The sequence below is a fragment of the Populus nigra genome, chromosome 6 (genome assembly GCF_951802175.1).
Source record: "Populus nigra chromosome 6, ddPopNigr1.1, whole genome shotgun sequence".
Classification (NCBI taxonomy): Eukaryota; Viridiplantae; Streptophyta; class Magnoliopsida; order Malpighiales; family Salicaceae; genus Populus; species Populus nigra.
This window is the reverse complement of record NC_084857.1, coordinates 16,700,284-16,844,462: the sequence shown is the minus strand read 5'-3', so window position 1 is coordinate 16,844,462 and position 144,179 is coordinate 16,700,284. Positions and strand designations below refer to the sequence as shown.

The 144,179-nt window shown below is 35.5% G+C and overlaps 2 protein-coding genes and 4 pseudogenes across 2 annotated transcripts; 5 read left to right on the top strand and 1 right to left on the bottom strand.

Annotated features, from left to right (window-relative positions):
* Positions 1–8,982: 8,982 nt before the first annotated feature.
* LOC133696695 (uncharacterized) lies at positions 8,983–23,097 on the bottom strand (annotated as a pseudogene).
* LOC133696367 (uncharacterized) lies at positions 17,521–22,204 on the top strand (annotated as a pseudogene).
* Positions 23,098–56,490: 33,393 nt separating the features above from the next.
* LOC133697310 (uncharacterized) lies at positions 56,491–89,703 on the top strand (annotated as a pseudogene).
* Positions 89,704–92,847: 3,144 nt separating this feature from the next.
* Positions 92,848–92,958, top strand: LOC133698091 (small nucleolar RNA R71; annotated as a pseudogene).
* Positions 92,959–103,056: 10,098 nt separating this feature from the next.
* Positions 103,057–105,563, top strand: LOC133697113 (uncharacterized GPI-anchored protein At3g06035-like). The gene is made up of 2 exons (XM_062119477.1): positions 103,057–103,279; positions 104,784–105,563. The coding sequence occupies exons 1-2, from the start codon at positions 103,195–103,197 to the stop codon at positions 105,305–105,307; spliced, it is 609 nt and encodes a 202-aa protein (XP_061975461.1). The 5' UTR covers positions 103,057–103,194; the 3' UTR covers positions 105,308–105,563.
* An 18,399-nt stretch (positions 105,564–123,962) lies between these two features.
* Positions 123,963–127,533, top strand: LOC133697112 (mitochondrial outer membrane protein porin of 36 kDa). Its single transcript, XM_062119476.1, has 6 exons — positions 123,963–124,179; positions 124,262–124,329; positions 124,995–125,105; positions 125,823–125,909; positions 126,178–126,386; positions 126,835–127,533. The coding sequence occupies exons 1-6, from the start codon at positions 124,131–124,133 to the stop codon at positions 127,139–127,141; spliced, it is 831 nt and encodes a 276-aa protein (XP_061975460.1). The 5' UTR covers positions 123,963–124,130; the 3' UTR covers positions 127,142–127,533.
* Positions 127,534–144,179: the final 16,646 nt, after the last annotated feature.

The following is a 144,179-nucleotide window of genomic DNA, read 5'->3' as shown; positions in this document are numbered from 1 at the left end:
TGCATGTAAAAACCAACATAAATTGGATGAATGGGGATCCAAGTCAAGCCCAAAGGAAGACAGAAACCTTAAATAATGACGTGCATGTAAAAACCCTTTGTTTTTGGTATAAATTGTATTTGTAAGCTGTTGCAAGTTAAGAAAATAAGAAATTGTGCATAGATTCAACAACATTCTGCTAGGTTCTCTAAACCTTATCAATCTTGAAAACCAAAATAAATTAGCCTGCCATGAGTCCATGCTTTCAAACACAATTCGAAACTATGTAATTAGAAACTACTAAAAGCCATATGGGTAGCTAGGAGGTGTTGATGTAGATAAAAACTACCAACAAATATATTTCCATGTTTAATCAAGCCTAGCTCTACAAAACATTATAGAAAAGAACATAAAAAACCTCAATCAGCAATATCTATATATATATACTAAACTAGGATAATTAATTTTTGTTCTCAATCAGCATTAGGAATTGTTTCTTCTTGCTGCTAACAATGTCCACTTGACAAAAACTTTCAGGTTGGTTGCCAGCAAGATGATCCTAGCTAGTTCCAGAAGCAAATGCATCGATTAATAGCAAAGGCTTAGACAATTTAGGCTTTTTGTCTGGCTGAGTGGTGAACCTACTTCCTAATCCATTTTCTACACTTCTTAATAGTAGAGGCTTTATTAAGTTGCAGAAAAAAAAAAAAAGAACAGAGAAACATACCTGTGGATGTGAACTGCGAATGAATCGATGTAGAGATCAAGAACTGCGAATCGATGCCAAAACTACAAGTTCAAAAAAGGCAAAGAATAAAGAAAAGAGAGAGTAAAAGAAGGAGATTCGTGAAGAGAAACAAGAGTCTAACCTTATTCATAGATTTGAAATAGTGATCAAGAGTCTTCTGTTCCTCAGCGATTGAAATTGTTTTTTCTTTAATTAGGTTTTCTCTCTATCTCTAATTCTGCATCGTTCATCTTCATCGTTTTGGCCTTTTAAAAGGCCAAAACGACGTTGTTTCACATCTATGTATAAATAAAAAAAAAGAGGTCGGGTCTTAGCCGTGTTTACCTGGGTCGGGTTCTGGGTGGACCCGCAGGGTCGACCGGTTTCGCCGAGCCAACTCCTAGGTAGTTTTTACTTAGACCCGGACCAATCCCAGGCCGGGGTCGACCCGCTAGGTCGGTCGAGGTTTCAAAACTATGCTCCAAACTAAAATAAACTCTAATGTACCCTTCTTAGGTGAACTTATATGAGGCTCACTTACAATTGACCCAAATAAGTAATAACAACCCAAAGACTAAGAAGAAAATAATAAAAATAATAAAAATCCAAAAATTACTATCGTAAATATGCTAGAATCATATTTGTCACCCTTAATAAGTTCCAAATAAACTAGGAGAAATCTAATTTGGAAAATTTATGTTGCCACCCCCTTTTAGGTCCTTAATTTTCCTTATTTTACTTGGACAAATAAGAAAACAAATTTCCTCATTTGTTGCTGATTTAATTGACTTTTCCTTCATAGGTTAGGAAAAGCATTAAATAATCCTCTCATCTTTAGGAACAAGATCTGGCCAACTTCCTTACTTAATTAGGAGAATAAGTTGCTAACTTTCTATCCTTGTAGCATTAGGAAAAAAACAAGCCTAACAAGGCTGGTATGGGGCTGGACATACCAACCCCTTGTTCCACATGAATTGGGCTCTTATTGGACTTGAATAAGATGAATTGGAGGTTGTCCTTCATGCTCCTTAGATGTCCCATACTCCTCTAGGTCCATCCATATGTTCTAAACAAGCCTATTCAATGCTTCTTTAAGCTTTTGTGCCCTAACTCTTGTAATTGGCCCAATTGGAACATCTAATGAGTTGTTGGCATGATTAAGCTTGGTGTTGGGCTGATCCTCATCAAATAGTTAAAAAAAAACATTATTGTTATTTTCTGTTTGTAGTGTAACAATCATAGTTCTTTTATATACTTGGTACAAATGAACACATTAATTCCCGAAACTAAATTTTAACTTTTAAATTCGGCCATCCACTACGGATGCCATTAGCCGAAGCTAATCATCAATTCATCTCGACCATCCACTTAGGATGTCATTAGCCGAAACTAATCAACAAACACAACCCCACCATCTGTCTCAGATGCCATTAGTTAAAGCTAATCATCAATTCATCCCGGCCATTCACTTAGGATGTCATTAGCCAAAGCAAATCAACAAACACAACCTGACCATCCATCTCGGATGCCATTAGCCGAAGCTAATCATCAAACTCAACCAAACAATTCATAGGCGGTTTGGTATTCATTATAACATAGTATTATATCATTTATAATAAAATCATTTCAGAATTTAACGTTATGTAAGAAGAAGGTGGAAATCACCTACCCACTCTTTCCATGAGGTGTCCTTGTTCGATCTAAGGTCCAATTCTGATTGCACCACCTATCACATCAACGATCATAAATCAACACATTTGCATTTGGTAATCAAATAACTCGTCACCATACATATTTCAAGAATACATATGTTAACTTTCAAGTATTCCATATATTACACGATTACAATGAAATTATTACAAGCATTTAAGTTCATTCTGATATGGAAGTCTGTCACAGAAAATCATTAGTGAAAGCTGGTTCGCTGGTGACGTAGAATTTGTCAGCGAAAACTGATTCGCTGGTGACCCAAAATTTATTAGTGAAAACTGAGTCCTTGGGAACACAAAATTGTTAGCGAAGATTGGGTCATTGCAGACTTAGAAATCATCAATAAAATCCAGTCCTACACTGACGCATGAATTCGTCATTGCACTTAGTCTACTGTTAACTCAGAAATTGTTGACAAAACCTGAGTCACAGCCGACCCAAAAATCATCAACGCAATCCAATTCTATGGCTGATGCTAAAGTCATCAGTGCACATAGGCTAATGTTGACTTATAAATTGTTGATGAAAATTGAGTCACTACGAACCCATAAATTATCAACACAATTCGGTTCTACGGCGGATGCTGAAGTTGTCAGTGCACATAGGCTACTACTGACTCGAAAATCATTAATGAAAACTTGGTGACAAAACCTGAGTCAACGTCGACCTAGAAATCATCAACGCAATCCGATTCTATGGCTGATGCTAAAGTCATCAGCGCACATAGGCTAATGTTGACTTGTAAATCGTTGATGAAAATTGAGTCACTACGAACCCAAAAATTGTCAACACGATCCGGTTCTACGACTGATGCTAAAGTCGTCAGTGCACATAGGCTACTGCTGACTCGAAAATCATTAATGAAAACTTGGTCACTGTCGACCTAGAAATCATCAGCGCATATAGGTTATTGTTGACTTAAAAATCATTGACGAAAACTAAGTCGCTACCAACCTAGAAATCATCAACACAACTTAGTTTTACGGCTGACACTAAAATCGTCAGCGCGCATAGGTTACTGTTGACTTTGAAATCATTAATAAAAACTGAGTCGCTGCAGACCTAGGAATTGTCAACGCAACTCTTGCCACTGCCAATTCAAAAATCATCAGCGATGATCAAGTCATTTTTGGTTTTAATCTCTCTCATGGCTAAGCATAAAGTTTACGCTACGCTCTACCCCTTACACATATCCCAAACCAACTGAATATAGAATGTCACTAATCACACTCCATTCATCATACATTATCAAGTAACACGAAGACAACATCTTTGTATGTACCTTTACCAAGCTTCTCCCAAGTTTACACGCAATTTATCATTTTTATCACAAGCATAATCACAACAACATGCCACAACCATAACTCCATTCACTTGCTTCATATTTGTTTAAATTCATCAATCTTATAATGAAATCAAGGCATTAACATCATTATGAATTTCATTCCTGCATAAGTATGTTCTAGAAATCCAACAATATTGCAATCTATAGACTTCATCACTTCATTTCACATTTCATGTAAGTTCAATAATCATAAGTGAAAATCAAGACACAAATCATCAACATACATTTTGTTTTTATTTAAGCATGCACTTAGGAGTCCAACAAGGTTATAATTATGCATTTCATCACATAATTTCCTTTTATCTAGCCCCTCAATTGGGTCGGCACTTTCTCTATGTATAAGCATTTAAATTCATTCATTTCATTTGTTGATATTTCTGGAATCATGCCCCCATTCAGCCCCCCCATTCACCTTAATCTTTTCCTCTAGTTCTCATAAGTCATAAGTGTAAGGACCCTAACCATTCTCTTGAGGTTTTCTTCCTTTTTTTGTCCCAAAGTTTTAAGGAATAAATAAGGAGGTGATGTTCTTCCCTTATCTCATGATTTTAGGTAGTTCTAGTGTAAGGTTCAGTGGTTTGTTTTTCTTCTTTTGTTCGGTTTCTTCCTTCCCTCTCCTACTGTGAAGCTGGCCCTTTAGGCTCTTATTTGTTCCATGTTATTGGTTTTCTCTCCTTCACCTAGCTAACTTCTTACTCAACACTCAAAGAAGATGGCATGCAGGCTGGTTGGGTTCAATTTTTCTCTTTGAGAAGGAAAGTGTGTGTTGGAGTAATGCTGTTGCTAGTTTGGGGAGGAGGTCTAGGCTCCTTCTTCCTCCATGTTTCAGTCACTTCTTTTTCCCTATACTCTCTTCTCATCAACACTCAAGAAAGATGGGCATGTAGCTAGTCAGTTGCAGTTTTCTCTATGGCACAGAGGGGTGGTTCCAACAGAGTTGCAGCTGAACTTTAGGGAGAAGAAGGGTCACCTTCTCTCCCCCCCTTGCATTTATACCCCCTCTTAAATGAGGTGGGGGTGTTTAGGTGCCGGTTAAGGTTGTTCTTATTCCTCTTTTAGGTTATTTTGGGGTTGGTTACTTCTCCCATTCTCCTCTAGGATAGGTCGGTCCTCCTCCTCTAGATTTTTCTCCAAAGCTGGTCGGTCCTTTGATCAGTACTTAAAAGTGTATTTTTATCAAGGTTTTATATCATCATTTTGCACTTGAAGTATCAATAACTCTTTAACTAAAGCATGTTTTATAATCACAAGTCTAATACTATAAGATATCTTTAATTTATGGTAAATGTTCATCTTAAATGCAGGCCTATCACATAAATCAAAGGATTGATTGATGAGTTTAACTATTGAAATTGAGAAGACAAAGAGAGGGGCAAATTTAGAAAAGAGATGCAGGTTCAGTCCAAAATGGAACACCATTCGGTTATTGGATCATAACTGGAGCTGTAGAATTTGGATTTAGGTCTAGTCTATATGGATGGAAAGCATTCAGTTATTTCATGAAGATTCCAAGATTCAAAAGGGTCATTTTCAAGTTCAAATTCTAGCAACAACGAAGAAGTTGGAATTTGCCCCCATTTCTTTTTAGTTTAGTTTATCTTCTTTAATTTAATCCAGGCTTGGTTTTTCTCGGGATTTACATCGAACCACAAGGAGGTTAACTGTATAAACTACAAATAAAGAAATAGATAATAACAAAAAAAAAAAGTTGAAAAGAGCTTTGAGATGTGATATTGATATAAGGATTAAACAAGTATAAAATAATTGTCAAGGTTAGAGGATCCACTAATGGTATTTCAAACAAGTATAGTATAAACTCTTATTATTCAATTGGAAACCCACACAAAGGAGGTTCCAATCGGATTATAAATTGTTAACATGATTACATTAGTTATCTTATTCGAATAATGCTAGTACTTGTAAATGTTGTCAGGCATTCATGATTATAACTTATGTTAACAACAAATCAAGTTCCTTTCATAGCTCAGGTGTCGGTTATACCATACAATATGGGCTATGAAAGTGCCAAGTATTTGTTGTACCAAGTGTTATACAACATAAATCTAGATTAACCATTTAACAAGCAAAGTATTAAAAGTGAACAAGATAACAAATATAAAGCATGTTAGTATCCAACATTAAGGTCCATGTTAAGTTTATATTATACTTATTGTTACACCATTAGTGTACCCTTTTCACCTTGACATAATTAACTTAGCTAGACATAATGAAAGAAAGAAACATAAATAAATAAGATAAGAACATAAATGAGAAAGAAGTTAACTAAGTAAAGAAAAGGAAATGAAAGGCATAAACAAGAGATTAATATAAAACTTAAGTATTACAAAAGAGAGATCAAGAGCATGATCTTGATCTGAACACCAAGATGCCTAAATACAATGCAAATGCCTTCTTTTATAGGCCAAAATTCGGAACTATTGATTTGTTGACTAATTGATGAGTTGGTGGCCATATCTTGACTTGGTGACAATTCTTATCTTCTTGTCTGCCAAAAACGTCATTGATGACATCAGAATTTGAACAAACTTAAATCATAAAAGTTCTAGGAAATTGTCTCATCTTTCCAGGGTAAACATTTGAGATCATTTGGACTTCTAGAACTTGATATATGGGCTGAACACTGAACAATGTCTGGGCTGCAGGACAGATTCGAACTTCTTTGTTGTTGCTACAATTTGGACTTGAAAACAGCCTTTTTAAATCTTGGGCTCCACATGAAAGTTGTAGGCCTATGTCTTATCTTTCCATCCATATAAAATGGACCTAAATCCAAGATCTGCAGCTCCAGATATGACCCAATTACTGAAGAGTGTTCCAGTTTGGACTGCACCAGCATCTCTTTTCTAAGTTTGGCCATCTCTTTGTCCTTTCAATTTCAGTACTTCAACTCATCAATCAATTCTTTCATTTATGTGATAGGCCTGCATTTAAGATGAACATTTACCATAAATTAAAGGTATCTTATATAATTAGATATGTTATTATAAAACATGCTTTAGTTAAGGAATTATTGATACTTCAAGTGCAAAAATGATGATATAAAACCTTGATAAAAATGCACTTTTAAGTACTAATCACACCCCCCCAAACAGCTTATTACTAGTCCCTAGTAATTAAAGCGTTAAAATAGGAAAAAAATTTGTAAATTCCACAAAGCAAGGCATTCATCATTCAACTTCCATTAATCTATCCAGATAAACAAACTCTCATTAAATTTATATAACTGCTCAATACTTATTAAACAAAATATTAATAAACCTTCCTTGTTATGTGCTCAATGTATGAAACATAGATGATAGGGATTTTATTGGAAGAAAACAATATTTTGTTCTAATGTTTAAGGTTAACTTTCTTGGGTTGGGATTATTTTATTTTATTTTACCTTTTTTTTTTAATATCTATACATATAACTTAAAACACAATGCATCTTTAACCCATGTAACGAGCTTTCGGTAATGACTCCCAGACCAGTTGATCTTAGGGCATTAGGTGTTGAGACACCCCTACGAGCTTAGTAACTCGGGTTGCAGATACTGATACGTAGATAGTGCAATGTTTGATTCCCTTAAACTTTTCTCCTTAACCCATGTAACAAGCTTTGGGCCAATAGCTCCCAAGTTAGTTGACTTTAGGGTATTAGGTGTTAAAACACCCCTTCGGGCTTAATTGCTTAGGTTAGGGAGGCTACGAAACCAAACTTATCTACGTTTTTATTATCATCATTTTATTTTATTTTATTTTATTTGAAAATTATATACTATCCCTATCCCTTAGTTGTTACCTTTAACAAAAGAACATAAATAATGTAATAATCCAATACGCAACCACAATCATATGTTAAAGTGTGTGTGTGAAAATGAAGGTTTAAGAATACTTGTTAAATGAGTATATGAGCAGAATGAAGTGATAACAATGCGAGAGTTTGTAAACCTGAATATTTCAAGAAGTATTCTAATAGGCCTTGTTATGAATATTGCAAATAACCATTAGAAAATATTTACTAAAATGCATCTCAAGAGTCATTCCCCCTTACTCTGCCATCCTAGTAATAACAGTTTTGCCAAATGGTTTTTTTAAAAACAAAAACAGTTAGTTGGTTAGTTTTTTTTTTTTTAAATACTACTACTCTCCCCCCCAATCAAAATGAGACATTGTCCTTAATGTCCTAAGGTAGAAAGATAGAGTATAGAAGACATCACCTGAAACAACGAACAGTGACAAACCTGAAACACACTTAAACAAATATAAGAAATAACATAACAAAATACTATGCTAGAAATAAAACCAAAAGACACAAGGATTCACAAACGAAGGCTCAAATCCAATCTAAGCTTTTTACGACTTTCTGTAGTTGACCAATTTATGCGACTCATGGAAGGATCAATTACAGGGGTGAAAGATTGTAGTTTGTCGATCAATTGTTCAGCAGTAGCAGCAGAGATTGTGATTTGTTGTGCCGAAGACGTTAGAAATTCCTGTTCCATAGCTTGATCAAGAAAAGACAACAAAGTATCATAAAAACCATTAACATTGAGCAAACCTATAGGTTTATGGTGAATGTGAAGTTGGGCCCAAGAGGAAATATGAAAGATCTCTTCCAATGTGCCCAGACCACCTGGTAAGGCAATGAAGGCATCAACATGGTTAAACATTGTATTCATTCGATCAAACATTGTGGAGACCTGTAGTTCCTCTCCAATTGTTCTTCCAATGATGTCCCCTTTTGTTAAAGCTTTGGGGACGACCCCCAAAACTTGACTACCTCCTAAAAATGCAGCTATTGCCACACCCCCCCCATTAACCCAAGGCTGCCTCCCCCATACACTAAATGAATCTTTCTCTCAGCTAGTACCTGACCAAGATGATTTGCTGCTTCTAAAAAAACTATTTCCTTTTCCAGGACTGGATCCACCGAAAACACAAATATTTTTTATGTGATAACTTGAGGAACCTGCCATTTCTACACGCTTCTATATCTGTCTAATGTAAGGGTTGAGTAGAAATGAGGGGAAGGAAGAGAAGATTTTATAGATGCGGAATTGAAAATGCAATCATATCACCTATATGTAGGCCAGCTGGAGTCTCACACTCTCTCTCTCTTTATTTATTTATTTGAAAAAAGCATGTGTATGTAGAGGTAGTTGTGATTGTGGCTCACATCTTCCCTTGGTTTTACATCCAATAATGACTTAAACGCCCTCTATGGGTCGAGGATAGGCTTCCCATCCAGTTTTCTTAAAAACTGGCAAACAGGGTCTTTTTTAGTCAGATTCCCAAGACTAACTCTATCATGTTCTTTATGAAATTAGGGCCATAAATCATGAATTGCATGATGCACATCTCCATTAGGATGCGTCTCAAGGGTCAACAAAAGATTATCTAAAGACCCCTTACTCAGGCCATCCTTAATGAATTGTATTTTATCTTCACGGTTTATAGATATCATTCCTAAAGAACGACATGTTGCATTACAAGTCCATCTGGCACATTTGTGACAGACTTTCAGTCGTTTTGCACGATGTTTCTTTGCAAAAGTGCTTTTACCTGTTCCAGGCATGTGTGAAATGAAAGAATTGGAGGACTCACCTAATAATCGGACCTTTGCTTCAATCAGCCAGCGAATATCTTCAGGAATTCCATGATTCATCAACAACTTCAATCTTGCACACCTAGTACGGTAAATTTTTGTAATCACATTCTGAGGCAGAGCGGGAAAATACTTTTTCAATTTTTCAATAGTGGTGTCCATTTTCAAATCAGAATTGGAGAACAGAGTCAAAGAAGGGAGAAAGAGCAAAGAATTGCACAAATATATACAGATATCAGTTATTATGGGAAACTGAAAGAACCGACTTAAGTCACGGAGTACCGTGATCCGCCTTTTGACCGGGGTGAGAGAAACTAGCAAAATGAAACACAAAACAATGTGAGAAAACGAATCAATCTTTATATACAGGATCACTCAATTCAATAGAGTCATTTTCAACTGAAAAATTGTCAAAGTAGACTTTCAAACGATGTCCATTTACCTTGAAAACATTGTCATTCTTTGGATTCTCGATATCACAGGCCCCATATGGATACACATCTTTCACAATGAAAGGACTACTCCATCTTGATCTTAGTTTTCCAGGAAATAAATGGAGTCGAGAATTATAAAGCAAAACTTTTTGACCAACATTGAATGTTTTTCTCAATATTTTCTTGTCATGAAACTCTTTGATTCTTGCTTTATGAATTCTTGAATTTTCATATGCATCATTTCTTATTTCCTCAAGCTCATTTATTTGTAACTTACGCAGCTGACTAGCATCATCAAGGTTTGAATTGAAAGCTTTAATAGCCCAATAAGCTTTATGTTCAAGTTCCACAGGCAAGTGACAAGGTTTTCCATAGACTAGTCTATAAGGTGACATACCTAATGATGTTTTATAAGCAGTTCGATAAGCCCAAAGTGCATCATTAAGTCTTAAAGACCAGTCTTTCCTATTAGGGTTCACTGTTTTCTCGAAGATTTGTTTGATCTCCCTGTTAGCAAGCTCTACCTGTCCACTAGTCTGAGGGTGATAAGGGGTGGCAACTTTGTGAGTGATTCCATATTTCTTCATTAAAGACTCAAATGGCTTGTTGCAGAAATGTGTTCCACCATCACTTATCATGGCTCGAGGGATTCCAAATCGACTCAAAATATTTTCTTTCAAGAATTTTATCACTGTTTTGTGATCATTGTTTCGACTTGGAATTGCCTCTATCCATTTTGAAACATAATCTACTGCGACTAATATGTACACGAAACCAAATGATGAAGGAAATGGACCCATGAAATCTATACCCCAACAGTCAAAGATCTCAATGACAAGAATAGGATTTAAAGGCATTATGTGACGTTTTGAAATAGATCCCAACTTTTGACAATTTTCACAAATCTTGCAGAATGCATGTGAGTCCTTGAACATGGTGGGCCAGTAAAATCCGCATTGTAAGATTTTTGCAGTTGTCTTTCTTGATGAGAAATGGCCCCCACATGCCTCAGAATGACAAAATTTAATGACACTACTTACCTCATTGTCAGGAATGCATCTTCGAAATATTTGATCAGGACAATATTTGAATAAATAAGGGTCATCCCAATAAAAGTTCTTCACTTCATTCAAGAACTTTCTTTTGTCTTGGGTACTCCAATGAGCTGGCAATTGTCCTGAAACAAGAAAATTAACAATATTAGCAAACCAAGGCATCGTAGAGACAGAAAATAAAGATTCATCAGGAAAGTAGTCATCGATTGGTGTGATGTTAGATTTTGAATCTGTTGTCAATCTTGACAAATGATCGGCGACAACATTTTCGGTGCCTTTCTTGTCTTTGATTGTGATATCAAATTCTTGAAGTAAAAAAATCCACCGCACCAATCTAGCCTTAGAATCTTTCTTAGAAAGAAGATATTTCAACGCTGCATGATCACTAAAAACAACAACAGGTGAGCCAACAAGATAAGACCTGAACTTTTCACATGCAAATACTATTGCAAGTAATTCTTTTTCAGTGGTGGTGTAATTCATTTGAGCACTATTTAAAGTTTTACTTGCATAGTAAATCACATAAGGTTTTTTCTTTGTCCCAAGACAGCACCCACAGCGTAGTCACTAGCGTCACACATTATTTCAAAAGGTAAAGACCAATCAGGAGGTTGAATGACTGGAGCAGAAGTAAGCAGGTTTTTAAGTTTAACAAAGGCTTCTTCACAATGTTCACTCCATTCAAAGATATTATCCTTTGTTAGAAGGTTACTCAAGGGCTTAGATATTACGCTAAAATCTTTGATGAACCTTCTATAAAAACCTGCATCTCCTAAGAATGATCTAACATCTTTAATAGATTTTGGTGTTGGCAAGTTAGCAATTAACTCGATTTTAGATTTGTCAACCTCAAGTCCTTTTGATGAAACAATGTGACCAAGTACAATGCCGTCTATTACCATAAAGTGACATTTTTCCCAATTCAGTACAAGATTCTTCTCTTCACACCTGCTCAAAACCTTTTCTAAGTTAGTCAAACAATCATCAAATGAATCACCAAAAACAGAAAAGTCATCCATAAAAATCTCAAGAAAATGTTCAACCATATCACTGAATATACTAAGCATGCATATTTGAAACGTGGCTGGGGCATTACATAATCCCAAAGGCATCATTCGATATGCAAAAGTACCAAATGGACATGTGAAAGTAGTTTTCTCTTGATCTTCCAATGCAATTTTAATTTGGTTGTAGTCTGAATAGCCATCTAGGAAACAATAAAATTCATGACCTGCAACTCTTTCTAGAATTTGATCCATGAAAGGTAAAGGAAAATGATCTTTTCTAGTCATTGAATTAAGTTTCCTATAATCATTACACATGCACCAACCAGTAATAATCCTAGTTGGAATTAACTCATTTTTTTCATTTGTTATCACAGTGACTCCAGACTTCTTAGGTACCACTTGAGTAGGACTTACCCATTTGCTGTCAGAAATAGGATAAATGATTCCATTATCTAGAAGCTTAATGACTTCATTTTTCACTACTTCTTTCATATTAGGATTAAGCCTTCGTTGCATTTCTCTAGAGGGTTTAGCATTTTCCTCCAAATAAATCCTATGAGTGCAAATCAAAGGACTAATTCCTTTTATGTCAGCTATGGTCCATCCTAATGCATTTTTGTGCATTTTCAGAGTTTGTAATAACTTACCTTCTTGCTGTGCATTAAGTTTGGAAGAGATTATTACCGGAAAAGTTTCATTTTCTCCTAAAAATGAGTATTTGAGATTGAGGGGTAACGGCTTCAAATCAGGTTTTGGTGGTTGAACACTTGAAGGTATTGGCTCAATTGACCGTGGCCGCAATTCCTCAATTTGTGGTCTCCAATTACTTGCCTTTGATTCTTCCTGAAAATAGACCATTTGCAAATCATCAGATTCATCAATCTCAATTTCATTGGAAGTGGTTTGAAATTGATCATGAACTAATTTTTCAGTAAAGTCCACTTCCTGTAAATCATTATCATCTCGAGGTTGCTTGCAAATGTTGAAAATATTCATCTCCAATGTCATGTTTCCAAAAGATAGCTTCATCAGTCCATTCCTACAATTAATCAATGCATTAGAAGTTGCAAGAAATGGACGCCCTAAAATAACAGGAAATGAATTACATGCTTCACCAGGTTGTGTGTCCAAGACAATAAAATCCACAGGATAAATGAATTTATCAACTTGTACTAACACATCTTCAACTATTCCTCTAGGCACTTTTACAGATCTATCGGCAAGTAAAAGAGTCACAGAAGTTGGTTTTAACTCTCCTAGATTGAGACTTTGAAAAACTGAATATGGAAGTAAATTCACACTAGCTCCAAGATCAAGTAAAGCTCTTTCAATTTTATGTTCTCCAATAAAGCATGAAATTGTAGGACAACCAGGGTCTTTATATTTCAATGCATTATTGTTCTGAAGAATGACACTTACTTGTTCGGCTAAAAAGGCTTTCTTTTTCACATTCAATTTTCTCTTCACAGTGCACAGATCTTTCAAAAATTTAGCATAAGAAGGAACCTGTTTAATAGCATCCAGCAAAGGTATATTGATCCTTACCTGTTTGAAGGTTTCAAAGATTTCAGAGTTGTGATGGAGTTTCCTTTATTTCGTCATGGCATGAGGAAATGGAAGTGCTGGCGGAGAATCAGTTTTTTCTTTGCAATGATCAGATTCAACCCCTTTCTTACCCTCAGAGATTGACTCATCATCATTCTCACAAGGTTCAAGAATGGGTTTTTTAATAACCTTACCACTGCGAAGAGTGATGACTGATTGGCTTGATCCATGTGTTGGCTTCCAGAACTACTTGCATTCACATTGTATTGCTCCTTTGGATTTTGTTGTGGTTGAGATGGAAACTTACCTTTCTCTTGGAAATTGAGAGCAGATGTCAATTTTGCAAGAGTATTTTTAAAATCTGTCATGCTTTGAGCAAGTTGAGTGTTAATTGCCTCTTGCTTTTCCATAAATGCATGCAATGTTTCCTCAAGATTTCTTCTAGGAGGTGGAGCATAAGGAGGTGCATATCCATGAGAATTTTAGAAATTATGATATGCTTGAAACGGTGGCTGTGAAGTTTGAGCATTATTGTTCTCACTCTTCCAACTGAAATTTGGATGATTTCTCCAACCAGGGTTATATGTTTGCGAATATGGGTTATGGTTGGGCCTTTGAAATCTGTTTAATGCATGGTCTTGTTCATGGAGACATTCTTTAAAAGAAGGCAAGGTTGGACAGTCATTGGTTGAATGTTCGTTGGTTTCACAGATTTGACATGCAATGTCTTGAACAGATTTTAATTGACTACTCTTTTTCAATTCTAGCGCTTCGACCTTTTTAGCTAAAGATGCAAACTTGGCTTGGAGGTCATGATCTTCCCTAAGGTTGTACATACCCCCACTAGATGTATGAGGTTGGGTTTTACTTGGTGCCTCATAAGTACCTGTGGTGTCTTAATTTTGTGCATTTTCAGCTAGCAAATCTAAGTACTCCATTACTTCATTAGGGTCTTTATCCTCAAAAGTTCCATTGCACATCAATTCAACCATTTGCCTATCTCTAGGAGTTAACCCTTCATAAAAATGTGAAACTAATCTCCATGTTTCAAAACCGTGATGGGGGAAAGTATTAAACAAGTCTCGATACCTATCCCAACATTGGTAAAATGTTTCTCCTGGTTTTTGAGAGAAAGTAATGATTTGTCTTTTGAAAGAGTTTGTTCTGTGAGATGGAAAATACTTCTTTAAAAATTGTTGTTGCATTTCATCCCAAGCACGAATGGATCCAGGTCTTAAATTTTGTAGCCATGTTTTAGCTTTATCTTTTAATGAAAAAGGAAAAAGCTTCAATCTAATGGTGTTCATGCTACAATTTGAGTCATTATACGTGTTGCAAACCTCCTCAAATTCCCTTAAATGCAAGTGTGGATTTTCTAAATCTAAGCCATGAAAAGATGGTAAAAATTGAATAATGCCTGTCTTAAAATTAAAACGAGATGCATCAGGAGGAAAAACTATGCATGAGGGTGCACTTGTTCTTGTGGGATTCATGTGGTCTCTAAGTGTTCTGATACGGATCAGCGCAACACCAAGCGTAATCATGCCAATGACCCATTGGAGGTGCCAATTGGGCCAATCACAAGAGCTAGGGCAAAGAAGCTTAAAGAAGCATTGAATGGGCTTGTTCAGAACATATGGAGCAAAATGGACCTAGATGGGCTTGAGACATTTAAGGAGCATGAAGGGCAGCCTTTAATCCATCTAGTTCAGGTCCAAGAAGAGCCCAATTCGTGTGGAACATGGGGTTGATGTGTCCGGCCCAATACCAGCCTTGTTAGGCTTGTTTTTCCTAATGCTACAAGGATAAAAAGTCAGCAATTGATTCTCCTAATTAAGTAAGGAAGTTGGCCATATCTTATTTCTAAAGAGAGGAGGACTATTTAATGCTTTTCCTAACTTAGAAAGGAAAGTAATTAAATTAGCAACAAAGGAGGAAATTTGTTTTCTTATTTGTCAAAGTTAAACAAGGAAATCCAAGCTAATCAAGGACATCAGGGGGGGACAACAACACAAATTTTCCAAATCAGATTTGTCCTCGTTTATTTAGGACTTCTTAAGGGTGACAAATCTGATTCTAGCATATTTAGCATGATAATTTTTGGAATTTTATTATTTTTATTATTTTCTTCTTAGTTTTTGGGTTATTATTACTTATTTGGGTCAATTGTAAGTGGGCTTCATATAAGTCCACCTAAGGGGGGTCCATTAGGGTTTTCTTAAGTCTAGAGTCAGTATAAATAAAGGCATAACCAAACATGTAAGGTTACGCAATTTTCAGATCAATAAACTTCTTTACTGCACTTATTGTGTGTTGGTGGGATAATCTCCCTTCCTTTGTTCTCTAAAGAACTGAAAACGACTTATCGAAGAACAATTGTCTTCGTGGCGTCATCCTTATACTTCTCGTTCGCGAATCAATATTCGTTGGGTGGGGGTCTCCGTTTTCAATAGTGCTGGTGCCTAGGTACAAGTTGTCTTTGTGACACACTCCTATCAAACCTGATTTACTTGGCTTTCCGGGAATTGGTGTCTTTGCGTGTCGGTTGCGTGACCACGTGATCACGAGGTTTGCATCATTTGGTATCAGAGCTTGGCTCCATTAATCAGGTTATATCCTTCTAAAATTTTTGTTTCTTGTTGATTCCGCAAAAAAGTTCCTTAGTATCCAATTTCTTCTTCTCCTTGAATTTGCGGCATATATAAAAAAAATTGTTATTTCATTCTGTTATTTTTAAAAATATATCAGTAGCATCAAAAACAAAAAAAAAGAGAGAGAAAAGAGAAAAGTAAAAAAAAAAGAAATCGTTCAAAAAAAGATGTTATTGGATTTTGCCGCAGAAAACTAAACAAGAGAAAATTGGATCAAATCAACTCAGAATTAGCTCAAATTTTATAATCTGATTACTGGGCTCATAATTGCACCACATATCAAATTTGGGGTCAATTCAATATCGTTTGCTTTGGGTTTCAAATTCGGGTCTAATCAGGTTTGATTCATAACGTTTTTGCGTCAGTATATCAAACCTTATCGTAAATTGCTCAAACTTTATATTCTGTCTATTTGGGTTGATATCACACTATATCTGAAATTTTAACTCAATTGGACGTCATTTACTTTAGGTTCCATATTCGGACTTAACTCTTCGTAAACGAGTCTGTTTTGCGTCAACTTTTGAAATTCGCATGCTTTCTGTTGTTTTCATTTCTTGCAGTTTATCTTCATCATATACAACATATTTGGGTGTTGCTTCATCATTTTGCATATTTTTTGTTTCTGTTTTTTTTTTCGAGTCTTCAGTTTCGTTCATATTTCGGATAGACTCGCTTGTTACTCGCGAGACTATCATCGCAGTTTTGTTTTGCTTGTTTTCTAGTTTTTATTGCTTCTTGAGTCATATATATATTTGGATTGTGCTGCCAAGTTGGTTCTATTTGGTGTTGGTTTCAGTTTCGCAAGAACCGCGGAAGGTGAGACGAGAGGTGTGAGCGTGTGAGGATATTAAGAGTGTTTGAGCGAAACACGTGCGACGTGAGGATAATTTTTTTTTACCACTAACCAATTTTTGCAGGTACTATCATGTCAGATCAAAACAACACACCACCCCATCCCGAGGGAGAACTTACGTTCCAAATGCAAGTCATGACGCAGATGATGGAGAGGATGAATTTTGTGATGGGAAATGTGTGTGACAGACTTGATAGGGTAGAGAAACGTGGTAATGAGGCTGGTACAAGCACCCAAAATATGAGGAAGCTTAGGGCTGAACCGAAAGCAAACAATGGCGGTAGGGCCGAAAGGCCAAAGTGGGCTGATTATGAGGATTTTGAGGAGGCCGTTGATGATATTGGTGATGGTGGTTTTGAGGATGAGGCCATAGGCCATCGGGAAGGTTTTTGGCAGCCTAGAAACCGAAGGGATTATGGGAATAGAACTAGGGGCCAATTCAGCCAAAGGGAAAATTTCCGTAGTGTTGGGGGACATGCTGATTTAGATGGTGATTTGGATGCCATCAAACTGAAAATACCTTCTTTTCAAGGTAAAAACGATCCTGAGGCATATTTGGAGTGGGAGAAAAAGGTGGATTGGATTTTTGATTGCCATAACTATTCGGAAGTGAAGAAAGTAAAATTAGTAGTCATCGAATTCACAGATTATGCACTGATATGGTGGGATCAGATTGTTATTAGTAGAAGAAGGAGTTGAGAGAGGCCGTTAGCGTCGTGGGAGGAGATGAAAGTGTTGATGAGAAGGCGATTTGTGCCTAACCACTATTATAGAGATTTGTATTTGAATTTGCAGGGTTTGAATCAGGGTTCTAGGTCCGTGGATGAGTATTTCAAGGAGATGGAGATTGCCATGATTCGGGCCAATGTGATTGAGGATCGGGAAGCTACCATGGCTAGATTTCTAAATGGGCTGAATAGGGACATTGCGAATGTTGTAGAATTACAACATTGTGTGGAATTGGAGGACATGGTCCATATGGCAACGAAGGTGGAGAGGCAAATAAAGAGAAGGGGCAGTACACGTTTTCAGACCAATTCGGCTTCATCTTCCTCAACATGGAGGCCGAATTTGAAAAGAGAGGGGGCTGTCCAACCAAAGCCTTTATGCAAAGGTCGAACCATCTAAGGCCAAAACGGATACTCATACGGATGGAAAAGGTAAATCTGAATCTCAACCTACTTGTGATAGAGATATTAAATGCTTTAAGTGTTTAGGGAAGGGGCACATTGCATCTTAGTGTCCAAACCGAAGAGTTATGCTTACAAGAGACAATGGGGAGGTTGAATATGAAAGTGAAGAGACCTTTGGTGGATTGTAGTGATGAGGAGATTGCATATCCTGTTGAGGGGGAGGCCTTGGTTATAAGGCGTGCGCTGAACATGCAAATCAAAGAAGATGATATAGATTAGCAATGGGAAAATATATTTCACACTCGATGTCACATCCAAAAGAAGGTATGTAGCATGATAATTAATGGAGGTAGTTGTGCTAATGTTGCTAGTGATACTCTTGTGAAGAGATTGAATCTGAGTTGTGTTAAGCATCCGAGGCCTTATAGATTGCAATGGTTGAATGAATGTGGTGAAGTGAGGGTTACTAAGCAGGTTGTGATTGCGTTTGCTATTGGGAAGTATTCCGATGAGATTTTGTGTGATGTAGTCCCAATGCATGCTAGTCACTTACTTTTGGGGCGTCCATGGCAGTTTGATCGGAAAGCGATTCATGATGGGTTTAGAAATAGGTTCACTATTGTAAAGGATGGTAAAACCTAAAAAACAAGTGTATGATGATCAAATGAAATTAAAAAAGGAATGTGAGGTTGGGAAGAGTGAAAATTCACGTGAGGACAATGGTGAGAGAAAACCATCAGATTCGGCTAAACCTAAATCATTAATTAAACCGGTTGAGAGTGGAGGTAAAAACCGAGGAGTGAAGAAAGTAAGCTTGTGTGATGATAATACTGTGGAAAAATTAAAGAAACAACCCAATTTTTATGCAAAGGGATCTCAAATCAGATCTGCATTTGTCACTAATAAGCCAATGATCTTACTTGTGTATAAAGAGGCTTATTTTAACACTAACGATCTTGATTATGCTATTCCTAGTGTGGCTGTTTCTTTGATGCAGGAGTTTGATGATGTATTCCCTGAAGACATCCCTAATGGATTATCACCATTAAGGGGGATTGAACATCAAATTGATCTTGTGCCTGGAGCTTCAATTCCTAATCGTCCGGCCTATAGAAGCAACCCTGAGGAGATGAAGGAGCTTCAAAGGCAAGTAGATGAGTTGATGATGAAGGGGTACATTCGTGAGAGTATGAGTCCTTGTGCTGTGCCAGTGCTACTTATGCCTAAAAAGGATGGTACATGGAGGATGTGTGTTGATTGTCATGCCGTCAATAACATAACGGTAAAGTATCGACATCCTATTCCTAGGCTTGATGACATGTTAGATGAGTTACATGGATCATGTATTTTCTCTAAGATTGACTTAAAAAGTGGGTACCATCAAATTAGGATGAAAGAGGGTGATGAGTGGAAAACTGCATTTAAGACTAAGCATGGTTTGTATGAATGGTTAGTCATGCCGTTTGGACTTACAAATGCACCTAGCACGTTTATGCGTTTAATGAATCATGGATTGCGTATGTTTATAGGTAAGTTTGTTGTTGTGTATTTTGATGACATTTTGATCTATAGCAAGAACTTAAATGAGCATCTTGATCATTTGCGTAATGTACTTAGTGTGTTGCGTAGTGAGCAATTATATGCTAATCTTAAGAAGTGTACCTTTTGCATGGAAAAAATTGTGTTTCTTGGCTATGTTGTAACTGCGCAGGGTATCGAGATGGACGAGGAGAAAGTTAAGGCCATCCGGGATTGGCCTACACCAAAATCGGTAAGTGAAGTAAGGAGTTTTCATGGACTTGCTAGTTTTTATAGAAGGTTTGTGAAGGATTTTAGTACTATTGCTGCACCTTTAACTGAAATTATGAAAAAATCTGTTGGATTCAAATGGAATGATGAACAGGATAGGATTTTAATTTGTTGAAAGATAAACTTTGTTCGGCACCTGTTTTAGCTTTGCCAGAGTTTACGAGAGCTTTTGAAGTTGAATGTGATGCGTCAGGTATTGGTATAGGAGCTGTGTTAATGCAGGATAGGAGGCCCATTGCGTATTTCAGCGAAAAACTTAATGGGGCAGCCTTGAATTACCCTACATATGATAAGGAGCTCTATGCCTTGGTAAGAACTTTAGAGACGTGGCAACATTACCTGTGGCCCAAGGAGTTTGTGATACATTCTGATCATGAATCATTGAAGCACTTGAAAGGGCAAGGTAAGTTGAGTAGGAGACATGCCAAATGGGTTGAATTTATTGAAACCTTTCCGTATGTGATCAAGTATAAGCAAGGGAAAGAAAACATTGTGGCTGATGCACTTTCGCGCAGGTATGTTCTTTTATCTACTTTGGATGCTAGATTTCTAGGATTTGAACACATAAAAGAATTGTACAAAGGTGATAGTGATTTTGCAAATGTTTACGATGCTTGCGAAACTTTGGCTTTTGGAAAGTTTTATAGACTTGATGGATATTTGTTTAAAGAGAATCGTTTTTGTGTTCCATTAAGTTCTATGCGTGAATTGCTTGTACGTGAAGCACATGGAGGCGGGTTGATGGGGCATTTTGGTGTTGTTAAGACTTTAGATGTGTTGCATGAGCATTTTTATTGGCCTAAAATGAAAAAAGATGTGCAACGCATATGTGATAAATGCATAACGTGTAGAAAAGCAAAGTCTAGGACTCAACCACATGGCTTGTATACCCCTTTGCCTATACCGAAAGAACCATGGGTAGACATTTCAATGGACTTCGTCTTAGATTTACCTAGGTCAAAACGGGGTAGGGATTCCATCTTTGTAGTTGTTGATAGGTTTTCAAAGATGGCACACTTCATTCCATGTCATAAAACTGAGGATGCAACTAACATTGCTGATTTGTTCTTTAGGGAGATAGTACGACTTCACGGGGTCCCTAAGAGAATTGTTTCTGATAGAGATGTTAAGTTCCTTAGCTATTTTTGGAAGGTGTTATGGGGAAAATTGAGTACCAAACTGTTGTTTTCAACTACTTGTCACTCCCAAACAGATGGACAAACCGAAGTAGTTAATAGGACCTTAACACAACTTTTGCGTGCTGTCATTCAAAAGAACTTAAAGAATTGGGAAGATTGTTTGCCATTTATAGAGTTTGCATATAATCGTAGTGTGCACTCTACTACTGAATTTTCACCATTTGAAATTGTGTATGGATTTAACCTTTTAACTCCAATGGATTTGATTCCTTTGCCAATTGATGAAAGGGTTAGTCTGGATGGTAATCGCAAAGCACAGGTGGTGAAAACACTTCATGAGAGTGTGCAGCAACATATTGAAAAGAGGAATCGTGTGTATGCGACCAAAGCCAATAAGGGGCGCAAACATGTTGTCTTTCAGCCTGACGATTGGGTTTGGGTGCATATGCGCAAGGAGAGATTTCCGGCCCATAGGAAATCAAAGCTACAACCACGAGGAGATGGGCCATTTCAGATCCTTGAGAGGATCAATGACAATGCTTATAAAGTTGATTTGCCAGGTGAGTATGGTGTTAGTGCTACCTTTAATGTTTCTGATCTTAATCTGTTTGATGTAGGTGATGATTCGAGGTCGAATCCTTTTGAAAAGCGAGGGGATGATACGGATCAGCCCAACACCAAGCGTAATCATGCCAACGACCCATTGGAGGTGCCAATTGGGCCAATCACAAGAGCTAGGACAAAGAAGCTTAAAGAAGCATTGAATGGGCTTGTTCAGAACATATGGAGCAAAATGGACCTAGATGGGCTTGAGACATTTAAGAAGCATGAAGGGCAGCCTTTAATCCATCTAGTTCAGGTCCAAGAAGAGCCCAATTCGTGTGGAACATGGGGTTGATGTGTCCGGCCCAATACCAGCCTTGTTAGGCTTGTTTTTCCTAATGCTACAAGGATAAAAAGTCAGCAATTGATTCTCCTAATTAAGTAAGGAAGTTGGCCATATCTTATTCCTAAAGAGAGGAAGACTATTTAATGTTTTTCCTAACTTAGGAAGGAAAGTAATTAAATCAGCAACAAAGGAGGAAATTTGTTTTCTTATTTGTCAAAGTTAAACAAGGAAATCCAAGCTGATCAAGGACATCAAGGGGGGACAACAACATAAATTTTCCAAATCAGATTTGTCCTTGTTTATTTAGGACTTCTTAAGGGTGACAAATCTGATTCTAGCATATTTAGTATGATAATTTTCAGAATTTTATTATTTTTATTATTTTCTTCTTAGTTTTTGGGTTATTATTACTTATTTGGGTCAATTGCAAGTGGGCTTCATATAAGTCCACCTAAGGGGGGTCCATTAGGGTTTTCTTAAGTCTAGAGTCAGTATAAATAAAGGCATAACCAAACATGTAAGGTTACGCAATTTTCAGATCAATAAACTTCTTTGCTGCACTTATTGTGTGTTGGTGGGATAATCTCCCTTCCTTGGTTCTCTAAAGAACTGAAAACGACTTATCGAAGAACAACTGTCTTCGTGGCGTCATCCTTATACTTCTCGTTCGCGAATCAATATTCGTTGGGTGGGGGTCTCCATTTTCAATAGTGCTGGTGCCTAGGTACAAGTTATCTTTGTGTCACACTCCTATCAAACCTGATTTACTTGGCTTTCCGGGAATTGGTGTCTTTGCGTGTGGGTTGCGTGACCAAATGATCACGAGGTTCGCATCATGTTCTAACCCGAATAATCTCATTATTCTCATTATGAAGCGATTGATTGTCTTCTTCGGCCATATTTTATGAAAATGATGAGGATACCCTACAAAATCTACCACTTAATGTACGTGACTAAACTCTTATGCACGTGTAAAAAGAGAATAAAAGGAAGAAGAAAACAAAAGAAAAAGAAACAACACCAAAGAAACAAAGTTAAATACAAGAAAAGTAAAAAGAGAAAATAAAATAAATACTATAATTTGTACAATAATTTACCTCCCCAGCAACGGCGCCAAAAACTTGACACAACCAAAAGATTGATGTCTTTTCCCAAGTGCAGGAGTGTCGAAGTAATAAATAACCTAGCAAGACCGGGGTCGAACCACTGGGAGGTTACTTGTATAAATTATAAGCAACAATAATACAACAACAATAGTAACAACAATAACAATAATAGTAGTAGTAGTACTAGTAATAGTAATAGTAATAGTAATAATACCAATAATACTATTAATAATGATAATAATAAAGATGCAGAAGAAGAAGTTGATGAGAACTTTGAGATAGAAGATTAACGTAAGGATTAAACAATGATAACAACAAATGTCAAGGTTAGAGGATCCACTAATGGTACTTCAAACAAGTATAGTATAAACTCTTATTATTCAATTGGAAACCACACACAAAGGACGTTCCAATCAGATTATAAATTGTTAACATGATTACATTAGTTATCTTATTCGAATAATGCTAATACTTGTAAATGTTGTCAGGCATTCATGATTATAACTTATGTTAACAACAAATCAAGTTCCTTTCATAGCTCAACTGTCGGTTATACCATACAATATGGGCTATGAAAGTGCCAAGTATTTGTTATACCAAGTGTTATACAACATAAATCTAGATTAACCATTTAACAAGCAAAGTATTAAAAGTTAACAAGATAACAAATATAAAGCATGTTAGTATCCAACATTAAGATCCCTGTTAAGTTTATATTATACTTATTGTTCCACCATTAGTGTACCCTTTTCACCTTGACATAATTAACTTAGCTAGACATAATGAAAGAAAGAAACATAAATAAACAAGATAAGAACATAAATGAGAAAGAAGTTAACTAAGTAAAGAAAAGGAAATGAAAGGCATAAACAAGAGATTAATATAAAACTTAAGTATTACAAAAGAGAGAGCAAGGGCATGATCTTGATCTGAACACCAAGATGCCTAAATACATGGCAAATGCCTTCTTTTATAGGCCAAAATTCGAAACTATTGATTTGTTGATTAATTGATGAGTGGGTGGCCACATCTTGACTTGGTGATAATTCTTATCTTCTTATCTGACAAAAACGTCATTGATGACATCATAATTTGAACAAACTTAAATCATGAAAGTTCTAGGCAATTGTCTCATCTTTCCAGGGTAAAAATTTGAGATCATTTGGACTTCTAGAACTTGAGATATGGGCTGAACACTGAACAATGTCTGGGCTGCAGGACAGATTCGGACTTCTTTGTTGTTGCTACAATTTGGACTTGAAAATAACCTTTTTAAATCTTGGGCTCCACATGAAAGTTGTAGGCCTATGTCTTATCTTTCCATCCATATAAAATGGATCTAAATCCAAGATCTACAGCTCCAGATATGACCCAATTACAGAACAGTGTTCCAGTTTGGACTGCACCAGCATCTCTTTTCTATGTTTGGCCATCTCTTTGTCCTTTCAATTTCAGTACTTCAACTCATTAATCAGTTCTTTCATTTATGTGATAGGCCTGCATTTAAGATGAACATTTACCATAAATTAAAGGTATCTTATATAATTAGATATGTTATTATAAAACATGCTTTAGTTAAGGAGTTATTGATACTTCAAGTGCAAAAATGATGATATAAAATCTTGATAAAAATGCACTTTTAAGTACTAATCAGCAAGAACCAATACACTTAAAGAAAATGGGGCCTAAATGCAAATAAGAATAATTATAGAGCATAAATACTCCTATTCTCACCAAAAATAGATTTGCAGCTACGTAAAGAAATAAAAGAGGGAGTTTTTATATCTAATTTTAGAAATCAAGAGAGAAACACCAAAATTTCAAGAACCCATCCCAGATTGAGGGTTGTGGATAAAATAAACCTTGGTGGGAAAGGGATTAACAAGAAAAAAATTGAACAAGAAGAGAAGAGGGTCGACTGTCATTAGAAAGAAAAGGAGGGATCGAAACTTTGATTCGCACCAGGTAAGATATTCTAAACCTGGTCTTATGAGTCATTTCAAGTCGATTATAAATTGATGCCTGGATGTTAATTTATATATTGAGTTCTTAGACTTGAATTGAGGAAAAAGTATGAGTTGTTAAAGTAAAGAACTTCATGTGTTGTGTGTAAATGGAAAGGTTGATGAATCTGGACAGTTTCGTCTCTTGACCTTCAAAGAGATTTTGGGTAGGAGAATGAAGGAATTAGGATCAAGTTCCTTTATAGAAATTGTAGTTATGGATGTTTACTAACTAATGAAATTGTTCTTGCTCAATTTGGAGTCATAGAACTCCAGTCATGGGTCACCAACCGAGAATGGGTCATGACAGACCCTATAAGGTAGTAGGTCTGGTTCATTGATGAGCAATTTTGACTGTCTTAGAGGCAGAACTGGGTTCTTCCCAAAACATAGAACTTGTAGCTTCATGTCTTACCTTTCCAACGCCATAAATTTTGCTTGAATCAGAGTTCTATAACTCCAGATATAGTTAAAAATATGAGGAGAGGTCAAACAGTAACAGTTCAAAAATGGACAGTAACAGTTGGACAGTAACGATCCAAGTGTTTGTTGATGAGCGATTTTGACTATCTTAGAGGCAGAACTGGGTTCTTCCCAAAACATAGAACTTGTAGCTTCATGTCTTACCTTTCCAAAGCCATAAATTTTGCTTGAATCGGAGTTCTATAACTCCAGATATAGTTAAAAATCTGAGGAGAGGTCAGACAGTAACAGTTCAAAAATGGACAGTAACAGTTGGACAGTAACGGTCCAAGTGTTTGTTGATGAGCGATTTTGACTATCTTAGAGGCAGAACTGGGTTCTTCCCAAAACATAGAACTTGTAGCCTCATGTCTTAACTTTCCAACACCATAAAGTTTGCTTGAATCGGAGTTCTATAACTCCAGATATAGTTAAAACTATGAGGAGAGGTCAGACAGTAACGGTTCAAAAATGGACAGTAACAGTTGGACAGTAACGATCCAAATGTTTGTTGAAGAGCAATTTTGACTATCTTAGAGGCAGAACTGGGTTCTTCCCAAAACATAGAACTTGTAGCCTCATGTCTTACCTTTCGAACACCACAAATGTTTTGGATTCTGTGAGTCACCCGGAACTCAGTTTTCGCTGATGATTTCTAGGTTAGCAAGGACTTTGTTTTTTGTGTTTATTTAAGGGTCCGCAACAACTTTGTTTTTGTTGCGGATTCCATGTGTCACCTGTAACTCAGTTTTTGTTGATGATTTCTAGGTCAGCAATGATGCAATTTTTTGTGATAATTTTAGGGTTAGGAAGGATGTAGTTTTTACAGCGGCTTCCATGCATCACCCGTAACTCAGTTTTCACTCATGATTTCTAGGTCAGCAGGGACTCAGTTTTTTATGATGATTTCAGGGTTAGCATCGACTTTGTTTGCGCTGGGGATTCCATGTGTCACCCGTAACTCAGTTTTCGCTGATGATTTCTAGGTCAGTAGTGACACAGTTTTTGGTGATAATTTCAGGGTTAGGAGGACGTAGTTTTTACAGAGGCTTCTATGCGTCACTTGTAACTCAGTTTTCACTCATGATTTATAGGTTAGGAGTGACTCAGTTTCGGTGATGATTTTAGGGTCAGCAGCGACTTAGTTTTCGCTGGCGATTCCAGGCGTCACCCGTTATTTAGTTTTCGTTGTTGATTTCTACATCAGGAGCGAATCAGTTTTCAGTGATGATTTCAGGGTCAGCTGCGACTTAGTTTTCACTGGGGATTCCTTGCATCAGCCGTTACTCAGTTTTTGCTAATGATTTCTAGGTCAGCAATGACGCAGTTTTCACTGATGATTTCATAGTAAAGAGGGACTTAGTTTTTGCTAGGGATTCCATACGTCACCCGAGTCGTAGTTTTCGGTGATGATTTCATGGTAAGGATAGACTTATTTTTTGTAGACGATTTCAAGGTCAAGAGGAACATAGTTTTTGCTAAGGATTCCATGCGTCTCCCGTAACTCAGTTTTCCTTGATGATTTCTAGGTCAATAGAGACTCAATTTGTGGTGACAATTTCAGGGTCAACAGCGACTTAATTTTCGCTAGGGATTCCACGCGTCACCCATAACTCAGTTTTCACTGATGATTTCTAGGTCAGTAGTGACTCAATTTTCGGTAACGATTTCAGGGTCAAGAGAGATGTAGTTTCACTTCGGATTCCATGCGTCACCCGAACTCAGTTTTCACTCATGATTTGTATGTCAGCAGAGACTTAGTTTTCGGTGATGATTTCAGGGTCAACACCGACTTGGTTTTTGCTGGGGATTCCACGCGTCACCCGTAACTCCGTTTTCACTAATGATTTCTAGGTCAGCAAGGACTTAGTTTTCGGTGACGATTTTAAGGTCAACACTGACTTACTTTTCGCGGGGGATACCTTGCGTCAGTCGTCACATTTTTTGCTGATGATTTCTTGGTCAGCAGTGATGCTGTTAACCCCCGATTATAATTTTTCTAGGTTATTAAAATATGAGAAATTTAACTAATAGTAAAATGGGTTAAATTAAATTAAAGAAACCTAAATCAAGAAAAAAAAAGTGAAATTAATGAGATGAAAAGTGAATATAGTATTAAATTGTTTAAAAGAAAAACATTTGTGAGGACATAATGAATACGTAAGACCAAGAGAGGTCAATATTCAAATAACAGAAGGTTGAGAGTTTATGTACAAATGATAAAAAGGGGTAGGGATACATGTGCAATTAACAAGATGATAGCACTATAAATATTATTCTATTTTCTCTCTTGGAGTGACTTGCAAGAGCAAGAAAGAGTTTAGAGAGAGGCTGGAGAGAAGACATATTGATGGTATAAAATCCAACAGCTATAACTCCACCTTCCACCGTTGGATCAGAACAATATTTGGATATGTCGTTCGACTCCATGTCGTGTACATTGTCACCGGAGGGATTTTCTATATCAGCCTCTGTTTGAGAGATATCGTAGGAGGCAAATTTATAGGAAAATACACTTCTGGACAGTCTTTGTCACCGACTGTTTTCTCCTTCGGCCACTGTTGGATCAGGCTATAATTTGGATATGTTGTTCTTCCTGATGCTTTTCTAGATTTTGAATGGTGGAGATCAGAAACAAACACTCGGTATAGAAGTTGTGCTTCTCGCACAGTAGGTTTGCAAGTTTGAGGTCAGTTTAGTTAAACACATATTTCTGGAAATTTCACCATTTGATGAAGTTGATATTTGGATATGTTATACTCATAATAATGCATTATAACTTGACCGTATGGATTTTTTGGAATATTATTCATTTGTTATTTATGATTGATTGAAACTGTTGTCAAAATTGGTTTTGTGTGAACTGAAACAACCCTAAAATTAAAAGGAAATTGAGCATTAAAGAGACTTAATTTTTGGGAGACTTTGGGGCTGCTGTGACAACTTTGAAAGTGATGTTTAGGGGGGTAAATACCTCTCCAAAATCAAAAGTAAAAATAAAAATAAAAATGTATAAGGTTATTTTGCTTGTCACCCTAATTTCTAATGACAACTCGGATTGATATAAAAAGCCGGCCACATGAGTTGAGGAAAGGAAAGTTAGCTGACCATATGAAGAGAAAAGAGGAAAAAGGGGGAAATTGTGGTTTTCCTTAATAAATTTATTATAATAGCATGAAAACAATGAGGGAACTCTTGGTTCTTTAAGGCCATGCTTTCGGTCAATTATGCATCAAAGGGGGAGGATGTTTAATTTGACATATTTAACTTGATGACGTGTGTTTAATTGTGTCAAAATGAGAAAAAAAAATGCATGTTGAAATGTCAAGGATTGTGTTTAGAAGAATATTGTTCGGAAAGTTTGTAAAATCGATAAGAATGTTTTATTTTGATGTTAAGAGGGAAGATTGAAATAAATAAGATAAATTGGCTCTTAAAAAGATATTCTTTGACACTTTTAAACGGTATGTGATATGGCTAGGGGTTGAGATAAAAGAGAAAAGTTAAATTATGGATATTGTTTGTAAATGGAAAGGTTGATGAATTTGGATAGATTCGTCTCCTGACTTTTGGAGCGAATTCGAGTAGGACGATGAGGGAGTTAGGATCAAGTTTCTTCATAGTAATTGTAGTTTTGGATGTTAGCTAACTAAGGAAAATGGTCTTGCTCAATTTGGAGATGTAGAACTCTAATTATGGGTCACCAACCGAGACTGGGTCATGACTGACTCTGTAAGGCAGTAGGACTGATTAGTTGATAAGCAATTTTGACTATCTTAGGGGTAGAATTGGGTTCTCCTTCCTTCAAAGAACTTGTAGCCTCATGTCTTAGCTTACCAACGAGATCAATCTCGCATGAAATAGAGTTCTATAACTCTAGATATAGTTAAAAAAATCTAAAGAGAGGTCAGACAGTAACAGTTCAATGTCAAGACAATAACGGTTGAACAATAACAGTCAAATGTTTGTTAATGAACAATTTTGACTGTCTTAGAGGCAAAACTAGGTTCTCCTTCCTTAGAGAACTTGTAGCCTCGTGTCTTAGCTTTCCAACGAGACCAATCTCACTTGAAATCGAGTTCTATAACTCTAGATATAATTGAAAATTTGAGGAGAGGTCGGACATTAACAGTTCAATGTCAAGACAGTAATGGTTGGATAGTAACAGTCCAATGTTTGTTGATGAGCAATTTTTACTGTCTTAGAGGCAGAATTGGATTCTTCTTCCTCCAGAGAACTTGTAGCCTCGAGTCTTAGATTTCCAACAAGATCAATATCGCTTGAAATGGAGTTCTATAAATCTAGATATAGTTAAAAATCTGAGGAGAGGTCGGACAGTAACAGTTCAATGTCAAGACAGTAACAGTTGGACAATAACAATCCAATGTTTGTTGATGAGCAATTTTGACTGTCTTTGAGGCAGAACTCCTTCCTTCAGAGAACTTGTAGCCTCGTGTCTTAGCTTTCCAACGAGACCAATCTCGCTTAAAATGGAAATTTATAACTCTAGATATAGTTAAAAATTTGAGAAGAGGTCGGATAGTAACAGTTCCATGTCAAGACAGTAACGGTTGGATAGTAACAGTCCAATGTTTGTTGATAAGATATTTTTACTATCTTAGAGGTAGAACTAGGTTCTCCTTTCTTTATAGAACTTGTAACCTCGTGTCTTAGCTTTCCAATGAGACCAATCTCGCTTGAAACGGAATTCTATAACTCTAGATATAGTTACAAATCTGAGAAGAGGTCGGACATTAACAGTTCAATGTCAAGACAATAACGGTTGGATAGTAACAATCTAATGTCTAAATAGTAACAGTTCAAATATAAAGAAAGGAATGATAACTATGATTGGATAAAGGATGACAACATTAATAGGTGTAATGAGAAAAATGTAAAATATAAAGAAAGAAATGATTGAAAAAAAGATCTTTAAGCTGTTGATATGATTATTATAAAACATATCCTTGAATAAGGAAAATTTATGAGATGAGCTTGTGATTGCAGGAGGGACCACCGGTGTGGTGCAACAACAACAATAAGGGAGCACAAGTAGAGCTTTTACTGCAAGTAGGTGATCCTTACCTAAGCTTTTTAGTTAAATTCAAGAATTTAATATGTTAATAATGTGAGATGTAAATTTGCAACGTTGGATTTTATGTGAAATGATGGAAGTTGGTGTAATGATGTTGTTATTTCAGATAGTATTCTTAATATATGTCTATGTTCAAGGTGAACTACCCTTGTGTGCATTGCCAAGTGATGGGAGTACCACTAACAAAGAAAATATGAGGTGTAATATGTGTTTCGACTAGCATACATTTAGTGTATGTTAGGATCTCGGGTAAGGGGATCAGCATATATTAGCTAGCATACATTTTGTGTATGTAGGATCCCGGATAAGGGGATCACCATGTATTGGCTAACATATATTTAGTGTATGTAGGATCCCGGGTAAGGGGATCACCTTGCATCGACTCCTACGGGGTGATGATGATACTAGTGAAATTGGTATCGATAATGTGTTAAACGGAAATGATCATGGTTGATCTTATGAAATCTTGCATGGGGGTTGATAATGGAAGAGGAAATAGTTTTTAGTAATTGAAGGAGAAAGAGTTTCCAATGAAAACCAGAAGGGAGAAGTGAATAAAATATGAATGCATGTTTGTCTTTTTTAATTATTGGATATTTGTGTTGCTATATTATTATGATTTTCATGTTTCAATAATATGTATTTTGTTCTAGGACCATCGCATGCACGACAATAATAGATCCTAACTTATGTTCACTTTTTGTAGTCTAGGTTCTCGGAAGTGTACCTTGTATTTTGTAATATTACAACTTTTATATAACTTAATTTGTATAATTGATGTTTAAACTTGAATAAATGAACTTAATTATGAAATTCATATAATCAAGTTCCATGTATATGTGTTTATCTCATTTATTCCCCTATAATGATATTTGTTGTTCAATGTATGTTATATGTTGTGATTGTGATGATGATGATGATGTTTGTGGGATTTAGACTTAGGATGATTGGGTCGTGATTGAGTTATGAGATGTAAGATATTAGAAGTGTAAAAAGGGTATATGTAGATAATTTGGGACCTTCCAGTATAGGAGAGACTGCCAAAATTTCAGTGGAAATTTTGGTAGACTTGTATATGAGAACTGGAAAAAAAAATTACCCGTATTTTTACGTACCAAACTATAGGAAAGTAACTATAATCACATATGAAAGGGTGGGGCGTTACAGACACAGTGTTCGCTGACGATTTCATGGTAAGGAGGGACTTAGTTTTTGCTATGGATTCCATGCGTCACTCGTAACTTAGTTTTTTTTGATGATTTCAGGGTCCGCAACGACTTAGTTTTCACTGCGGATTCCATGCGTCACCCATAACTCAGTTTTTGGTGATGATTTCTAGGTCAGTAGTGATTCAGTTTTCAATGACAATTTCAGGGTCATGAGGGACATAGTTTTCGATGGGGATTCCATGCATCACCCATAACTAAGTTTCCACTCATGATTTCTAGGTCAGCAGGGACTCGATTTTCGATGACAATTTCAGGGTCAACACCGACTTAGTTTTCGTTAGGGATTCCATGCGTCACCTGTAACTTAGTTTTCACAGATGATTTCTTGGTCACTAGTGATGTAGTTTTCGCTAACAATTTCTTGGTTATGAGGGACATAACTTTAGCTAGGGATTCCGTGGGTCACCCAGAACTCAGTTTTCGCTGATGATTTCTAGGTAAGTAGTGACTCAGTTTTCGATCAAGATTTCAAGGTTAGCAACGACTTAGTTTTCGCTACGGATCAGTAAGGATTCGATTTTTGGGGACGATTTCAAGGTCATGAGGGACATAGTTTTTGCTGTGAATTCCATATGTCACCCGTAACTCATTTTTCACTCATGATTTCTCGGTTAGCAAGGACTCAGTTTTCGGTGATGATTTCAGGGTCACCACCGACTTAGTTTTTGCTGGGGGGTTCCTTGCGTCAGCCGTCACAAAGTTTTCGTTGATGATTTCTTGGTCAGTAGTGACGCAGTGTTCGCTGACAATTTCATGGTAAGGCGGGACTTAGTTTTTGTTGTGAATTCCATGCGTCACTCATAACTCAGTTTTTCGCAAATGATTTCTAGGGCAGCAAGGACTCAGTTTTTGGTGAAGATTTCAGGGTCCCTAGCGACTTAGTTATCGCTGTGGATTCCATGCGTCGCCCGTAACTCAGTTTTCGGTGACAATTTCAGGGTCATGAGGGACATAGTTTTCACTGCGAATTGCATGCGTAACCCATAACTCAATTTTCATTCATGATTTCTAGGTCAGCAGGGACTCAGTTTTCAGTGATGATTTTAGGGTCAATAGCTGCTTGGTTTTCACTGCAGATTCCATGCCTCACTCATAACTCAGTTTTGATGATTATTTGTGGGTCAGTAGTGATTCAGTTTTCGGTGATGATTTTAGGGTCGTGAGGGACGTAGTTTTCACTACGGGTTCCATATGTCACCCGTAACTCAGTTTTCACTCATGATTTCTAGATCAGCATGGACTCAATTTTTGGTCATTATTTTAAGGTCATGAGGGACATAGTTTTCGCTGCGGATTCCGTGGGTCACCCGGAACTCAGTTTTCACTGATAATTTCTAGGTCAGCAAGGACTTAGTTTTTGGTGATGATTTCGAGGTCCGCAACGACTTAGTATTTATTGTTGATTTCAAGGTCTCTAGTGACTCTGTTTTCGCTGACGATTTATGGATTAGCCGCGACGTAGCATTTTTGACAATTCCATGAGTTAGTCATGACTCTATTTTTGCTATCGATTTGATGCGTCGGTCGTGAATTCATTCATGCTATCGACTCCATACGACAGCTATCACTCAGTATTCATTGACAATTTCAAGGTCTACAAGGACTCTGTTTTTGCTGATGATTTATGGATCAGCAGAGACATAGCATTTTTCACAATTCCATGCGTCAGCCATGACTCTAGTTTTACTATCGATTTGATGCGTCTGTCGTGAATTCATTGACGCTATCGATTCCATACGTCAGTTGTCACTCTGGTTTCAGTGATGATTTCAAGGTCTATAGTGACTCTGTTTTCATTAATGATTTCAGGTCAGTAGTGACGCAGTTTTCACTGACGATTCCATGCGTCAACGATGACCTTGTTTTCTCTATTGATTTTCATGCGTCCACCATGAATTAGTTTTAGCTGAGATTCCATGCATCATCCGTCACTCAATTTTTAATGATGATTTCTCGTTCTACAGTGACTTAGTTTTCGCTGACGATTTCTGAATCATCAAAGACATATTGTTTTTAAATAATATAAAAAGGCTGTATTAAATTAAAGGAGATAAACTAAACTAAAAAGAAGTGGGGACAAAACAAATACACTTAAAGAAAATAGGGCCTAAATGCAAATAAGAATAATTATAGAGCATAAGTACTCCTCTTCTCATCAAAAACAGATCTGCAGATAACATAAAGAAAGAAAAGAGGGAGTTTTTATATTCATTTTTACAAATCAAGAGAGAAACACTAAAATTTTAGAAACCCATCCAAGATTAAGGGTTATAGGTAGAATAAACACTGGGGGGAAAGGGATTAACAAGAGAAATTGAACAAGAAAAGAAGAGGGGAGGACCGACTGTCATTAGAAAGAAAAGGAGGGATCGAAAACTTGATTCGTACCGGGTAAGGTATTCTAAACCTGCTCTTATGAGTCATTTCGAGTCGATTATGAATTGATGCCTGGATGTTAATTTATAGATTTGAGTTCTTAGACTTGAATTGAGGAAAAAATATGAGTTGCTAAATTAAAGAACTTCATGTGTTGTATATAAATGGAAAGATTGACGAATCTGGACAGTTTTGTCTCTTGACTTTCAGAGAGATTTCGGGTAGGAGGATGAAGGACTTAGGATCAGGTTCCTCATAGAAATTGTAGGTTTGGATGATGGCTAACTAATAAAATTGGTCTTGCTCAATTTGGAGTTATAGAACTCCAGCTATGGGTAACCAACCGAGACTGGGTCATGACAGACCCTATAGGGTAGTAGGTCTGGTTCGTTGATGAGAAATTTTGACTGTCTTAGAGGTAGAACTGGGTTCTCCTTCCTTAGAGAACTTGTAGCCTCATGTCTTAGCTTTCCAACAAGACTAATCTCGCTTGAATCGAAGTTTTTTTTTTTTCTATAACACTAGATATAGTTAAAAATCTGAGGAGAGGTCAGAGAGTAACAGTTCAAACACGAGACAGTTACAGTTCAAAAAGGAGACAATAACAGTTCAATGTCTAAACAGTGACAGTTCGGGATTTAAACAGAAACGGTTAATATATATATATATATAAGGAATGATAACTGAGGTTGGACAAAGAATGACAATATTAATGAGTGAAATGAGAAAAACATAAAATATTAAGAAATGACTGAAAGAAAGACTTATTGGTTGTTGGTATGGCTATAATAAAACATATCCTTGGGTGAGGAAAATTTATGAGATAAACTTGTGAATTGCAGGAGGGACCACAGGCGTGGTGCAGCAGCAGCAGGGGAGCACGAGTAGAGCTTCTATTGCAGGTAGGTGAATCGCACCTATACTTCCTAGTTAAATTCCATGATTATTTATATTACCAATGTGAAATGTGAATTACTGAATGTATGTGTATTCAAGGTGAAAACTTGTTATATGAATTGTCAATTGATGAAATTATCACTAACAAAAGAAATATTAGAAGTGTGATTTGAGGCATAAACTAACATACATTTAGTGTATGTTAGGATCCCGGGTAAGGGGATCACCACGATTGGACTAGCATACATTTAGTGTATGTTAGGATCCCGGGTAAGGGGAACGTCGTGTATTGACTAGCATACATTCAGTGTATGTTATGATCTCGGGTAAGGGGATCACCTTGCATCGACTCCTATGGGATGATGATGATGATACCAATGAAATTGGTATCGGTAATGTGATAAGCAAGAACAATCATGGTTGATCTCATAAAGTCTGGAATGAAGGTTGAAAGTGGTAGAGGGAATAGTTGAATAAGGAAGAGATTCTAATAAAAACAAGAAGGGAGAAGCGAATGAACTATGAATGCATTTTTACCGTGTTGAAATTGTTAGATATTCGTGTTGTTATATTTAATGTAATATTCACATTTTAATAATATGTATTTTGTTTCAGGATCATCATATACACGACAGGAGTAGACCCTAGCTTATGTTTCCCTTCTTATAATCTAGGTTCTAGGGAGTATACCCTTGTATTTTGTAAACATAAAAATGTTTGTATAACTTAATTTGTATAATTAATGTTTAAACTTGATTGAATGAATTTAACCCTGTAGTTCATATAACTATATTTCATGTCTATGTATTTATATTTATTTATTTTTATCCATCCATAATGATATTTGTTATATAATGCATATCATAAATATTGTGGTTAATAGGTGTGAGTATAAGTGTGGAATTGAAACCCAAGATGATTGGGTCGGGAATTAAGTTATGAGATGCAAGTTATTAGAAGTGTAAACAGATTTCCATGTCAATAACTTGGGACCTTCCGACATAGGGGGACTCCGTTGAAATTTCGGTAGTTTTTAATACGAAGACCAGGAATATATATATACATATACAAAAAAAAAATTACTCTGTTTTTCGATTGGCATGAGATTGTCGTTTTTATCCCGGAATGGGGGATGTTACAGTCACTTAGTATTCATTCATGATTTGAAGGTCTACAACTACTAAGTTTTTGCTGATGATTTATGGATCAGTTGTGACATAGCATTTTTTACAATTCCATACGTCAGCCATGACTTTATTCTTGCTATTGATTTGATGCGTCCGTCGTGAATTCATTTACGCTGTTGATTCCATACGTTGGCTGTCACTCAGTATTCATTGATGTTTTAAAGGTCTACAGTGACTCTATTTTCACGGATGATTTATGGATAAGCCGTGATATAGCATTTTTGACAATTCCATCTGTCAGCCATGGCTCTATTTTTGCTATTGATTTGATCCATCGGTCGTGAATTCATTGACTCTGTCGATTCCATACGTCAGCTGTCACTCAGTTCTCATTGATGATTTCAAGGTCTACAGTGATTCTGTTTTCACTAACGATTTATGGATCAGGAGTGACATATTGTTTTTTACAATTCCATGTGCCAGCCATGACTATATTTTTGCTATTGATTTGATGCGTCTGTCGTGAATTCATTGACGCTGTCGATTCCATACGTCACCTGTCACTCAGTATTCATTAATTATTTCAAGGTCTATAGGGACTATTTTTTTGCTGACGATTTATGGATAAGGAGTGACATAGTGGCTTTGACAATTCAATGCGTCAGCCATGACTATTTTTGCTATCAATTTGATGCGTCGGTCATGAATTCATTGACGTTGTCGATTCCATATGTCAGCTGGCACTAAGTATTCATTGATGATTTCAAAGTCTACAGGGACTCTATTTTCGCGGTTGATTTATGGATCAGCAGTGACATAGCGTTTTTGACAATACCTTGCGGCAGCCATGACTTTATTTTTGCTATCGATTCCAGCCCTTGGTTATCACTCAGTTTTCAGTGATGATTTGAAGGTCTACAATGACTCAGTTTGCGATGACGATTTATGGATCATGAGGGACATAATGTTTTTGACAGTTCCATGCGTCAAGCATGACTCCATTTTTGTTATCGATTTGATGCGTGGTCGTGAATTCATTGACACTGTCGATTCCATACGTTAGCTTTCACTCAGTATTCATTGACGATTTCAAGTTCAACAAGGACTCCGTTTTCGCTGACGATTAATGGATCAGCATTGACACAATGTTTTTGACAATTCCATGCATCAGCCATGACTCTATTTTTGCTATCGATTCCATCCCTTAGCTATCACTCAGTTTTCAGTGACGATTTCAAGTTCTACAGTGACTCTATTTTCGCTGACGATTTATGGATCAACGGTGATATTGCGTTTTTGTCAATTCCATGAGTCTGCCATGACTCTATTTTTGTTATTGATTTGATGTGTTGTTTGTGAATTCAATGACGTTGTCGATTCCATACGTAGGCTGTCACTCAGTATTCATTGATGATTTCAAGGTCTACAATTGCTCTGTTTTTGCCGGTAATTTATGGATCAGTCATGACATAGCATTTTTGAACAATTCCATGCGTCAGCCATAACTCTATTTTTTGCTATCAGTTTGATGCGTCGGTAGTGAATTCATTAACGTTGTTGATTCCATACGTCAGCTGTCTGACACGAGCGAAAGATTGATGTCTTCTCCCAAGTGCAGGAGTGTCGAAGTAATAAATAACCCGGTAAGACCGGGGTCGAACCACAGGGAGGTTAATTGTTTAAATTATAAACAACAATAATACAACAACAATAGTAACAATAATAATAAAAATAATAATAATACTAGTAGTAGTAGTACTAATAATAATAGTAATAGTAGTAATGATAATAATGATACCAATAATACTATTAATAATGATAATAATAATACCAATAATACTATTAATAATGATAATAATAAAGATGAAGAAGAAGAAGAAGTTGATGAGAACTTTGAGATGGAAGATTAACGTAAGGATTAAACAATGATAACAACAAATGTCAAGGTTAGAGGATCCACTAAAGATATTTCAAACAAGTATAGTATAAACTCTTATTATTCAATTGGAAACCACACACAAAGGAGGTTCCAATCAGATTATAAGTTGTTAACATGATTACATTAGTTATCTTATTCGAATAATGCTAATACTTGTAAATGTTGTCAGACATTCATGATTATAACTTATGTTAACAACAAATCAAGTTCCTCCCATAGCTCAGGTGTCGGTTATACCATACAGTATGGGCTATGAAAGTGCCAAGTATTTGTTGTACCAAGTGTTATACAACATAAATCTAGATTAACCATTTAACAAGCAAAGTATTAAAAGTGAACAAGATAACAAATATAAAGCATGTTAGTATCCAACATTAAGGTTCATGTTAGGTTTATATTATACTTATTCTTACACCATTAGTGTACCCTTTTCACCTTGACATAATTAACTTAGCTTAACATAATGAAAGAAAGAAACATAAATAAACAAGATAAGAACATAAATGAGAAAGAAGTTAACTAAGTAAAGAAAAGAAAATGAAACGCATAAACAAGAGATTAATATAAACAAAACTTAAGTATTACAAAAGAGAGAGAGCAAGAGCATGATCTTGATTTGAACACCAAGATACCTAAATACATGGCAAATGCCTCCTTTTATTGGCCAAAATTCAAAATTATTGATTTGTTGACTAATTGATGAGTGGGTGGCCACATCTTGACTCGGTGACAATTCTTATCTTCTTGTCTACCAAAAACATCATTGATAATGTCATAATTTGAACAGAATTAAATCATGAAAGTTCTAGGAAATTGTCTCAGCTTTCCAGGGTAAAAATTTGAGATCATTTGGACTTCTAGAACTCAAGATATGGGCTGAACACTGAACAATGTCTGAGCTGCAGGACAATTCAGACTTCTTTATTGTTGCTGCAATTTGGACTTGAAAACGGCCTTGTTAAATCTTGGACTCCTCATGAAAGTTGTAGGCCTATGTCAAGTAGACCTAAATCCGAGATCTATAGCTCTAGATATGACCCGATTACCGAACAATGTTCCAGTTTGGACTGCACCAACATCTCTTTTCTAAGTTTGGCCATCTCTTTGTCCTTTCAATTTCAGTACTTCAACTCATCAATCAATTCTTTCATTTATGTGATAGGCCTGTATTTAAGATGAACATTTACCATAAATGAAAGGTATCTTATATTATTAGATATGTTATTATAAAACATGCTTTAGTTAGGGAGTTATTGATATTTCAAGTGCAAAATGATGATATAAAACCTTGATAAAAATGCACTTTTAAGTACTAATCACACCCCCCAACCAGCTTATTACTAGTCCCTAGTAATCAAAGCGTTAAAATAGAAAAATAATTTGCAAATTCCACAAAGCAAGGCATTCATCATTCAACTTCCATTAATCTATCCAAATAAAAAACTCTCATTAAATTTTATATATCTGTTCAATATCTCTTAAACAAAATATTAATAAACCTTCCTTGTTATGTGCTCAATGTATGAAAACATAGATGATGGGGCTTTTATTGGAAGAAAACAATATTTTGTTCTAATGTTTAAGGTTAACTTCCTTGGGTTGGGATTATTATTATTTTTTCTTTTTTTTTAATATATATACATATAACTTAAAACACAATGCATCTTTAACCCATGTAACGAGCTTTCAGCTAATGACTCCCAGACCAGTTGGTCTTAGGGCATTAGATGTTGAGACACCCCTACGAGCTTAGTAACTTGGGTTGCGGATACTAATACGTAGATAGTGCAATGTTTGATTCCCTTAAGCTTTTCTCCTTAACCCATGTAACAAAATTTGAGCCAATAACTCCCAAGTCAGTTGACTTTAGGGTATTAGGTGTTAAAACACCCCTTCAGGCTTAATTGCTTAGGTTAGGGAGGCTACGAAACCAAACTTATTTACGTTTTTATTATCATCAATATTATCAATATTTTTTAAAAAAAATTATATACTAACCCTTTCCCTTAGTTGTTACCTTTAACAAAAGAACATAAATAATGTAATAATTCAATGTGCAACCCACAATCATATGTTAAAGTGTGTGTGAAAATGAAGGTTTAAGAATATTTGTTAAATGAGTATATGAGCATAATTAAGTGATAATAATGCGAGAGTTTGTAAACCTGAATATTTCAAGAAGTATTATGATAGACCTTGATAAGACTATTTACTAAGATGCGTCTCAAGAGTCAATAAAATTCCTCCTTACTCTGTCATCCTAATAACAGTTTTGTCAAATGGTTTTAATAATAGCAAAAATAGTTAGTAAGTTTTTTTGTTAATGTCAACTACTACCCTCTCCTCCCAACCAGAACGAGACATTGTCCTCAATGTCATAAGGTAGAAAGATAGAGTATAGAAGACATTACCTGAAACAGCGAACACTAACAAACCTGAAACACACTTAAGCAAATGTAAGAAATAACAACACAAAATAATATGCTATTAATAAAACCAAAAGACATAAGGTGTCACAAACGAAGGCTCAAATCCAATCTAAGCTTTTTACAGCTTTCTTTAGTTGACCAATTTATGCGACTCATGGAGGGATCAATTACAGGGATGAAAGATTGTAGTTGGTCAATCAATTGTTCAGCAGTAGCAGTAGAGATTATGATTTTTCGTGCCGAAGATGTTAGAAATTCCTGTTCCATAACTTGATCAAGAAAAGGCAACAAATTATCATAAAAACCATTAACATTGAGCAAACCTATAGGTTTATGGTGAATGTGAAGTTGGGCTCTAGAGGAAATATGAAAGATTTCTTCCAATGTGCCCAAACCACCTGGTAAGGCAATGAAGGTGTCAACATGGTTAAACATTGCATTCATTCGATTAAACATTGTGGAGACCTGTAGTTCCTCTCCAATTGTTTTTCCAATGATGTCCCCTTTTGCTAAAGCTTTGGGGATGACCCCAAAACTTGACTTCCTCCTAAAAATACATCTATTGACACACCCCTCATTAACCCAAGGCTGTCTCCTCCATGCACTAAATGAATCTTTCTATCAACTAATATCTGACCAAGATGATTTGCTGATTTTTAAAACTCTTTTTCTTTCCCAGGACTGGATTCGCCGAAAACACAAATATTTTTGATGTGATGACTTGAGGAACCTACCATTTCTACACACTTCTATATTTGTTAAATGTATGGGTTGAGTAGAAATGAAGGGAAGTAAGAGAAGATTTTATAAATGAGAAATTGAAGATGCAATCATACCACCTATATGTAGGCCAGCTGGAGTCTCTCTCTCTCTCACACACACTCTCTCTCTCTCTCTCTTTCTCTTTATTTATTTATTTATTTTGAAAAAGCATGTGTATGTACAAGTAGTTGTGATTGTGGCTCACATCTTCCCTTGGTTTTACATCCAAGAACAGCTTAAATGCCATCTATAGGTCGGGGATAGGCTTCCCATCCAGTTTTCTTAAAAACTTGCAAACATGGTCTTTTATAGTCAGATTCTCAAGACTAAGTCAATCATGTTCTTTATGGAATTGTGGCCATAAATCATGAATTGCATGATGCACATCTCTACCAGGATGCGTCTCAAGGGTTAATAGAAGATTATCTAAAGACCCCTTACTGAGGCCATCCTTAATGAATTGTATTTTATCTTCACGGTTTACAGATACCATTCCTAAAGAACGACATGTTGCATTACAAGTCCATCTGGCACATCTGTGATAGACTTTCAGTCGTTTTGCACGACGTTTCTTTGCAAAAGTACTTTTACCTGTCCCAGGCATGTCTGAGATGAAAGAATTGGAGGACTCACCTGATAATCAGACCTTTGCTTCAAGCAGCCAACGAATATCTTCAGGAATTCCATGATTCATTAACAACCTCAATCTTGCACACCTAGCACGATAAATTTTTGTAATCGCATTCTGAGGCAGAACGGGAAAGTACTTTTTCAATTTTTCAAGAGTGGTGTCCATTTTCAAATGAAAATTAGAGAAAAGATTCAAAGAAGAGAGAAAGAGCAAAGAATTGCACAAATATATACAGATATAAGAATCAATTTTCATATATTGGATCACTCAATTCAATAGAGTCATTTTCAATTGAAAAATTGTCAAAGTAAACTTTCAAACGATGTTCATTTACCTTGAAAACATTGCCATTCTTTGGATTCTCGATATCACAGGCCCCATATGGATACACGTTTTTGACAATTCCATGCGCCAGCCATGCCTCTATTTTTTCTATCGATTTGATATGTCGGTCATGAATTCATTAACACTATTGATTCCATACGTCTCATGTCACTCAGTATTCATTGACGATTTCAAGGTTTACAGGGACTTTGATTTCGCTGACGATTTATGGATCAACATTGACCTAACATTTTTCACAATTCCATGCATCAGCCATGACTATTTTTGCTATCGATTTGATACGTCGATCGTGAATTCATTGACGCTGTCGATTCCATACGTCACCTGTCACTCAGTATTCATTGATAATTTCAAGTTCAACAGGGACTCTGTTTTCGTTGACGATTTATGGATCAACTGTGAATTAGCGTTTTTGACAATTCAATGTGTAAACCCTTGGTTATAATTTTTCTGGGTATTTAAAAGATGAGAAATTTAACCAATAGTAAAATGGGTTAAATTAAATTAAAGAAACCTAATCAAGATAAAAATAGTGAAATTAATGAAATGAAAAGTGAATATAGTACTAAATCATTGAAAAGAAAAACATTTGTGAAGACAAAATGAATACATAAGATTAAGAGAGGTCAATATTCAAATAACAGAAAGTTGGGAGTTTATGTATAAATGATAAAAAGGAATAGGGATAAATGTGCAATTAACAAGATGTTAGAACTATAAATATCATTCTATTTTCTCTCTTGGAGTGACTGGAAAGAGTAAGAGAGTTTAGAGAGAGGCTGGAGAGAAGATATATTGATGGTAAATCAACCGACAACTATAACTCCACCTTCCACCATTGGATCAACACGATTTTCGGGTATGTTATTCTCATCCATGTTGTGTATATTGTCACCGTAGGGATTTTCTATATCAGTCCCCGTTTGAGAGATATCGAGGGAGGAAAATATTTGATAAAATACACTTCTAGACAGTCTTCTTTGCTGTATGTTTTCTCCTTTGTCCACCGTTGGATTAGGCTATAACTTGGATATGTTGTTCTTCCTGATTTTGTCTAGATTCTAAACGGTGGAGATCTGAAACAAACAATTGGTATAGAAGTTGTATATCTCACACGGTAGGTCTGCAAGTTTGAGGTCAGTTCGGTTAAACCCATATTTTTGGAAATTTCACCATTTGATGAAGTTAATATTTGGATATGTTATACTCATAATAATGCATTATAACTTGACAGTATAGATTGTTTGGAATATTATTCGTTTGTTATTTATGGTTTATAGGAACTGTGTCAAGGATTGTGTTTAGAAGAATATTGTTCGGAAAGTTTGTAAAATCGACAAGAATGTTTTATTTTGATGTTGAGAGGGAAGATTGAAATAAATAAGATAAATTGGCTCTTATAAAGATATTTTTTTTACAGTCTTAAACGATATGTGATATGATCAGGGGTTGTGATGATAGAGAAAGAGTTAAATTGTAGATGTTGTGTGTAAATAGAAAGGTTGATAAATCTGGACAGATCCGTCTCCTAACTTTTGAAGAGAATTCGAGTAGAAGGATGAGAGAATTAAGATCAAGTTTCTTATAGTAATTGTAGTTTTGGAGTTAGCTAACTAAGAAATTGGTCTTGCTCAATATGGAGCTGTAGAACCCCAGCTATGGGTTATCAACCGAGATTGGGTCTTGACAGACCCTGTAGGGCAGTGTTTGTTGATGAGCAATTTTGACTATCTCAAAGGCAGAACTGGGTTCTCCTTCATTCAAAGAACTTGTAGCCTCGTGTATTAGCTTTCCAATGAGACTAATCTCGCTTGAAACAGAGTTCTATAAGTCTAGATATAGTTAAAAATTTGATGAGTGTTCAGACAGTAATAGTTCAATGTCTAGATAGTAACAAGTGGACAGTAACAGTTCAATGTATAAACAATAACAGTTCAAATGTCTAGACAGTAACAGTTCAAAGTGTAGACAGTGACAGTTCAAATGTCTAGACAATAACAGTTCAAAGTGTAGATAGTGACAGTTCAAATGTCTAGACAGTAACAGTTCAAAGTCAAACAGTAACAATTGAAGAAGTCAAACAGTAACAGTTGGAAAAGTCAAACAGTAACGGTTGGAAAAGTCAAACAGTAACGGTTGGAAAAGTCAAACAGTGACAGTTCAAAGTCAAACAGTAATGGTTGGAAAAGTCAAACAGTAACGGTTGGAAAAGTCAGACAGTAACAGTTGGAAAAGTCAAACAGTAATAGTTGAAAGTCAAACAGTAACAGCTCAAACTTAGACAGTAACAGTTAGAAAGTGGATAGTAACAGTTCAAAGTTAGATAGTAATAGTAGACTTTCACGTGAATACTATATAAAGGAATTGAGTCATACGAACACTTGCACATTAAGATACTAACTCTGAAAATATACATGATATATGTATGTATGTTATTACGAGGAAATGAACATGCATAAGAAAGTAACATATGAGTAATGGATGAATATGGATTCTCTATAATATCGGCCTGAAGGAATAATAACTATGGTTGGATAAAGGATGACAACATTGATAGGTGTAATGAGAAAAACGTAAGATATAAAGAAAGAAATGATTGAAAGAAAGATTTATTAGCTATTGATATGATTATTATAAAACGTATCCTTGAATGAGGAAAATTTATGAGATGAGTCTGTGACTGCAGGAGGGACCACCGGTGTGGTGCAACAACAGCAACAGGGGAGCACGAGTAGAGCTTCTACTGCAGGTAGGTGACTTTCACCTTTCTTTTAAATAATGTTGAATAATGAAAATACTTTATCATCAATATTACTATATTGTGTTAATTCAGATACCAGACTATTAAATGCTTAAATGTTAACAAATGAACGATTAGCTTCGGCTGAAGGCATCTGAAGAGATGACCTTGAACATTGAAATACCTTATCATGAACGTTATCGTATTGTGTTAATTCAGATATCAGATTGCCAAATGCTTAAATGTTGACAAACGATTAATTAGCTTCGGCTAATGGCATCCGAAGGGATGACCGAGACAAACGATTGATTAGCTTCGGCTAATGGCATCCGAATGGATGATCGGGACAAATGATTGATTAGCTTCAGCTAATGGCATCCGAATGGATGACCGGGACAAACGATTGATTAGCTTCGGCTAATGGCATCCGAATGGATGACCGGGACAAATGAATGATTAGCTTCGGCTAATAGCATCCAAAGGGATGACCGGGACAAACGATTGATTAGCTTCGGCTAATGACATCCGAATGGATGACCGGGACAAATGATTGATTAGCTTCGGCGACAAACGATTGATTAGCTTCGGCTAATGGCATCCGAAGGGATGATCGGGACAAATGATTGATTAGCTTCGGCTAATGGCATCCGAATGGATGATCGGGACAAATGATTGATTAGCTTCAGCTAATGGCATCCGAATGGATGACCGGGACAAACGATTGATTAGCTTCGGCTAATGGCATCCGAATGGATGACCGGGACAAATGAATGATTAGCTTCGGCTAATAGCATCCGAAGGGATGATCGGGACAAACGATTGATTAGCTTCGGCTAATGACATCCGAATGGATGACCGGGACAAATGATTGATTAGCTTCGGCGACAAACGATTGATTAGCTTCGGCTAATGGCATCCGAAGGGATGACTCGGACAAACAATTGATTAGCTTCGGCTAATGGCATCCGAATGGATGACCGGGACAAATGAATGATTAGCTTTGGCTAATGGCATCCGAAGGGATGACCGGGACAAAGGAATGATTCGCTTCGGCTAATGGCATCCAAAGGGATGACCGGGACAAACGATTGATTAGCCGAAATGGATGACCGGAATAAATGAACGATTAGCTTCGGCTAATGGCATCCAAAGGGATGACCGGGACAAACGGTTGATTAGTTTTGGCTGATGAAATTCGAAGGGGATGGCCGGGGTGAGTGAATAGTTAACCTCGACAAATGATGTCTTAAAAGAATGGCCGGATTTAAGATTATAGTTGATTGCAAGAATTGATGTGTATATATATATACTGCAAGTTGTGTAAACCAAGAACATGAAGGAACTACAAATGTCAAGCTTCAAACATGAGATAATGTTAATGCTTCGTTAAACTGCCAGACCATTTTCTTATTGTTATTATTATTATTATTATTATTATTATTATTATTATTAAGTAATTGCATTCTTGTAAATGTTTTGTACTGCAGTAGGGACGTCATACCAACAAGGTGCCTAGGAAACCCGATACATGGGAACCTACTTTTGCAAGGAATCATGTAGTTGCATTCTAAATCTTGATGTATTTTATATGAATCACTGTATTGAATTTATAACTATTATTAGATCCTTTTAGATTAAATTCGTGATGATTATTTGTAGGATAGAATACAAACTCATGACTATGCATGTATATTTTAAATGCGAACTTCTAATCATGCAAACATAATATTATAAGTTTATGTAAGATTCACTTTCAAATGAAATGTTGATTGTTGTTGATGTATGGATTATATATTGATGATGTGAAGGGAACATGTTCGCCGATTACCGACATGATGTGTGTCAAGTACCAAAAAAAAATTATTGTTGTTTTGGGCTTGTAAAAGCCGAGATGTTACACAATGCGTCAGCCATGACTCTATTTTTTCATTCGATTTGATGTGTCGGCCGTGAATTCATTAACGCTGTCGATTACATTCATCGACTCTCACTCAGTATTCATTAACGATTTCAAGTTCAATAGGAACTTTGTTTTCGCTGACGATTTATGGATCAGTAGTGGCATAACATTTTTTTCAATTCCATACATCAGCCATGACTCTATTTTTGCTATCGATTTGATGTGTCCGTCCTGAATTCATTGACCCTGTCGATTCCATACGTCAGTTGTCACTCAGTATTCATTGACGATTTCAAGTTCAACAGGGACTTTGTTTTCGCTGATAATTTTTGGATTAGAAGTGAAATAACATTTTTGACAATTCCATACGCCAGCCATAACTATATTTTTACTATCGATTTGATACGTCGGTCATGAATTCATTGACGCTGTCGATTCCATACGTCACCTGTCACTTAGTATTCATTGATGATTTCAAGGTTTACATGGACTTTGATTTTGCTGATGATTTATGGATCAGCAGTGACATAGCGTTTTTTAGAATTCCATGCGTCAGCCATGACTCTATTTTTGCTATCGATTTGATATGTAGGTCGTGAATTCATTGACGCTGTCGATTCCATACGTGACCTGTCACTCAGTATTCATTGACGATTTCAAGTTCAACAGGGACTCTGTTTTTGTTGATGATTTATGGATCAGTAGTGAATTAGCTTTTTTGACAATTCAATGCGTCAGCCATGACTCTAGTTTTGCTATCGATTTGATGTGTCGGTCGTGAATTCATTGACGCTGTCGATTACATACATCGGCTCTCACTCAGTATTCATTAACGATTTCAAGTTCAATAGGAACTTTGTTTTTGCTGATGATTTATGGATTAGTAGTGGCATAACATTTTTTTCAATTCCATACATCAGCCATGACTCTATTTTTGCTATCGATTTGATGCGTCCGTCCTGAATTCATAGACCTTGTCGATTCCATACGTCAGTTGTCACTCAGTATTCATTGACGATTTCAAGTTCAACAGGGACTCTGTTTTCGCTGATGATTTTTGGATCAAGAGTGAAATAGCGTTTTTGACAATTCCATGCGTCAACCATAACTATATTTTTACTATCGATTTGATATATCGGTCATGAATTCATTGACACTGTCGATTCCATACGTCACATGCCACTCAGTATTCATTGACGATTTAAAGGTTTACAGGGACTTTGATTTCGCTGACGATTTATGGATCAGTAGTGACATAGCGTTTTTGACAATTCCATGCATCAGCCATGACTTTATTTTTGCTATGGATTTGATACGTCGGTCGTGAATTCATTGACGCTGTCGATTCCATACGTCACCTGTCACTCAGTATTCATTGATGATTTCAAGGTTTACAGGGACTTTGATTTCGCTGCCGATTTATGGATCAACAGTGACATAGCGTTTTTGACAATTCCATGCGTCAGCCATGACTCTATTTTTGCTATCGATTTGATACATCAGTCGTGAATTCATTGACGCTGTCGATTCCATACGTGACCTGTCACTCAGTATTCATTGACGATTTCAAGTTCAACAGGGACTCTGTTTTTGTTGATGATTTATGGATCAGTAGTGAATTAGCTTTTTTGACAATTCAATGCGTCAGCCATGACTCTAGTTTTGCTATCGATTTGATGTGTCGGTCGTGAATTCATTGACGCTGTCGATTACATACATCGGCTCTCACTCAGTATTCATTAACGATTTCAAGTTCAATAGGAACTTTGTTTTTGCTGATGATTTATGGATTAGTAGTGGCATAACATTTTTTTCAATTCCATACATCAGCCATGACTCTATTTTTGCTATCGATTTGATGCGTCCGTCCTGAATTCATAGACCTTGTTGATTCCATACGTCAGTTGTCACTCAGTATTCATTGACGATTTCAAGTTCAACAGGGACTCTGTTTTCGCTGATGATTTTTGGATCAAGAGTGAAATAGCGTTTTTGACAATTCCATGCGTCAACCATAACTATATTTTTACTATCGATTTGATATATCGGTCATGAATTCATTGACACTGTCGATTCCATACGTCACATGCCACTCAGTATTCATTGACGATTTAAAGGTTTACAGGGACTTTGATTTCGCTGACGATTTATGGATCAGTAGTGACATAGCGTTTTTGACAATTCCATGCATCAGCCATGACTTTATTTTTGCTATGGATTTGATACGTCGGTCGTGAATTCATTGACGCTGTCGATTCCATACGTCACCTGTCACTCAGTATTCATTGATGATTTCAAGGTTTACAGGGACTTTGATTTCGCTGCCGATTTATGGATCAACAGTGACATAGTGTTTTTGACAATTCCATGCGTCAGCCATGACTCTATTTTTGCTATCGATTTGATACATCAGTCGTGAATTCATTGACGCTGTCGATTCCATACGTGACCTGTCACTCAGTATTCATTGACGATTTCAAGTTCAACAGGGACTCTGTTTTTGTTGACGATTTATGGATCAGTAGTGAATTAGCGTTTTTGACAATTCAATGCGTCAGCCATGACTCTATTTTTGCTATCAAATTGATGTGTCGGTCGTGAATTCATTGACGCTGTCGATTACATACATTAGCTCTCACTCAGTATTCATTAACGATTTCAAGTTCAATAGGAACTTTGTTTTTGCTAACGATTTATGGATTAGTAGTGGCATAGCATTTTTTTCAATTCCATACATCAACCATGACTCTATTTTTGCTATCGATTTGATGCGTCCGTCATGAATTCATTGACCCTGTCGATTCCATATGTCAGTTGTCACTCAGTATTCATTGACGATTTCAAGTTCTACAGGGACTCTGTTTACGCTGATGATTTTTGGATCAGCAGTGAAATAGCGTTTTTGACAATTCCATGCGTCAGCCATGACTCTATTTTTGCTATTGATTTGATATGTTGGTCATGAATTCATTGACGCTGTTGATTCCAAACGTCACTTATCACTCAGTATTCATTGATGATTTCAAGGTCTATAGGGACTTTGTTTTCGCTGATGATTTATGGATCAGCAATGACATAGCATTTTTGACAATTCCATGCGTCAACTATGACTCTAGTTTTGCTATCGATTTGATGCGTCGGTAGTCAATTAATTTACACTGTCGATTCCATACATCCGCTGTCACTCAGTTTTCATTGATAATTTCAATGTCTATAGAGACTCAATTTTCGCTGACGATTTATGAATCAGTTGTGACATAGTGTTTTTGACAATTCCATGCGTCAGCCATGACTCTATTTTTTCTATCGATTTAATGCGTCGGTCATGAATTCATTGACACTGTCGATTACATACGTTGGCTATCACTCAGTATTCATTGCCTATTTCAAGGTCTACAGTGACTCTGTTTTCGCCGTCGATTTGTCGATTAGCCGGGACATAGCGTTTTTTACAATTCCATGCATCAACTATGACTCTATTTTTGCTATCGATTTGATGCCTCCGTCATGAATTCATTGACACTGTCTGTCACGGGGTGACGACGTCTGGCGACGGCAGAGGCTTTCGTCGCGCCTCATGTGTGAGGTGTTGTGTGTTGGGAAGAGTTTTTGTATTGAATCAGAAAATTATGATTAAGGTTCAGGAGTCGCCACCTAGTATTATGGTCACTAGGAACCTATGGTCTGTGGGACTCTGGGTATGGGACTGGTTGTGCAAGGGGAAGACGCATCACCCCTAGTGCACCCTACCTAAGGTAAACTGCATTGTTGTTTTTTCTAAGTCGGATTTCTATTCATTGGTCTTTTCTAAGGCTCAAGGCAGATTTCTCTTCATGAGAGAGTCTTTATCTTTGTGGGTTAAATCCTAACCGCTCTAAAGTCTGAATTTTAGCATCGCATTTACACCTTGTATCTTTAATACCTGAGGGTGTACTTTATCATGTAATTTTACACCCTCACAAATATTAAAGTCTACATCTGGATCCTAAAAAAAAAAGTGGAAAAAGATTTTTGACATGGTGGGCAAATCCTAATGGATAATCATAAACTGATTACGATATCCATTTTTTATTTTTTTAAAAACATGAAAAAGATGCAATTTTTGTTTTTTTTATGAAAAATATGCTTGGAAAAATTTTAGGATTTGGCCGTATGCAACAAAATATTTTTTTCTTTTAACATGTTTTGAAATATTTTGGAGAAACCCAGGTATTTTAATACCAGATTTGTATTTTACAGTGTAAATTTACAACCCGATATTATGCATAATTGGTAGAAAAATATGTGAGAAAAATCACAAATTTTTTTAAAATGATTTTTGAAATTTTTTTAGATTTTTTTTAAATGGGGGTCGGGCCAGACCCAACCACTTGGGCTGGGCCATAACTGGCCCAACCAAAACCATGGGTTAATTAATTAGCTGCTGCATGCAGCGACCACGCCGAGGAAGCAAGAGGCAAAGCAGGGAGAAGGAAGTTGCCTGGCGTGGGGGTCTCGGACGTGATGAGGTGGTTCGGCCGGTGGCTCAGGAGGCGTCGGCTGAGGTGATGGTGGGCGGAGTCGGCTGTGGAAGGAAGAAGAAAAAAGTTGTAGAGGAGAGAGAAAGGCTGGAAGGAGAAAAGGTAGAAGGTCATGGTCACTGCTCTGCCACTGGTAAGGAGCTGGGTTGATGGAAATGACGGTGGTAAAGCCGGTTGTGGCGGTGGATGTTGGTGGCAGAGGAAGCAAAAGAAAAAGAAAACGGGAGGGGCTGCAGAGAGGAGAGAGAAATCGACGGTGGCTCTTGGTGGTTGATTGGTGGTTGTGTTGGCTTCCTGTGGTGGAGCTGATGGTGGGAAGACCGATGATGAGAGTGGTGGTGGCTGAAGGCCACGGTGGAGAGAGAGGGAGAGGAAAGAGAGAGAAATTGCAGAAACAAGGAAAATGGTTGGTTTTTTGGCTATTTCTGGACTCGATTTTCTTCTCTCTCAGGCCATGAAATCCACCTCTATTTATAGGCGGTGGAAGAGGGCAATCTTTTCTACACAGTGGAAAAATTTTCAGCCCTTGATTCGTTTGGGAAGGATCCCAACCGTTGGCTCAAAGTAGGCATGGTGCACTGTCAAATCTGCAGCTGCAAGCTGCCTGAGGTGGCTTCTTTGGGGTGGTGCCACGTCCGTTTATTTGCCAGTGAGCCGGTGAAAACCATACCTAGACGAAGAGGGATGTCTGGTGATCACTTTCGTGCAAGATTTGGCAAATTTGGTGGACGTTAGGTACATTAAATGCAGCTGCAAAGTAAGTAACCAAACCAGCCATTTCAGAGAATTAAAGAAGAAGATGAACAGTACCAGAATTCTGTTTTTGGCCAAAGTTCATTTTAGTCCTTCCTCTTTCAATTGCTTTCAATTTAACCTCTAATTGACCCTAAACTTTTGCAATTAAGCCCCTGATGAACTTCAATTGGAGCCCCGAAGTTTTACGCCTATTGCGATATGGTCCTTGGTCTCGGATTTCTTCAATTTAGCCCCTAGTTGACCCCAAAACTTCAATTTCCTTGTAATTTTGCCCCTGATTTCAATAGATTATCATGGTAAAAATTAAATTTGGTCTCTTAAAATTCTAATCTTCTCAATTAAGCCTAACTTAGGCTCCCAAACTTCAATTGGAGCCCCGAAGTTTTGCGCCTATTGCGATATGGTCCTTGGTCTCGGATTTCTTCAATTTAGCCCCTAGTTGACCCCAAAACTTCAATTTCCTTGTAATTTTGCCCCTGATTTCAATAGATTATCATGGTAAAAATTAAATTTGGTCTCTTAAAATTCTAATCTTCTCAATTAAGCCTAACTTAGGCTCCCAAACTTAATTTTCCACCAATTAAGCCCCAAATAAAATTAATTTGACCCATTTAAAGTATAATTAAGTCTTTGCACTAAATTAAATCCTTCAATTGGACCCAAATTAATTCTTAAACATAATTAAAATTTAATTTGACCCAAGATTAAATCAAATTGGCCTATTAAAAATTTAAATATGTCATTGGACTTAATATTTATGCAAATTCGTCCAATAATCCTTTAATTTGTCCTTGAATTTGCTTTTTTCGCCATTTTTGGGCATAATAGGGTACAATTAGGCCTTTAATTTCCTCCAAAAATTGCAGCTTGATTTTTCAGCCTGCTTTCTCCATGTTGCCAGTCTTTATTTTATTTTTTGATTTTTTTTTTGAAAAAAGAAATTGATTTTTGGGGAATAACTTAGAATTGGGTTATGATAATTGCCCCCCTCTTTACAATGCTTACGATAGAAAGTCTCGTAAGAGACTTTTAGATAGTAAGTGTTGTAAAGAAGAAAAAAAAGGAATGAGAGATGGACTCATCATATTGAGAAATGATGAATCCTTTTCAGGGCTAGAAAGCGCACTCAAAGTGAAAACTGGAAGTTTGTCTTTTGAAAATTCAAAGATTTTGAAGTGGTCGAATTGTCACGGGTGACTTACCCAGAGAAAATTGAAAAAAAGGTTTTTTTGAGGTGGTCTTATTGTAAAGGGTGACCTACCCAGGTGAAAAACATGAAGATTTTTCATAGTGGTGAAAAATGAAAAGATTTTTCAAAGTGATCTTATTGTAATGGACAACCTGCCCTGGTGGAAAGTGAAAAGAGTTTTCAAAGTGGTGAAAAATGCAGAGATTTTTCAAAGTGGTCTTGTTGTAATGGGCGGCCTGCCCAGATGAAAATTTTTTGGAAGTGGTGAGAAATGCGAGGATTTCTCAAAAATGATTTCGTTGTAATGGGCAACCGACCCAAATGGAAGGTTTTAAAGGTGTTAAGAAATGCAAGGATTAGAAAACACACTACCCAAGGTGGTCAAGGGCTCTAAGGCGCACTTGAAAGGAGGCAGGGTTAGAAAACGCACTAACCATGAGGTGAGGGCTCGAAGGCGCACTAAAAAAGAGGTAAGGTTAGGAAACGCACTACCTAAGATGGTCAAGGGCTCTAAGGCGCATTCAAAATGAGGCAGGGTTAGAAAACACACTACCCATGAGGTGAGGGCTCGAAGGCGCACTTCAAAAGAGGTAAGGTTAGAAAACACACTACCCAAAAGGTGAGGGCTCGAAGGCACACTAAAAAAGAGGTAAGGTTAGAAAATGCATTACCTAAAAGGGTTGAGGGCTCTAAGGTGCACTCTAAAGAAGGTAGGGTTAGAAAACACACCACCTAAGAGGTGAGGGCTCGAAGGCGCACTAAAAAAGAGGTAAGGTTAGAAAACGCACTACCTAAGGTGGTCGAGGGCTCTAAGGCGCACTCAAAAGCAGGTAGAGTAGAGGTCAAGGGCTCTAAGCCGCACTCAAAAGGAGGTATGGTTAGAAAACACAATACTCAAGGTGGTCGAGGACTCTAAGGCACACTTGAAAAGAGGTAAGGTTAGAAGACACACTACCCAAAGTGGTTAAGGGCTTTAAGGCACACTTGAAATGAAAGGAAGATAGGGCTAGAAGCACACAATCTACATGATGAAGACTCAATAGAGGTGACGATGAGACACTAATCTGTTAGGGATGAAAGTAATGCATCATGATTAATATGCATGTATACTTACTTGAGAAATATAGGTCCCCTTTTCTTCATGGAGTTTTCCTTTTCTCAAAAGTTTGAGTCTCTGATAGTAAGCTTTGATGGCTCTTTTCGCTCTTGCTTACCCAAGTCATGTCTTATGATCTTGACCTCTAGAAGGGATATAACATCAACATACTTCTTTGCCCACAAACCTTTATCTGAAGGATTGCCAGCTTCACCTAACATTTTCTGTTTTCATAGAAGGGGAATCATGGAGCTAGCCCTATGTGTTTTGGTGGATTGCCCCCCAGCTTAATCATGTCTCCAAATGTTTAATTTGGGTTTTCCTAGGGGATGAGGTTATGTGGAAGAAGATTTGGTTATTTACAAGGAGTTGTTTTCATGAAGAATTTTTGGAATTTCAAAGCTACTTTGAAAAATTATTTTGATGTTTGTTTAAAACAAACTTGTTCTGAAAAATTCAAGCGATTCTCATGGATAGGTTTGCATGAGTGTTGAAAAATTTTGTTTTGCTTTTGGTGAAGTGAAGTGATGTTTGATTGGTTAAAAGGGTTCAAGCTTTAATTTGAGGGTTTAAAAAAACCAATTTTCAAAGCATTCATTTTGCTTGCATGAATAATGACTTGTTTTTCATGGAAAAGCAAAGCCGGCAGATCCAGATTGCTTGCCTTTGATCAGAAAGGGCTTGATTGGGCACGTAACGTAGGCTTTGGCTCTTAGCTATGAAGAAAAAGGATATTTAGGCTCAAAAGGTGTTTAAGGGACTTTAAGACTAAGGATCACCAGTGCTTATATCCCAAACTCTTTTTTGGTTCATGAATTTCTAAACCTTGGAATTGATTTGCAAAATACACCCTCAGGTATTAAATATACAAGGTGTAAATGCGATGCTAAAATTCAGACTTTAGAGTAGTTAGGATTTAACCCAAAAAGATAGAGACTCTCTCATGAAGAGAAATCTGCCTTGAGCCTTAGAAAAGACCAATGAATAGAAATCCAACTTAGAAAAAACAATCAAACAATAATGCAGCTTACCTTAGGTTAGGTGCACTAGGGGTGATGCGTCTTCCCCTTGCACAAGCAGTCCCTTACCCAGACTCTCGCTAACCATAGGTTCCTAGTGACCATAATACTAGGTGGCGACTCCTGAACCTTAATCATAATTTTCTGATTCAATACAAAAAATCTTCCCAACACAACACCTCACATAAGAGGTGCGACGAAAGCCTCCGCCGTCGCCAGACGACGTCACCCCACAACAGGATGGTGACTCCGCTGGGGATCACCTTGTTTGGTCGGACTAAGCTTTGCTTGTTTGATTATTTGCCTTTTTGTTGGTCTTTAATTTTAGCTGGCATTTTTACTACTTTAGCATGCATTTTAATTTTGCAAATACACCTAATTCTAGGTTAGGTGGGGAGTAGCGGTTTGCCTCATGACTTTCAGTCGACGTTCAGATTCGTGAAACATCCAACTATGAGCTGAGTGTTTACTCGGTAATGGCGGTCACACTTTGCCCCAACCATTTCTTGTAAACCGTTATACTGCCTTCACGTGAGGTGGTCACTGGGCAGTTCATAGACCCTTTTTAGACTAAGTAGAAAGCCTACTTGTCATGCAATGACTTAGAACCTTCCTACCTTCCTTTAAGCATGAAGTACCTATATATTCATTATACATAGGTTTTTGCCATTCATACCCAATGTGCATACATTTGCATCCACACACATCCATCCATCCATTGTAAATAACATACATACTTGCATCAGGTTGAAATATAGGTCCCCAAAGAGCCTACAACACCTGACTCCGAGCAAGAAACATGAAAGATGAAGAACATGCTCACCTCACTAGCTTACTTGAGCAAACACTTAGAAATGCCTCTGGTGAAGGTCCTTCTAACCGGGCGGCTATTTTTGTTCAGCCTCTAGCAACGACTCAACCTGAAGAAGTAATGAGTGAACATGGTTAAGAACCTCCATACAATCCAACATTTGTGCACTCAATGCCACCGACACCAACCCCTCAAATCATAAATCCATTTGCCAATGAGTCCCATAAGACCAAGTCATCCAATGGCATTGATCAAGATAAAATGGCAGCATTAGAAGCCCGAATTAAAGCCATTGAAGGGGTAGACTTGTACAATCCAGTACGGGTAGCAAAAATATGTCTGGTCCCAAATGTGGTTGTCCCGAAAAAGTTTCGTGTTCCTGAATTCATCAAATATACCGAAACACAATGCCCCATGACTCATCTCAAATCTTACTGTAATAAGATGGTTGTAGTACACGATGAAAAACTACTGATGCACTTTTTCCAAGATAGCTTAAGTGGGGCGGCATTAAGTTGGTACATAAGATTGGACAACACTAAAATCCACAAATGGAAAGACTTAGTGGATGCTTTTATGAAGCAGTACAAGTACAATATGAACATTGCTCCTGGTAGAACCAATTTGTCCAATCTAGAATAAAGGGACAAGGAAAGCATAAGGGAATATGCTCAAAGGTGGAGAGACCTAGCTACTCAAATACATCCTCCACTCCTGGTACAGAGATGGTCACTTTGTTTGCTAACACGCTCAAAGCACTCTACTATGAGCATGTAATGGGTAGTTCAGCCCAGCAGTTCACTGATGTTGTTGCAGTAGCTGAGCATATAGAGCAAGGAGTCTAGAATGGTAGAATTCTTGTGCCAACTGTGGAAAAAAAGGGCTTCAAAGGTAAAATGAAAGAGGTTGACCATGTTGAGGGTAACTATAGGGGTAGGAAGAAACCATCCCAAAATTACCACACTCCATCCTATTCACCCCAAATAGCCAACATCAATTTCAACTCTTCTTTTCCTACCAGAAAACCTGAGCCTCAAACCAAACACCAAAGAGCCCAAGAACAACTACCTCCATTACCATTGCCCTTAAATGAGATGTACCAAAAGCTACTAAGCATCGGGTATATAGCTCCAGAACCCTTGATACCTCTGTAACCACCTTACCCTAACTGGTATAAGCCCGACCTCACTTGCGAGTACCATGCTGGCGCCGCGGGACATAACATTCATACTTGCAGTGCCTTCAAGAAGAGGCTCATGCATTTGATTAAAGTTGGATGGATAACCTTCAAAGGAACTCCAAATGTAAGTTCGAACCCTCTACCCAATCATGCTTCAAGTACTGGATCGGTGAATGCATTAGAGGCGGAATGCTCCAAAAACCTCAAAGCACTTATGGTAAGAGAAGGGTGTGAAGAAGGTAGTGTGCATTCTCCCTAATAGAAGACAAAGTTCTACCACAAGATGGGATGATGGAGTCTGCCCCTAACAATCGCCTCCATTTGATCATGTTTGCAAAGTTTTTGTCATATTTTAACCTGTTTTAGTCTTATTGGCAATTCGACTCATAATGCCACAAGACTCTCTGTCAAATGAGCCTTTCTCCATTATTGGGCATAATAGGGTACAATTAGGCCTTTAATTTCCTCCAAAAATTGTAGCTTGATTTTCCAGCCTACTTTCTCCACGTTGCCAGCCTTTATTTTATTTTTTGACTTTTATTTTGTAAAAAGAAATTTATTTTTTGCAAATAACCCAGAATTGGGTTATGACACTGTCGATTCCATACGTCAGCTGTCACTCAATACTCATTAACGATTTCAAGTTCAACAGGGACTTTGTTTTCACTGACGATTTATGGATTAGCATAGCCATAGTGTTTTTTACAATTCCATGCGTCATATATGACTCTATTTTTGCTATTGATTTGTTACGTTGGTTGTGAATTCATTAACGGTGTCGATTCCATACATCAGTTGTCACTCAGTATTCATTGATGATTTGAAGTTCAACAGGGACTATTTTTGCTAACGATTTATGGATCAGCCATGACATAGCGTTTTTGACAATTATGTGCATCAGCCATGACCCTATTTTTGCTATCGATTTGATGCGTGGGCCGTGAATTCATGGACGCTGTCAATTTTATACGTCAGCTGTCATTCGGTATTCATTGATGATTTGAAGTTCAACAAGGACTCTATTTTCGCCGACGATTTATGGATCAGCCATGACATAGCTTTTTTACAATCCCGTGCATTAGCCATGACTCTATTTTGCTATCGATTTGATGCGTCGGTCGTGAATTCATGGATGTTGTCGATTCCATACGTCAGCTGTCACTCAGTATTCATTGACGATTTCAACTTCTACGGGGACTTTGTTTTCCCTAACGATTTATGGATCAACAATGACATATCGTTTTTGACAATTCCATGTGTCATATATGACTCTATTTTTGCTATCGATTTGATGTGTCGGTCGTGAATTCGTTGACGCTGTCGATTCCAAACGTCAGTTGTCACTCAGTATTCATTGACGATTTCAAGTTCTATGAGGACTCTGATTTCGCTGACGATTTATGGATCAGCAGTGACATAATGTTTTAACAAATCCATGTGTTAGCCATAACTCTATTTTTGCTATCAATTTGATGCGTCGGTGGTGAATTTAGTGACACTGTCAAAGCCATACGACAATTGTCACTCAGTATTCATTGATGATTTCATGTTCAACAGGGACTCTGTTTTCGCTGACGATTTATGGACCAGTAGTGATATAGCATTTTTGACAATTCCATGCGTCAACCATGACTCTAGTTTTGCTATCGATTTGATGTGTCGGTCAACAATTCATTTATGCTGTCGATTCAATACGTCCGTTGTCACTCAGTTTTCAGTGATAATTTCAATGTATATGGCGACTCAGTTTTCGCTGACGATTTATGGATCAGCATTGACATAGTGTTTTTGACAATTCCATGCGTTAGCCATGACTCTAGTTTTGCTATCGATTTGATGCGTCGGTCATGAAATCATTGACGGTGTCGATTACATACGTCGGCTATCACTCAGTTTTCAGTGCCTTTTTCAAGGTCTACAATGACTCTGTTTTCACCGCCGATTTGTAATCAGTAGTGACATAGAGTTTTTGAATATTCCATGCATCAGCCATGACTTTATTTGGCTATCGATTAGATACGCCGGTCATGAATTCATTGACGCTGTTAATTCCATACGCAACTGCCACTCAGTATTCATTGATGATTTCAAGTTAAACAGGGACTCTGTTTTCGCTGATGATTTATGGATCAGGAGTGACATGGCGTTTTTGAAAATTCCAAGCGTCAGCCATGACTCTATTTTTGCTATCGATTTGATGTGTCGGTAGTGAATTCATTGACGCTGTCTTTTCCGTTCATTAGCTGTTACATAGTATTCATTGACCATTTCAAGGTTTACAGGGACTATGTTTTCGCTAATGATTTATGGATCAGCAAAGACATTGCATTTTTTACAATTCCATTAGACTGCCCTAACTCTATTTTTGCTATCGATTTGATGCGTCGATCGTGAATTTATTGACGTTGTCGATTCCATACGTCAGATGTCACTTAGTATTCATTGACGATTTGAAGTTCAACAGGGACTTTGTTTTTGCTGATGATTATGGATCAGTAGTGCCATAGCGTTTTTTACAATTGCATGCGTCAGCCATGACTCTAGTTTTGCTATCGATTTGATGCGTCAGTCGTCATTTCATTTACGTTGTCAATTCCATACGTTCGCTATCACTCAGTTTTCAGTAATGATTTCAATGTCTACAGAGACTCTATTTTCGCTGACGATTTATGGATTAGCAGTGACATAGCGTTTTTGACAATTCCATGCGTCAGCCATGACAGTATTTTTGCTATCGATTTGTTGTGTTGGTCATGAATTCATTGACGCTGTCGATTCCATACGGCAACTGTCACTCAGTATTCATTGACAATTTAAAGTTCAATAAGGACTCAGTTTTCGCTGACGATTTATGGATCAGCAGTGACATAGCATTTTTGACAATTCCATGTGTCAGCCCTGACTATATTTTTGCTATCAGTTTGATGCGTCGGTCATGAATTCCTTGACATTTTCGATTTTATACGTCAGCTGTCACTCAGTATTCATTGACGATTTCAAGTTCTACAGGGACTTTTTTTCGCTGATGATTTATGGATCAGCATTGACATCATGTTTTTGACAATTCAATGCGTCAACCATGACTCTAGTTTTGCTATGGATTTGATGCATCGGTCGTCATTTCATTTACGTTGTCGATTCTATACGGTCATTGTCATTCAATTTTCAGTTACGATTTCAATGTCTACAAAGACTCTGTTTTCGCTGACTCTTTATGGATCAGCAATGGCATAACATTTTTGACAATTCCATGTGTGAAATATGACTATTTTTGCTATTGATTGGATACGTCGGTTGTGAATTCATTGACGCTGTCGATTCCATACGTCCGCTATCACTCAGTTTTCAGTGATGATTTCAATGTCTATAGAGACTCTGTTTTTGCTGACGATTTATGGATCAGCAGTGACATAGCGTTTTTGACAATTCTATGCATCAGCCATCACTCTATTTTTGCTATAGATTAGATGCGTCAATCGTGAATTCATTGATGCTGTCAATTCCATATGTAACTTGTCAGCCAGTATTCATTGATGATTCAAGTTCAACAAGGACTCTGTTTTCTCTGACGATTTATGGATTAGGAGTGACATAGTGTTTTTAAGAATTCCATGCGTCACCCATGACTCTATTTTTGCTATCGATTTGATATGTCGGTCGTGAATTCATTAACGATGTCGATAACATACATCGGTTGTCACTCACTATTCATTGATGATTTCAAGGTCTACAGTTACTTTGTTTTCGCAGGCGATTTATGGTTAAGTTGTGACATAATATTTTTTACAATTCCATGAGTCTGCCATGACTCTATTTTTGCTACTGATTTGATGCATCGGTCATGAATCTATTGATGTTGTCGATTCCATACGTTAGTTGTCACTCAATATTCAATGACGATTTCAAGGTCTACAGTTACTCTGTTTTCGCCGGCGATTTATGGATCAGCCGTGACATTGCAATTTTTTACAATTCCATGAGTCTGCCATGACTCTATTTTGGCTATCGATTAAATGCGTCGGTCGTGAATTCGTTAATGTTGTCAATTTGATACGGCAATTTTCACTCAGTATTCATTGATGATTTGAAGTTCAACAAGGACTCTATTTTCGGTGATGATTTATGGACCTGCAGTGACATAGCATTTTTTACTATTCCATGTTTCAGCCATGACTCTAGTTTTGCTATCGATTTGATGCGTCAGTCATCAATTCATTTACGTTGCCGATTCCATACGTCTTCTGTCATTCAGTTTTTAGTGATGATTTCAATGTCTACAAAGACTCAGTTTTCACTGACGATTTATGGATCAGCAATGACATAGCATTTTTGACAATTTCATGCGTTAACCATGACACTATTTTTGCTATCGATTGGATGTGTCGGTCGTGAATTCATTAACGCTGTTGATTCCGTACGGCAGCTGTCACCCGGTATTCATTGACGATTTCAAGTTCAACAGGGACTCTATTTTCGCTGACGATTTATGGATCAGCCATGATGTAACGTTTTTTGACAATTACATACGTCTTCCAAGACTCTGTTTTTGCTATCGATTTGATGCGTTTTTTGTGAATTTAGTGGCATTGTCAATTCCATACGTCAGCTGTCACTCAGTATTCATTGATGATTTCAAGGTCTACAAGGACGTTGTTTCGCTGGCGATTTATCAATCAGCACTCACATAGCTTTTTTTTTTACAATTCCTTGCGTCAGCCATGACTCTATTTTTGCTATCGATTTGATGCATCATTTTTGAATTCATTGACGCTGTCGATTCCATATGTCAACTCTCACTCAGTATTCATTGACGATTTCAAGTTTATAGGGACTTTATTTTCGCTGATGATTTATGGATCAACAATGACATAGCATTTTTGACAATTTCATGTGTGAAATATGACTCTATTTTTGCTATCGATTTGATGCATCGGTTGTGAATTCATTGACGCTATCGATTCCATACGTCCGCTATCAATCAGTTTTCAGTGACGATTTCAATGTCTACAGAGACTTTGTTTTCGCTGACGATTTATGGATCAATAGTGACATAGCGTTTTTTACAATTCCATGCGTCAGCCATCACTCTATTTTTGCTATAGATTAGATGCGCCGGTCGTGAATTCATTGATGCTGTCAATTCCATACGTCACCTATCAGTCAGTATTCATTTACGATTTCAAGTTCAATAGGGACTCTGTTTTCTCTGATGATTTATGGATTAAGAGTGACATAGTGTTTTTCACAATTCCATGCGTCACCTATGACTCTATTTTTTCTATCGATTTGATACATTGATCTTGAATTCATTAACGATGTCAATAACATACGTCGGCTGTCACTCACTATTCATTGATGATTTCAAGGTCTACAGTTACTCTATTTTTGCAAGCGGTTTATGGATAAGCTGTGACATAGCGTTTTTTACAATTCCATGAGTCTGCCATGACTCTATTTTTGCTATCGACTTGATGTGTCGGTCGTGAATCTATTGACGTTGTCGATTCCATACGTTAGTTATCACTCAGTATTCATTGATGATTTCAAGGTCTACAGTTACTCTGTTTTTGCCGGTGATTTATGGATCAGCTGTGACATTGCATTTTTTACAATTCCATGAGTCTGCCATGACTCTATTTTTGCTATCGATTAGATGCGTCGGTCTTGAATTCATTGACGCTGTCAATTCGATACGTCAACTATCACTTAGTATTCATTGACGATTTAAAGTTCAATAGGGACTCTGTTTTCGATGACAATTTATGGACCTACAGTGACATAGCATTTTTTACTATTCCATGCGTCAGCAATGACTCTAGTTTTGCTATCGATTTGATGCGTCGGTCATCAATTCATTTACGCTATCGATTCCATAAGTCCTCTATCACTTAGTTTTCAGTGATGATTTCAATGTCTACAAAGACTTAGTTTTCGCTGACGATTTACAGATCAGCAGTGACATAGCGTTTTTGACAATTTCATGCGTCAGCCATGACAGTATTTTTGCTATTGATTTGTTGTGTCAGTCATGAATTCATTGACGCTGTCAATTCCATACGGAAATTGTCACCCAGTATTCATTGACAATTTCAAGTTCAACAGGACTCTATTTTCACTAACGATTTATGGATCAGCCGTGACATAGCGTTTTTGACAATTCCATGCGTCTTCCAAGACTCTATTTTCGCTATCGATTTGATATGTTGTTCGTGAATTCAGTGGCGCTGTAGATTCCATACGTCAGCTGTCACTCGGTATTCATTGACGATTTCAGGGTCTACAGGGACATTGTTTTCGCTGACGATTTATGGATCAGCACTAACATAGCTTTTTTTGACAATTCCTTGCGTCAGCCATGACTCTATTTTTGCTATCAATTTGATGTGTCGGTTGTGAATTCATTGACGCTGTGGATTCCATACGTCAACTGTCACTCAGTATTCATTGACGATTTCAAGTTTTATAGGGACTTTGTTTTCATTGATGATTTATGGATCAGCAATGACATAGTTTTTGACAATTCCCTACGTCAGATATGACTCTATTTTGCTATCGATTTGATGCATGGGTCGTGAATTCATTAACGTTGTTGATTCCATACAGCAGCTGTAACTCTGTATTCATTGACGATTTCATGTTCAATATGGACTCAGTTTTCGCTGACGATTTATGGATCAACAGTGACATATCATTTTTGACAATTCCATATGTCAAACATAACTCTATTTTTGCTATCGATTTCATGCGTCGATAGTGAATTCATAGACGTTGTCGATTCCATACGTTCGTTGTCACTCAGTATTCATTGACAATTTCAAGTTCAATAAGGACTCAGTTTTCGCTGACGATTTGTGGATCATCAGTGACATAACGTTTTTTACAATTCCATGCGTCAGACATAACTCTATTTTTGCTATCGATTTGATGCATCAATAGTGAATTAATCGATGTTGTCGATTCCATACGTCCTTTGTCACTAAGTTTTCAGTGATGATTTCAATGTCTACAGAGACTCAGTTTTCACTGACGATTTACAGATCAACAGTGACATAGCGTTTTTGACAATTTCATGCGTCAGCCATGACATTATTTTTGTTATCGATTTGATGTGTCGGTCGTGAATTCATTGACGTTGTCGATTTCATACGACAGCTGTCACCTAGTATTCATTGACAATTTCAAGTTCAATAAGGACTCTGTTTTCGCTGACGATTTATGAATCAGTCATGACATAGTGTTTTTGACAATTCCATGCGTCTTCCAAGATTCTATTTTTGCTATCGATTTGATATGTCAGTCGTGAATTCAGTGGCGCTGTCAATTCCATACGTCAGCTGTCATTCTGTATTCATTGACGACTTCAAGGTCTACAGGGACGTTGTTTTCGCTGATGATTTTTGGATCAACATTAACATAGCTTTTTTTTATAATTTCATGCTTCAACCATGACACTATTTTTGCTATCAATTTGATGTGTCGGTCGTGAATTCATTGACTTTGTTGATTCCATACAGCAGCTGTCACCTAGTATTCATTGTCAATTTCAAGTTCAACAGGGACTCTGTTTTCGCTGACGATTTATGGATCAGCCATGACATAACGTTTTTGACAATTCCATGCATCTTCCAAGATTCTATTTTTGCTATCGATTTGATGTGTTGTTCCTGAATTCAGTGGCGCTGTCGATTCCATACGTCAGTTGTCACTCTGTATTCATTGACGATTTCAAGGTCTATAGGGACGTTGTTTTTGCTGATGATTTTTGGATCAGCATTGACATAGCTTTTTTTACAATTCCTTGCGTCAGCCATGACTCTATTTTTGCTATCAATTTGATGCATCGGTTGTCAATTCTTTGACACTGTTGATTCCATACATAAGCTGTCACTTAGTATTCATTGTCGATTTCAAGTTTTACAGAGACTTTGTTTTTGCTGATGATTTATGGATCAGCAATGATATATCGTTTTTTACAATTCCATGTGTCAAATATGACTATTTTGCTATCGATTTGAGGCGTGTGTCATGAATTCATTGACGCTGTAGATTCCATTCCATACGGCAGCTGTCACTCTGTATTCATTGACGATTTCAAGTTCAATAGGGACCCAGTTTTCGTTGACGATTTATAGATCAGTAGTGACATATCATTTTTGACAATTCCATGTGTCAGACATAACTCTATTTTTGCTATCGGTTTGATGCATCGATAGAGAATTCAGAGACACTGTCAATTCCATATGTCCGCTGTCACTCATTATTCATTTCGTCTATAAGGACTTTGTTTTCGCTAACAATTTATGGATCAGCAATGACATAGCATTTTTTACAATTCCATGCATCAGCTATGACTCTATTTTTGCTATTGATTTGATGTGTCAGTCGTGAATTCATTGACGGTGTCGATTCCATACATTAGTTGTCACTTGGTATTCATTGACAATTTCAAGTTCGACAGGGACTCTGTTTTCACTGACGATTTATGGATGAGCAGTGACATAGCGTTTTTGACAATTCCATGTGGCAGCTATAACTCTATTTTTTCTATCGGTTTGATGCATCGATAGAGAATTCAGAGACACTGTCAATTCCATATGTCCGCTGTCACTCATTATTCATTTGGTCTATAAGGACTTTGTTTTCGCTAACAATTTATGGATCAGCAATGACATAGCATTTTTTACAATTCCATGCATCAACCATGACTCTATTTTTGCTATTGATTTGATGTGTCGGTCGTGAATTCATTGACACTGTCGATTCCATACATTAGCTGTCACTTGGTATTCATTGACAATTTCAAGTTCGACAGGGACTCTGTTTTCACTGTTAACGAATTGATGTGTCAGTAGTGAATTTAGTGACGTTGTCGATTCCATATGTTTGCTGTCACTCAGTATTCATTAACGATTTCAAGGTCTATAGGGACGTTGTTTTCATTGACGATTTATGGATCAGCACTGATATAGCATTTTTGATAATTCCTTGCGTCAGCCATGACTGTACTTTTGCTATCGATTTGATGCGTCGCTTGTGAATTCATTGACACTGTCGATTCCATATGTTAGTTGTCACTCAGTATTCATTGACGATTTCAAGGTCTATAGTGACTCTGTTTTCACTGCCGATTTGTGGATGAGCAATGCCATAGCATTTTTGACAATTCCATACGTTAGATATGACTATTTTTGCTATCAATTTGATGCGTCGATTATGAATTCATTGATGCAGTCGATTCCATATGGCAGTTATCACTCAGTATTCATTGACGATTTCAAGTTCAATAGTGACTTAGTTTTCGCTGACGTTTATGGATTAGCAGTGACATAGCGTTTTTGACAAATCCATGCGTCAGCCATTACTCTATTTTTTTCTTATGATTTGATACGTCGGTCGTGAATTCATTGACACTGTTGATTCCATACATTAGCTGTCACTTGGTATTCATTAACGATTTATAGGTCTACAGGAACTTTATTTTCATTGACGATTTATGGTTCAACAATGACATAGCATTTTTGACAATTCCATGTGGGAGCCATAACTCTATTTTTGTTATTGAATCAATATGTCGGTCGTGAATTCATTGACGTTGTCGATTATTGACACGATCAAAGAGTTGATGTCTTATCCCAAGTGTAGGAATATCAAAGTAATAAATAACCCGGCAAGACCGGGGTCGAACCACAGAGAGGTGAATTATATAAATTACAAATAATAAAATGATATTGATGTTGAAAAGAATTTAGATATAATATTGATGTAAAGATTAAACAATGACAAAACTGATGTCAAGGTTAAAGGATGCACTAATGGTATTTCAAATAAATATAATATAAACTCTTTTTATTACTCAACTGGAAACCACACACAAAGGAGGTTCCAATCAGATGATTTATCGGTATTAGCTCATTATAAATTATTAACATGATCATATTAATCATCTTATCTAAGTAACACCATACTTATAAATATCATCAGGCATTCATGTTGCTAGCTTATGTTAACAACAAATCAAGTTCCTATCATAATAACGATGTCGGCCGAAGACTATAAAGGATCAAGCATTTGATGTACCAAGTGTTATACAACACAAATCTAGATTAACCATTTAATAAGCAAGATATTAAGAATTAGTAAGATAAAAAGATAAAACATGTTAATAACAATCTTTCTTGGATATAAACATTAAAGTCCATGTTGAGTTTATATTATACCTATTCTAACACCACTAGTGAAACCTTTTCATCTTGACATAATTAACTTAGCTAAATATAATGAAGAAGAAAAACATAAATAATGTAAGAACATAAACATGATATAAGTTAACTAAGTACAGGAAGGCATAAACAAGATATTAATATAGCATGAAAGAAAACTTGAACATTGCAAAGAGAGAAAGCAAGAAGATGATTTTGATCTGAAAAATAAGATGACTAAATACATGGAAAATGCCTCCTTTTATAGGCTAAAATTCAGAACTATTGATTGGTTGACTAAGAAAATAGTTGGTGGCCAACCATTGATTTGGTGGCTGGTTTTTGACATTGTTGGCTGCTGGTTATTGATATTATTGGCTAGTTATTGATATTGTTGGTTGGCCAAAACGTCATTGCTAATATCAGAATTAGAGCCCATCTTACTCATGAAAGTTGTGGGCAATTGTCTCAACTTTCCAACAACAAAAAACCCAGAGCTCATTTGGACTTCTAGAACTCAAGATATGATCTAAAAATCGAACAGTGTCTGAGCTGCAAGACAAATTCCTACTTCTTTGTTGATGCTAAGATTTGAACTTGAAAATGATAGAATTGAATCTTGGACTCCCCATGAAAGTTTTAGGCATATGTCTTAGCTTTCCATATATATAAAGAAGACCTAAATCCAAGGTCTACAACTCCAGTTATGATCCAATAACCGAATGGTGTTCCAATTTGAACCAATATCTCTTCTCTTAGCCCTTTCTTTGTCTTCTTAATTTCAATAGTTAATCACATCAATCAATCCTTTGAATTGTGAGATATACCTGCATTCAAAATAAGAATTTAGCATAAATTAAAGATATGTTATATTATCAGACTTGTTATTATAAAACATGCTTTAGTTAGAGAATTTAATGATACTTTAGTGCGATATGATGATATAATGAGAATGCACTTTTAAGTACTAATCACACGCCCTAACCAGCTTATTACTAGTCCCTAGTAATCAAAGCGTTAAAATAGAAAAATAATTTACAAGTTCCGCAAAGCAAGGTATTCATCATTTAACTTCCATTAATCTATCCAAATAAATAAACTCTCATTAAATTTATATATCTGCTTCATATTTCTTAAACAAGATATTAATAAACCTTCTTTTTATGTGCTCAATGTATGAAAACATAGATGATAGGGCTTTTATTGGAAGAAAACAATATTTTATTCTAATGTTTAAGGTTAACTTCCTTGGGTTGGGATTATTATCTTTTTTTTTTGTTTTGTTTTTTGAAAGCAAGAATTTATAACACAATGTATCTTGAACCCATGTAACAAGCTTTCAGCTAATGACTCCCAGATCAGTAGGTCTTAGGGCATCAGGTGTTGAGACACCCCTTCGAGCTTAGTAACTCAGGTTGCAAATACTAAAATGTAAATAGTGCAATGTTTGATTCCCTTAAGCTTTCTCCTCAACCCATGTAACAAGCACTGGGCCAATAGCTCCCAAGTCAGTTGACTTTAGGGTACTAGATTTTAAAACACCCCTTCAAGCTTAATTTCTTAAGTCAAGGAGGCTACGAAACCAAATTTATCAACTTTTTTTATTTATTCAATTTTTTGTTGTTGTTATTATTATTATTATTATTTTATTTTATTTTGTTTTGTTTTTGCATATTATATACTATCTCTTTTCCTTAGTTGTTACCTTTAACAAAAGAACATGAATAATGTAATAATCCAATATGCAACCCACAATAATATGTTAAAGTGTGTGTGTGTGTGTGAAAATGAAGGTTTAGGAATACTTGTTAAATGAGTATATGAGCAGAATCAAGTGATAACAATGTGAGAGTTTGTAAACCTGAATATTTTAAGAAGTATTCTAATAGACCTTGTTAAGACTGTTTACGAAGATGCGTCTCAAGAGTCATTAAAATTCCTCCTTTACTCTGTCATCCTAGTAACAACAGGTTTGCAAATGGTTTTAATAATAGAAAACATAATTAGTTAAATATATTTTTTTAATATCAACTACTACCCTCTCCCCCAAACCAAAACGAGACATTGTTCTCAATGTTCTAAGGTAGAAAGATAGAGTAAAACAACGACTACTGACAAACCTGAAACACACTTAAACAAATATAAGAAAGAACAAAACACAAATATTATGCTATTAATAAAACCAAAAGACATAATTTTTCACAAACTAAGGCTCAAATCCAATCTAAACTTTTTATAGTGTTTCGTGATTGACCAATTGAGTCGACTCATAGAGGAATCAACTACAGGGATGAAAGATTGAAGTTCATCCATCAATCGCTCAACAGTAGCAACAAAGATGAGGATTTGTCGCGCTTAAAATGTTAGAAATTGTTGTTCCACAGCATGATTAAGAAAAGACAGTAAAGTATTATAAAAACCATTAACATTTAGCAAACCTATAGGTTTGTAGTGAATGTTCAGTTGAGCCCAAGAGAAAATATGAAATATCTCTTCTAAAGTGCCTAGACCACCTGGTAAAGCAATGAAGGCATCAACATGGTTAAACATTACAAACAGTCGTTCAAACATTGTGGAGACCTGTAGTTCCTCTCCGACTGTTTTTCCAATGATGTCCCCTTCGGCTAAAGCTTTGAGGACGACCCCCAAAACTTGACTGCCTCTTAAAAATACAACTATTGACACACCCCTTATTAACCCAAGGCTGCCTCCTCCATACACCAAATGAATCTTTCTCTGAGCTAGTACCTGACCAAGATGATTTGCTAATTCTTAAAACTCATTTTCTTTCCCAGGACTGGATCCACCAAAAACACAAATATTTCTTATTTGATGACTTGAGGAAACTACCATTTCTACACACTTCTATGTCTGTTGAATGTATGGGTTGAGTAGAAATGAAAGGAAGGAAGAGAAGATTTTATAAATGAGAAATTGAAAATGCAATCATACCACTTATATGTAGGCTAGTTGGAGTGTCACTCTCTCTCTTTCTTTTGTTTTTTTTGTTTTTTGTTTTTTTTTATTTTTTTAAAAACATGTGTATGTACAAGTAGTTGTGATTGTGGATCACATCTTCCCTTGGTTTTACATCCAAGAATGGCTTAAACGCCCTCTATGGGTCGGGGATAGGCTTCCCATCTAGTTTTCTTAAAAAACTAGTAAACGGGGTTTTTTTTAGTCAGATTCCCAAGACTATGTCGATCGTGTTTTTTATGAAAATGGGGCTATAAATCATGAATTGCACGATGCATATCTCCACTATGATGAGAATTAAGAGCCAATAGAAGATTAACTAAAGACTCTCTATGCTTTGAAATAAATCCCACCTTTTGACAATTTTCACTAGTTTTGCAGAATGCATGTGAGTCTTTGAACATGGTGGGCCAATAGAATCCACATTATAAGATTTTTGCAATTGTCTTTTTTTATGAGAAATGATCTCCATATGCCTCGAAATGACAAAATTTAATGATACTACTTACCTCATTATCGGGAATGCTTTTTTGAAATATTTGATCAAGACAATATTTAAATAGGTAAGGGTCATCCCAATAAAAGTTCTTCACGTCGCTCAAAAACTTTCTTTTATCTTGGGTATCTAAGTGAGCTGGCAAAAATCCTGAAGCAAGAAAATTGTCAATATTAGCAGACCAAGGTATCGAAGCAATAGAAAGTGAAGATTGACCAGGAAAGTAATCGTCAATTGGTGTGATGTCAGATGTCGAATCTATTGTCAATTTTGACAAATGATTCGCGACAACATTTTTTGTGCCTTTTTCATCCTCGATTCCTTCCTGTTTGAAAGTTTCAAAGATTTCAGAATCATGATTGACTTCCCTTTGTTTGGTCATAGCATGAGGAAATGCAAGTACTAGTGGAGAATCGGTCTGTTATTTGCAATGTTTAGGTTTAACCCCTTCCATACCCTCGGAGATTGACTCGTCATCTTTCTCACAAGGTTCAAGAATTGGTTTTTCAATAACCTTACCACTGTAGAGAGTAATGACTGGACTTGATACATATGTTGGCTTCTGGAGCTGCTTGCACTTGAATTGAATTGTCCTTTGGGATTTTGTTGTGGTTGAGATGAGAACTTACCTTTCTCCTGAAAACTGAGAGCAAATGTGAATTTTGCAAGAGTATCTTTAAAATATGTAATGCTTTAAGCAAGTTGAGTGTTGATTGTCTCTTGCTTTTCAATGAATGCATATAAAGCGTCCTCAAGATTTCTTCCAAGAAGAGGAACATAAAGAGATGCATACCCATGAGAACTTTGAAAATTATGATGTGCCTAAAATGGTGGTTGTGAAGTTTGTGCATTATTGTAACCACTCTTCCAACTGAAATTTGGGTCACTAAAAGAAGGCAAAGTTGGATAATCATTAATTGAGTGTTCATTAGTTTCACAAATTTGACACACAATTTCTTGAACAGATTTTAATTGACCACTCTTTTTTTAATTCTAGTGCCTCAACTTTTCTAGCTAAATATACAAATTTGGCTTGAAGGCAAATTTTCACTAACGATTTATGAATCAGCAGTGACATGGCGTTTTTGACAATTCCATGTGTCAGCTATAACTCTATTTTTGACAATTCCATTTTCACTAACGATTTATCAATTTGATGCGTCGATAGTGAATTCATTGACATTGTTGATTCCATACGTCAGCTGTCACTCAGTATTCATTGACGATTCCAAGGTCTACAGTGACTTTGTTTTCGTTGATGATTTATGGATCAGCACTAACATAGCATTTTTTACAATTCCTTGCATCAACCATGACTCTATTTTTGCTATCGATTTGATGCATCGGTTGTGAATTCATTGACGCTGTTGATTCCATACATCCGCTCTCACTCAGTTTTCAGTGACGATTTCTATGTCTACAGAGACTAAGTTTTCGCTGATGATTTATTGATTTGGTGCGTCGGTCGTGAATTCATTGACTCTGTCGATTCCATACGGCAGCTGTCACTCAGTATTCATTGATGATTTCAAGTTCAACAGGGACACTATTTTCACTAATGATTTATGGATCTGTAGTGACATAGCATTTTTGACAATTCCATGTGTCATTCATGACTCTAGTTTTGCTATCGATTTGATGTGTCGGTAGTGAATTTATTGACGCAGTCGATTCCATACGTCACTTGTCACTCGGTATTCATTGACGATTTCAAAGTCTACAGTGACTTTGTTTTCGCTGATGATTTATGGATCAGCACTAACATAACATTTTTTACAATTCCTTGCGTCAGTCATGCCTCTATTTTTGCTATCGATTTGATGCGTCGGTTGTGAATTTATTAACGCAATTGATTCCATACGATAGCTGTAACTGAGTATTCATTGACAATTTCAAGTTTTACAGGGATTGTGTTTTTGCTGACAATTTATGGATCAGCAATGACATAGCATTTTTTACAATTCCATGCGTTAGATATGATATTTTTTTCTATCGATTTGATGCGTTGGTCGTGAATTCATTGATGCTGTCACTCAGTATTCATTGATGATTTCAAGGTCTATAGTTACTCAGTTTTCACCGCCAATTTATGGATCAGCCGTGACATAGCGTTTTTTACAATTCCATGCACCAGCCATAACTCTAGTTTTGCTATCGATTTGATGCGTCGGTCGTCAATTCATTTACGATGTCGATTCCATACGTCCTCCGTCACTTAGTTTTCAGTGACGATTTCAATGTCTACAGAGACTCAGTTTTCGCTGATGATTTATGGATCAGCAGTGACATAACGTTTTTGACAATTCCATGAGTCTGCCATGACTCCATTTTTGCTATCGATTTGATGCGTTGTTCGTGAATTCATTGACGATGTCGATTCCATGCGTCGGCTATCACTCAGTATTCAGTGATAATTTCAGTGACTCAGTTTTCGCTGACAATTTATGGCTCAGTAGTGACATAGCATTTTTTTACAATTCCATGAGTCTGCCATGACTATTGTTGCTATCGATTAGATATGTCGTTCGTGAATTCATTGTCGTTGTTGACTCCATACGTCGGTTGTCACTCTGTTTTCGCCTGCGATTTATGGATCAGTCGTGACATAGCGTTTTTGACAATTCCTTGTGTTAGCCATGACTCTATTTTTTCTATCGATTTGATGCGTCGGTTGTGAATTCATTGACGGTGTCGACTACATACGTCGGCTATCACTTAATATTCATTGACGATTTCAAGGCCTACAGTGACTTTGTTTTCGCATGCGATTTATAGATCAGTCGTGACATTTTTTACAATTCCAAGAATCTGCCATGAATTCATTTTTGCTATCGAATTAATGCGTCGTTCGTGAATTCATTGACGCTGTCGATTCCATGTGTCGGCTGTCACTTAGTATTCATTGATGATTTCAAGGTCTACAGTGACTCTGTATTCGCAGGCGATTTATGTATCAGCCGTGATATAGCGTTTTTGACAATTCCATGAATCTGCCATGACCCTATTTTTGCTATCGATTTGATGCGTTGTTCGTTAATTCATTGACGCTGTTGATTCCTTGCATTGGCTGTCACTCAGTATTCATTAATGATTTCAAGTTCAATATCGACTCTGTTTTCGCTGACGATTTATGGATCAGTAGAGACAATATTTTTTTACAATTCCATGAGTCTGCCATGACTCTATTTGTGCTATCGATTTGATGCGTCGTTCGTGAATTCATTGACGCTATCGATCATATCCTTCGGCTGTCACTCAGTATTCAGTGATGATTTCAACGTCTACTGTGACTCAGGTTTCGCTGATGATTTATGGATCAGTAGTGACATATCATTATTTTTACAATTCCATTAGGTTGCCATGACTCTATTTTTGCTGTCGATTTGATGCGTCGTTCGTGAATTCATTGACGCTGTAGATTCCATACGTCGGTTGTCACTCGGTATTCATTAATGATTTCAAGGTCTACAGTGACTCTGTTTTCACTGGCGATTTATGGAACAGCAGTTACGTAGCGTTTTTTACAATTCCTTGCGTTAGCCATGACTTTATTTTTGCTATCAATTTGATGCGGTGGTCGTGAATTCATTGACGGTGTTGATTACATACTTCGGCTGTCACTCAGTATTCAATGACAATTTTAAGGTCTATAGTGACTCTGTTCTCGCCGGCAATTTATGGATTAGCCGTGACATATCGTTTTTGACAATTCCATGAGTCTACCATGACTCCATTTTTGCTATCGATTTGATGCCTCATTCATGAATTCATTGACGCTGTCGATTCCATGCGTCAACTGTCACTCAGTATTCATTGATGATTTCAAGTTCAATATGGACTCTGTTTTCACTGACGATTTATGGGTCAGTAGTGACAAAGCCTTTTTTTACAATTCCATTAGTCTATCATGACTCTATTTTTGCTATCGATTTGATGCGTCGTTCATGAATTCATTGACGCTGTAGATTCCATACGTCGGTTGTCACTCAGTATTCAGTGACGATTTCAAGGTCTACAGTGACTCAGTTTTCGCTGACGATTTATGGAACAGCAGTGACGTAGCGTTTTTGACAATTCCTTGCGCTAGCCGTCACTCTATTTTTGCTATCGATTTAATGCGTCGGTCGTGAATTTATTGACGGTGTCGATTACATACGGCAATTGTCACTCAGTATTCATTGATGATTTGAAGGTCTACATTGACTCTGTTTTCGCCGGCGATTTATGGATTAACCGTAACATAGCGCTTTTGACAATTCCATTAGCCGTGACGCCATTTTTGCTATCGATTTAATGCGTCGTTCGTGAATTCATTGACGCTGTCAATTCCATGCATCGGCTGTCACTTAGTATTCATTGATGATTTCAAGGTCTATAGTGACTATGTATTCGCAGACGATTTATCTATCAGCCGTGATATAACATTTTTGACAATTCCATGAGTCTGCTATGACCCTATTTTTGCTATTGATTTGATGCGTCGTTTGTGAATTCATTGATGCTTTCGATTCCATGCGTCGGCTGTCACTTAGTATTCATTGAAGATTTCAAGTTCAATATGGACTCCGTTTTTGCTGACGATTTATGGGTCAACAGTGACATAACGTTTTTGACAATTCCTTGCGTTAGCCATGACTATATTTTTGCTATCGATTTGATGCGTCGTTCATGAATTTATTGACGCTGTAGATTCCATTCGTCGACTGTCACTTAGTATTCAGTGATAATTTCAAGGTTTACAGTGACTCAGTTTTCGCTGACAATTTATGGCTCAGTAGTGACATAGCATTTTTTTACAATTCCATGAGTCTGTCATGACTCTATTTTTGCTATCGATTTGATATGTCGTTCGTGAATTCATTATCGCTGTCGACTCCATACGTCGACTGTCACTCAGTATTCATTGACAATTTCAAGGTCTACAGTGACTCTGTTTTCGCCAGCGATTTACGGATCAGCCGTGACATAGTGTTTTTGACAATTCCACGAATCAGCCATGACTTCATTTTTGTTATTGATTTGATGCATCGTTCGTGAATTCCTTGACGCTGTCGATTCCATGCGTCGGCTGTCACTTAGTATTCATTGACGATTTCAAGGTCTATAGCGACTTTGTTTTCGCTGGCGATTTATGGATCAGCCGTGACATAGCGTTTTTGACAATTCCATGCGTCTGCCATTACTCCATTTTCACTATCAATTTGATGCATCGTTCATGAATTCATTGAAGCTGTCGATTCCATACGTCGGTTGTCACTCAGTATTCATTGACGATTTCAAGTTCAATATGGACTCTGTTTTCGCTGACGATTTATGGGTCACTAGTGATATAACGTTTTTGACAATTCCATGAGTCTGCCATGACTCCATTTTCGCTATCAATTTGATGTCTCGTTCATGAATTCATTGAAGCTGTTGATTCCATGTGTCGGCTGTCACTCAGTATTCATTGACGATTTCAAGTTCAATATGGACTCCGTTTTCGCTGACGATTTATGGGTCACTAGTGACATAGCGTTTTTGACAATTCCATGAGTCTGCCATGACTCCATTTTCGCTATCAATTTGATGCATCGTTCATGAATTCCTTGAAGTTGTCGATTCTATGCGTCGGCTATCACTCAGTATTCATTAACGATTTGAAGTTCAATATGGACTCCGTTTTCGCTGACGATTTATGGGTCAATAGTGACGTAGCATTTTTTTACAATTCCATGAGTCTGCCATGACTCCATTTTTTGCTATCGAATTGATGCATTGTTCGTGAACTCATTGACATTGTAGATTCTATACGTCGGCTGTGACTCAGTATTCAGTGACGATTTCAAGGTCTACAGTGACTCTGTTTTCGCTGGTGATTTATGGATCGCCAGTGACATAGCGTTTTTGACAATTCCTTGCGTAAGCCATGACTCTATTTTTGCTATCGATTTGATGCGTCGGTCATGAATTCATTGACGGTGTCTATTACATACGTCAACTGTCACTCAGTATTCAATGACGATTTTAAGGTCTACAATGACTCTGTTTTCGCCGGCGATTTATGGATTAGTTGTGACATAGCATTTTTTACAGTTCCATGAGTCTGCCATGACTCCATTTTTGCTATCGATTTGATGCGTCCTTCGTGAATTCATTGACGCTGTCGATTCCATGCGTCGGGTGTCACTCAGTATTCAGTGATGATTTCAAGTTCAATATGAACACTGTTTTCGCTGACGATTTATGGTTCAGTAGTGACATAGCATTTTTTTACAATTTCATGAGTCTCCTTTTACTCTAGTTTTGCTATCGATTTGATGCGTCGTTCGTGAATTCATTGACGCTATCGATTACATACGTTGGCTGTCACTCAGTATTCAGTGACGATTTCAAGGTCTACAGTGACTCAGTTTTCGCTGACGATTTATGGAACAACAGTGACGTAGCGTTTTTGACAATTCCTTGCGCTAGCCGTCACTCTATTTTTGCTATCGATTTAATGCGTCGGTTGTGAATTTAGCATAAGAAGGTACCTGTTTAATAGCATCCAACAAAGGTATATTTATCCTTACCTACTTGAAAGTTTCAAAGATTTCAGAGTTGTGATTGACTTTCCTTTGTTTGGTTATGGCATGAGGAAATGGAAGTGCTAGCGGGGAATCTGTCTTTTCTTTACATTGTTCAGATTCAACCCTTCCTTACCCTCGAAGATTGACTCATCATCTTTCTCACAAGGTTCAAGAGTGGGTTTTTTAATAACCTTACCACTACGAAGAGTAGTGACTAATTTGACTTGATCCATATGTTGGCTTCCAAAACTACTTGCATTTGCATTGTATTGCCCCCTGGGATTTTGCTGTGGTTGAGATGGAAACTTATCTTTCTCTTGAAAAGTAAAAGCAGATGTGAACTTTGTGATTAGTACTTAAAAGTGCATTTTTATCAAGGTTTTATATCATCATTTTGCACTTAAAGTATCAATAACTCCTTAACTAAAGCATGTTTTATAATAACATATCTAATTATATAAGATACCTTTAATTTATGGTAAATGTTCATCTTAAATGTAGGTCTATCACATAAATGAAAGAATTGATTGATGGGTTGAAGTACTGAAATTGAAAGGACAAAGAGATGGCCAAACTTAGAAAAGAGATGCTGGTGCAGTCCAAACTGGAACACTGTTCGGTAATTGGGTCATATCTGGAGCTGTAGATCTTGGATTTAGGTCCATTTTATATGGATGGAAAGATAAGACATAGGCCTACAACTTTCATGTGGAGCCCAAGATTTAAAAAGGCCGTTTTCAACTCCAAATTGTAACAACAACGAAGAAGTCCGAATCTGTCCTGCAGCCCAGACACTGTTCAGTGTTCAGCCCATATCTCAAGTTCTAGAAGTCCAAATGATCTCCAATTTTTACCCTGGAAATATGAGACAATTTCCTAGAACTTTCATGATTCAAGTTTGTTCAAATTATGACGTCATCAATGACGTTTTTGGCAGACAAGAAGATAAGAATTGTCACCAAGTCAAGATGTGGTCACCCACTCATCAATTAGTCAACAAATCAATAGTTCCGAATTTTGGCCTATAAAAGGAGGCATTTGCCATGTATTTAGGCATCTTGGTTTCCAGATCAAGATCATGCTCTTGCTCTCTCTTTATATTTTGTAATGCTTAAGTTTTGCTTATATTAATCTCTTGCTTATGCTTTTCATTTCCTTTCCTTGTTTATTTAGGTTTCTTTCTTTCATTATGTCTAGCTAAATTAATTATGTCAAGGTGAAAAGGGTACACTAATGGTGTAAGAATAAGTATAATATAAACTTAACATGGACCTTAATGTTGGATACTAACATGCTTTATATTTGTTATCTTGTTCACTTTTAATACTTTGCTTGTTAAATGGTTAATCTGGATTTATGTTGTATAACACTTGGTACAACAAATACTTGCCACTTTCATAGCCCATACTGTATGGTATAACCGACACCTGAGCTATGAAAGGAACTTGATTTGTTGTTAACATAAGTTATAATCATGAATGCTTGAAAACATTTACAAGTATTAGCATTATTCGAATAAGATAGCTAATGTGATCATGTTAATAATTTATAATCTGATTGGAACCTCCTTATGTGTGGTTTCCAATTGAATAATAAGGGTTTATACTATACTTGTTTGAAATACCATTAGTGGATCCTCTAACCTTGACATTTGTTGTTATCATTGTTTAATCCTTACGTTAATCTTTCATCTCAAAGTTCTCATCAACTTCTTCCTCTTCTTCTTCACTATTATTATTATCACTATTATTATTATTATTGTTATTGTTACTATTATTGTTGCTTATAATTTATACAAGTAACCTCCCTGTGGTTCGACCCCGGTCTTGCCGGGTTATTTATTACTTCGACACTCCTGCACTTGGGAGAAGACATCAATCTTTTGGTCGTGTCAAGTTTTTGGCGCCGTTGCCGGGGAGGTAAATTCTTGTACAAATTATAGTATTTATTTTATTTTCTCTTTTCTCTTTTCTTGTATCTAACTTTGTTTCTTTTGTTTTGTTTCTCTTTCTTTTCTTTTCTTCTTCCTTTTATTCTCTTCTTACACGTGCATGAGAGTGTGGTCACGTACATTAAGTGGTAGACTTTGTAGGGTATCCTCATCATTTTCAGAAAATATGGCTGAAGAAGATAACCAATCGCTTCATAATGAGAATAATGGGAATATTCGGGTTAGAACTCTTAGAGACCACATGAATCCCACAAGAACAAGTGCACCCTCATGCATAGTTTTTCCTCCTGATGCATCTCATTTTAATTTTAAGACAGGCATTATTCAACTTTTACCGTCTTTTCATGGCTTAGATTTAGAAAATCCATACTTGCATTTAAGGGAATTTGAGGAGGTTTGCAACACGTATAATGACTCAAATTGTAGCATGAACACCATTAGATTGAAGCTTTTTCCTTTTTCATTAAAAGATAAAGCTAAAACATGGCTACAAAATTTGAGACTTGGATCCATTCGTGCTTGGGATGAAATGCAACAACAATTTTTAAAGAAATTTTTTCCATCCCACAGAATAAACTCTTTCAAAAGACAAATCATTACTTTCTCTCAAAAACCAGGAGAAACATTTTATCAATGTTGGGATAGGTATCGAGACTTACTTAATACTTGCCCCCATCATGGTTTTGAAACATGGAGATTAGTTTCACATTTTTATGAAGGGTTAACTCCTAGAGATAGGCAAATGGTTGAATTGATGTGCAATGGAACTTTTGAGGATAAAGACCCTAATGAAGCAATGGAATACCTAGACTTGCTAGCTGAAAATGCGCAAAATTGGGACACCACAGGTACTTATGAGGCACCAAGTAAAACCCAACCTCATACATCTAGTGGAGGTATGTACAACCTTAGGGAAGATCATGACCTCCAAGCCAAGTTTGCATCTTTAGCTAGAAAGGTTGAGGCACTAGAATTAAAAAAGAGTGATCAATTAAAATCTGTTCAAGACATTGCATGTCAAATCTGTGAAACCAACGAACATTCAACCAATGATTGTCCAACCTTGCCTTCTTTTAAAGAATGTCTCCATGAACAAGCCCATGCATTAAACAGTTTTCAAAAGCCCAATCATAACCCATATTCGCAAACATATAACCCTGGTTGGAGAAATCATCTAAATTTCAGTTGGAAGAGTGAGAACAGTAATGCTCAAACTTCACAGCCATCGTTTCCAGCACATCATAATTTCCAAAATTCTCATGGATATGCACCTCCTTATGCTCCCCCTCCTAGAAGAAATCTTGAGGAAACATTGCATGCATTTATGGAAAAGCAAGAGGCAATTAACACTCAACTTGCTCAAAGCATGACAGATTTTAAAGATACTCTTGCAAAATTGACATCTGCTCTCAGTTTCCAAGAGAAAGGTAAGTTTCCATCTCAACCACAACAAAATCCCAAGGGGCAATACAATGCGAATGCAAGTAGTTCGGGAAGCCAACACATGGATCATGTAAAATCAGTCATCACTCTTCGTAGTGGTAAGGTTATTGAAAAAACCATTCTTGAACCTTGTGAGAATGATGATGAATCAATCTCTGAGGGTAAGGAAGGGGTTGAATCTGATCATTGCAAAGAAAAGACTGATTCTCCGCCAGCACTTCCATTTCCTCATGCCATGACCAAACAAAGGAAAGTCAATCACAACTCTGAAATCTTTGAAACTTTCAAACAGGTAAGGATCAATATACCTTTGTTGGATGCTATTAAACAGGTTCCTTCTTATGCTAAATTTTTGAAAGATCTGTGCACTGTGAAGAGAAAACTGAATGTGAAAAAGAAAGCCTTCTTAGCCGAACAAGTAAGTGCCATTCTTCAGAACAATAATGCATTGAAATATAAAGACCCTGGTTGTCCTACAATTTCATGCTTTATTGGAGAACATAAAATTGAAAGAGCTTTACTTGATCTTGGAGCTAGTGTGAATTTACTTCCATATTCAGTTTTTCAAAGTCTCAATCTAGGTGAGTTAAAACCAACTTCTGTGACTCTTTTACTTGCCGATAGATCTGTAAAAGTGCCTAGAGGAATAGTTGAAGATGTGTTAGTACAAGTCGATAAATTCATTTATCCTGTGGATTTTATTGTCTTGGATACACAGCCTGTTGAAGCATGTAATTCATTTCCTGTTATTTTAGGGCGTCCATTTCTTGCAACTTCTAATGCATTGATTAATTGTAGGAATGGACTGATGAAGCTATCATTTGGGAACATGACATTGGAGATGAATATTTTCAACATTTGCAAGCAACCTCGAGATGATAATGATTTACAAGAAGTAGATTTTATTGAAGAATTGGTTTATGATCAATTTGAATCTACTTTGAGTAATACTGAGTTTGATGATTTGCAAATGACTTATTCTCAGGAAGAAATCACGGATGAAAAAGACACCGAAAATGTTGATGCGAATCTTTTGTCAAGAGTGACAACAGATTCGATATCTGACATCACACCAACCGATGATTACTTTCCTAACAAATCCTTACTTTCTCTTAGTTCAATGCCTTGGTTTGCTAAAAATATCAATTTCCTTGCCTCAGGAGATTTGCCAACTCATTGGAGTACCGAAGACAAATGTAAGTTTTTGAATGAAGTGAAGAAATTTTATTGGGATGACCCTAACTTATTCAAACATTGTCCTGATCAAATATTTCAAAGATGCATTGCGGACAATGAGGTAAGTAGTGTCATTAAATTTTGTCATTCTGAAGCATGTGGGAGTCATTTCTCGTCAAAAAAGACCATTGCGAAAATCTTTCAAAATGGATTTTATTGGCCCACCATGTTCAAAGACACACATGCATTCTGCAAAGCTTGTGAAAATTATCAAAAGTCAGGATTTATTTCAAAACATCAGGAATCTTTAGATAATCTTCTATTGACTTTGAAGACATATCCCGGTGGAGATGTGCATTGTGCATTTCAAGACTTATGACCCCATTTCCATAAAGAACGTGATCGACTTAGTCTTGGGAATCTGACTGTAAAAGACCTTGTTTGCCAGGTTTTAAGAAAACTGGATGGGAAGCCTATCCCCGACCCATAGAGGGCGTTTAAGCCGTTCTTGGACGTAAAACCAAGGGAAGATGTGAGCCACAATCACAACTACGATTTGAGTCTGAGTTTGTAAAAATTTATGTCTTTCAGTTTTATTAATAGCATAATATTTTTTCTGTTCTGTTATTTCTTATATTTGTTTAAGTGTGTTTCAGGTTTGTCAGTGTTCGTTGTTTCAGGTGATGTCTTCTATACTCTATCTTTCTACCTTAGGACATTGAGGACAATGTCTCGTTTTGGTTGGGGGGAGAGGGTAGTAGTAATTAAAAAAAAAAAAAAACTAACCAGCTAACTGTTTTTGTTTAAAAACCATTGGGCAAAACTGTTATTACTAGGATGGTAGAGTAAGGGGGAATGACTCTTGAGACGCATCTTAGTAAACATTTTCTAATGGTTATTTGCAATATTCATAACAAGGCCTATTAGAATACTTCTTGAAATATTCAGGTTTACAAACTCTCGCATTGTTATCACTTAATTCTACTCATATACTCATTTAACAAGTATTCGTAAACCTTCATTTTCACACACACACTTTAACATATGATTGTGGGTTGCACATTGGATTATTACATTATTTATGTTCTTTTGTTAAAGGTAACAACTAAGGGATAGGGATAGTCTATAATTTGCAAAAAATAAAAAAAGAAAGAAAAAAGAAAAAAGAAGAAAAAAAAAAGAAAAAGAAAAAGAAAAAGAAAATGATGATAATAAAAACGTAGATAAGTTTGATTTCGTAGCCTCCCTAACCTAAGCAATTAAGCCCGAAGGGGTGTTTTAACACCTAATACCCTAAAGTCAACTGACTTGGGAGCTATTGGCCCAAAGCTTGTTACATGGGTTAAGGAGAAAAGCTTAAGGGAATCAAACATTGCACTATCTACGTATCAGTATCTGCAACCCGAGTTACTAAGCTCGTAGGGGTGTCTCAACACCTAATGCCCTAAGATCAACTGGTCTGGGAGTCATTAGCCGAAAGCTCGTTACATGGGTTAAAGATGCATTGTGTTTTATGTTATATGTATAGATATTAAAAAAAAAAAAGAGTAAAGTAAAATAAAATAAAATAATCTCAACCCAAGGAAGTTAACCTTAAACATTAGAACAAAATATTGTTTTCTTCCAATAAAAGCCCCATCATCTATGTTTCATACATTGAGCACATAACAAGGAAGGTTTATTAATATTTTGTTTAAGAGATATTGAGCAGATATATAAATTTAATGAGAGTTTGTTTATCTGGATAGATTAATGGAAGTTGAATGATGAATGCCTTGCTTTGTGGAATTTGCAAATTGTTTTTCTACTTTAACGCTTTAATTACTAGGGACTAGTAATAAGCTGGTTGGGGGGTGTGATTAGTACTTAAAAGTGCATTTTTATCAAGGTTTTATATCATCATTTTGCACTTAAAGTATCAATAACTCCTTAACTAAAGCATGTTTTATAATAACATATCTAATTATATAAGATACCTTTAATTTATGGTAAATGTTCATCTTAAATGTAGGTCTATCACATAAATGAAAGAATTGATTGATGGGTTGAAGTACTGAAATTGAAAGGACAAAGAGATGGCCAAACTTAGAAAAGAGATGCTGGTGCAGTCCAAACTGGAACACTGTTCGGTAATTGGGTCATATCTGGAGCTGTAGATCTTGGATTTAGGTCCATTTTATATGGATGGAAAGATAAGACATAGGCCTACAACTTTCATGTGGAGCCCAAGATTTAAAAAGGCCGTTTTCAAGTCCAAATTGTAACAACAACGAAGAAGTCCGAATCTGTCCTGCAGCCCAGACACTGTTCAGTGTTCAGCCCATATCTCAAGTTCTAGAAGTCCAAATGATCTCAAATTTTTACCCTGGAAAGATGAGACAATTTCCTAGAACTTTCATGATTCAATTTTGTTCAAATTATGATGTCATCAATGACGTTTTTGGCAGACAAGAAGATAAGAATTGTCACCAAGTCAAGATGTGGTCACCCACTCATCAATTAGTCAACAAATCAATAGTTCCGAATTTTGGCCTATAAAAGGAGGCATTTGCCATGTATTTAGGCATCTTGGTGTTCAGATCAAGATCATGCTCTTTCTTTCTCTCTTTATATTTTGTAATGCTTAAGTTTTGCTTATATTAATCTCTTGCTTATGCTTTTCATTTCCTTTCCTTGTTTATTTATGTTTCTTTCTTTCATTATGTCTAGCTAAATTAATTATGTCAAGGTGAAAAGGGTACACTAATGGTATAAGAATAAGTATAATATAAACTTAACATGGACCTTAATGTTGGATACTAACATGCTTTATATTTGTTATCTTGTTCACTTTTAATACTTTGCTTGTTAAATGGTTAATCTAGATTTATGTTGTATAACACTTGGTACAACAAATACTTGGCACTTTCATAGCCCATACTGTATGGTATAACCGACACCTGAGCTATGAAAGGAACTTGATTTGTTGTTAACGTAAGTTATAATCATGAATGCTTGAAAACATTTACAAGTATTAGCATTATTCGAATAAGATAGCTAATGTAATCATGTTAACAGTTTATAATTTGATTGGAACCTCCTTGTGTGTGGTTTCCAATTGAATAATAAGGGTTTATACGATACTTGTTTGAAATACCATTAGTGGATCCTCTAACCTTGACATTTGTTGTTATCATTGTTTAATCCTTACGTTAATCTTCCATCTCAAAAGTTCTCATCAACTTCTTCCTCTTCTTCTTCACTATTATTATTATCATTGTTATTATTATTGTTGTTGTTGTTGTTGTTGTTGTTGTTGTTGTTATTGTCACTTTTGTTTTATTGTTATCTATAATTTATACAAGTAACCTCCCTGTGGTTCGACCCCGGTCTTGCCGGGTTATTTATTACTTCGACACTCCTGCACTTGGGAGAAGACATCAATCTTTTGGTCGTGTCAAGTTTTTGGCGCCGTTGCCGGGGAGGTAAATCATTGTACAAATTATAGTATTTATTTTATTTTCTCTTTTCTCTTTTCTCTTTTCTTGTATCTAACTTTGTTTCTTTTCTTTTGTTTCTCTTTCTTTTGTTTTCTTCTTCCTTTTATTTTCTTCTTACACGTGCATGAGAGTGTGGTCACGTACATTAAGTGGTAGACTTTGTAGGGTATCCTCATCATTTTCAGAAAATATGGCTGAAGAAGATAACCAATCGCTTCATAATGAGAATAATGAGAATATTCGGGTTAGAACTCTTAGAGACCACATGAATCCCACAAGAACAAGTGCACCCTCATGCATAGTTTTTCCTCCTGATGCATCTCATTTTAATTTTAAGACAGGCATTATTCAACTTTTACCATCTTTTCATGGCTTAGATTTAGAAAATCCATACTTGCATTTAAGGGAATTTGAGGAGGTTTGCAACACATATAATGACTCAAATTGTAGCATGAACATCATTAGATTGAAGCTTTTTCCTTTTTCATTAAAAGATAAAGCTAAAACATGGCTACAAAATTTTAGACCTGGTTCCATTCGTGCTTGGGATGAAATGCAACAACAATTTTTAAAGAAGTTTTTTCCATCCCACAGAACAAACTCTTTCAAAAGACAAATCATTACTTTCTCTCAAAAACCAGGAGAAACATTTTATCAATGTTGGGATAGGTATCGAGACTTACTTAATACTTGCCCCCATCATGGTTTTGAAACATGGAGATTAGTTTCACATTTTTATGAAGGGTTAACTCCTAGAGATAGGCAAATGGTTGAATTGATGTGCAATGGAACTTTTGAGGATAAAGACCCTAATGAAGCAATGGAATACCTAGACTTGCTAGCTGAAAATGCGCAAAATTGGGACACCACAGGTACTTATGAGGCACCAAGTAAAACTCAACCTCATACATCTAGTGGAGGTATGTACAACCTTAGGGAAGATCATGACCTCCAAGCCAAGTTTGCATCTTTAGCTAGAAAGGTTGAGGCATTAGAATTAAAAAAAGACTGGTCAACTAAAATCTGTTCAAGATATTGCATGTCAAATCTGTGAAACCAACGAACATTCAACCAATGACTGTCCAACCTTACCTTCTTTTAAAGAATGTCTCCATGAACAAGCCCATGCATTAAACAGTTTTCAAAGGCCCAATCATAACCCATATTCGCAAACATATAACCCTGGTTGGAGAAATCATCCAAATTTCAGTTGGAAGAGTGAGAACAATAATGCTCAAACTTCACAACCATCGTTTCAAGCACATCATAATTTCCAAAATTCTCATGGATATGCACCTCCTTATGCTCCCCCTCCTAGAAGAAATCTTGAGGAAACATTGCATGCATTTATGGAAAAGCAAGAGGCAATTAACACTCAACTTGCTCAAAGCATGACAGATTTTAAAGATACTCTTGCAAAATTGACATCTGCTCTCAGTTTCCAAGAGAAAGGTAAGTTTCCATCTCAACCACAACAAAATCCAAAGGGGCAATACAATGTAAATGCAAGTAGTTCTGGAAGCCAACACATGGATCATGTAAAATCAGTCATCACTCTTCGCAGTGGTAAGGTTATTGAAAAACCCATTCTTGAACCTTGTGAGAATGATGATGAATCAATCTCTGAGGGTAAGGAAGGGGTTGAATCTAATCATTGCAAAGAAAAGACTGATTCTCCGCCAGCACTTCCATTTCCTCATGCCATGACTAAACAAAGGAAAGTCAATCACAACTCTGAAATCTTTGAAACTTTTAAACAGGTAAGGATCATTATACCTTTGGTGGATGCTATTAAACAGGTTCCTTCTTATGCTAAATTTTTGAAAGATCTGTGCACTGTGAAGAGAAAACTGAATGTGAAAAAGAAAGCCTTCTTAGCCGAACAAGTAAGTGCCATTCTTCAGAACAATAATGCATTGAAATATAAAGACCCTGGTTGTCCTACAATTTCATGCTTTATTGGAGAACATAAAATTGAAAGAGCTTTACTTGATCTTGGAGCTAGTGTGAATTTACTTTCATATTCAGTTTTTCAAAGTCTCAATCTAGGTGAGTTAAAACCAACTTCTGTGACTCTTTTACTTGCCGATAGATCTGTAAAAGTGCCTAGAGGAATAGTTGAAGATGTGTTAGTACAAGTCGATAAGTTCATTTATCCTGTGGATTTTATTGTCTTGGACACACAACCTGTTGAAGCATGCAATTCATTTCCTGTTATTTTAGGGCGTCCATTTCTTGCAACTTCTAATGCATTGATTAATTGTAGGAATGGACTGATGAAGCTATCATTTGGGAACATGACATTGGAGATGAATATTTTCAACATTTGCAAGCAACCTGGAGATGATAATGATTTACAAGAAGTAGATTTTATTGAAGAATTAGTTTATGATCAATTTGAATCTACTTTGAGTAATACTGAGTTTGATGAATTTGAAGATTTGCAAATGACTTATTCTCAGGAAGAAATCACGGATGAAAAAGACACCAAAAATGTTGATGCGAATCTTTTGTCAAGAGTGACAACAGATTCGATATCTGACATCACACCAACCGATGATTACTTTCCTGACAAATCCTTACTTTCTCTTAGTTCAATGCCTTGGTTTGCTAAAAATATCAATTTCCTTGCCTCAGGAGACTTGCCAACTCATTGGAGTACCGAAGACAAAGGTAAGTTTTTGAACGAAGTGAAGAAATTTTATTGGGATGACCCTAACTTATTCAAACATTGTCCTGATCAAATATTTCAAAGATGCGTTGTGGACAATGAGGTAAGTAGTGTCATTAAATTTTGTCATTCGGAAGCATGTGGGAGTCATTTCTCGTCAAAAAAGACCATTGCGAAAATCTTTCAAAATGGATTTTATTGGCCCACCATGTTCAAAGACACACATGCATTCTGCAAAACTTGTGAAAATTGTCAAAAAGTTGATACTGGTCAAAAAGTTTTGCTTTATAATTCTCGACTCCATTTATTTCCTGGAAAGTTAAGATCAAGATGGAGCGGTCCATTTATTGAGAAACATGTGTATCCTTATGGGGCCTTTGATATTGAGAATCCAAATAATGACAATGTTTCTAAGAGAAATGGACATCGTTTGAAAACTTACTTTGATAATTTTCCTAGTGAAAATGAATCCATTGGTTTGAATGATCCTGTAGATAAAGGTTGATTATTTTGTTTTTCTCACATTGTTTTTGTGTTTCCTTTTGGTGTGACTCTTGTTTTGCTAGTCTCTCATCCCGGTCAAATGGCGGATAACGGTACTCCGTGACTTAAGTCGGTTCTTTCAGTTTCCCATAATAACTGATATTTGTATATATTTGTGCAATTCTTTGCTCTTTCTCTCTTCTTTGAATCTCTTCAATTCTCATTTCAAAATGGACACCATTCTTGAAAAATTGAAAAAATACTTTCCCGCTCTGCCTCAGAATGCGATTACAAAAATTTACCGTGCTAGGTGTGCAAGATTGAAGGTGTTAATGAATCATGGAATTCCTGAAGATATTCGCTGGCTGATTGAAGCAAAGGTCAGATTATCAGGTGAGTCCTCCAATTCTTTCATTTCACACATGCCTGGAACAGGTAAAAGCACTTTTGCAAAGAAACGTCGTGCAAAACGACTGAAAGTCTGTCACAGATGTGCCAGATGGACTTGTAATGCAACATGTCGTTCTTTAGGAATGGTATCTATAAACCGTGAAGATAAAATACAATTCATTAAGGATGGCCTGAGTAAGGGGTCTTTAGATAATCTTTTGTTGACCCTTGAGACGCATCCTAGTGGAGATGTGCATCGTGCAATTCATGATTTATGGCCCCATTTTCATAAAGAACGTGATCGACTTAGTCTTGGGAATCTGACTGTAAAAGACCCTGTTTGCCAGTTTTTAAGAAAACTGGATGGGAAGCCTATCCCCGACCCATAGAGGGCGTTTAAGCCGTTCTTGGACGTAAAACCAAGGGAAGATGTGAGCCACAATCACAACTACCTGTACATACACATGCTCTTTCAAAATAAATAAATAAATAAAGAGAGAGAGTGTGAGACTCTAGCTGGCCTATAAATAGGTGGTATGATTGCATCTTCAATTTCTCATCTATAAAATCTTCTCTTCCTTCCCCTCATTTCTACTCATCCCTTACATTAGACAGATATAGAAGTGTGTAGAAATGGCAGGCCCCTCAAGTTATCACATAAAAAATATTTGTGTTTTCGGTGGATCCAGTCCTGGGAAGGAAATAGCTTTTTTAGAAGCAGCAAATCATCTTGGTCAGGTACTAGCTGAGAAAAAGATTCATTTAGTGTATGGGGGAGGCAGCCTTGGGTTAATGGGGGGTGTGGCAATAGCTGCATTTCTAGGAGGTAGTCAAGTTTTGGGGGTCGTCCCCGAAGCTTTAACAAAAGGGGACATCATTGGAAGAACAATTGGAGAGGAACTACAGGTCTCCACAATGTTTGATCGAATGAATACAATGTTTAACCATGCTGATGCCTTCATTGCCTTACCAGGTGGTCTAGGCACATTGGAAGAGATCTTTCATATTTCCTCTTGGGCCCAACTTCACATTCACCATAAACCTATAGGTTTGCTCAATGTTAATGGTTTTTATGATACTTTGTTGTCTTTTCTTGATCAAGCTGTGGAACAGGAATTTCTAACATCTTCGGCACGACAAATCATAATCTCTGCTGCTACTGCTGAACAATTGATCGACAAACTACAATCTTTCACCCCTGTAATTGATCCTTCCATGAGTCGCATCAATTGGTCAACTACAGAAAGCCGTAAAAAGCTTAGATTGGATTTGAGCCTTCGTTTGTGAATCCTTGTGTCTTTTGGTTTTATTTCTCACATAGTATTTTGTTCTGTTATTTGTTATATTTGTTTAAGTGTGTTTCAGGTTTGTCAGTGTTCGTTGTTTCAGGTGATGTCTTCTATACTCTATCTTTCTACCTTAGAACATTGAGGACAATGTCTCGTTTTGGTTGGGGGGAGAGGGTAGTAGTATTTCAAAAAAAAAAAAAACCAACTAACTGTTTTTGTTTTAAAAACCATTTGGCAAAACTGTTATTACTAGGATGGCAGAGTAAGGGGGAATGACTCTTGAGACGCATCTTAGTAAACATTTTCTAATGGTTATTTGCAATATTCATAACAAGGCCTATTAGAATACTTCTTGAAATATTCAGGTTTACAAACTCTCGCATTGTTATCACTTGGTTCTGCTCCTATACTCATTTAACAAATATTCTTAAACCTTTATTTTCACACACACACTTTAACATATGATTGTGGGTTGCACATTGGATTATTACATTATTTATGTTCTTTTGTTAAAGGTAACAACTAAGGGATAGGGATAGTCTATAATTTCCAAAAAACAAAAAAAAACAAAAAAACAAAAAAAAAGAGAAAAAAAAAACAAAAAAAAAGAGAAAAAAATGATGATAATAAAAACGTAGATAAGTTTGGTTTCGTAGCCTCCCTAACCTAAGCAATTAAGCCCGAAGGGGTGTTTTAACACCTAATACCCTAAAGTCAACTGACTTGGGAGCTATTGGCCCAAAGCTTGTTACATGGGTTAAGGAGAAAAGCTTAAGGGAATCAAACATTGCACTATCTACGTATCAGTATCTGCAACCCGAGTTACTAAGCTCGTAGGGGTGTCTCAACACCTAATGCCCTAAGATCAACTGGTCTGGGAGTCATTAGCCGAAAGCTCGTTACATGGGTTAAAGATGCATTGTGTTTTATGTTATATGTATAGATATTAAAAAAAAAAGTAAAATAAAATAAAATAATCCCAACCCAAGGAAGTTAACCTTAAACATTAGAACAAAATATTGTTTTCTTCCAACAAAAGCCCCATCATCTATGTTTCATACATTGAGCACATAACAAGGAAGGTTTATTAATATTTTGTTTAAGAGGTATTGAGCAGATATATAAAATTTAATGAGAGTTTGTTTATCTGGATAGATTAATGGAAGTTGAATGATGAATGCCTTGCTTTGTGGAATTTGCAAATTGTTTTTCTATTTTAACGCTTTAATTACTAGGGACTAGTAATAAGCTGGTTGGGGGGTGTGATTAGTACTTAAAAGTGCATTTTTATCAAGGTTTTATATCATCATTTTGCACTTGAAGTATCAATAACTCCTTAACTAAAGCATGTTTTATAATAACATATCTAATTACATAAGATACCTTTAATTTATGGTAAATGTTAATCTTAAATGCAGGCCTATCACATAAATGAAAGAATTGATTGATGAGTTGAAGTACTGAAATTGAAAGGACAAAAAGATGGCCAAAGAGATGCTGGTGCAGTCCAAAATAACCCGGCAAGACCGGGGTCGAACCACAGGTATCTTTAAGATCTACCATGATTTGAGCATTTTGAGTGTTGATTGTCTCCTGCTTTTCAATAAATGCATGCAATGTTTCCTTAAGATTTCTTCTAGGAGGTGGAGCATAAGGAGGTGCATATCTATGAGAAGTTTGGAAAGTGTGATGTGCTTGAAATGGTGGCTGTGAAGTTTGTGCATTATTGTTACCACTCTTCTAACTGAAATTTGAGTGATTTCTCCAACCAGGGTTGTATGTTTGCGAGTATGAGTTATGATTGGGCCTTTGAAAACTGTTTAAAGCATGAGCTTGTTCATGGAGGCATTCCTTGAAAGAAGGCAAAGTTGGATAGTCACTGGTTGCATGTTCATTTGTTTCACAGATTTGACACACAATGTCTTAAACAGATTTTAATTGACCACTCTTTTTACATTTAAGTGCCTCAACTTTTCTAGCTAAAGATGCAAATTTGGCTTGGAGGTCATGATCTTCCCTAAGATTGTACATACCTCCACTAGATGTATGAGGTTAAGTTTTACCCGGTGCCTCATAAGTGCCCATAGTGTCCCAATTTTGGGCATTTTCAGCTAGCAAATCTAGTACTCCATTGCTTCATCAGGATCTTTATTTTCAAAAATTCCATTGCACATCAATTCCACCATTTGTCTATCTTTAGGTGTTAACCTTTCATAAAATTGTGAAACCAATCTTCATGTTCCAAAACCATGATGAGGGCAAGTATTAAGCAAGTCTCGATACCTATCCCAATATTGGTAAAATGTTTCACCTGGTTTTTGAGTGAAAGTGGTGATTTGTCTTTTGAAAGAGTTTGTTCTGTAAGATGGAAAAAACTTCTTTAAAAATTGTTGTTGCATTTCATCCCAAGCATGAATAGATCCTGACCTAAGATTTTGTAGCCATGTTTTAGCTTTATCTTTTAATGAAAAAGGAAAAAGCTTTAATCTAATGGTATTCATGCTACAATTTCAGTTATTATAGGTGTTACAAACTTCTTCAAATTCTCTCAAATGCAAGTATGGATTTTCTAGATCTAAGCCATGAAAAGAAGGTAAAAGTTGAATAATACCTGGCTTAAAATTAAAAAGAGATGCATCAGGAAGAAAAACTATACATGAGGGTGCACTTGTTCTTGTGGGATTCATGTTGTCTCTAAGTGTTCTAACACGGTTATTCTCATTATGAAGAGACTGGTTATCTTCTTTGACCATATTTTCTGAAAATAATGAGCATACCCTACAAAGTCTACCACTTAATGTACGTGACCAAACTCTCATGCATATGTAGGAAGAGAATAAAAGGAAGAAGAAAGCAAAAGAAAATGAAACAAAGTTAAATACACGAAAAGTGAAAAGAGAAAATAAAATAAATATATAATTTAAATAAGAATTTACCTCCCCGGAAACGACGCCAAAAACTTGACACAACCAAAATATTGATGTCTTCTCCCAATTGTAGGAGTGTCGAAGTACTAAATAACCCGGCAAGACTGGGGTAGAAACACGGGGAGGTTAACTATATAAATTATAAATAACAACAACAACAACACTAATAATAATTATTATAAGTTAAAGAGGACTTTGAGATGTAAGATTAATGTAAGGATTAAACACTAATAAAAATAAATGTCAAGGTTAGAGAATCCACTTATGGTATTTCAAACAAGTATAGTATAAACTCTTTTTATTACTCAACTGGAAACCACACACAAAGGAAGTTCCAATCGGATGATTTGTCATTAATAGCTCATTATAAATTGTTAACATGATCATATTAATTATCTTATTTAAGTAACACCAAACTTTTAAATATTGTCAGGAATTCATAATGCTAACTTATGTTAACAATAAATCAAGTTTCTTTCATAGCACAGGTGTAGGTTATACCATACAGTTAGGCTATGAAAGTGCCAAGTATTTGTTGTACCAAGTGTTATACAACACAAATCTAGATTAACCATTTAACAAGTAAGGTATTAAGAATTAATAAGATAAAAATGATAAGACATGTTAATAGAAAGTTGTTTAGGATATAAGCATTGAAGTCCATATTAAGTTTGTATTATACTTATTCTTACACCATTACTGTAACCTTTTCACCTTGACATAATAAACTTAGCTAAACATAAGGAAGAAGAGAAACATAAATAAACAAGATAAGAATATAAATAAGATACAAGTTAACTAAGTAAAGGAAAGAAAATGAAAAGCATAAACATGATATTAATGAAAGCAAAACTTAAGCATTACAAAATATATATATATATATATATATAGAGAGAGAGAGAGAGAGAGAGAGAGAGAGCAAGATCTTGATATAAAAAAACAAGTTCCTAAATGCATGGCAAATGTCTCCTTTTATAGGCCAAAATTTAGAGCTATTGATTTGATAACTAATTGTTGAGTGGGTGGCCAACTCTTGACTTGGTGATAATCCTTATCTTCTTGTCTAAACAAAAAGTCATTGCTAACATCAAAATTCGAACAGACTTGAATCATGAAAGTTCTAGGAAATTATCTCAGCTTTCCAGGAAAAAAAATTGAAGTCATTTGGACTTCTAGAACTCGATATATAAGTTGAACATTGAATAGTGTCTGGGCTGCAGAACAGATTTGGACTTCTCCGTTGTTGCTACAATTTGCACTTGAAAACGGCCTTTTTAAATCTTGCTACAATTTATATGATAGGCCTGCATTTAAGATAAACATTTACCATAAATTAAAGGTATCTTATGGTATCAGACTTGTTATTATAAGACATGTTTTAGTTAAGGGGTTATTGATACTTCAAGTGCAAAATGATGATATAAAACCTTGATAAAAATACACTTTTAAGTACTAATCACGTCCACCATGAAATAGTTTTCGTTGTCGATTCCATGCGTCATCCGTCACTCAATTTTCAATGATGATTTCTCATTCTACATTGACTCAGTTTTCCCCGATGATTTCTACATTAGCAGTGACATAGTGTTTTGACGATTCCATGCGTCACCCATGACTATATTTTGGGAATCAATGTCAGGTGTTGGTCATGAATTCATTTACGCCGTCGATTTCGTGCGTCAGCTGTCACTCATTTTTTAGTGATGATTTCTAGGTCTAGAGTCACTCAGTTTTTGCTAATGATTTCTGGTCAGCAGTGACCCAGTTTTCACTAACGATTTCATGCGTCAACAATGACTCTGTTTTCTCTATTGATTTCATGCGTCAACTGTGAATTAGTTTTTACTGTCTATTCCATGTGTTATCCATCACCCAACAACAGTTCATGATTCCATTCGTTATACATGACTCTAATTTTGCTATCAAATCCATACGTCGGCCATGACTCTATTTTTGCTATCGATTTCATGTGTGGGCAGTGAATTATTTGACGATGTCGATTCCATACGTCAGCTATGACTAAGATTTCAATGATGATTTCAAGGTCTACAGTGACTTAGGTTTCACTGACGATTTATGGATCAGCAGTGACATAGCATTTTGACAATTCCATGCGTCAGCCATGACTCTATTTTTGCAATGATTAGATGCGTCGGTCATGAATTCATTGACGATGTCGATTCCATATGCCAGCTGTCACTCAGTTTTTAGTGACGATTTCTAGGTCTAGAGTCACTCAGTTTTCGCTGATGATTTCTGGTCAGTACTGACGCGGTTTTCACCGGCGATTCCATCCGTCAACGATGACTCTGTTTTCTCTACTGATTTCATGCGTCCACCGTGAATTATTTTGCTGTTGATTCCATGCGTCATTCTTCACTCAATTTTCAATGATGATTTCTTCTTCTATAGTGACTTAGTTTTCACTGATGATTTCTGCATCAGTAGTGACATAGTGTTTTTGATGATTCCATGCGTTGGCCATGACTCTATTTTGCTATCGATTTGATGCATCGATCAGGAATTCATTGACGTTGTCGCTTCCATATGTCAGCTATGACTCAGATTTGAATGATGATTTCAAGGTCTATAGTGACTCAGTTTTTGCCGACGATTTATGCATTACCAGTGACATAGTGTTTTTGATGATTCCATGCGTCACCCATAACTATATTTTAGGAATCGATGTCTGGCGTCGATCGGGAATTCATTTACACTGTCAATTCCATACGTCAGTTGTCACTCAGTTTTCAGTGAGGATTTCTAGGTCTAGAGTCACGCAGTTTTCACTGACAATTTCTGGTCAGTAGGGACGCACTTTTCACTAATGATTCCATGCGTCAACAATGACTCTGTTTTCTCTGTTGATTTCATGTGTCAGCTGTGAATTTGTTTCGTTGTCTATTCCAGGCGTCATTCGTCACCCAACAACAGTTCACGATTCCATGCATCAAACATGACTCTAATTTTGCTATCGAGTCCATGCATCGGCCATGACTCTATTTTTGCTATTGATTTCATGAGTATGCAGTGAATTATTTAACGCTGTCGATTCCATACGTCAGCTATAACTCAGATTTCAGTGACGATTTCAAAGTGTACAGCGACTCAGTTTTCACTAATGATTTATGGATCAGCAGTGACATAGCGTTTTAGACAATTCCATGTGTCAGTCATAACTCTATTTTTGCTATCGATTAGATGCGTCAGTCATGAATTTATTCACGCTGTCGATTCCATACGTCAGCTGTAACTCAGTTTTCAGTGACGATTTCTAGGTCTAGTGTCACTCAGTTTTCGCTGACAATTTCTAGTTAGTATTGACACGGTTTTCACCGGCGATTCCATGTGTCAACGATGACTCTATTTCTCTACTGATTTCATACGTCCACTATGAATTAGTTTTCGCTATCGATTGCATGTGTCATCCGTCACTCAATTTTCAATGATAATTTCTCAATCTACAGTGACTCAGTTTTCACCGACGATTTCTGCATCAGTAGTGACATAGTGTTTGTGACGATTTCATGCGTCACCCATGACTCTATTTTGAGAATTGATGTCAAGCGTCGGTCGGAAATTCATTTACGTTCTCGATTCCGTACATCAGCTATCACTCAGTTTTCAGTGATGATTTCTAGGTCTAGAGTCACTCAGTTTTCGCTGATGATTTCTGGTCAGTAGTAACGCGGTTTTCACCAGCTATTCCATGCGTCAATGATAACTCTGTTTTCTCTACTAATTTCATGTGTCCACCATGAATTAGTTTTCATTGTCGATTCCATGCGTCATGCGTCACTCAATTTTCAATGATGATTTCTCGTTCTACAATGACTAAGTTTTCGCTGACGATTTCTACGTCTAGAGTCACTTAGTTTTCGCTGACGATTTCTGGTCAGTAGTGACGCGGTTTTCACCGGCGATTTCATGCGTCAACGATGACTCTATTTTCTCAATTGATTTCATGCGTCTACCATGAATTAGTTTTCGCTGTCGATTCATACGTCATCCGTCACTCAATTTTCAATGATGTTTTCTTGTTCTAAAGTGACCCAGATTTCGCCGACGACTTCTGCATCAGTAGTGACATGGTGTTTTTTTACGATTCCATGTGTCAGCCATAACTATATTTTGGGCATCGATGTCATGCGTCGGTCAGGAATTCATTGACATTGTCGCTTCCATACAGTAGCTGTCACTCAATATTCATTGATGATTTCAAGGTTTACAGGGACTCTGTTTTCGTTGATGATTTATGGATCAGCAGTGGCAAAGCGTTTTTGACAATTCCATGCGTCAGCAATGACTCTATATTTACTATCGATTTGATTCATCGATCATGAATTCATTGACGCTGTAGATTCCATATGTCAGCTATCACTCAATTCTCAGTGATGATTTCTAGGTCTAAAGTCACTGAGTTTTCGCTAACGATTTTTGGTCAGCGGTGACGCAGTTTTCACTAACGATTCCATGCGTCAACAATGAATTTGTTTGCTCTGTTGATTTCATACGTCAACTGTGAATTTGTTTTCGCTGTTGATTCCATGCGTCATCCATCACCTAACTCTTCACGATTCAATGCGTCAAACATGACTCTAATTTTGCTATCGAATCCATGCGTCGGTCATGAATCTATTTTTGATATCGATTTCATGCATGGGTAATGAATTATTTGACACTGTCAATTCCATACGTCAGCTATGACTCAGATTTCAATGACGATTTCAAGGTCTACAAGGACGCTGTTTTCGCTGACGATTTATGGATCAGCAGTGACACAGCGTTTTTGACAATTCCATGCGTCAGCCATGACTCTATTTTTGCTATCAATTTGATGTGTCGGTCGTGAATTCATTAACGATGTCGGTTCCATATGGCAACTGTCACTTAGTATTCATTGATGATTTCAAGGTCTACAGGGACTCTGTTTTCACTGACGATTTCTGGTCAGTAGTGACGTTGTTTCCACTAGCGATTGCATACGTCTACCATGACTCTGTTTTCTCTACTGATTTCATGCGTCCACTGTGAACTAGTTTTTGCTGTCGATTCCATGCGTCATCTATCACTCAATTTTCAATGATGATTTCTTGTTCTATAGTGACTTTGTTTTCGCCGATCATTTTTTCATTAGCAGTGACATAGTGTTTTTGACGATTCCATGCGTGAACACTGACTATGTTTTAGGAATCGATGTCATGCATCGGTCGGGAATTCAGCTGTCACTCAGTTGTTATTGATGATTTCTAGGTCTACAGAGACTCTATTTTCGCTAACGATTTATGGATCAAGAGTGACATAATGTTTTTGACAATTCCATGCGTAAGCCATGACTCTATTTTTGCTATCGATTGGATGCATCGATCATGAATTCATTGACGCTATCAATTCCATACGTCACCTGCCACTCAGTTTTCAGTGACGATTTCAAGGTCTACAGTGACTCTGTTTTCGCTGATGATTTCTGGTCAGTAGTGACGCGGTTTTCATTGGCGATTCCATGCATCAACGAGGACTCTGTTTTCTCTACTGATTTCATGTGTCTACCATGAATTAGTTTTTCGCTGTCGATTCCATGCGTCATCCGTCGCTCAATTTTCAATGATAATTTCTCGTTCTATAGTGACTCAAGATTCGCTGACAATTTCTGCATGAGGAAATGGAAGTACTAGTGGGGAATCAGTCTTTTCTTTACAATGTTCAGGTTCAACCATTTCCTTACCCTTAGAGATTAACTCATCATCTTTCTCAAAAGGTTGTAATTTACGCAATCAGAAAATGTGTCCAAATGACCTGAAACTTAATATCTAAAGTTATGGTACCTAAAACCCCAAGAATACCAGTTTATATGTGTTTTTATCAAGTTTTGATTCAATCCTCCTTGTAAAAGTAACTAGCGACCATAACTGAAATTTGCAATGACTTTTCTTCATCCTTTTTTTTTTTTGTATTTGTGGTTATTGATTTTCATTGACAGTAATGAAATCAATGAAATTTTTTTAATGACGCAACTAAAAAAGGAGTAGGAGAATGAAAAACATTGAAATCTAAATGTGGACAAGTTGAAAAGCTCAGAAAGATATAACTTGATTTTTAGAATCAAGCTCTGATAACAATCGATACAACCCCATGGATATAAGACCCAGAAACCCACAAGCAAGTTTAAACATAATCTTGAAAAGTTAGAAATCATATTTGAGATAAAAAGCATGACACAACAATTACCTTGAACTGAGACACCAATACTATTGGAATTTGAACCCCCGCCCAATAATTAATGAATCGTGAATGAGAAGTATAAGAAAGATACCATGAAAATAGTTGTTTTTTATAAGTCAATTTTAATTCTTTCAAGAACCAAAAAGTATGAGTTTTCTCTCTCTCTCTCTCACACACACATATTATTCAGAAATCAAAATCGGTAAAATAAACCTAAACACAAGCTAAATAACTAAATTTATAATAGGTAAAAAATATCCTAAATAATACTGAAAAAATAGTTAAAGAGTTCCAAATAAAATAAAAAAAAAGAGTTTTAAATCAACTAGAAAATTAATATAATTCTCATAAAGTAGTTTGTGGACCTTATCACAAGGCCTTCTAGATGTCCAATCGCTATGAAAGTTTAACAATATATTAAACTAGGCTTCTGTAATCTTATGGTAAACTTTCAGCTCGATCCAACAATTAGATAAAAGATTATGCTTGTTAGCGTAAGACTATGCATTAGAAAAAATCAATTCAAAACCGACTTAAATAATGTCTTTGAATAATAAGGATTGTTGCTGCCAACTTTAATTCTTCTAAATAAGCATGAAAATCTTTGTAATAGTTGTTGCCCCTTAGTTTTTTTTTTTTTGTAGAAAATGGAAACTCCCAAAATATTCTCCAAAAATATTCTTGTAATGTTAGGATTAATTGTTGCCACCTATCTTTCCTTGTAGGCCATGAAAGTTGTTCAAACAAATTTGCCCAATTATATAGTCAGCTCTAAACCTAAGTTGGGGTTGAGTTGAGCCCTTCTTGCACATGTATTATGTTGATTATAGATTGTCTCATATATGTTGTAGCCTCCTTAATGTTAGCCTTTGCTTAAATACTCTGAACAAGCATATTCAATGTCTCATTTAGCTTTTTGGCCTTTAACCTTATGATTGATCCAATTGACACCTCTAGTGGATCTTTTATCATGACAAATTGATTTGTATCAAGTTGATAGCTTAAGACTCATATTGTGAATCAGAATGTAGAACTAAGTCAACCCAACATTTTACTTTCTAAAAAAAAAGATTCAAAATAACATATGTTAGTATCATAACTATGAAACCTTACTGATAGGTTGTTATTTCAAGACCTAGATTGCAAGTTAAGGTGTTAACTTTAGCTAACCTAACATTCTAATTTTTTTTTTAAAATAAAATAATAGCATTTTGATAGAAAAAAATTAAGTTTTTCTATTAATTTTATGACTATGTGTCCTACAACAACTGATTGATTCATAATGGCAAGTGATAAACATTTTACAAGTAAAAATTTATTGAAAATACACAGATGCATGCCTTGATAATTTTGGATGAGCCTAGTAAGAGTCCCTAATCTTTAAGGGCAATCTTAATTAGATACCCAGCTAATTTTATGTCTTAATTAGATCACTGATGTATAAATAAATTCTCAATCAAATTATTTTTTTATTTTCAATCAATAAAATTGTTAAGCAATGGCATGAAATTCAAGTGATTTCTCTTTATTCATTAAAAAATCATCAAAATTCCTAAAATTCGAACTTTAAATCACATGAAACTTGCGAGCATCATTTTTTATATATATAATTTATTGGATATCACGTGATGTTGAGAACTTTAATAAAGTCATGAATTCTTTACAAAAAAAAAAAGAGAAATGAAACGAGCTTCACGTATTATTTAACAATTTTACTAATTGAAAAGTAACAGGGAAAAAAAAAAAAACAGCGTCGGCTTTTGAGTTTGGACGTTAAACTGCACTGATATAGAGTAGAAAGCGATGTCGTTTTAAGAAAGAGAAGAGAGACGCGCACGCTAGGACATGGTTACGGTAGATAGGTGGGTAGAATGTCTGAAAATCGTATGACTTAGACCTCATCATTGACTTTTAAAACGGCATCGTATACAGCCATGGAGGTGGGGTCGGGCAATGCTTGTCAAATAGTTATTTGACTATTATTTCGCCACATATTGATTTTTTCAATGTATTTTTGTAGTTAAAAAAAATCTAAGTAAAAATAAAAAAAATTATATATATTTATAATCAAATAAATCAAGAATTATATGTTAATAAATAAATAAAAATCATAAATATTAACTAAAAACAAAACTAAAATGAAAGACAAGTCTAAATCAAGATATTTAATCTCGTTAAACGAGATATTTAAGTGGTTGTGTTTGCTAAATGTTTTTATTAAAATATTTTTTTATTCAATTAAATGATAATAAAAATAGACACATATTAAATTGAATAAAAAAACATTATGCAAGGTTGTACATAATAGAAATATTATATAAAAATAATTGTTTTTTTTAAATAAAGTTCATCTAACCAAAAAATAAAACAAATATAGATAAATAAAACAAATCTCTTCAAAAATTAAATATACACAAAATAAAAGAGAGAATGTGTATTAATCTAAATATAAATAAAGTAATAATAATTGAAAATATATAAAAAACATTAATTTTAAAAATTAAAAAAATAAGGAAGTCAAGCCAGCCTACTTGACCCATTTTATTAGAGGTCATGTGCTTGGGCCTTTATTTTTTTTATTGCAACTGGGAGAGACAACATGTTATTCATCCTAATTTTTCAAATAAATAAATAAATCAGACAACGTGTCATCTGATTTCACTCAGATCTCGATTATTATAGTGGCCAAAAAATCAAGGTTAAAGGTTTTTTAATTCAAAAACTCATTATTCAAGTCATTTTTTACCCAAAACATCCTAAAAATCTTGATAAACCTATTTTGATCTATAGAAAAACCCAAAAAACCATCTGAAAGCCCAAAATCAATCTAAAATAAAAAAATCTTTCTAAACTCAGATATATTTTTGAGGTATTTTCAAGGTAAAAAAAAATAGCATCTAATATGAACTTTCTTCATCAAATGGAACCATTTAACACAAAAAAATCAATCATTTGATGGTTCATATCAATGCGAACAACATCTTTTTCTTTTTACTATCAGAATCCGATAACTTCTTCTCCACTTTCAAATTAAAAACTAAAAATAATAAAAAATAAACTTTATATTAAAATTGAATTAAAAAATATTAAGAGACCAAATATATATAATTTTTAAAATGTAAAAATAAAATTAAACTTTTTGAAACCATCATGTGAAATCATTTTTCCTTTAATTATCTATCTTTTAATATTATTCATGGTCAATTTTAAAAAAAAAATGTTTTTGCAGCTCAAACTCAAACGATGTCATAATGTAAAAGGGAAAGATAGCAAGCCGATGCACTATAACTAACAGTATTACACCAGTAATTACCTTACTTAACAAACAAGAAAGCAACAATCCATCCATCTATCTTCCACTACGCTCCTTCCTTCCTTCTCTTATTAATATTATTATTCAACAACAGCAACAGTAGCTTTAGCAGCAGCAACAGATTAAGCAATGACATCTTCAAGATTTTCTCTCCTCTTCCCATTCTTTGTTTCCTTCCTTCTTTGCATCATCTCTCACCATGTCCTTTGTGACGGTAGGTTATCCTTTTTCTTTTCTTTTCTTAAATGCCCTTTAGCTAATTTGTTTTTTTACTTGATCTTGCCAAATTTTTGCGAGATCTGATTAGCTGTTAATTAGTCTTGGTGGTTATATTAATTAATCTGGATACTTGGTAATTGGGTTGCAGCATTTGTTACGAGCACATGTTGGGTCAATTGCTCTATCTAGGACTTATTTACCATATGTTCTTTCATTGATTTTGCTGCCAATGGTGTCTGTCATCTTATTAGAACTCTTAGCTTGGTCTCTAGTTTAGTTACTGAATTTACCTTAACAAGATTGCTTATCTGACTTGATCTAAAACAACCCACATTTTATTATTTTTGAATTTAGTTAAGATTATTCATGGCCAATTAATCCACTGTAATATAGCGTGGTTTATGGATCTTGATTGGAGACCTTTCCTAAAAAGAATAAAAGGAAGACTTGCTGGTAAATCACATTCTTTAATTCTTCTGATTTTGATTTCAATTCTCACATAAATTGAATTGATTTCATTTCTACCCAAATCGCACCCCACTTGGTGAGATTTAAAGTCGTATAGAAATATATGGTTTTAATGGGATGTAGAATTCATTTATATTGCTCAGGACTTTCCGAAACCCTGTAATTGGTAAATGGTATTGAATTGATTTCATTTCATTTCATTTCTACCCCAAATCTAATGTTTCCAGACGGGCCGTTGGTGAATTTGCCTTTGCAAGATTGTTTTCATGATTTTCCTTGATCAGTAACCAGCTTATGTTTTCCTTGATCCCTGAATCTTTTGTTTTCAAGCTTTCGCTTACAATCGTCATGATTTCTTAACCATCTCCTATAAAATTATAATTAGGCAGTCCCAAGAAAGCTGGAGTAAGAAGTCTCAGAATTCCAGAACAAATTGTTTCTTATCATAGGAGGCGCATCTTTTAGGTTTAGCCAATAAAAATCCTCTCCCAAAAGTTGTATGTTTCCATCAAAATGAAGCACTTTTGTTTTTGTATGTGGCTTTTACTTATGAAGGTTTTAGAGTCAGCTATTTACTTGTAAGATTCTATTCCTGTGCTATTTCTGCTCCACAAATTCAAATGCATGTCCTCTTATTTTGATAAGATTGCCTCAGTAATATTTGTTTTGCTATTGGTTTCTCTCATTATTAATTTTATTTCCGTGTTAGAATTGTTCTTTCCATTAATCTGTTTTGCTGTCAAAATCTTTTTTACGCAAGCAGCTGATACTTAAAGATCAAGAAAATGGTTTTCAAAGTTAGTGTCCTCTAAGTTCCCTTGGGTTCAAGCCCATACTATTAAAAGCTACTTTTGCGTCTTGTTTAGAATGCACAAGAATTTGGGAATTGTCTGAGGTACTTAGTGTTCCGTGGCTTTCTTTTCCAAGAAACAACAAAAAGTTGACATTTATTCCAGGATAAAATTCTCTCCCCCGGCTGAAATGTTCTGAAATGTTGACGTGGAGCTTCTCATTCCACCATTTATGTGCAGATCAGGAGGATGGCCTTCTTCAAAGCATTAACAACTATAGGACATCCTTGAATTTGACTGCCCTCACAAAAAATGATAATGCAGAGTGCCTTGCTGGGGAATTAGCTGACCAGTTTAAGGATCAACCCTGTACAAATGCCACGGGCTCCAACACAGTACCAGGTACTGAAACGCAGTTCCCCAATTACCCAAGCCTTCTAGCCAAATGCCATCTGAATGTATCCAACACAAGGGATGGAGCTTTGATGCCCGCTTGTGTTCCCAACCTGGATCCGAGTCTTGTGCTAACTAACTTCACGCAGACTCAATACTCGGGTAGCCTTGATGATGCTAAGTTTACGGGAGCTGGGATAGGTTCTGATGGTAACTGGATTGTTGTTGTTCTGACCACAAGCACACCTGAGGGAAGCTTTGTGACTTCTAAGGCAGACAGTTCGGATTACAATGCAGCCAATTTGACAGACAAGAATATCGGTCTAATCTACTTGCTGTTTTTGCTGACAGCTTCTCTCTTCTTGTTGTAAACTAAGTGGATGGCTACCATTAGCACGCCTGAATGCAATTCGATTTTACACGGATACAAGCCAGCTTAGGGCAGCTTCTTTTCTTTTATGCAAAATTTACCTGCTCCCTTTAATTTCACTTGGTTCTAACTTGATTTGTAATGCTGTCGTTGAGAAAAATGTTTCAGAGTGGACTGATTATTTGTTTCACTGTTTTTTTTCTTATTCATACGGAGACATGAGCTAAAGAAAAGAGAATAAAACTTGTTGTGTACCATATTTGATGTGCTTTTACCTGTCGAACATTATGGGAATTCTTTTTGCTTCTCTGTTCAATCGTATCCTCAGTATATCTCATCGCCATATGATATCATCATCATCATAATGATTTTACATAGCAAAAGTGTAATGTCCTTCGTGCTCTTAAAATTCAATGGGATTACAATAGTGTTTTTTTTTTTTTCATTTTAATCACCGAGTTTTTTTTATTTCATCCTTTTTTTTCTATGTTTTTTTCAGTTGACAATTGAAATATGAAGGTTTTGAAAATATTAAAGCTTTTAATTGTAGGTTAATTTAATGAGATATATTTTTAATTTGTGGTGTCAAGACAATTAAAAAAATAAATATCAAACTAAGAAAAGGAGAAAACATGGTGGCCTACTGAAATTCGCATGAAAAGATTATCTTTAATCTCCATAAAATTAATAATGAAAAATATTATGTTAAGTGAGTATATCAAGTATTGGAATTAAAAAGGTAACTTTGGATGTTGGGAATTTGAAATCAAATTTCCATGTGTTAACTTAAAAATAAAAATATGAAAATGGTGGAAAAGTAAAAAAAAAAAAAAAGCTAATAAAAACCAAATGCAAGAGATAAAAAGAGAAAGCGATGTTCTGAGATATAATTTAATGAAATTTGATCTAGTCTATTTAAAATCGATATTAAAAATGCGTTTAAATCTGGAAAATATAACTAAGTGAACATAAAAGGTACAATGTAGATCTGCAGGAAAAAAAATTGATAAATATGGAGAATTTTTATAAATTCAGGGTGAAAATATTTAGAAAATTATTTTGGAATTTCTTTAGAAAAAAAATTAGTATATGATTTTACGTACCAATGATGATACGATTCAAGAAAGGTCAAATTCGGATTTTGACGTAAAAAGTGCATTTATCCAGTTTTACGGCAACAATCATAATTCTCAATCCGACCGTTGGCTCGAGCTGCAATTTTACGTGGAGTCTCCTGACATGTTGTCCTGATTAATTGTAGGAATGGACTGATGAAGCTATCCTTTGGAAACATGACATTGGAGATGAATATTTTCAACATTTGCAAGCAACCTGGAGATGATAATGATTTACAGGAAGTGGACTTTACTGAAAAATTAGTTCATGATCAATTTCAAACCACTTCCAATGAAATTGAGATTGATGAATCTGATGATTTGCAAATGGTCTATTTTCAGGAAGAATCAAAGGCAAGTAATTGGAGACCACAAATTGAGAAATTACCGCCACGATCAATTGAGCCAATACCTTCAAGTATTCAACCACAAAAACCTGATTTGAAGCTGTTACCCCTCAATCTCAAATACTCATTTTTGGGAGAAAATGAAACTTTTCCGGTAATAATCTCTTCCAAACTTAATGCACAGCAAGAAGGTAAGTTATTACAAACTCTGAAAATGCACAAAAATGCATTAGGATGGACCATAGCTGACATAAAAGGAATTAGTCCTTTGATTTGCACTCACAGGATTTATTTGGAGGAAAATGTTAAACTCTCTAGAGAAATGCAACGAAGGCTTAATCCCAATATGAAAGAAGTAGTGAAAAATGAAGTCATTAAGCTTCTAGATAATGGAATCATTTATCCTATTTCTGACAGCAAATGGGTAAGTCCTACCCAAGTGGTACCTAAGAAGTCTGGAGTCACTGTGATAACAAATGAAAAAAATAAGTTAATTCCAACTAGGACTATTACTTGTTGGCGCATGTGCATTGATTATAGAAAACTTAATTCAATGACTAGAAAAGATCATTTTCCTTTACCCTTCATGGATCAAATTCTAGAAAGAGTTGCAGGTCATGAATTTTATTGTTTCCTAGATGGCTATTCAGGCTACAACCAAATTGAAATTGCATTGGAAGATCAAGAGAAAACTACTTTCACATGTCCATTTGGTACTTTTGCATATCGAAGGATGCCTTTCGGATTATTTAATGCACCAGCCACGTTTCAAAGATGCATGCTTAGTATATTCAGTGATATGGTTGAACGTTTTCTTAAGATTTTTATGGATGATTTTTCTGTTTTTGGTAATTCATTTGATGATTGTTTGACTAACTTAGAACAGGTTTTGAGCAGGTGTGAAGAGAAGAATCTTGTACTGAATTGGGAAAAATGTCACTTTATGGTAACAGACGGCATTGTACTTGGTCACATTGTTTCATCAAAAGGAATTGAGGTTGACAAATCTAAAATCGAGTTAATTGCTAACTTGCCAACACCAAAATCTATTAAAGATGTTAGATCATTCTTAGGACATGTTGGTTTTTATAGAAGGTTCATCAAAGATTTTAGTGTGATATCTAAGCTCTTGAGTAGCCTTCTAACAAAGGATAATATTTTTGAATGGACTGAACATTGTGAAGAAGCCTTTGTTAAACTTAAAAACTTGCTTACTTCTGCTCCTGTCATTCAACCTCCTGATTGGTCATTACCTTTTGAAATAATGTGTGACGCTAGTGATTATGTCGTGGGTGCTGTATTGGGACAAAGAAAAGATAAGAAACCCTATGTGATTTACTATGCAAGTAAAACTTTGAATGGTGCTTAAATGAATTACACCACCACTGAAAAAGAATTACTTGCAGTAGTATTTGCATGTGAAAAATTCAGGTCTTATCTTGTTGGCTCACCTGTTGTTGTTTTTAGTGATCATGCAGCATTGAAATATCTTCTTTCTAAGAAAGATTCTAAGGCTAGATTGGTTCGGTGGATTTTGTTACTTCAAGAATTTGATATCACAATCAAAGACAAGAAAGGCACCGAAAATGTTGTCGCAGATCACTTGTCAAGATTGACAACAGATTCGAGATCTGACATCACACCAATCGATGACTACTTTCCTGACGAATCTTTATTTTCTGTCTCTACAATGCCTTGGTATGCTAATATTGTTAATTTTCTTGTTTCAGGACAATTGCCAGCTCATTGGAGCACCCAAGACAAAAGAAAGTTCTTGAACGAAGTAAAGAACTTTTATTGGGATGACCCTTATTTATTCAAATATTGTCCTGATCAAATATTTTGAAGATGCATTCCTGATAATGAGGTAAGTAGTGTCATTAAATTTTGTCATTCTAAGGCATGTGGGGGCCATTTCTCATCAAGAAAGACAACTGCAAAAATCTTACAATGCGGATTTTACTGGCCCACCATGTTCAAGGACTCACATGCATTCTGTAAGATTTGTGAAAATTGTCAAAAGTTGGGATCTATTTCAAAACGTCACATGATGCCTTTAAATCCTATTCTTGTCATTGAGATCTTTGACTGTTGGGGTATAGATTTCATGGGTCTATTTCCTTCATCATTTGGTTTCGTGTACATATTAGTCGCAGTAGATTATGTTTCAAAATGGATAGAGGCAATTCCAAGTCGAAACAATGATCACAAAACAGTGATAAAATTCTTGAAATAATATTTTGAGTCGATTTGGAATCCCTCGAGCCATGATAAGTGATGGTGGAACACATTTTTGCAACAAGCCATTTGAGTCTTTAATGAAGAAATATGGAATCACTCACAAAGTTGCCACCCCTTATCACCCTCAGACTAGTGGACAGGTAGAGCTTGCTAACAGGGAGATCAAACAAATCTTGGAGAAAACAGTGAACCCTAATAGGAAAGACTGGTCTTTAAGACTTAATGATGCACTTTGGGCTTATCGAACTACTTATAAAACATCATTAGGTATGTCACCTTATAGACTAGTCTATGGAAAACCTTGTCACTTGCCTGTGGAACTTGAACATAAAGCTTATTGGGCTATTAAAGCTTTTAATTCAAACCTTGATGATGCTGGTCAACTGCGAAAATTACAAATAAATGAGCTTGAGAAAATAAGAAATGATGCATATGAAAATTCAAGAATTCATAAAGCAAGAATCAAAGAGTTTCATGACAAGAAATATTGAGAAAAACATTCAATGTTGGTCAAAAAGTCTTGCTTTATAATTCTCGACTCCATTTATTTCCTGGAAAACTAAGATCGAGATGGAGTGGTCCTTTCATTATGAAACATGTGTATCTATATGGGGCCTGTGATATCGAGAATCCAAAGAATGACAATGTTTTCAAGGTAAATGGACATCGTTTGAAAGTCTACTTTGACAATTTTTCAGTTGAAAATGACTCTATTGAATTGAGTGATCCTGTATATAAAGATTGATTCGTTTTCTCACATTGTTTTGTGTTTTGTTTTGCTAGTCTCTCTCACCCCGGTCAAGTGGCGGATAACGGTACTCCGTGACTTAAGTCAGTTCTTTTAGTTTCCCATAATAACTGATATTTGTAGATATTTGTGCAATTCTTTGCTCTTTCTCTCTTCTTTGAATCTCTTCTCCAATTCTCATTTGAAAATGGACACCACTCTTGAAAAATTGAAAAAGTACTTTCCCGCTCTGCCTCAGAATGCGATTACAAAAATTTACCATGCTAGGTGTGCAAGATTGAAGTTGTTAATGAATCATGGAATTCCTGAAGATATTCGCTGGCTGATTGAAGCAAAGGTCTGATTATCAGGTGAGTCCTCCAATTCTTTCATTTCACACATGCCTGGAACAGGTAAAAGCACTTTTGCAAAGAAACATCATGCAAAACAACTGAAAGTCTGTCACAGATGTGCCAGATGGACTTGTAATGCAACATGTCGTTCTTTAGGAATGATATCTATAAACCATGAAGATAAAATACAATTCATTAAGGATGGCCTGAGTAAGGGGTCTTTAGATAATCTTTTGTTGACCCTTGAGACGCATACTAGTGGAGATGTGCATCGTGCAATTCATGATTTATGGCCCCATTTTCATAAAGAACATGTTAGACTTAGTCTTGGGAATCTGACTAAAAAAGACCCTGTTTGCCAGTTTTTAAGAAAACTGGATGGGAAGCCTATCCCCGACCCATAGAGGGCGTTTAAGCCGTTCTTGGACGTAAAACCAAGGGAAGATGTGAGCCACAATCACAACTACCTGTACATACACATGCTTTTTCAAAATAAATAAATAAATAAAGAGAGAAAGAGAGAGAGTGTGTGTGAGACTCCAGCTGGCCTACATATAGGTGCTATGATTGCATTTTCAATTCCGCATCTATAAAATCTTCTCTTCCTTCCCCTCATTTCTACTCAACCCTTACATTAGACAAATATAGAAGTGTGTAGAAATGGCAAGTCCCTCAAGTTATCACATAAAAAATATTTATGTTTTTGGTGGATATAGTCCTGGGAAGGAAATAGCTTTTTTAGAAGCAGCAAATCATCTTGGTCAGGTACTAGCTGAGAGAAAGATTCATTTAGTGTATGGGGGAGGCAGCCTTGGGTTAATGGGGGGTGTGGCAATAGGTGCATTTTTAGGAGGTAGTCAAGTTTTGGGGGTCGTCCCCGAAACTTTAACAAAAGAGGACATCATTGGAAGAACAATTGGAGAGGAACTATAGGTCTCCACAATGTTTGATCGAATGAAAACAATGTTTAACCATGCTGATGTCTTCATTGCCTTACCAGGTGGTCTGGGCACATTGGAAGAGATCTTTCATATTTCCTCTTGGGCCCAACTTCACATTCACCAAAAACCTATAGGTCTGTTAAATGTTAATGGTTTTTTGATAATTTGTTGTCTTTTCTTGATCAAGCTGTGGAACAGGAATTTCTAACATCTTCGACACGACAAATCATAATCTCTGCTGCTACTGCTGAACAATTGATTGACCAACTACAATCTTTCATCCCTGTAATTGATCCCTCCATGAGTCGTATAAATTGGTCAACTATAGAAAGCCGTAAAAAGCTTAGATTGGATTTGAGCCTTCGTTTGTGAATCCTTGTGTCTTTTGGTTTTATTTCTAGCATAGTATTTTGTTCTGTTATTTCTTATATTTTTTTAAGTGTGTTTCAGGTTTGTCAGTGTTTGTTGTTTCAGGTAATGTCTTCTATACTCTATCTTTCTACCTTAGGACATTGAGGACAATGTCTCGTTTTGGTTGGGGGGGAGAGGGTAGTAGTATTTAAAAAAAAAACTAACCAACTAACTGTTTTTATTTTAAAAAAACCATTTGGCAAAACTGTTATTACTAGGATGGCAGAGTAAGGGGGAATTTTATTAACTCTTGAGACGCATCTTAGTAAACATTTTCTAATGGTTATTTGCAATATTCATAACAAGGCCTATTAGAATACTTCTTGAAATATTCAGGTTTACAAACTCTCGCATTATTATTACTTGATTCTGCTCATATACTCATTTAACAAGTATTCTTAAACCTTTATTTTCACACACACACTTTAACATATGATTGTGGGTTGCACATTGGATTATTATATTATTTATGCTCTTTTGTTAAATGTAACAACTAAGGGATAGGGATAGTCTATAATTTGCACACAAAAAAAACAAAAAGAAACAAAAAGAAAATGATGATAATAAAAACGTAGATAAGTTTGATTTCGTAGCCTTCCTAACCTAAGCAATTAAGCCCGAAGGGCTGTTTTAACACCTAATACCCTAAAGTCAACTGACTTGGAAGCTATTGGCCCAAAGCTTGTTACATGGGTTAAGGAGAAAAGCTTAAGGGAATCAAACATTGCACTATCTATGTATCAATATCTGCAACCCAAGTTACTAAGCTCATAGGAGTGTCTCAACACCTAATGCCCTAAGATCAACTTGTCTAGGAGTCATTAGTCGAAAGCTCATTACATGGGTTAAAGATGCATTGTGTTTTAAGTTATATGTATAGATATTAAAAAAAAAAGAAAAAAAAAGAGTAAAATAAAATAAAATAATCTCAACCTAAGGAAGTTAACCTTAAACATTAGAACAAAATATTATTTTCTTCCAATAAAAGCCCCATCATCTATGTTTCATACATTAAACACATAACAAGGAAGGTTTATTAATATTTTGTTTAAGAGATATTGAGCAGATATATAAAATTTAATGAGAGTTTGTTTATCTGGATAGATTAATGGAAGTTGAATGATGAATGCCTTGCTTTGTGGAATTTGCAAATTTTTTTTCTATTTTAACACTTTAATTACTAGGGACTAGTAATAAGCTGGTTGGGGCGTGTGATTAGTACTTAAAAGTGCATTTTTATCAAGGTTTTATATCATCATTTTGCACTTGAAGTATCAATAACTCCTTAACTAAAGCATGTTTTATAATAACATATCTAATTATATAAGATACCTTTAATTTATGGTAAATGTTCATCTTAAATGCAGGCCTATCACATAAATGAAAGAATTGATTGATGAGTTGAAGTACTGAAATTGAAAGGACAAAGAGATGGCCAAACTTAGAAAAGAGATGCTGGTGTAGTCCAAATTGGAACACTATTCAGTAATTGGGTCATATCTGGAGCTGTAAATCTTGCATTTAGGTCCATTTTATATGGATGGAAAGATACGACTTAGGCCTACAACTTTTATGTGGAGCCCAAGATTTAACAAGGCCGTTTTCAAGTCCAAATTATAGCAACAAAGAAGAAGTCCGAATCTGTCCTGCAGCCCAAACACTATTCAGTGTTCAGCCCATATCTCAAGTTCTAGAAGTCCAAATGATCTCAAATGTTTACCCTGGAAAGATAAGACAATTTCCTAGAACTTTCATGATTGAAGTTTGTTCAAATTAGGACGTTATCAATGACGTTTTTGGCAGACAAGAAGATAAGAATTGTCACCAAGTCAAGATGTGGCCACCCATTCATCAATTAGTCAACAAATCAATAGTTCTGAATTTTGGCCTATAAAAGGAGGCATTTGCCATGTATTTAGGCATCTTGGTGTTCAGATCAAGATCATGCTCTTGCTCTCTCTTTTGTAATACTTAAGTTTTGTTTATAGTAATCTCTTGTTTATGCCTTTCATTTTCTTTTCTTTACTTAGTTAACTTCTTTCTCATTTATGTTCTTATCTTGTTTATTTATGTTTCTTTCTTTCATTATGTGTAGCTAAGTTAATTATGTCAAGGTGAAAAGGGTATACTAATGGTGTAAGAATAAGTATAATATAAACTTAACATGGACCTTAATGTTGGATACTAACATGCTTTGTATTTGTTATCTTGTTCACTTTTAATACTTTGCTTGTTAAATGGTTAATCTAGATTTATGTTGTATAACACTTGGTACAACAAATACTTGCCACTTTCATAGCCCATACTGTATGGTATAACCGACACCTGAGCTATGAAAGGAACTTGATTTGTTGTTAACATAAGTTATAATCATGAATGCTTGAAAACATTTACAAGTATTAGCATTATTCGAATAAGATAGCTAATGTGATCATGTTAATAATTTATAATCTGATTGGAACCTCCTTATGTGTGGTTTCCAATTGAATAATAAGGGTTTATACTATACTTGTTTGAAATACCATTAGTGGATCCTCTAACCTTGACATTTGTTGTTATCATTGTTTAATCCTTACGTTAATCTTTCATCTCAAAGTTCTCATCAACTTCTTCTTCTTCTTCTTCTTCTTCTTCTACTTTATTATTATTATATTATTATTATTATTGTTACTACTACTACTAGTAGTAGTATTATTATTATTGATATTATTGTTGTTATTGTTATTGTTGTATTATTGTTATCTGTAATTTATACAATTAGCCTCCCTGTGGTTTGACCTCGGTCTTGCCGGGTTATTTATTACTTCGACACTCCTACACTTGGGAAAAGACATCAATTTTTTGGTCGTGTCAGGCTGCAACATAGTTTTCATGTGTGACAAGGATTCATAAATATTCAAAATCATTTTCTTACAAGGATTCCTTATTCGTCCTAGCTACAAAAAAGGAAAGAAGATTTCAGAATAAATTCTACCTTCAGATCAAATTTTCTAGTCTATTTAGGACTTCTTAATGGTGATAAATCTGATTCTAGCATATTTAGGATGGTAATTTTTGGATTTTTATTATTTTTATTATTTTCTTCTTAGTCTTTGGGCTATTATTACTTATTTGGGTCAATTGTAAGTGGGTTTAATATAAGTCCACCTAAGAGGGGTCCATTAGGGTTTATTTAAGTCTAGAGTTAGTATAAATAAAGGCATAACCAAACATGTAAGTTAGACAATTCAGATTAATAGAACTTCTTATTTGCCGCACTTTGTGTGTGTGTGTGTTGGTGAGATAATCTCCCTTCCATGGTTTTCTAAAGAACTGAAAAATGACTTATCGAAGAACAATTGTCTTCATGGCGTCATCCTTATACTTCTCGTTCGCGAATCAATATTCGTTGGGTGGGGGTTTCCGTTTCTAATAGTGGTGGTGCCTAGGTACAGGTTATCTTTGTGTCACACTCCTATCAAACTTGATTTACTTGGCTTTCCGGGAATTGGTGTCTTTGCGTGTGGGTTGCGTGACCACGTGATCATGAGGTTCGCATCAAATGACTTTGATCGTCGGTATAAGCATGTGTGCAATCGTTTAGTTTTTAACTTGGAAGGGAATGAAATTTGGGGAAATTTTGTATTATAAATAGGGATAGAAGTGCCCAATGAATTAGTTAAAAATATTGATGATTTAAGAAAATAAAACATTGAAAAAATCAGATTTTTGGCATAAAAATTACTTGATGTCTAGTTTTATATTATTAAGCTTAATTCAATCCAACCATTAAATCAAACTGAAATTTTACGAGTAACCTCTTAACATGTTGCTTTATCTAGAATAAAATTTTTTAGTCAATCAGTATTAAAAATCATATGAAATTATCGGCCTTGAACAATATTGAAAAGTATAATTAGGTGCACATTGTAAAAAAAGAAAAAAGAGAAACATGTCAACTCCTATTTAAATGGGAGGTTGAATCTAAAGAAGAACATTTTGTTCCTCGTTTTAAAGCCACCCGAAAGTAGCAGCAAAGAAGAACGAGTGTTCTTTCACCATTTCAAGCCTTCTCTCGTCCCTTTTATCCAGGTAAAACCATGAAAACTTAAATACTTTAGTTGGAAGAGTGAAACCATGATATAAACATCAAATTTAGAATAAATAGTGGAGAGAGAGAGGGTGTAACACTAGAGAGAGAGTGAAGAAATGGAAGGAAAATAGAGATTTGAGGTGGAGATCCGGTTTTGAGTTTGAAATTTGACATAAAAATGACAAGGAATGCGTGCTTAATCCACCAAACTTACTTTGATTTCAATTAAGTTTTACTAATAATTTTTAAATTTTACTAGGTTTCTTAATTCAATTTTTTAGGGAAATGCAAGAAAGTGATAAACTAGTGAAATAGAGGTGAAATACTTTATGGAATTTTAAAAATTATAAAAAATTGATGAAGAAAGTTTAGGAAAAAGGAAGGCCACAAGTGTCGGCCAAATAGGGAAAAATTTAAGGGTTTCTTAGGTGTGAATTGTGTGTGTGTGTGTGTGTGTGTGTGTGTGAGAGAGAGAGAGAGAGAGAGAGAGAGCTTGGAAGTATTCTAAATTCAAATCGAATTAAAAAAAAAAAAGAATATTAAGTGGACAAGGAATTAGGTCCCGGTCAAGTAAAGAAAAATACGAAGAAAATTCTTGGTTGTATAATTATGTGCTCATGAATGGAATTAACATTTCAAACCATGAATAAGTGACTTTAAATGTAGAGAATCCATTTGAAATATTTTAAATCAAGTTGTGAAATTAAAGATAGGTGATAGGTGATAAGAAATGGAAAAAAGAAGAAGAAGAAGTTATAACATAGGTTGTCATTTTGAAAACATGTGAAATTTAATGAGAAATAAATTAAATTAAATTAAAAGAATATTTGATGATATGGGAGTATTAGGTTTCGGCCAAATGAGATGTTTGGGGGAGAAATTTTCCAATTTTGTGTTAGGTACATAAATACATGGATGATTGAAAATTTTAATGTGAATGTGCAATTGAACAAAGTATATTGTGAACTATGAATGGAGAAAGTTATAAGACTTTGTATTAATTCGAACACGTGGGAAATGTTGTAAGAGTTGGAAAGAATGCTTACCAACTTGGGTGCTTTTGGTTTTGGCTAAATAAAAATAAAATAACAATAGGAAATAAGTCATTTTATAAGATGTAAAGTAAATGTGTAATTTCGTAACTGAAACTACAAGCATGAATATGATGTTTAAATGAGATTGGTTAAAAGAAAATATTAATACCAAAACTTTAGGCATATGCAATGATGTTGTAAAGTCGATGGAAGGAACCATGAGCAATTAATCTTAGTGACTTGGAATTGAATGCTTGTTTTAATGATTTTGAGATGTACGGAAAAATGGGAAGGATGTTTTCAAATTGACCAAATTGTTAGTTTAGAGAAACTAGAAAGAATTAAGGAATTGTATTAAGTTATTCTATTAATAGGAAGGTATAGAAGATGATGTGATATTACTGAAATGATGTGTTTCATTGTTAAGGAAACATGAGTATGAAATTTTATTAGGTTGTGATGTTGTGTAGGGCATATATTAAGGAAATTAAGGAAATTTGAAAATTTTAGTGTGTGTTTATTTACATGGAAAAGTTATTACGATGTATAAATATGCTAGCGATTTAATTAAATTTATGGTGTAAGTAGTAATGGTTCTTTGGTCTAGAGTTGTAAGAGAAACATTTAGAAAGAAACCCGACTTCTTAGAGCTTGAATAACAAGAGCAAAGGTAAGGGATTGAGCTTCCCTTGCCTTTTTTATTTATTTAAACATGCTTTTATGATTTTTAGATTTTACAATAGTAAATAAATTGTGTTGTATGTTATTATTATAAAGAAAGCTAAATGGCGTGTGGTTTTCATTGTAGTTCTAGACATAGATTATTGTGGATTGCGACAATGAAATTTACTTGGATATGGTGTATAATTAAGAGAACCATGGGGGCATTTTAGTATTTTTCACGTTGTCTTTTCTATTTTTTATTCAAAAAGTTGTTGGCGCGTGTTTCACACGCCCCAAAACATAAGTGGCGCCCGCGTCATTAAAAAGGCGTGTGAGACGCCTTCCAGTGGCCAAATCTAGTCATTCACCATCTAGATAGATGCACAAACGTGCCCTCTTCCACATGGTGTGGCGCATGAGATTGTCGCCAATGATCGATTGTTTGCGTTTTTTCTTTCTTTTCTCTCTCTTAACAACTAAAGTACACAATTATCCTCTGTTTGTTTGTTGTTTACTTGGGTCTGACAAACACGCCAAACCCAAGCTACTTGGGTCTGAGTACCACTTCAGACCCAAGGTCAACAATGTCAGACCCAAGAGTCTTGAGTCTGACAATCATGTTTGGTTCCTGGGTCTAGCATGGCATCTATACCTAATTTGCTTTAGTCTGGCATAACTGCCAGACTCAAAGGGTTTAAAACATTCTCTATAATCTTAATATTTTTTTACATAAAAAAAAGATATAGACCCTCTACGAAACGCGAGCCAATATACTGGTTGTTATTATTAATTGAAGGCTTATGCCTTTGAGGCAAAAAGTGGTATGTGTTTTGTAGTAAATTGCATAGGCGAAAATACATAGTATGTTATGAAGTGTGATTGACTGCAACGACGGTAAAATATTTATAATTGACTTTTGACCATAACAGTGGAATCGCTAATTTGCTTTAGTCTGGCATAACTGCCAGACTCAAAGGGTTTAAAACATTTTCTATAATCTTAATATTTTTTTACATAAAAAAAAGATATAAACCCTCTACGAAATGCGAGCCAATATACTGGTTGTTATTATTAATTGAAGGCTTATGCCTTTGAGGCAAAAAGTGGTATGTGTTTTGTAGTAAATTGCATAGGCGAAAATACATAGTATGTTATGAAGTGTGATTGACTGCAACGACGGTAAAATATTTATAATTGACTTTTGACCGTAACAGTGGAATCGCTATGTATGAACTATTATTGATCACAACAACAATAATCACGTGCAATTTGCGTTTGACCACAACAATGAAAAAAAATAATGTCGAAAAATATAAGTGATGGGAACTATATTGTTGTGGAAAATGTGACATATATTGTTGTGACATGTGAGATAGGTTACATGTGAACATATATTATCGTGGAAAAGGTGTGTTGATACCTTGATACCTTATTTAACAAATTTATTATGCAAAGTAATGGCAAATACATTAAATATGGTGTGTTCTTATTTTCATGTTAATACGTGTGGAACTAGTTACTTGGTAATAAGGTTAGTGTCCGGTAATAGGCGGTGAGACTAGCTACCCTGGTTACTGGGACTAGTGCTCTAGTTAATGGGATATTGGAGAACTTAGTTATTATGATCGCCAAGACTACTTCCCTGATTAATGGATTATTGGAGAAACTAGTTATCTTGGTTCATAAGACTATTGCCCTAGTTAATATGCAATTGGAAAAACTAGTTATCCTAGTTAATAAGACTAGTGTTCTAGTTAATTGGCAATCAGAGAAACTAGTTATACTGATTAGTGGGATTAGTACCCTTGTAAATGAACAATTAGAGAAACTCGTTAATTTAGTAATGAAACAAATGTTTGGTTTGGGTAAGAGAGGACATTGATATGTCTTTGAATTATGCTAATTGTACTGATTTGTAAGGTTAAGGGTAAAATAATAAATTAACTGTTTAGAAATTGATATGGTAAATTTATAGAAGATATAATAACAAATAATTATTGTGTATAAAGCTAATTGTATTTGATATTAAATAAGTTTTCAAATACCTCGCAGCATTGTGCTGAGTTGTAGATCATGTTTTTGGTATTAACAATAACATGTAATGGAGTAAGATGTACGTAAGTCTGGTTGTGTTGACAAGTTAATAATTGAGTATTCAATTAGCCCTACTAACAAAGTTTAACGGAAAAGAAAGATAATTTGAGCACGTCTTGCAAGTATAAAAGTAATGGAAGGTTATGTAATAAAATATAAATAATACAAATAGACTTGAAATAAGTGGAATGAATAATGAATAGAGAAAATTTCTCAGTATAACAAATGTGTTATATGGATTGAAGTACGATATATCATAGATGAAATAAATACTTGGGAAATAAAAAGGAGACATGAATTAAATATGTTGTAAATTAAATAACGATGTGAATGAGACACGCTTACATAATGAGTTACAATATGTATTAAGATGGTTAAGGGTGGTTGAGAGAGGAAAAAATCATATGTTGAGAAAATAAATTATTGGGTAAATTTCATAAGTTGTGAAATAATAATATTAATATAAATTGAATATATTCATGAAGTAAAAATAATTAAGAAATAACCTCGATATGAAAAGAGACATTGTATGAAAGTGTTTGAAAGAGACCAGTCAAATTTAAAGTTGTAAGGAATAAATCGTATAATGACAAGTTAAACTAGATTACAAATGAAACAATTATCATGATGAAAGAGTGATAATGTGATGAATAAAATGATGGAAAGAAAATTTACCAGGGAATAATGAAAAATATAAGATGTTGAAAATTGATATGAGGTCAACGTTCTTAAAGAAAAATTTATGAAATTGATTTTGATCTTATAATTGTTAAACATTAGTAATTGAGATGATGCAAATGTTTAATATGATTTATTTTTTTTATTTTGTGTATATTATAGGTGAATTTCTTTGATGACATCCATTTCGCAGGGTCACCAAGCTATCTAATATTATACATAAAGGATATTTGTAATTTCAGGAAAAAAAAACTTATAAATAGTTAACATGATAATCTTTAATAAAAGATGTAATACATTTTGTGTGTGTGTGTGTGTGTGTGTGTGTGTGTGTGTATAAAAGGAAAAACAATTACCTGGATTTCTACATACTTAGTCATAGAGATTAAGTAAAAATATATGAGAAAGTGCAAGGTATTACATTTTATATGGTGACTTTCTTGTGGATGTCACTTTTTAGTGTCATATTTAAATAAAAAAATTAATTTTTAAAACAATTGACCAAGTGCATGACTAGGGTTGGTCAGGTTAGCCTTAAGATTTTTGTAAAATATGGTAAACAAGTTTTTTTAAATGAAGTTAGTCCTAAGATTTTTGTGAAGTTCTTATATATTATTAAACTCAAAATACAAAAATAAAAAATAAAAACAAAACCATGAATAAGCAAATACTAGATATGGTTTCGTGCTACACCGTGCATTTTCTTGTTACATAAAAAATGATGTATAGGTGTCATGAGCATATTTCAAAAAAATAAGAGAAATCAACAACTTGAGTTATAACACCAATCAAGTTTAATAAGCTGATTTTATTTTAATTAGAAAATAAAAGAATATGCAACATTAGTGAATGGATAATTTTTATTAAAAAATATCAAGATACTTTGGAAAATAAATATCTAAAAGTACAAAATTGGGTTAAAAAAAAGAAAAACAAATGGCCCGAGTCAACCCGAGGTAATGCGATAAACATGTAACTTGGGTAATAAGAGGTGAGTCAACCTGTGTTAACTAGCAAAATCCACGGTCTAGATATTGATATGGGGATAACCCAACAGAAAAAACTAAAGAAAACCATAAACATAATTTTTTTTTTCTAAAAAAACTAATGTCAAATAATGAAATTGGAAAAGAAAAAAATATATCAACCCATAATAACTTTTCAAACTCTTGACCTGTGTCATTAGACCAAAAACATCATACATGGAAAAACCGTGAAGCACAATCCGCAACAAATCAAATGTTGAAGAATAATATCAACAAGAAAAAAATAATTAGACGAAAAGATCTAAAACAAAAAATAATAATTAAAAGAAAGAGGGTGAAAACCAAAATAAGAAATAAATCAAAGGGAAATTAAATTTTTTTTATTGGAGGGTTAAATTGAAAAAAAATAATCAAAAGAATGAAGACCAAATAAAAAAGAGACACCATAAACTTGGATTGAAAGGTAAAATTAAAAATTAATAAACTTTTATAAATGAACCAAAAAAATCAAAAATTAAAAGAATGATGACATAATTGAAAAAAAAATTAATTTATGACAAATTCAAATTGAAAAGAAATATTTTGCTTTTTACAATAGGATCAAGGATAAAAAATAGAAATCAAAAGAAAAATGATCAAAGCTAAAAAATCAAAAACAAAAAGGACCAACATGCAATTTAAAGGGGGAAAGAGAGAAGAAAAAGAAGAAGAAAAAGAAAGATCTACCAGGGACAAACCACACAACCTCCACCAACGCGCACCATACCGAGAGGAAGAGATATAGCAACGCTTCTAATGACATGACAAAAGGGCAGTTTTGATCACCTGGAGGCACCGCCTGAAATGCGCAGGTGCCTCCCACGTGCTAATAACTTTTTTAATTTTAATATTATTTAATTTTATTGAAAAACCATAATGCCCTCAATAAACATTAAATAACAAAAAAATCAACATGAAAAGACAAAAAAACCCTTTACCCAAGGCTTTTTTTTTTTTACTTCAAGGACATTTAAATAATTTTACTATGCATTCAAAAAAGTAAAAAAACCAATGCATATTTTATTTGTCTCTACGGATTTTTTTTGTTGTATTTTTATTGTTTATAAAAAGAGAAGGACCTTATTGCCCCTATAAGATAGGCCAAATGTTACTATTATAATACACATTGAAATATATCTAGCTACATTAAATGAACTATTCACACCCCATTCTTTTTAGTAAATATAATGAAAAACTTGTAAAGAAAAACTGTTAAAAAACTTTTAAAGTATGTTTTCAAACTCAATTTTTTTTTTTAAAATCTAGATGAAGAAATATTGTCTTTAAACAAGAAATTTCAATTTACCTTTTTTAACACTATTTTTTAAAAAATTGAAACATTATTTTTCCAAAAAATCTTATAACCTTTCTATTTTTTTTTACATTATGTTAAGAATATCTTGTTATTTTTCTAAAAAAATATTACTATATAATACTATAATTAATGTTATTTTGTAAAATATGGTAGACAATTTTTCTTAAATGAAGTTAGTTCTAAGATTTTGTAAAGTTCTTATATATTGTCAAACTCAAAATAAAAAATAAAATAAAAATAGAACCAAAAATAGCCGAATACTAGTACATTCGCCTGCGCCCCATTGCGAGTCAGGCTATTCTTTTTCTATGCTTAAAAAAATGTTAAGAGTATGAAGATTTTTTTTGTAGTATCGTTAAATTCAATCAAGTGGTTCGATCTTGAAACATGTCAACCCGGCTCTTTGCCTGACTTGAGTTTCTAATTAAACAGCGTGAGAGGTGATCCAAAGTGAATCATTCAATTTAATAGGTCCAAGGACAACTTGGATGACTGATAAAAACATAACATAACTTTTAAAAAAAAATTAAGACAACATTTTTTTTAATATTGAGACGATACCGGATTGGATCGACTTTGGTCACCCTATGACCTAAGTCATGGACTTCAATATGTTTAATAACTTTATTATTTTATAAATTATTTTTATTTAATTTTATGATAACATTAGATGCTTGTAAAATCGAGCATCAACGCTAAAAAAATTATTTATTTCAGATCATGATAACCTTATAGAAAATAAAAAGAAATAAATTATGAATTTCATTTCCCAACCAATCCAATATTAAAGATGAGTGAAATAAAAAAAATAATTAGAAAAATTAAAAAACCATATCAGGTTTGATGAGTAAACTCGTTAAACCCGTGAATCGGGTAACTCGAGTCAACACTATGATAATCTCATAGACAATCACAAAATCAAACATCAAATTAATACTAAAACTTTTTTGTAAGACTATGATAACCTTATAAAAAGCAAAACAAAACAAGTTATAAAACTCAACTCTCAATCAACTCAATAACAAATGATGAAATAAAAAAAATAAATTTTTAAAAAAAGAAAAAAATTAAACTTGTTATACCCGTCAACAAGCAAATGAACTTTTTAAAATTTAATAACATGTTTTTTTTCCTGAATCTATTTTTTAACTATATGATAAAAAGAAAAATAAACGATTATATACTTGAGTTTAATTAGAAAAAAAAAGTACCTTACTAAACTTACAAACTGAGGCAACTGAGTTGCTTTGCCAAACTCGCAAACTAGATTATTGACTTCATAAAGTTTAAAAACCTAGTATTTTTTAAATAGTTTTTTATTTAACTAACTTTTTTTTTAAAGAAACCATACCATGATTCTGAAATATTTTTCTGATATCAACCCGATGCTAGAATATTTTTTTGATACTATAACAATCATATAAAAAACAAATTAAAATAAGTTACTAATTCTAAATCTCCATGAACACATAATATACTAAATTAAAAAAAATCAATAACCAAAAAAATTAAAAAAAAAATATTATTATAATCCACTATACGAATAAATATATAAATACTAATAAATATATATAAAATCCTTTCATCTTTATACTTAATACCTGATGCAGATACTTAGTCCAGAAAACACCGTAGCACTCCTTCTCTCGAGATCCAACGGTCCATATCAACCGGTCACAAAAGCGGAGGTAGGGTTCACTCAATATTTTATTGTTGGTTCCTTTTCTTTCTAGAATACACGACTGCAGCAAGCAAAAGCTCTCTCCTTTTTGTGGTTTCCTTGATTACCGTTTATTCGAAAAAAAATCATGGGAAAAGGCCCAGGTCTCTACCTCGATATTGGCAAGAAAGCCAGAGGTAACACGCCGAACGATTATTTTCGCACTCTTTAATTTGTTTCCATTTTTGTGTTTTCCCCTTAATTTCTCGAAACTTCCAGATCTTCTCTACAAGGATTACCAGAGCGACCACAAGTTCACTGTCACTACTTACACTTCCGCTGGAGTTGTAATTTTCTTTTTCCATTCCTTTTATTCTTATTTTTAATTATATTTTTTTGGCCATGGATTAAAACATATTTCTGTCTTATTTCGAATCTTGGTACTGATTTTGGAATCTTAGGGCTAAAAAAACAGTAAGTTGTTTTTTTTTTCAAAAATTAAATAATAAAATGAATCGATCAATCTGCAGTATTAAGAGTTGGACAATTAATTTTCTAGGATTAAGTAACATGTGGATTTCTTTACTTGGTAATTTTTATCTGCATTGATGATTTAATTGTGCTGTTTGTACGATTCACAAACGGTAAAAAAGGATTTACGGCTTCGATCATCGATTGATCGTATTAGTGAATTTATTAGGAATCCTAGACGTTTGTTTGAGGTTTCATTTGGGTAAAATTAAGGAAAAAAGCGTACATGTGTTGCCTGAAGCTAGGAGGGAGAAAAGGAAAAATGGGAACACTTTCTCAATTATAATTGCACCCGGGAATGGTCATCTGTTTTGGATGTGTGGATGTGCAATCCATTTGTTTGGATGTTTAGTTTCAATGTTTTCTATCAAGTATATTTTGGTTCAGCATACGTTCTTATTATTATTTATTTATTATTTTTTATGTGAAAACAAACTGTTGTGATGTTATTTTCTGACATTATATTTATTTCGAATTCCAGGCAATTACTTCAACTGGGATCAAGAAAGGGGAGCTGTTTTTAGCGGATATCAGCAGTCAGCTAAAGAACAAGAACATCACAACTGATGTAAAAGTGGACACAAACTCCAATGTAAGACATGAAAGCTTGCCTGCTCTCTTTCTTGGACACATTTGATAATCATCTGTGCTTATGGATTATGTATCTGAGGTGCCTGTTTGAAGACTTCAAGTAACTCTCTGAGGTGCCTGTTTGTTTTTTTGCACTCTGGGTTGGTCATTGGTGAACTGCAAAGTCCACTCATTTCTTGAGTGCTGGCCAAAATTGTTTGAATCCCTAGATAATGTGATATGATGGAACTCTTATATTCATCATAAATCTACACTTCATTTCATAATGTTGACAAATTGAATTATATGTAGTCTCTTATCCCAGGTTTGGAGAATTGCCGTATGGAAATTCCATATACCTGTTAAATATGCTTATTAATTCTCTAGTATGCCACCATGATTCAATATCTTTTCTGTTTAAATACAGTATTTACTTTCTGTTGACTGTAGATGTGAGATACTATGATAGCAAATTATTAGTTTTATATCACTTGCATTGCTGTCTTATTTCTTAGATTGTTCTTTAGAACAATACCCCATGCCTGTATTGTTACCAACGCCCATATCAGGTTGTAAATTAGCTTGCCCATGGTCTTTTCAAGATGTGAAATTTTCTTATGGCATTTGTATAAGTTAACAGACTAACATTTTTTGATGCAGTGAACATTCGTTGGATAATTTTATTTCTAGTAATATGATGCTTTGATTGCCCAGTTGATAGTGGTGTGTTCATCTGTAGCTTCTCACAACTATTACTATTGACGAACCTGCTCCTGGGCTCAAGACAATCTTTAGCTTCAAAGTTCCTGATCAGAGATCTGGCAAGGTAAAATGGCTCTTTTCCTTGTCGATTATCTTCATCTTGTCTTTTATAATTGTTTCTACATTCTGATTTGCTTGGCTGTTTCATTGATGGGACCATCATATCTTGCTGTTACGGTTGTTGATTGCTGGTCTGAATTTTTGTTGTTGAAGTTAAACCTTGGGGTCATGCTTGCCTTGTCCATTTTGAACTTCTTACTGTATTTAATGCTATGCCAGTGTTAATGAGGTCTTTTGCTACTATGATTCGATTTAATTGTTTGTGGTAACAGGTGGAACTCCAGTACCAGCATGAGTATGCTGGAATTAGTACTAGCCTTGGGTTGACTGCCAATCCCATTGTTAACTTCTCAGGTGTGGTTGGGAGCAATGTTGTTGCTCTGGGGACTGATCTCTCATTTGATACTGCCACTGGGAACTTTACTAAATGCAACGCAGGGTTGAGTTATACGAATTCTGACCTAATTGCTTCCCTGACAGTGTGAGTAGTAGTTCAATACAGAGAAAGTAGTTATTTTTTAAGATAATTACTCTAAAACCAGATACTTGTTGCTTTGAATGATTATGTTCACTGAGCATTGAGCACTACAAATATAAAGACCAGCTTGGGAATTCTTTTGCTGGCACCACCCCATTAAAAAGCTTGAGTAGTGATTCAATGCAGAGAAAGACTAATTTTGAAGGCATTTGCTGGTGAAGAATTTTTTTTTTATGGCAGTATTGCTAAAGATGCTCAGTGAACAAATTTTTCTTGAGTTTTTTATTGAAGTTTTACTCTCTTTTATCATCCAGGACAATGTTTTTTACTTGAATATAGGATTAGAGTCTTGGTTATATATTGAAGGGGAGTGATTTCTGCTGTTTGTGCATATTTTTGATTTGATGAAGATCCCTTTTCTGATGCAAGTGATTTTTGTTGATGCCCACAGTAATGATAAGGGAGACACCCTTAGTGCTTCCTACTACCACACAGTGAGTCCATTGACTAGTACAGCTGTTGGTGCGGAGCTGACCCATAGCTTTTCAAGCAATGAAAACATATTGACCATTGGCACGCAGCATGCACTTGACCCGCTGACTACAGTGAAGGCTCGGTTGAACAACTATGGGAAAGTGAGTGCTCTTATCCAGAATGAGTGGCGCCCTAAGTCTCTATTCACAATCTCAGGGGAGGTTGATACGAAGGCAATTGAAAAGAGTGCTAAGGTTGGATTGGCCTTGTCTCTCAAGCCCTAGAACAAGCAACTTCTGTTGGGTGTGACTGGAACTCGGTTCTTTTGTTAGTAGCAGAGAACAATAAAGTACGGAAGGATCCGCGATATCTCCTTTTCAAGTGGACGTTTCATCTGTTTGTTTGATATACTTGGGTTTCACGTATTTGGTGGTTATGGTTTCTTGGAAAATAATTCTAGATGGTGGCAGTAACATCACCAATTTGTTCTTTTTAATTTTGAAATTAGTGCGTGTGTTTTTGCTTAACCAGATTAATTATTTTTTTGATCTAGTTTCACCGAGCATCTTTTCCTGTTTATTTATCCCCAAAAACTGGGGTTGGATCTCTAAAGATCCATTGTAGCCCGAATTCACATTTTTGAGTGGTCCGGTGTCATGCAGGAACTTATTCTTTATGTTGGTCCCTTGATAAATGATTGTTGAGGAAAATTGCTTGTATTTTTCATTGGAGTTGGGAGTAGCTGTGCACCATTAGCCGGAGTGAAGAAACATAGGTGGTTTATGCTATTTAGGAGTTGGGAGTAGCTGTGCACCATTTGCCGGAGTGAAGAAACATAGGTGGTTTATGCTATTTACTAGCTTGCTTTAAAACGTGGCTGTCATCTAACGCTCGTAATTTGTAGTGGCTTATGCTATTATTTGCTTGCGTTAGAACTTGGCTGTCATCAATTGCTTAATTTATTGATAATACCTGTCACTGGGTTTGCCTTGATGCGTGTACGGTTAAGGGTGAGTCAAAAACTGATTAAAATGAGAAGAAAAAAAAAAACCTGAAAAAATCAATTAGAAATCAAAAAAAAAAAAAAAAAATCGGAATCAAAATAGACCTGTTCAAGTTCAACCAAAAATTAAAGAAAACTTAACAGGGTATAAATATAAAGTTTTCTTCAAAACTCAAACCCTAAAATGCACCCTTACTGCTGCTCGCATCACGCACCCTCCCCCTTCTCCATCGCCCCCCCCTTCTCTCTTGATCTTCACTACCCGCAGCCCTCCCCCTCTATTGCAAGTGAAATGGAGATTTCACCGGTTAACAATGAATCCAGTAGGATTCTAGATTTAAATTGAAGATTTCACACTAACACAGCAATCAATTCAAGAACATAATCAATATCGAAAGTTTATACATAAAAAATACTAAAAGGTTGCTAGAGAGATTCACCCGAATCCAACTCTCCCATTTACTCGTTTTGGTTTTTCATTTTCCATGCTTTATTTCATTCTGTTACAACCACCTATACAACAACTCATATTGTCCCACGAAAAGACGAAATAACTAACTTTGTCTTTTTCATTCTTGTTTCTATAAAAAAGTAAAGCTAAACGGTGTGCAGCACCAACTACCACACAGTGAACAAGGGTTGAATGAAACGGTGAGCTGCATGTTTAGTGAAACAATGCACAATGCGCGACATAGGTTTGACTCGCAACGGTCATATTATTTAAATTTAAGTTACCAACATATTCTTCTTCTCATTCTCTAGTTACTCTTGAGAATTCTCCCCTAGTAAAAGATTCCTTATCCTCAAAGTTTAACCGTGGAAAATTTAATGCCAGTTCATTTGCGAACTCTCAGATGGCATCAGCTGACAGTAATCCCTTCCAATGAACTAGAAACTGAGTAGCAACTTTGTTTTTCTTCCTTGAAATTTATCTGTCTAATATTGCTTGTGGTTACAAGTCAGGTGTTCGACGCAAAACTAGTAGAGTATCTTGAACAATTTGGTTTCCCATATGCTTCTTAAGTTGTGACACATGGAAAACAAGGTGGATTTCAACTGAAGGCGGCAATTCCAGCTTAGATGCGACGTTTCCAATCTTGTCTATAACCTAGTATGGCCCAAAAAACTTACCTGCTAGTTTTTGTGATGATCTGCAAATTATTGATTGATGCCTGTAAAGCTGCAGCTTCAAATAAACAGTCACCTATTGAAAAGTATCTCTCAATTCTCTTTCTGTTGGCTAATTGAATCATCATGTTTTGTGCATTTTGTAAATGAACCCTGACCCTTTTAATCATGTCCTACCTTCTGGTGAGTGCTGCTTCATCAACTAATTCCACTGTGGAATCCTTAGAAAAATGAGGAATATTTATAAGAGGAGGGAAACTATATAGTACCTCATTAAGTGTTAATTTGGTAGTGGAATGAAAATTAGTATTGTACCATCATTCCACTAAAGATAGCTATCTTACGTACCCACCAACTTGAACAATCTTCTATCATACACCTAAGATATTTTTCAATAAATTTATTGACTATCTCTGTCTGGCCATCAGTTTGTGAATGATGTGCAAATAAATAGAATAGGTTGACCCCTTAAATGCTAAACATCTCTTTCCAGAATTTTCTCAAAAACATTGGATCCCTATCACTAACCATCAATGCTAGCAACCTATGTAGTTTGTACACATTGTTCATAAACACCTTAGCAACACCAGGGGTAGTATCAGGGTGACTTAGGCCATACAACATGTATACTTGCTGAACCAATCAACCATTACCATTATGACCTCCTTTTCTTTATATTTGGGTAGTCCTTCCATAAAGTTCATATTGATATCAATGAAAGGGAGCATAGGTGATGCAACCACATTATTTGATAATTTTACCCATATTTACCTAGTATTTTACCTATGTTATATATATAAAATGTCTTGATATTCTTTATTTTATGTTTTGAAGGCACTTTTGGATGTAAGATTTAAAAAGAAGTAAATTGAAGATAATTGACAAATTTGACCTTCAATCGATGTTTTATGCAGAGCTTGAGCTCTAGAGGTCAAAACGAAGTGATTCCAATGGTATTAAAGAGCTAACATCCATACCTTTCTATAAATATATGGCAAGGAAAATAATAATAAAAAAGAGCATGGAAATCACAGCCTTTAAAGTCAAATCTCTCATTCTGCCAATGTTGACCTTCGACCATTCGCACTTGAATATCTTGAGCTACAGAAGTCCATTTGATGCAAACTCAATTTTGTTGGATTCGTGACTCAAAGACCTATCTGCTTCCCAATTTCAGCAGAAAAAGATATCATATGAGAGATATATGATTTTTCTAAGATGACACATGAATTCTGCCTACAAATAGGTTTTGTGAAGAAACAAGTTCAAATTACATCCCAAAGCCTCCAAACCGACATCCAAGTCTTTATTTGGAAAATTTAGCTCATCTAAGTCAAAATTCAAAGCTTGAAGATTTTATGCAAGGCTATTTCTTCTTTTTTAGAAAAATAGTTATTTAAATGTAAATTGTCTACTTAGGAAAGGACTATTTTGTAGAAAAGGGATTAGGGTTTCCTAGGATATAAAAAGAAAGAGAGAAAGGAAGAGGGGGCAGCTAGCCAAGAGAGAAAAAACACCCCTTTCCTCCAAGAACCTGAATTCATGCATTCTTCTTTCTTTTTGATTAGTTGTTCAATAGACATGCAAGGTTAATGGAAAACCCAAAAAAAAAAAAAGTGAAACCGAAATGACTCCACCATCGTTGCTGATTTTTGAATCGGTAGCGACGCAGTTTCTGGCTGCCGATTTTTGAATCGATAGCGATGCAGTTTTGTTGCCGATTCAGAAATCGGCAGCAACACAGTTTCTAGCTGTCGATTTCTGAATCGAAAGTGAGGCAGTTTGGCTGCCGATTTCTAAATCGGCAGCGACACAGTTTGAGGTTGTTGATTTCTGAATCGGTAGTGACGCCATAAAACCTAACAAAAAAAAATAGTGTTGGACCGACCTATCCTAGGGGAGAATGGGAATGGAAATCAGCTCAAGGATAACCCAAAAAGGGGATTAGGACAACCTTAGTCCAACGTCCAACACCCTCTTTTTGCTTTTAAGAGGGGTATAAATGCAGCAAGGAGAGAGAGAGAGGGGCACTCTTCCCCAAACGAGCTGCATGCTTGATTAGTACTTAAAAGTGTATTTTTATCAAGGTTTTATATCATCATTTTGTACTTGAAGTATCAATAATTCCTTAACTAAAACATGTTTTATAATAACAAGTTTGATACTATAAGATACCATTAATTTATGGTAAATATTCATCTTAAATGCAGGCCTACCACATAAATTAAAGGATTGATTGATGAGTTTAATTACTGAAATTGAGAAGATAAAGAGAGGGGCAAGCTTAGAAAAGAGATGCTGGTTCAGTCCAAACTAGAACACTATTCGGTTATTGGATCATACTTGGAGTTGTAGAACTTGGATTTAGGTCTGGTCTATATGGATGTTAAGCTAAGACACATAAGCCTAAAACTTTCATGAGGAGTCCAAGATTCAAAAAGGCCGTTTTCAAGTTCAAATTGTAGCAACAACGGAGAAGTCGGAATCTGGAATGTAGCCCAGACACTATTCAGTGTTCAGCTCATATCTCGAGTTCTAGAATTCCAAATATACCAATTTGTTTTTGTTGGAAAGCGAAGATAATTTCCTAGAACTTTCATGAAGACTATATGTTCAAATTCTGACATTAGCAATGACGTTTTGTTCAGACAAGAAGATAAAGAGTGTCACCAAGTCAACATGTGGCCACCCACTCAACAATTAGTCATCAAATCAATAGTTCCAAATTTTGGCTTATAAAAGGAGGCATTTGCCATGCATTTAGGCATCTTGATTTTCAGATCAAGATCATGCTCTTGCTCTCTCTCTTTATATTTTTGTAATGCTTAAGTTTTTTTTTATATTAATCTCTTGTTTATGCTTTTCATTTCCTTTCCTTTACTAAGTTATCTTATATCTTATTTATGTCCTTAACTTGTTTATTTATGTTTTTCTCTTTCATTATGTTTAGCTAAGTTATTTGTTTAATACTTTGCTTGTTAAATAGTTAATCTAGATTTATGTTGAATAACCCTTGGCACAACAAATACTTGGCACTTTCATAGCCCAACCGTATGGTATAACCGACACCTGTGCTATGAAAGGAACTTGATTTGTTGTTAATATAAGTTATAATCATGAATACCTGACAACATTTACAACTATTAGCATTATTCGAATAAGATAACTAATGTAATCATGTTAACAATTTATAATTCTATTGGAACCTCCTTTGTGTGTGGTTTCCAGTTGAGTAATAAAAAGAGTTTATACTATACTTGTTTGAAATACCATTAGTGGATCCTCTAACCTTGACAATTATTTTATCCTTGATTAATCCTTATATCAATATCACATCTCAAAGCTTTCTTCAACTGGCTTTTACCCCCAGTTTCAGACAAAAAGGAAAGGGAAGAAAACTAAAAAATAAAAGGGGTGGTGTTCTTGCACCTTAACTCAAGGAATCTTAACTAAATGGACAGACCTATGTAGAACAAAAGATAAATGAACACATGCACAAACCCTTACTCAGGAAACATGAATGATTTTGAATGCATGAACCTAGGGGAGGGTTGGCCATGGTGAGGGCGGGATAAAATATGAATTAAAGTGACAAAATGCATGGATGATGATCTCGTGAGACTTCTAGGAACATTTTTGAATAAAAAACAGAAACATACTTGTGTTGATGATGTAAATTCTGCATATTTGATTGATGAAATTATATGGAAAGATGATGGAATGATGTTAAGTGCAAATTGTGTTATTAATGAACCTTGAAAACATGTTGTAGCTGAAACAGGAACCACACCATATAATGCTTCGGTTTTATTTGTTTAATGAATGAACATGTGAAATTGTGAATTAAGAGAATGAATTGTGAATTGTGATTGTAATTATACTTGTGAGAAATATGATGACTGGCATGTGTAGCTAAGTGTATTGGGCAGCAATGTCCAACCATAAAATTGAGGGAACAATGAGAGAATTCGCCGTGACGAACACCTTAAGGGAATTAAGTCCGTGATAAAAAAATGAACACTTGTGAATTATGAAATTGCTAGTGGTGGTGTTGATGTATTACCATAATGTAAGTGAAAACATGGAATGAATGAATTAAAAAAAAAACTTGCCAAATGAACTTGTGTTGTTCGCAGCGAATCAGGTGTTCGCTGTTGAATCGTGTTGTCCATAGCGAATCAGGTTTTCACTGCCGAATTGTGTTATCCGCAGCGAATCAGGTGTTCTCTACCGAATTTGTGTTGTCCGCAGCAAATCAGGTGCTCACTGCCTAATTCGTGTTGTTCGGAGTGAATCAAGTGCTCGCTGCCGAATTGTGTTGTCCGCAGCAAATCAGGTGCTCGCTGCCGAATTCGTGTGGTACGTAGCGAATCAGGGGTTCGCTGTCGAATTGTGTTGTCCACAGCAAATCAGGTGCTCGCTGCCGAATTTGTGTGGTCCGTAGCGAATCAGGGGTTCGCTGTTGAATTATGTTGTTTGCAGCGAATCAGGTGTTCGCTGTCGAATTTGTGTGGTCCGTAGTGAATCAGGGGTTCGCTGCCGAATTGTGTTGTCCGGAGCGAATCAGGTGTTCGCTGTCGAATTGGTGTGGTCTGCAGCGAATCAGGGGTTCATTATCGAATTCGTGTTGTCCGCAGCGAATCAAGGGCTTACTTCCGAATTGTGTTCTCTACAACGATTCAGTGTTCGCTGTCGAATTGTGTTGTTCGCAGCAAATCAGGTGTTCGCTGCTGAATTTATGTTATCCGCAGCGAATCAGGGGTTCGCTTCCAAATTGTGTTGTCTGTAGTGAATTAGGTGTTCGTTGCTGAATTGTGTTGTCCATAATGAATCAGGTGGTCGCTGTCGAATTGGTGTTGTCTGCAGCGAATCAGGTTTTCACTGCCGAATTTGTGTGGTCTGCAATGAATTAGTTGTTCGCTGCTGAATTTGTGTTGTCCGCAGCAAATCAGAGGTTTGCTTCCAAATTGTGTTGTCCGCAGCGAATCAGGTGTTCACTGCTGAATTGTGATGTCTGTAGCGAATCAGGTGTTCGCTGCCGAATCGGTGTTGTCCACAGTGAATCAGGTTTTTGTTGCCGAATTTGTATGGTCCGCTGCGAATCAGGTGTTCGCTGCTGAATTTGTGTTGTCCGCTGCGAATCAGGGGTTCGCTACCGAATTATGTTGTCAGCAGTGAATCAGAGGTTCACTGCCGAATTATGTTGTCCGCAGCGAATCAGGTGTTCGCTGCTGAATTTGTGTGGTCCGCAGTGAATAAGGTGTTCGCTACCGAATTGGTGTTGTCCGCAGTGAATCAGGTGTTCGCTACCGAATTGTGTTGTGTGGTCCGCAGCGAATCATGTGTTCACTGCCGAATTGGTATGGTTCGCAGCGAATCAAGTGTTCTCTACCGAATTTGTGTTGTCCGCAATAAATCAGGTGCTCGCTGTCGAATTCGTGTTGTCCGGAGCAAATCAGGTGCTTGTTGCCGAATTGTGTTGTCCGCAGCAATCAGGTGCTCGCTGCTGAATTCGTGTGGTCCGCAGCGAATCAGGGGTTCGCTGCCGAATTGTGTTGTCCGCAGCGAATTAGCATTCGCTGCTGAAAGTGTGCGATCTGCACCAAATCAGTTTCGCTGCTGATTTTTTACAATGGTTCCCCGAACAGAAATGACTTAAATGCTTGTAACAATTTCATTGTATGATGGTGTAAAATGTGGAACACTTGAATGTGAACATATGAACTCTTGAAATAAGTATGGTGATGAATGTGATTTAAGGATGCAAATGTACTGATTTGTGGCCATTGATATCTTAGGTGGTGTAGCCGGGATCAGACCATCGCTGGGACAAGGACAACCCGCAAGTGGAGCAGGTAGATGGTTTCTACCTTTTTCTTGTTATGATGTTTATGTTTTGAAATAATTTACTTATGATGACATTTTATTAAATCCTTGTTGAATGAGGGTTGGATTAAATTCTTGATGATTGTTGAAACGACTATGAAATGTCGAACGAGTTCTTGATGAATGTTGAAACAATGACAAAAATGTTAGAGTTCTAAAATGACCCATTTGAGGTGGATATTTATTATTGTGTTGTGATGAATACTAAACCGAATATGAGATGTTGTTTGGGCTATTATGAATTTGGGCTGCTGATGAATGGTAGTATGAGTATTACGAAGGATCTACTGCTGTATTTTTATTGCCTGTAATGGTGATGAATGGTTGTATGAGTATTATGAAGCACCTATCGTTTTATTATATTGAATGTAATGGTGATGAATGTATTACAAAGGATCTACTGTTGTATTCTTATTAAATGTATTGTGACAAATGGTTGTATGAGTATTACGAAGGACCTCCCGTTGTATTATATTGAATGAAATTGTCATGGATGGCTGTATGAGTATTACAAAAGATCTACTGTTGTATTATACTAATGATTAATTACCACGAATGGTGGTGTGAGTATTATGAGGGATCTATTGTTGTGTTGTATTGAACATTAACTGTCATGAATGGTTGGATAAGTAATATGAAGGGTATTGTTTTGTTATACTGAATGCTAAACTGTTATGGAATGTTTGTTTCTGTATTATAAAGGATCTATCATCGTGTTACTGAATGGTAAACTATTATGAAATGGTGGTACGAGTACCACGAAGGGTCTGCTATTATGTTGCAGTGAATGTCAAATTGTTATGAATTGATAGATGAACCAATGATTAGCTTCGGCTAATGGCATTCGAATGGATGAGCGGGATAAATGATTGATTAGCTTCGGCAAATGGCATCCAAAGCGGATGACTGAGATGAACAATGATTAGCTTCGGCTAATAGCACTTGAATGGATGATCGAGACAAATGATTGATTAATTTTGGCTAACGACATTTGAATGGATGTCCGGGATAGATGATTGATTAAATTCGGCTAATGGCATCCTAATAGCATCCTAAGTGGATGATCGAGATGAACAAATGATTAGCTACGGCTAATGGCACCCTAATTGGATGACCAGGATGAGTAAATGACTAGCTTCGGCCAATAGTATCCTAAGTGGATGACCAGGATGAATAAACGATTGGCTTCGGCTAATGGCATCTTAAGAGGATAATCGGATTTGAGTGTTATGAGTTAGTTTTAAGAACTGATGCGTTCATATATACTACGTTTCGTATATACTAAGTATATGAAAAAACTATAATGGTTATGCTTTAAACAAAGAATAACATTAGTTCGGCTAACGGTATTCGAGATGAATGATCGGGTTTGAGTATTGTAATTAGCCTCAGTAATTGATGAATTATTAAAGGTGGTATTTACATAAGTAAGGAGAAATGAAAGAATTATTCTTTTCATCCATGAATAAAATGTAACGTTAATATTGTTTTATTATGTTTTTTTAAATTGCCTATAATGCTTGAAATTACCTTGTGTTGTAACAGGGACATCATACCAACATGGTGCGTAAGGAAATTCATTTCGCAGCTCACACATTTCGAAAAGAATTATATATTCGCATATTATGGGTGATATGAATTCTGCATGAACGAACATGTTAATCACTCAATTAGTCGTTCGACCCCTTTTGTGAAAACTAGTAATGAAAAATTAAAATGGAACATGAATGTGAATATACGAACAAGTTGATATGATGTGTATGAATATTCATATGAGGTATTCATCTAATGAGGATGTCATGTTGTAAAAGTCACATGCGGCTAGGATAACAAAAGTACTAGTTGTGTAACTTGTTGTTCGACACTATTGTATGAACTCGTGATGATAACGAGATTAGAACAAGAATGCGAATTTATGAGTATATCGATATGATGTAATGTGAACCTAGGATCATGGAAAAAATAATATCATGGGCACATGTATTGAGAATCCGTTCTATGGGAATGTTGATTTACATTATCCTACATAGATTATGCCTTGTTAATGAACAGAATGCAATGATAAATCTGAAGAATAATGTGGTGAAAAAATCCAGAAACCGAATAAAAAAATTCCAGCAATTTTGGCCTTGAAAAAGCCGGATTGTTACAGTTAAATTCTTTTTCTTGGCTGCAAGGATACGAAAACCTTTAGATTTCAAGAACTGTGAGATTTATTTTACCTTGTCTTTTTAGTTTATATGATGAATGGATATGTTTATTCTCATATGCTTATTTCCTATGATTATTTATTTTAATTGCTAGAGTGGACTCTAAGTTGTTATTGTGAACAATCTATTGCTAAGTTTGCTATCAAAACTTGAGTTGTGTTATATAAATTTGTGAAGCAACTGAGATTAATAATTGTGGCGGATCCAGATTAGTAATCTTAGGGAGAAAATTTGATCGATCAAATCAAACATGGATTGCAGACAATTATGTTGTCTAGATTAATCAACTCATCTAGTTCTTAAGGCTGCTATTGAATTAAATTACTAGTGTGGACACTGTGATTGTTTGATGGTTAGAATTAGTTATACAACGGATTTGTTAATTAATCAACATAAAAAAAGATAAATATTTAGAGTATAAATTAACATTTTGTTTCCATGATCATTTCTGATTTCTGTAGGTGAATATTTACTTGTGATCAATGTTTGTTTTCTTGATAAATTTTGGTTTTCTTTGATTTAGCATTGATTGTTTCTTTCCGTTTACTATAGCCATAGATAACTTCACAATTCCTCCTCCAATTGCATATCGTATAACATAAAAATCTGAACTAAATCTTCCTCATGGGATCGACCATTTGCTTACTCTATACTATCTTATTTATTTAATCTAGGGTAATTAATTTGTGCGACCGCGATATAGAAACAATAGGGAATAAGTAGGGGTTGTAATAGTTCAAAGGTGGCTATATTTTCATACCTTTTCCTCTAATAAATTTAACATTCAAGCATAAATTGTCTAAAGTGCTTCTGTTGTCCCTTTACATAAAACAACCCTCCTACTCTTTTAGTAGTAATCGTTACCCCAAAATATCCCCTTATAGTTGAACTATATGATACATGGATATAGGCTTATTTTGCAAATCAGAATCATTGCCTACCACTACATTTTCCTTTCTATTGAGATGATTATTAACCCAGATATAGTAAGGGTGTGAGTTTGATGATACTTGTAAACCTTGAATGGTGGCTTGTATAAAAGATTCCTTCTCCCATAACTTTTTGATTTCTTCCATAATGCTAGTGGAAACTATAGACACAACTAGGGCATAGAGGTCATTGCTAGAAATTCTAGAGAGGGAATCTGCTACCAATTTTCCTTTCCTTTTTTGTACTTTATCTCATAATCATATCCCAAAAGCTTGACAAGCCATAGATGCCGAGCTAGAGTAGCCACTTTCTGATGCAAAAGATACTTAAGACTTACATGATATGTGCAAATTTTGAAGTGTCTTTCCCATAAATAATGCTTCCATTTAGTGACAGCATGCATGATATCCATCATCTTTCTTTTATAGACAAACATTGTTTGTTGTTTTGGCCTTAAAGACTTACTGATAAAAGCAATAGGGTGTCCCTTTTGCATAAGTACTGCTCCTACTCCCAACAATGAAGCATCTTTTTCCACCATAAACAATTTGTTCAAGTCAAGTAGAGCCAACACTTGTGCATTAGTCATTAATTCCTTTAGTTGGTTAAATGCCCTAGTAGCTTTATCATTCCATGCAATTGGATCTTTCTTCAATAACTATGTCAGAGGCTTAGACAAGTTGGTAGGAGAAAAACATCATTTAACAAGAGAAATTACAAGAAACAAGTGTGGGAATTGTGAGGAGAAAATGAGTGGGTGGCCAACTACATGCAAGGAGAAAAGAGCTAAAATTTTTCAATCAATTGAGAAGTGAAGTTTTGATTATCCTCAAGTAAGGAGTCATAAATTTAATTTTATGAATTAAGCTTCAATTTGGTTGAAATTGTGCAATTTTCTTAAATTGAGAATTATGGTTCTTGATCATAATTTAGGGGAAATGTAAAATTTCCTAGAATTAGATCAATTAAAGTGTTGTAGGTTAGTTTGGATGTGAAATTATGTAAGGACAATAAAGAAAAAAAATCAATGGATAAAGGGCCTAAGGTGGCCGGCCACTAGGAGGGTAAATAAGAGAGGTATAACTTATGATTTTCCTTGTATTGCTAGTCTCCAGCGCCTTTTTGATCTATAATATTCTTACATTTGATAAAAAAAAAAACAAAAAGAGAGGTATAACTTATGATTTTCCTTATTAAATTGTTTATGATGTGTTGTTGTAATGTGAATGATAGAAAGGAAAATTATCACCTAAGAAGGAGAAGGAACCCTTAATTCTTTGGAGTCAAGTTCGGCCAAGATAGGAATTAGTAGGGGGAGGGGGAGTTTTGAGATTTCATATGAAAATTATGAGTGAATTAGGTGTAGCAGAAAGATAACTAACAAAGAAAACAAGATAACTTAATGATATGAGAATTGCGTAAATCGGTTTTGTAGGTCATGAAGGGTGGAAAGGAGTTTATGGGCTACATGTATGGTTTATGGCGTGTTTTGGGGATTGTTACGAAATGTAGGAAATTGTAAATGCAAAAAATAGTGTGCATGTTTTTTAAAGTTTTGCTAGACCACCTTGTAAAACAAAAGAGAGGAAAAAGGGCAAAATTAGCGTAAACGGCCTTGAGAGGTCATATTTAGGAAGGTTGGAGATGTATTTAATTGATTGCTGAAAAACTGGGTAGATTCGTCGCCTTGATTCCCAAGAGAATTCGGGCCTAAAGATGATAAAATTCAAGGAGTGTTTCTTATAGAAGTTGTAGCTTAAGATGTTAGCTTTCCAACGAGTCTAACCCCGCCTACTTTGGAGTTTTATAACTCTAGATATAGATAAATATATGAGGAGAGGTTGAGTTGCCACCCCTGCTGGCAGATTCGGCTAAGTTAATAAAACAGAGAAACTTAGCCATGTTAAGGGTGGAATTTGGTTTCCTTCCCTTGTAAAATGTGTAGTATCATGTCTTGACTTCCGGAAAGAAATAAACTATATTTGAAATTGAATTTGTGATATTCATTATGATTTGATAATGAATCGTAATCCTAAAGGATGCAATGAGGATGTAAATGCAAAGAAAAAACAATTGCAAAAGAGGAATGAATGTTGTCACCATTATTGTTGTTATTTTGTGAAATGTGATTTGAGTAAGGAATAATGTGGTGTACTTGTGGATTCAGGAGGAACTATAAGAAGGTTGCAACAACAACAAGGGAGCACGAGCCGAGGTTTTACAGTAAGTAGGTATTTTATATCTATACCATCCTTAAATAAAGGGAATCTTAGTAATCTATCTAATTTATGAACGTTGTACTTATGAATGAATCTGAAAGGAGAAAAGATAAGAACGAAATGAATGGGGAATGTAAATCAGATTTGAATTATGAATCAAAGTTGGCGATGATGAATGATAGCAAGGAAATTTCATGAATAATCGCTTCTTCGATTTGATTAGCCGATCCCAAATAAGGAAGGCTAATGGTGTTAGTAAGGTTTACTAACATCGGCATGACCATTACGGAAAATTGAGGAATATTGAACTTGATTAACTATTCGGGTTAAGAATAGTTAATGATATCGATGGATAACGTCGGTATCGATAAACTCATGAAACTTGATTAGCTTTCCTGAGGTGAAAGCTAATGATGTCAAGAACTCTTGACATCGGCATTCCTGAAATTATTTCCAAAGTATTATGAAACACTGATTAACTATTTTGGTTTTGAAATAGTTAATGGCATCAACCGACTATATTGATGTTGACATTACCAAAGATTTGATTAGTCGGTATCGATAAACTCATGAAACTTGATTAGCTTTCCTGAGGTGAAAGCTAATGGTGTCAAGAACTCTTGACATCGGCATTCCTGAAATTATTTCCAAAATATTATGAAAAAATGATTAACTAGTTTGGTTTTGAAATAGTTAATGGCGCATCAACCGACTATGTTAATGTCGACATTACCAAAGATTTGATTAGTCAGTCTCAGTAAGGGCAACTAATAACACTGATGGGAATCATTAGTGTCGGCAATGGCCTCCCTAAATTTAGGAAGAAGTAGAACAATTGGTGTTTCTGAATGAAAAATAATTGATAATATTTATAAATGGGAATGTTGAACGATTTCAGGAATGATGAATCTAGACGTAATAAAGGAAGATTAGATGAGAACAAGGAACTACGATTGCGTATCATTGAGTGTGTATTTATATGTATGTGTGTGTGCATGCATGATTCGTGTGATTTTCTCTTCTCAGCTATATTTCTTTGTTTTTAATATAATTATTCTGAAAATTATATAATTGCAGGTCCATCACATTCATGCCAGAAGCAATGTCTTAGGTCCTTTAGTTTTCTTTTGTATGATGTAGGAATTAAATGAATACTAATGTATTTTGCCTTTAAGGAATTATATGACTTGAAATGTAATAGTACCCTTTTCATATTAAATGTCGGAATGTAAATTGTACTATATTGTACTTGTAATCTTAATATTTGTTCATTTCTGTTTATTTATGAATTAACGTATGCCTAATGTAAGAAAAAAAATGAATATGTGAAATATTATGTTAGTACCTATGATTAATTTGCTGTTGAGACTCAAAATGATTGTGACATGGTTCAGAAATGAGTATAAAATGTGTGGAGGATAATTGTCGATAACTTGGGACCTCCCGGTATAGGGGAGACTCTGTTGAAATTTCTAGAAATTTCAACAATTCTTAGATGAGTTCAGCAAAACAAAAAAAATTTCTCCACAATTTTCCTTTATATGATTGATATGTTTGATTTCGATAATAGGAATGTTACAAAAAAAAAACACTAAGATAAATTTCCTGAGACACTTTGAAAACCTCATTCATCACACTTTTAAAAGTAGGTGGAACATTAGTCAGCCTAAAAGGCATAACCAAAAACTCATAGTGGCCACTATGTCTTGGAAGCTGTCTTGAGTTCTTCTCCAGGTGCCATTCTGATTTGGTGGTAACTAGACTTGAGATCAATCTTAAAAAACATAGTTGCTCCCAATAATTCTTCTAACAATTCTTCCATCATAAGAATAGGATACTTGTCCTTGATAGTAAGCTTGTTTAAAACTCTATAAACTACACATAGCCTTTAAGTTGAATCATTCTTCTTGATAAGTGCCATTGGAGAAGCAAAAGGATTGTTGCTTGGTCTTATAATTCTAGTTTTTAACATTTCCATCACCATCTCCTCTAGCACATCCTTCTGTAGTTTTGAGTACCTATAAGGTCTGAGATTCACTGCTTATCTGCCTTATTTAAAAGGAATAACATGATTATGAACCCTAGTAGGTGGAAGTCCTTCAGGTTCCTTGAAAAAATCCCGATAAGCCTTTAATATTGAACGCAAGGTGGCATCACTGTGTTTATTAAAGGGAATCTTGGATGTCATGTAGTTTATAATTAATCATCCTACTATAGAATCCTCACACTACATAAATGGTGTTTTGCTTTTTGTTTGTGATTTCTTACTAAAAAACTCAGCTGTTCTATCTTGATGGCTTGAAACTTGACTGGATTTTCCCCCTTGAGCAATATCCTATACCCTTATCAATCAAAAGACATCCAAAGATGTTTATAGTTGCATAACACCGTGTCACAATCTCTTAGCAATAAAGGCATCTGCCTCAAAACACACTCCTTGCATTTTCCACTTGAGGCCCTTGCATACTGACTTGCAGATCATCTTCTCTCTATTAGTAGCTTGCATTGTCAATAGCTTAATAGTTGTCAGTTTGCACTTCAGCTTAAGAGCTACAATAATATTAAGGAACTTGTGAGTACTTCCTGAATCCACTAGAATATACAAGACCTGCTTTTTCCACCTTTCCAATAACTTTCATGGTATGGAATCCCACAATTCCTTCCAGGACATCTAGAAAAATGTGAAGACTAACCTCACCTACCATAACCCCTTCTTCCCGATTCTCTTCGTCTACATCTTCCTCATCCTCTTCCACAATACTTAAGGAATACAACTTTTTATTCTTACATTTGTGATTAGGGACAAATTTTTCATCACACCAAAAACTTAAACCCTTCAGCCTTCTCTCTTTAAACTCCTAATTTTTTTATGGATTTAGTTGGTTTGATAAGGTTTTTATGGTTAGTACTATGGGTAGGGTTCTTAGACCAATTTGGTAAGTTATGTTGCACGTGTATAGCGTTGCGGTGATCATCCTTCCAGATCAGTGTTATCAGGATAGAAGTGAGTGCAAAGGTCAAGAAATTATTGTCCTTTATTAGTAAAAAAGGAAAAGGGAGTCGCTACCTATTATTTTAGTTACTAAAAACGCTAACTAGTCTCATAGTCTAGATAAGGAGACTAATTGTTTATAGGGAGGACGCATCACCTCTAGTACACCTTATGTAAGGTAAGCTGTATTATTTGCCTGTCTGATATAAACTAAGATATTATTGTGTTTTCTAGTTGTTGGTCTGTTTGAGGTATAAAAAAAGTCATCCTCGGTAAGGAGATCCTTATCTTATCGGGTTAAAGCTTAAACACTTTAAGACCCAAATTAGCATCACAATTATTTTTCTAGATACAACTAATTCCTAATGTTTATTAATTTATTTAATTTAATACCATAAGTATACATTACATTTTAAAATTTACACCTTGAATATTAATTAAAAAAATGTAGTTTTATGTTATTTTTGAAATTTTAGCTAAACTTTAAAGGATAATAATAAATTGGTTATGATATCTATTTTGTATTTTTAAAACATGATAAAAATGTATTTTTTTTAGAAAGTAATCATGAGAAATTTTTAGAAATTGGTCGTATGCAATTAAAACATTTGGGTTAATTTTTTTATCTTTTTTTTTATCAGTCATTAACACAAAATAAAAAAAAAGTAATAAAAAATGTAACACATTTTTTTTTACTATATTTTACTCACACACCCTACAATTACATGTTTAAACACATCACAAACTCAAAATTTAAAAATAAAACACACATAAAACATCTGTAAAATGGACATCCTAAAATTCACGAAATAATCTGGGGAAGTTGCTAGAATTCAGAATGGTGCTAGGAAGCCTCTAGAATTGCAGGAATAATAGTGGCTCGTGGGTCTCAAAGCTGTTGTGGTTATGAGGGGTGCTTGGTGTTGTTAGTGGTGAGGATGAAGAAACTAGCAA

Excerpts from the sequence above, each read along its gene's own strand:
- LOC133697113 (XM_062119477.1), top strand. The coding sequence starts at position 103,195 with ATGACATCTTCAAGATTTTCTCTCCTCTTCCCATTCTTTGTTTCCTTC. Across the intron at positions 103,280-104,783 it reads TCACCATGTCCTTTGTGACG|ATCAGGAGGATGGCCTTCTT; the intron begins GTAGGTTATCCT and ends ATTTATGTGCAG.
- LOC133697112 (XM_062119476.1), top strand. The coding sequence starts at position 124,131 with ATGGGAAAAGGCCCAGGTCTCTACCTCGATATTGGCAAGAAAGCCAGA. Across the intron at positions 124,180-124,261 it reads TATTGGCAAGAAAGCCAGAG|ATCTTCTCTACAAGGATTAC; the intron begins GTAACACGCCGA and ends CGAAACTTCCAG. Across the intron at positions 124,330-124,994 it reads CTTACACTTCCGCTGGAGTT|GCAATTACTTCAACTGGGAT; the intron begins GTAATTTTCTTT and ends TTCGAATTCCAG.